The sequence below is a fragment of the Gossypium hirsutum genome, chromosome A02 (genome assembly GCF_007990345.1).
Source record: "Gossypium hirsutum isolate 1008001.06 chromosome A02, Gossypium_hirsutum_v2.1, whole genome shotgun sequence".
In the NCBI taxonomy this organism is placed as follows: domain Eukaryota; kingdom Viridiplantae; phylum Streptophyta; class Magnoliopsida; order Malvales; family Malvaceae; genus Gossypium; species Gossypium hirsutum.
Window position 1 is genome coordinate 5,522,228 of NC_053425.1, and position 144,179 is coordinate 5,666,406.

General features: G+C 31.4%; 11 protein-coding genes, 4 long non-coding RNA genes, 1 other non-coding gene and 3 pseudogenes across 23 annotated transcripts; 8 read left to right on the plus strand and 11 right to left on the minus strand.

The window, feature by feature from the left end:
* The first annotated feature begins 10,343 nt into the window (after positions 1 to 10,343).
* LOC107942208 (uncharacterized) lies at positions 10,344 to 11,191 on the plus strand. The gene is made up of 2 exons (XR_001695795.2): positions 10,344 to 10,509; positions 10,815 to 11,191. It is a non-coding gene; the product is annotated as an uncharacterized lncRNA (long non-coding RNA).
* Positions 11,192 to 16,889: 5,698 nt separating this feature from the next.
* On the plus strand, positions 16,890 to 17,805 carry LOC121215117 (glycine-rich cell wall structural protein). Its single transcript, XM_041089440.1, has one exon. It carries the CDS (start codon positions 16,931 to 16,933, stop codon positions 17,612 to 17,614), a length of 684 nt encoding a protein of 227 aa, XP_040945374.1. The 5' UTR covers positions 16,890 to 16,930; the 3' UTR covers positions 17,615 to 17,805.
* A 7,092-nt stretch (positions 17,806 to 24,897) lies between these two features.
* On the plus strand, positions 24,898 to 29,119 carry LOC121215133 (protein NPGR2). Of its 3 annotated transcripts, XM_041089443.1 has the most exons (7): positions 24,898 to 25,179; positions 25,439 to 25,487; positions 25,685 to 25,965; positions 26,132 to 26,384; positions 26,560 to 27,776; positions 28,208 to 28,361; positions 28,696 to 29,119. In XM_041089443.1, the coding sequence occupies exons 3-7, from the start codon at positions 25,708 to 25,710 to the stop codon at positions 29,010 to 29,012; spliced, it is 2,199 nt and encodes a 732-aa protein (XP_040945377.1). In that variant the 5' UTR covers positions 24,898 to 25,179; positions 25,439 to 25,487; positions 25,685 to 25,707; the 3' UTR covers positions 29,013 to 29,119. The 3 variants fall into 3 exon arrangements, with proteins under 3 accessions (XP_040945377.1, XP_040945375.1, XP_040945376.1); XM_041089441.1 differs by lacking the exon at positions 25,439 to 25,487 and having other exon boundaries at positions 24,905 to 25,179; XM_041089442.1 differs by lacking the exon at positions 25,439 to 25,487 and having other exon boundaries at positions 24,939 to 25,179; positions 25,548 to 25,965.
* Positions 29,120 to 29,244: 125 nt separating this feature from the next.
* Positions 29,245 to 30,750, minus strand: LOC107942210 (50S ribosomal protein L28, chloroplastic). The gene is made up of 2 exons (XM_016875842.2): positions 30,414 to 30,750; positions 29,245 to 29,600 (listed from the first exon to the last, which is right to left on the minus strand). The coding sequence occupies exons 1-2, from the start codon at positions 30,616 to 30,618 to the stop codon at positions 29,368 to 29,370; spliced, it is 438 nt and encodes a 145-aa protein (XP_016731331.1). The 5' UTR covers positions 30,619 to 30,750; the 3' UTR covers positions 29,245 to 29,367.
* A 561-nt stretch (positions 30,751 to 31,311) lies between these two features.
* On the minus strand, positions 31,312 to 32,196 carry LOC107942204 (uncharacterized). The gene is made up of 2 exons (XR_001695793.2): positions 32,036 to 32,196; positions 31,312 to 31,721 (listed from the first exon to the last, which is right to left on the minus strand). It is a non-coding gene; the product is annotated as an uncharacterized lncRNA (long non-coding RNA).
* A 2,055-nt stretch (positions 32,197 to 34,251) lies between these two features.
* LOC107942212 (multiple organellar RNA editing factor 2, chloroplastic) lies at positions 34,252 to 36,744 on the minus strand. The gene is made up of 4 exons (XM_016875844.2): positions 36,242 to 36,744; positions 35,835 to 35,932; positions 35,681 to 35,746; positions 34,252 to 34,614 (listed from the first exon to the last, which is right to left on the minus strand). Exons 1-4 carry the CDS (start codon positions 36,661 to 36,663, stop codon positions 34,472 to 34,474), a joined length of 729 nt encoding a protein of 242 aa, XP_016731333.1. The 5' UTR covers positions 36,664 to 36,744; the 3' UTR covers positions 34,252 to 34,471.
* Positions 36,745 to 38,030: 1,286 nt separating this feature from the next.
* LOC107942207 (cyanate hydratase-like) lies at positions 38,031 to 40,021 on the minus strand (annotated as a pseudogene).
* A 14,652-nt stretch (positions 40,022 to 54,673) lies between these two features.
* On the plus strand, positions 54,674 to 60,268 carry LOC107942211 (protein NRT1/ PTR FAMILY 5.2). Its single transcript, XM_016875843.2, has 4 exons — positions 54,674 to 54,940; positions 56,802 to 57,019; positions 58,475 to 59,040; positions 59,145 to 60,268. Exons 1-4 carry the CDS (start codon positions 54,826 to 54,828, stop codon positions 60,028 to 60,030), a joined length of 1,785 nt encoding a protein of 594 aa, XP_016731332.1. The 5' UTR covers positions 54,674 to 54,825; the 3' UTR covers positions 60,031 to 60,268.
* LOC107942205 (protein unc-13 homolog) lies at positions 59,902 to 64,221 on the minus strand. The gene is made up of 6 exons (XM_016875839.2): positions 63,387 to 64,221; positions 62,323 to 63,207; positions 61,763 to 62,218; positions 61,471 to 61,657; positions 60,346 to 61,327; positions 59,902 to 59,973 (listed from the first exon to the last, which is right to left on the minus strand). Exons 1-5 carry the CDS (start codon positions 64,005 to 64,007, stop codon positions 60,360 to 60,362), a joined length of 3,117 nt encoding a protein of 1,038 aa, XP_016731328.2. The 5' UTR covers positions 64,008 to 64,221; the 3' UTR covers positions 59,902 to 59,973; positions 60,346 to 60,359.
* Positions 64,222 to 66,559: 2,338 nt separating this feature from the next.
* Positions 66,560 to 68,843, plus strand: LOC121215240 (heterogeneous nuclear ribonucleoprotein 1). The gene is made up of 2 exons (XM_041089444.1): positions 66,560 to 66,957; positions 67,360 to 68,843. The coding sequence occupies exons 1-2, from the start codon at positions 66,736 to 66,738 to the stop codon at positions 68,509 to 68,511; spliced, it is 1,374 nt and encodes a 457-aa protein (XP_040945378.1). The 5' UTR covers positions 66,560 to 66,735; the 3' UTR covers positions 68,512 to 68,843.
* A 2,657-nt stretch (positions 68,844 to 71,500) lies between these two features.
* LOC121215247 (uncharacterized) lies at positions 71,501 to 80,987 on the minus strand (annotated as a pseudogene).
* A 2,900-nt stretch (positions 80,988 to 83,887) lies between these two features.
* Positions 83,888 to 85,998, minus strand: LOC121211004 (tuberculostearic acid methyltransferase UfaA1-like; annotated as a pseudogene).
* Positions 85,999 to 98,703: 12,705 nt separating this feature from the next.
* LOC107944247 (tuberculostearic acid methyltransferase UfaA1) lies at positions 98,704 to 113,629 on the plus strand. 6 transcript variants are annotated; one of them, XM_041089455.1, is made up of 25 exons: positions 98,704 to 98,854; positions 99,112 to 99,296; positions 101,400 to 101,617; positions 101,710 to 101,806; positions 101,936 to 102,037; positions 102,234 to 102,293; positions 102,426 to 102,504; positions 107,911 to 108,058; positions 108,350 to 108,473; positions 108,834 to 109,014; positions 109,335 to 109,363; positions 109,551 to 109,699; positions 110,246 to 110,348; positions 110,646 to 110,741; positions 110,825 to 110,880; positions 110,969 to 111,092; positions 111,243 to 111,305; positions 111,394 to 111,453; positions 111,528 to 111,689; positions 111,914 to 111,987; positions 112,066 to 112,159; positions 112,414 to 112,550; positions 112,669 to 112,749; positions 112,962 to 113,067; positions 113,368 to 113,629. In XM_041089455.1, the coding sequence occupies exons 2-25, from the start codon at positions 99,123 to 99,125 to the stop codon at positions 113,437 to 113,439; spliced, it is 2,589 nt and encodes an 862-aa protein (XP_040945389.1). In that variant the 5' UTR covers positions 98,704 to 98,854; positions 99,112 to 99,122; the 3' UTR covers positions 113,440 to 113,629. The 6 variants fall into 6 exon arrangements, with proteins under 6 accessions (XP_040945389.1, XP_040945380.1, XP_040945379.1 ...); XM_041089446.1 differs by lacking the exons at positions 98,704 to 98,854; positions 99,112 to 99,296; positions 101,400 to 101,617 and having other exon boundaries at positions 101,710 to 101,814; XM_041089445.1 differs by lacking the exons at positions 98,704 to 98,854; positions 99,112 to 99,296; positions 101,400 to 101,617 and having other exon boundaries at positions 101,731 to 101,814; positions 101,928 to 102,037.
* Positions 113,630 to 113,800: 171 nt separating this feature from the next.
* LOC107932145 (uncharacterized) lies at positions 113,801 to 114,773 on the minus strand. The gene is made up of 2 exons (XR_005910968.1): positions 114,662 to 114,773; positions 113,801 to 114,471 (listed from the first exon to the last, which is right to left on the minus strand). It is a non-coding gene; the product is annotated as an uncharacterized protein (transcript).
* A 342-nt stretch (positions 114,774 to 115,115) lies between these two features.
* LOC107944246 (heterogeneous nuclear ribonucleoprotein 1) lies at positions 115,116 to 117,626 on the minus strand. Its single transcript, XM_016878065.2, has 2 exons — positions 117,110 to 117,626; positions 115,116 to 116,679 (listed from the first exon to the last, which is right to left on the minus strand). Exons 1-2 carry the CDS (start codon positions 117,329 to 117,331, stop codon positions 115,519 to 115,521), a joined length of 1,383 nt encoding a protein of 460 aa, XP_016733554.1. The 5' UTR covers positions 117,332 to 117,626; the 3' UTR covers positions 115,116 to 115,518.
* Positions 117,627 to 119,888: 2,262 nt separating this feature from the next.
* Positions 119,889 to 120,812, plus strand: LOC107944245 (uncharacterized). Its single transcript, XR_001696177.2, has 2 exons — positions 119,889 to 120,166; positions 120,249 to 120,812. It is a non-coding gene; the product is annotated as an uncharacterized lncRNA (long non-coding RNA).
* A 7,703-nt stretch (positions 120,813 to 128,515) lies between these two features.
* Positions 128,516 to 130,425, minus strand: LOC107932124 (eukaryotic translation initiation factor). Its single transcript, XM_041089470.1, has 5 exons — positions 130,072 to 130,425; positions 129,287 to 129,455; positions 129,073 to 129,198; positions 128,771 to 128,836; positions 128,516 to 128,693 (listed from the first exon to the last, which is right to left on the minus strand). The coding sequence occupies exons 1-5, from the start codon at positions 130,278 to 130,280 to the stop codon at positions 128,646 to 128,648; spliced, it is 618 nt and encodes a 205-aa protein (XP_040945404.1). The 5' UTR covers positions 130,281 to 130,425; the 3' UTR covers positions 128,516 to 128,645.
* A 9,336-nt stretch (positions 130,426 to 139,761) lies between these two features.
* Positions 139,762 to 140,479, plus strand: LOC121215256 (uncharacterized). Its single transcript, XR_005910969.1, has 2 exons — positions 139,762 to 139,909; positions 140,223 to 140,479. It is a non-coding gene; the product is annotated as an uncharacterized lncRNA (long non-coding RNA).
* An 848-nt stretch (positions 140,480 to 141,327) lies between these two features.
* LOC121215257 (60S ribosomal protein L23) lies at positions 141,328 to 143,617 on the minus strand. Its single transcript, XM_041089473.1, has 4 exons — positions 143,471 to 143,617; positions 142,891 to 143,175; positions 141,722 to 141,763; positions 141,328 to 141,549 (listed from the first exon to the last, which is right to left on the minus strand). The coding sequence occupies exons 1-4, from the start codon at positions 143,481 to 143,483 to the stop codon at positions 141,467 to 141,469; spliced, it is 423 nt and encodes a 140-aa protein (XP_040945407.1). The 5' UTR covers positions 143,484 to 143,617; the 3' UTR covers positions 141,328 to 141,466.
* Between the last annotated feature and the right edge of the window lie 562 nt (positions 143,618 to 144,179).

Genomic DNA, 144,179 nt, shown 5'->3' on the forward strand with positions numbered 1-144,179 from the left:
TTTGGATATAGGTGGGAATGTCATCGGTTCTCACTCCACTTCTCCTCCATTCAAACGTGCCTTTCTTCTCGCTTGGCACTTTTCAATTTCTTGCCTTTTATGCTTGTGGTCTGGCTTGAAGCCCAAGCCAAAGCGATCCTTCTTCTCAACCAGTTTTGGGATCTGAATCCCACCTTGCAACTGTCTTCCTAGTTCTTTTCCTGGCAATGCTCCCTTCGCTATCATCATTTGCAGGGCTATCCTAGTGGCTCTAGACATTTTGGGTACCGGTATCTTATTTCCTTCCAAAATGAAGGTACCATTAATGATTTCTAAAGAGCGAAAAGAACATTCGATAGCCTCTTCACTTGTCTCGACATAAGGGACCTTGCTGGTGACTGCCGCTATGATGTCCTCCTCTGCATTGATGGTTATTAAGTGTCCCTCTGTCACTAACTTCAATTTTTGGTGTAATGAGGAAGGCACCGCTCCTGCCGAGTGTATCCATGGTCTCCCCAACAAATAATTATAGGAGGGCTTGATATCCATCACTAAGAAATCGACTTCATATGTATTTGGTCCAATCTCCAGAGGGATGTCAATTCGTCTCATCACTTTCCTTTCAGTTCCATTAAAGGCTCTCACCACATTGTGACATGTCTTCATATGCGAACTATCGATGGGTAATCTATTTAATGTGGATAATGGAAGGGCGTTCAAAGCAAACCCATTATCAACGAGTACACTTGGGAGTGTGTATCCTTTGCACCGAGTAGTGATGTGCAGGGCTTTGGTTGACCCTACGCCCCCCGGTGGAATTTCATCATCATTGAAGTAAATGAAATTGTCAGCACTAATATTGTTTACCAACCAGTCCAGCTTGTTGACGGATATGTCATGGGTGACATAAGTTTCGTTAAGCACCTTTAACAATGCATTCCGATGCACCTCAGAACTCAAGAGTAGGGCAAACACTGATATACGCGTCGGCTGCTTACGCAACTGCTCGACCACGCTATACTCGCTATGCTTAAGGAATTTTAGAAACTCTTTAGCCTCTTCCTCCTTTATTGGCTCATTGATGGGTACTTCAATTTCTTTCTCCCTCTCAACCTCAACGCCTTTTGTCTTTGTGGGCTCTACTCTGCCGCCCCCCGTATTATAAAGTTTCCCACTTCACGTATAGGAACCTTCATTTTGTACATCTCTAGATGCGCTGGCTATACTCTCCCCCTCAGGTATTGTCACACTGCAATCATAACTCCATGGTACCCTCTTGTCATCCTTGTAAGGGAAATGATTGGGTTTATGGATGACAACCCTGGGCCCAATTTGCACCCCCACTTCATTATTCCCCCGTAAGGAAATAATAATCCTTGGCCAATGGGTTTCTTGTCGTTCATTTCCAAGTACACATATTTGTCTTTCGCCAGAACTACCCTAAAAAATCTGTAGCTTTTTGTTAACCATAAGGCCTTGCACTATGGCCCTGAATTTCTCACAATTTTGGATCACATGATCCATCTCTCTATGGAATTCGTAATAATTCTCTATTTCTCTTCTACCTTTTCCGGAGGTCAACATACCTCTCTTCACCATCTCCTCCTATATTACTTTCATGGGTGTCTTTACCTCCACAACATCTTCTTTGACTTTTCCTTCCCTTGTTTCGTCGATGGCATTCACTCATTGATTGCCATGATCTGGCAATGGATTTTCAGTACTAGGGGTATTGTCGAATTTCACAATCCCTATCTTGATAAGCCTCTCCACAACCTTCTTGAATCCTGTGCAGTTTTCAATCGAATGCCCCGGTATTCCTGCGTGATACTCGCATTTAGCATTGGCGTCATACCATTTGGGGAACGGTGGCTGTAATGGTTTCAAGTGGAATGGAGCGATGGCATGTGCATCTATAAACTTTGATAAAGCTCACGATACGTCACAGGGATAGGCGTGAATTGTATCCTCTCTGAATTCTGTCTTGTACCTGATTCCTGTCTTTGAGTACTTTGTTGCTCTGCTTTGGGTTGACCAATTGTGATTGCTCTCGAGTTCAGGCTATTCACCTCGTTGTCCTTTCTCCTTGGGGCCGATCTTTTAGCCACTTCCCCCTTGATTTTACCGCCCCTCACGGTATTCTCAATCATCTCACCTGTCATAACTATATCCGCGAAACTTTTCGTGGTACTTCCAATCATATGAGTGATGAATGGCGCCTTCAAAGTGTTGATAAATAACATGGTGGTCTCTTTTTCCAACAATGGTGGTTGTACTTGCATTGCCACCTCGCTCCATCGTTGTGCATATTGCCTAAAACTTTCATTAGGCTTTTTCTCCATGTTTTGGAGTGTGATCCTATCTGGCGTCATATCAGTCACATGGTTGTACTGTTGCATGAAGGCCTGTGCCAGATCTCTCTATGAACTGATTCTTGCACGGCTCAATTGATTGTACTATCTAACCGCTGCTCCTACTAAGCTGTCTTGAAAACAATGGATCAATAATTGATCATTGTTCACATATCCAGTCATTCTCCTGCAAAATATTATTATGTGTACCTCTGGACAAGTAGTTCCGTTGTACTTTTCAAACTCTGGAATCTTAAATTTATGAGGAAGCACCAAATCTTGGATTAAACTTAAGCCTTTGGCATCAATCCCGTGATGATTGCCAACGCCTTCTAAAACCCTACACTTCTCCTCTAACCACCTGCAACGATCTTTCAATTGTTTTGCGAATTCAGTTGCCATTCTTTCCTTCTCCATCAAATCCAGATCAGGAGTGATAGGGTTGATCGAGCTATCATCCAAATTATTTCCCAAACCAGATGGGAAATTTACGGGGATTCCAGCATCAACTGGCCCATGTTGAGGCCTCATGGTGACTGATGGCCTTTTAAGAGGTGCCTCGGTTTGCAGTGGCATATGAGGCGGAGTAAAACCCGGAGGAGGACTGTCATTCTCCTCTTCAGTGATTGCCATAGGCGTTTTTCCTTTATCAGTGGTTCTCAGCAGCTGAGCCATTTCAGCCATCATGTTCCTCTGAGCCTCTAACATTTGCTCCCTCATTTCATTCTGCATTTTGGCCAACTGTTCTTGCATTTGGTCTTGCATATCTTTTTGTAATTGCTCGAACCTTTGATCCATACTCTTAGTTTTAGTGCAAGTGCCGTAAGTATGTGTGATTTTTAGGTTTTCCTTTCTACCTTTGGAAGTAAACTTTAACTCATTAGGGTCCTTCTATAACTTTGAATGCAAACGATGTGATGAAATGCTATAAGATGCAAATGCATGAATGCAAAAAGGATATCAATTCTGGTTCAACTTCATTTAGAAAATTTTATTTAGAAAACAAATATCTTTACATACAAGAGGATTACAAATACGCTTTCGCCCTAAAGCCCAAAGTTTTAACTCTATCTAATAAAAGGGCTAACTCTCGTCCTATATCCGACAATGATGAATACATCAGACTCAATACATCAGATCGAATTGCCAAGTCTTGTACATATTCGGCAACCTCTCGAATCTGGGTTATAGCCTCACCAATGACATGATCCCTTTCCCTAACTTGTCCTCTAGCCTGATGAAGCTCTCCCTTCAGATAATCTTCTTGCGTCTTGAGCTGCTCAACCCGGAGTTCTCCGTCATGCAATGCCACTTCCAAATCCTCAACCTTGCTTTTTAGCTCCTTTAACTCGACCGTAGAATTATGGTTTTGGTGCCAACATAGGGATCTTCCAAGCTCAGCTACCTTAGTTTTTAACCCTTTTATTCTATTCCTCTAATGCCAAATTATGCACCTACATCTCTTGGAACTTTCTCTCCCAATACTCGGATCTAGCCTTTTCCTCTTGGACCTCTTTCTGCAACTGATCTAAAGATCCTCCTACTCTCGCTCTCCTCAAGGATACTTGTGCCCTTTTGTAATGCTCCTTTAGATCATCTCGATCTTCCTCTTTTCTTTCCTCTCTTTCTCGACCTTCATCTTTTGAATGTCTATGTCCAAGCTCAAGTACATCTTTTCTTCTTCGAGCTTTGCTACCCTTTTCTCGAACTCCAAGCTCTTTCTCTCGAACTCATGCTTTATTATTTCTAACTCTAAGGGCATTACTTACAAATATTCCTCTATCGGTCGAGCCCCTTCCATGCTTGGCTTAGGAATGTTATCATTAACCCTTCTACCTCTCCATTCAACGTATTTCGGTGTGGTTACAGGGCTAATAGCTACCCCTTTTAACCGACAAGTCTTTTTCCAAGCACTAGAAACTTCACTAACCTTCCTCTTGTAATCGGCTCCTCTGTATAAGAACTCACTTTGCGCTAACCCTTGAGTCGCTGGTACGAATTGTCTCAATCCATGCTACCTCAGCACGAGCAACGGGGCATAACCAATGGCACCCCAAATTCCAAACAGGGGAACCCAATCAAAACTGCCGCGTCGGTAAAGAACCTCACCAGGAGTCATCCACGGAGCCCGCCACTCGACATCTTTCGACTGAAGGTTCTGAAGTAGCGCCATCCAATTCTCTTCTGGAACATCAACTCTCCTAGTTGAAGCTACTATGTCCCTCAACGGCGAATAATCCTCGAAGAAGACCCGAAAAACCACCCTATCTATCAACCAGAAATGACTGTAAAACCAAGCCAAAAGTAACTGAGCACATCCTATAAACCTGCCAGCACCAGCCTTCCTACATGCACCTAAAGACCTGAATGTCTCCTCCAAAATTGCAGGGATGGAAGTGACCTTTTTACTGAGTCGATGAAAAAGATCCGTGGTTGCCTCATCCACATATCCCAAAGCCCTAGGGAAAACCATCAATCCATACAAACTTAAGGCAAAAACATCTACCTTCTTCGTCTCATCAGAGTGTGTCAGAATCAGATCCTTCAAAGCGTCCCACGAAATGCACTTGCACTCACCTTTCTCTTTAATTCTGGCTGTGATCTACTGCTCGCTCATCCCCGTAATAATCATCAATTTTTTCCAAAAGGTAGGGACACAAGCAGCTCGAGAATAGATCCTATCATTCTGAAATCTGGGACAACGAAGCAAGGCAGTGTACTTCTCCACAGTAGGTACCAAGTCTACTTCCCCAAAAGTAAAACAACTGTACGCCGGGTTCCAAAACTGAGCAAGGGCTCGGAATAAGTGCTCTTCTACCTAAACATCAAGCAAGTAAGGTAAGTCTCCGTAATTATTATAGAATAACTGCTTGGTCTTTTTGCCCCACCGATCCCAAATTTCCTTAAGCTCTTGGAGATTATTCTACGTGACACTAATACGAGTGTACACTGACAATTCTGACACGTATCCTACAGCTATACTATTTTCCTTTTCTAGTTGAGTTTGCTCAAACCATCTATGGACGTTGTCGTTGCCTTCCACTCTATCAAGAAGTCCGTTCTCCATAATAAAACTTCCTAACTTAGAAACTGATCGTGAATCGATACCCTTGTAAATGCAAAATGACATGCAAATAAAAGAAAAGAAATAGTCAGTATCACATGATATCAATAAATCTCAACGATAACTTATAAGGGTAATATCTAAAGTTTGAAACTAACTAAGTTGGGCTTTTACGGTTTTTCGATATGAGGTTGGTTCTAAAGTTTGAGGTACCCGAACCAGCAGATTCCTTGATCCTCACCCATTATAGGCTCATTTGAATCGAGTTTAGTTCAGGGGAATACATTTCCCTATGGCTACACGGAGATGAAAATCTCACGAAACCATAGGTACGGATGTATCCCGAAAGTGATCCACTATCCTGCACGGAGGCGAAAACCTCACGAAGGCGTAGCTTTTCACTCCCACTTAAGGGTGTGACCACAACGGTCATGCAAATGCAATGTGTATCAAAATATAGCATGCAATAATACAAACACATGTAATGCAAAGAGGATTAAATTTTAAAATTTTTAATTTCCGACATTAAAGACACTTGATAATCAATTACACGGCTTGACTCTCTTATTTAGTCCCCAGTGGAGTCGCCAAGCTGTCGAGACCAATCTTTTTAAATCGAGTTTTGTAAAATGGGAATCAACTTTAAAAATAAAAACGGGAGTCGCCGCCAATCTTTTTAGGTGTGATTGGATCACCTTTAAAACATTTTTTATTTTAAAATCATTAGTTTTGGTCTACGAAATAAAAAGAACGGGTTCGGGAGTCGGCTATGTACGAGGAAGGGTTAGCACCCTCGTAACGCCCAAAAATTGGTACCTAATTAATTATCAAATATCTTTAAGATCGGAAATTTAAAAAATTTTAAGATGCAATCCTCTTTAAAATATTTTGGTTTTTGAAAATTGGGGTTCACTTGTATCCAAAGAATTGACACTAAGTTAGCTTTTTAGAAATCCCTATCTTGAAACAACAAGACGCTACATCCAGTACGTTAAGACATATTGCTTTGCAATTCCAAGACAGTTGCTTACATTTGGAAAACCGTTAAACACTTAGAGGGGTACTTGATTATTCAAACTCAACAAGAAAAGTCACAACCTTGCGTTTTTACCGAGCGTTAACACATTAACACATTAACAGAAACACTTACCGAGCGTTTTTACCGAATTGGGCCCGTTGGCCCACTAACCCGTTTTGGCTCATTAAGCCCAAATATACCGAAGTGCACGAAATCATGCACTTTGCAGTGTAAAACATAGCAGCTTACCAAAAACATTAATCGATTTACCTCACGAGCATTCGCACACTCGCAAATCTACAAAATTCCAGTTTTCGGCATTTCGGCTCTTGGGCTTTTGTCGATCTAGACTATGAAAGGGTGTTAGTTACACACCTATTTTTCAACGAAACACTAACGAGATCTCCCCCACGATTAACCTTGTTGATCTTTAACTGCTAGATCTAGATCTCGACCGCTTTGAACCTGTTGATCTTACTAGTCTCCAAATAGATCTTGATCGCTAGCCTTCGATGCGCACATAAAAAAAACCGAATGAAAAATACTTAATTTTAGTCTTGGCAAAAATCGATAGTCTCCCTAAAGTATTTAGGGGTTTTCAGCTTATCCTCGAATTACTAAATAAAGAAAAATAAGATCTGAATGCTTACCACCAAAGACGTTCTTGTTAGAAGCGTTTCCAACACTTTTCAAATCTTAGATCCACTGTGAATCTATCTTAATCGCAAGTAGGAAATAGATCTAAAAATTAATTCTCGAATCATTAAAGTATGGATGTTTCAGATTTTAGTACAATGAAAAAGAGAAAATAGAAAAATAGAAAAGAGGAGATGACAGTACAGATTCGACTTTGAAGGAAATTAAAGAAGGAAGAGATGAGATAAAAGAAAAGAAAGAAAAGAAGAGTAGAAGAAGATAGGTTCGGTTATTATCGATGAAGGAAAGATGAACAAAAAGGGAATAATTCATAAAAGCCAAAATTAAAAGAACAAATACGGTACTTAATGCTTATTAAAAATTCTTTCTAATTTCAAATTCCCTTGCTTTGCTCCATGAATTAAGCATTTGAAATTCATCCAACCACCTAGCAGCCTTATCCACCGTTTGACCGCTTCAGCCTGCTGCCTGGGAAGAGTTTTGGTCCAACTCTACTACTCTCCCACACGCATGCAGCAAAAAGGGGCATCCGCACGCTCAACAGCACGAACCTAAGCCTTCCACACGCATAGGCACGCTGCTGGCCACTGCGTCATAGCTTGCTCTTGGATATATGACAGTCGCAATTGCGGTTCGTTCGATAAATTCCTACCTCTCTATCTATCTCTGAGATGTTTGGATTTTTCAAAACTCCATGGACATAACTTTAAACATTAACAGCACGAACCTAAGCCTTCCACACGCATAGGCACGCTGCTGGCCACTGCGTCATAGCTTGCTCTTGGATATATGACAGTCGCAATTGCGGTTCGTTCGATAAATTCCTACCTCTCTATCTATCTCTGAGATGTTTGGATTTTTCAAAACTCCATGGACATAACTTTAAACATTACCTGCTGAAGTCTTGGTCCGCCTAAAAACAAACCAAAATAACGCCGGCACTTGGATTCGAGCTCGTGCCCTCTCAGTCCCTGTAACGCGCTGCTGCCACTGCACTGAAGCTCTTCTCATGATATAATCTGCTCATAACTAATCTTAAGACTTATCTGCTGCAGTCCCGATTTTGTTTAAAAATAAAACAAAATATGCTACTTACCAGATTAGAACTCCTAACCACATGCACACTCTTAACGCCTCCTTGCCACTTGACCACGTGCCCCTTTTGTGTCACATTTCCTCTCGAAATATTTATAAAGTCTTCTTGTGAAAATTCTTGGTTGTAAAAAATACAACCCTTTGCGCACGCCGTGCCTTGAACCCAAGCACCTCCCATGCCTTTCCTAGCGTGCTTAGCCACTGGGCCAAGCGTTCCTTCATGCTAAAACTCAGTCTAATTTATTAATAAGGCATACTACCCAGATTTCCTTAAGAGGCCAAATTTAAGAATTTTGTGGGTCGAACCCTGGACTTTTCCCCACACTATAAGCCCTTCGTTACTTATTTAATTACCAATAATAATAATTTTATAAGTATATCTAATAATAAAAATTTCAAATAATACGGTAAATAAAAATTTTCATAAAAATTTTTCAAACATACATACAGTAATATTTTTTCTAATAGTAATAATTTTATCCCATAATACTAATAAAATTTAAAATATCCGTAATAATAAATACAGTAAAAATTTTCTAGTAGTAATTTAATTCAATTTTTTTTCTTAAACGATAATATTTAAAACTTCTTAATTATTCAGGTTTTCTTCTATCTGAATCCCAGACTTAAGGCCCAATTCTTCCTAGGCCCAATTTTTGGGGCGTTACAATATTATTGTAGTAGGTAAATAGTACATGCACTTAAACAAAATGATGGCAATAATATCAAGATCGTGCTTTAAATACACACATATAAAAATAATATATATTGCAAATATTAACAATATGCATACAAAGATATATATATATACAGCATGTATTGAGAATGAATAAACAAAACGTACCAACATACAAAGTATAATTAAATAATGCATAATATACAAAAAAGTGATAATTAAATAATGCATGACATACAAAAAAAAAAGTAATACAATATCAATGTACATGTTCATGAAATGTAATATCAAATAATAAATATAAAATAACATTTAATACATAAATGATATATACAATATCAAAATATATAAAAGAATTAGTATATACAAAAATAAAATGAGTAATTGATAACAAAATATATTTATAATACAAATAAAAATATGATATTCAATAATAATTTTAAAATAGTATTTAATATACAATATAAAATATATAAAAATTTATAAGAGAACAATAATTATATAAAATAAAAATATATTGGTTTAGAAAAATAATGTATAAAATATTAAATATGTGAAATAATTTATATTTATAATAAAATAATTATATAATATATATAAATATAAGTTTAGAATAATATGAAATAAGTAATTAATAATGAAATATACGTATTGCACAAATTATTATATTATAATATCCTCAAAATGTGTAATAATAGAATATAAGTAAAATAATTATTAACGTATAAATAAAAATAAGTATATAATACAAGTTAAAAACTTCAATAATAATAATATATAAATAAAAGCATATAATAGTATAAAAGTGACATAGTATAATATATAATATAAAGTATATATGTAAAATAATATATAATATATAAATAATTAATAAATACATAATACAAGTAAAACATAATAACGATGAAAAATAATAATAATTTATGAAAAATAAAATATAATAAATAATAATATAAATAATATATAAATAGATAATTATATAATATAATATAAAAGTAAGGTTTTAAAAAAAAAGAAAACAAATAACAATAAAAAATTTGTATACATATAATGATAGAAATAAATACATAAGGTCAAATTTGAAATTCTATAAAATTACAGGGGTAAATTTTAGAAAAATAAAGCTGAATTGAGGTCCTAATTAAAACACGCGCGAAACGAAAGGGACTTATTGGGTAATTAAACCCTCATCCCAAAACAACGTCATTCGCTGGAACTGCTTTTTAAAAGGGGTCTGGGATTAAATTGAAATAAATATAAAAGACTGGGGCTAAATTAAAATAAAAATAACATGAAATTTAAAAATTTGAAAACACGGAAGGGTCAATTAAACAATTCGCCCATTTTACCAGAACACGCGGATCCTACCCGGGTTTTCGGATCAACGCGCAGATCTTGTGCAGAGAAACGATGTCGTTTTATGCTTAGTGGCTTAAACTAAAACGACACCGTTTCATTTATGCTAATATAAGTTAAATTTTAGTTTTGAAATCATTTTGCACCTGGTTCTGAAGAAAAAAAAAAGGCAAAATCCTCTGAATGAGGATCTGGGACTGGCGTCGAAGCTCCGTCGAGCCTCCATTCTCAAGCGTTCACGCGCCGTCGCCAACTCCACCACACACGGCGGTTGGGATTCGAAAAGCTTCGCTTTTCGCAGCGAATCTAAAAGGTATTTCTCCTTCCTCTGTTTGTAATGTACTATATGCATGTTGTTTACAATAAAGTAAAAGAGAATAAAAAAAGTAGAGTAAGAACAATCGATCACCTTTGTTTCTCGCGAAATAGTTCTGATATATTATTGCAAAAAAATATTTTGTATACAATCTTTTTTCCTCCCCTTTTTACAGATTTGAGGAAAGGCTTTATAGCCTTAATCTACTGCTTACTTTGGAAAGAAATCGAAAAATTTCTTTCCAAACCCTGCTCTAATCCTTTTGCTACGATTTTGCTTTGATTTCTTTCCTTTTCTTGCAGGCGAATCGCTAGGATTTCGTTCGAGCATCCATGACTACGCGCTGATGGGGGTTGATGGGAACTGAAGAGGCGTGACTCTTGGGCTGATTGCGACGCTGCGGCGCGAGGGTTTCCCAGGAAACCGTAAGTCTCCTGATGTTTCCAGTTTGGGCTTTGTTGGGATACTGCTTGTTGGGTTTGGGTGTAGGCGGGTTTTGGGTAGTTCTGCTGGGTTAAGGGTTAATGGGCTATAATATTGGGTTGTAACAGGGTATAAGGTTTAAACAGGCTAATTTTGGCCCTATAGGTTGTTGTAAATGGACTGTTTTAAAAACATTCATTTATTATTACTAGGGGTGTTCATTCGGTTAACCGACCGGTTAACCGACCCGAAATTACTATAACCGAATTAACCGACCTTTCAAAAATTTTAACCGTTAACCGAACCGATTTTTTTTAAAAAAAATTTAACCGAACCGAAATTTTTTCGGTTAATAAGGTCGGTTAACCGAATTAACCGAAAATTATGTATTTTTTATTTTTGGTTAAAAATTACCCGAATTGCCCGAATTACCCGGATTACCCGAATTAACCGAATTAACCGAATTACCGAAAAATACCCGAATTTTTTTTTATTTTTTATTTTTAAAATTTAAAAAATTTATAAATTATTAAAGTAAATTGGGTTTTAGACTTTAGTAAATTGGGTTGTCTTTTAGTTTTAGTTTTATTGGATTGGGTAATTGGGTAAACTTTAGTTTTAGTTTTATTGGGTTGGGTAATTGAGTTTGGGTTGGGTTGGGTTGGATAATTTTATTTATTAATTTTTTCGGTTAACCGAAAATTTTCGGTTAACCGACCGGTTTCGAACCGAATTAGCCGTTAACCGAAAAATCATAAAAAAATTAACCGACTCCCGACCGAAAAAATTCGGTTTACCGACCGATTAACCGAATTCGGTCGGTTAACCGAATTTTTTCGGTTTTACCCGAATTATGCACACCCCTAATTATTACTACTTTTTAAGGCCCGGACAAATTTGGGCTATTACACAATCGGTAGTAATTATTTAAAATAAGGATCTAATTTTTTAATAGGCTTACAAAATGCAAAGGATTAGTTACTAAACTCATTCTGATAGATACCTTGAAAAAAAAAAGAATATTTATCAAACATCTAAAATCTTGTAGGTTAAAATATAATACCTCAAACTTGGCCAAGATGTTAGAACCAGATTAGAAGGTTACACTAGAATCTTAAACTTTTTCTCCTTCAAATCCAAACCAAAAACCTTCTTTAAAACCTTTCAATTTGATAAAAGTATTTGATTTCGTTTCTTTTGAGTGTTTTGGTGCTTAAGTTTATACATAACAACATCATGTCTTTGATTCCTTTTTTTTTTTTTGTAAAATTCCATGCTTCAATTAGACATTTTCCGCGGAAAGACCTTTTAGAGTTATTATCTTTAGAAAAATCATTTAACTTAATAAATCATTCAATTAGTTTAATTTATCAAAAATAACGAATGAATATTAGCCAAAAATCCAAAAAAAAAATAATCGTCCAAAAAACAAACAGTTTAAAAAGTCCATAATATCCAAAAACAAGTTTCCTAACGAAACCAAATTCAATACCAAATCGAGATCCAAGATCGCTGCCCAAACTTGTTTGAGAATTACCTAAAAATGGTAAAATAACAAAGTTAGCTAAAAGCCAATATGTGTGCCACGGGCTACAAACAGAAATCACATGCATAATCAGAACATACATATTAGAATTTCACATGTGCAAAAGTATCTATCAGAACAAATTAATCCTACCCCCATCCGCTATCCATCATCTCCATTCAACCAATCAAACTATAAGGATTGCAAAAGCCCATCCAACTATCACACTGTAACGTGGTTGTATGTCATTCAGAAAATTTACAACTAAACTGTCAAATAGAAATTTATGAAAATATGGTCAAAAATGTAGTAATACTGTCAAAATAATACTTCCTCCAATCCATATCATATCTCACCCCAATGCACATTTATTATTATGCTAATATCTCATACAACATATATTCTTATCGAATAAAAAATATGGCATGTTTCATCAATATCATTAATTCAGATTTTATCACAAGCTTATATAGAGTTATTACTTGATTTCATGCTTACTAACATACAAACACATAAACTTTAAGAATTTCAAGTCCTACATGCTTATAGAGTATCTAAAAATCCAATTTCAAAACTTTATTCTCGATCCAAACAAACCCCACGAAAAGATCAAAATGGGTCTACACACTCATGTGACCCACAACAAATCAGACTGTGTTGCCAACACGGCCATGTGACGAATTGTAATTTCGTGTTTTTGAATTAGAAACATACATGTAATTGCTGTAAAAAAGTCGGCACCACAACAGAAACAATTACTGAACACAACATTTACAACCCAACCTAATTAGCAACTAAAAACGAATTCGGTGCGTAGCACTTAAACCAATCCCCAAACCGGCATTAGAAACTTAACCCCGGGAAATCAGCAGTAGAGCAGCGACTAAACTGTCGGCGGATGATTGTGCGCCTCACGAACTTCTCCTATCAAAACAACAAAACATCCATCTAAGCGCTACAACAAAATAACGACCACCTACTCTAAGATCATATCAACAAAAGAAGTACCACATTACAACCGGTAACAAAAAAAAAAAAGACGTTCTTACCAGCAAATTCATTCTTGTCAACAACCTAATGAAATTGAAAGATATGCCCTACAACTCTGGTGTGACATAATTTCCAAATTAATATGAAAATCCAAAACAAGAGAATCAAATTCAAGATCTGTTAATATGTGTCTGTATGTGATATAAGTAAAGTATGTGAAAAATATATGTACGATTTGTGTTTTGAAAAATTCGAAATCTTGATTACGTATGGAAAGTATGCATGACATTTGTTTATGAAATATATGTGTTAGTTTATTTATGCATGTGCATCGGGATGGTTTGATATGTGATTGAGAAAGTGTATTCTGATAGTATTATTGTAATTTTGACAGTCAAACTGTAATATCTATTTGGCAGCTCAACTGCAGCTTTATGAGTACATAAATTAACAATTCAAACTTAATAAAAATTTTGAGCGTTACATAAAATATTTTTAGTCTCTCTATTTTTATTTTTAAACTTTAAATTGTTTTTTATTTTTTATTTTTTAAAATTTAATTTTAATTGTTAATATTATTAAATTTTATTTTATTTTATTAATGTAATCTTTTGAATTTTATAAGAAAACTTTAAATAATAATATTCAAATCAACTTAAATTCAATAATAAAATTTTAACATGACGACGAAACCAATTGAGTATGTTTAAATTAGGGATTAGTAACATCATCGACATCAATTTCCACAGCCAATCTCAATTATTGCAATTATTGACCACAATTCATTTTCAGTTTTGCAGATTCACGAAGGCATATACGATCATTTAAATTATGATATATTAATATTAATATTTAAATCCAGGTGAAATTTTTGTATTTTTTTTAAAGTTGATTTGATCAGTTGGTATAAATAATTTTGTGTTAATTTTTTTAATATTTAATTTATTATCTCAAATGTTATATACAATTGAATTTAAGTGTAATATTATTGAATTTACAAAAGAAGAATTTCGCCTTCCATCGTTGGAGATCCGAATAATTATAACTAGAATCAAATTAATATAAAACAGACTAAAAACTAGAATACAATTACAAATAATACAATTATATTATTTTCACTCGTGCTTTGTGTTTGGTTAATTATTTATTTCTTTATTAAATTATATAGTGTAAAAATTTAAAGGTTTTAATTTGCTCAAAATTTCTGTATTTTTCATATATTTAGAATTTAATCTCCATACTTTTTTAAATTTAAAATTTAAAATTCATTTATTAACGCTATTAAAATTATTTTGTGATGTTGTGTCATTTTGAGAAAAATAAAATAAACTTTATATCCACATACATAAATTTATAAAAAGTTTTAACGATACTAACAATTTTTAAAAGTTCGTACCATCAAAAGTTAAGATATTAAATTAAATCAAAATTAAAATATATACATTAAATCTCTATTTTTAAATGGACTATAATAACAAATTGAAATTTAATCATTCTTATTCAAACTCAAATTTACTCATAATATTCTAATGTAAAAAGGAAAAAATTGACAGAAATTCAATGTGGAAAGCATTAAGACAATCCTCAAATAAGTCAATCTTTAAGGCACATATTGACAAAAAAATCTTACATTATTAATTTTGAAAAACCTTGCAGTAATTAACGTCGGTGATGATACTCTTTGACGACAGCGACTTGAAAAGATACCAAATACCGACATTTAGCTACACTAGTTTCTTAGTGTATTTACGTGTTTATTTATTTAAAATTGTATTTAATTAATATAAATATTATTAAAATACAACAACAATTGCTTTTATTTAATTAATAATATTTTTTTAGAAATTGTAAAATAATTAAATTATTTTATAATAAGATATTACTTATCAAGTCTTAATTTAATCTCTTTTTTATATTTATTACATATGATTTTTAACTTTTATTAATATTAAAATAATAATTAAAATCCAATACTCTATAATAAATAAAAAAATATAATTATTATCATTCAACTCATTTGTATAGCTAAATGAATAAAAACTTTGTTATATTTATCATATTATTTTATATGAGTTTAGCTATTATTAATTATTAATTAGTATTGAAAAATAAAATCATTTTAAATTTTATCTATTATTATTCAACATAGTTTAAATGTATAAAACCTTTATTATCATATTTATAAAACATTTTAACGATAAGTAACCTAATATTTTCATATTTATCACATCAATTAATATTATTTTAATTATTATTAATTAATATTATAATATTACGTTAAATGCAAAATTATGTTATATCTTTTTTCTATTCAAAATTTTCTTCTAATTACGACTAAAAGACAAATGGTATTACCAAGAAATCAAGCTAAGAATTAAACATTTTCCCCCTTCCTTTTTTATGCAATAAATTCTGTATCTACCAAGCACATGGATATGGCTTTATCTTTTTGAAACTAAAGAATAGTCCAAATTATATCATTGTCACTTCAACAATTTTTCAAAGGGTTTGTTGAGTTTGGAGCCCAAGGTCATGCTTCACCTACGTTGTTCACACTTGAACATTGAAGTACGTGTTGGACATGTAAATACATTCAAATTTTAAGGTTATTTAGATTGACAAACCCATATATACACTACATATTTCACAAAGGAAACAGATTATTGAACTTATATGGACATATTTAGCTAACATATATGGTGTCCATGAATAAGCTTTCACCACACTTACTGCTAGATTGGGTGAATTTGTAGATAATATTTCTAGCTTTTAATACATTATTAATGAAGTCTTTTGTTTTGTTTTTATTTTTCAAGTTATACTAAGTGGGGTTAAATTACTATTGTGAGTTTCATTTATTTTTAACTTTTAACTTGCCAATTAAACTAATTAGTGGAGTAGTAAAAAAATTGTACTAAAATTTTCAATTGACATCAATTTCAAGTTTAATCAAGATAACTCGTAATCCTACCTCTTATTACAAAAAAATTCATTAATTATGAATATATAGAGAGTATAGGATACTTCAAAAGTGAATATGAATATTACCTAAAAAGAACTTATAATATAAATATGAAGTTAAATTGTATAAGGAAATTAACGCAAGTATAGAATTTTAGCTTGATTGACATTGATATTGTTGCTAGTGCAAGAGGGCTTGAGTTCAAGTGTGTTGAAGTGTATTTATCTTCCTATTTTAAGGGTGGGGAAGGAATTATAGGTAATGCTAAATATTGTATTGTATTGAAAAAGAATTTAAATAAAATTGTATAGTATTTTGGGGTTTTTTAAGTCAAAGTTAGTATACTCGCTATTGAGTCAAAAGGCATATTTGGTTACTTAATAATAGTAGATATGACTATTTGGGTATTAAATGTGGTGAACGGTTATTAGTTGAAATGAATTAATGGGGTCCAAATTGGCTTATAAAAGCACTTGGGATGTTGGAACTGTCATGAACCAAGCTAAAACTCAAACAAAATGGTGAGTGTTACTAAAAGAGTTGTCTTGTTATCTTTGCTTTGTTTTAATGTGTTTGTAGTAAATGTGATTGCTAAAGAAGTGGTGAGTACGAAAGAGGAGGAAGAGAAGTACTTAACACAGGGAGGTGGCTTTGGAGTTGGAGGCGGGGGTGGTTTTGGAGGAGCTGGAGGTGGTGGTGGATTCGGAGGTGGGCATGGTGGTGGTGCTGGTGGAGGCTTTGGTAAAGGTGGTGGATATGGTGGTGGGATTGGCAAAGGAGGAGGTGTTGGTGGTGGATACGGAGGTGGCATAGGAAAAGGTGGTGGGATTGGCAAAGGAGGAGGTGTTGGTGGTGGATACGGAGGTGGCATAGGAAAGGGTGGTGGGATTGGCAAAGGAGGAGGTGTTGGTGGTGGAATCGGAAAGGGTGGAGGATACGGAGGTGGCGTAGGAAAAGGTGGTGGGATTGGCAAAGGAGGAGGATATGGAGGTGGAATTGGTAAGGGAGGAGGCCATGGAATTGGTGGTGGGCATGGTGGTGGAGTCGGCGGAGGAATTGGAAAAGGTGGTGGATTTGGCGGCGGTGCCGGAGGTGGATATGGCAAGGGTGGTGGTTTTGGAGGTGGAGTAGGTGGTGGAGCTGGAGGTGGAAAGGGCGGTGGTTTTGGAGGTGGTGGGGGTGGTGGAAATGGACACCATTGATATTACAAGCTTCACGATGCATGCATGCATGGATCAACATTCAATATATATTTATTAATCCAAAATGAGGCATCTAAATAAATATTGTTTTAACTCTTCCTATGTGCTCTACCTACTTTAATGTACGACAACAAAATAAATATATGTGAGTTTTAAAATATCAAAGATGAATATGTTTTATTTTATCATAATTCGAATTTTTATTTATTTACTTATCATCTGAATTTATATTTAATTAAAATTTTAAACTTAAACAAAAAATAACTTATGATAAACTTATATGGGTGAAAATTTTTAATGTATATATTTATTTATTATGAATATTTTATTATTAAGTTGATGTCCATTAAAATTAAAATAAGTTTAATATACATTAAGACTCTAATGTTTATTAGAAGTAAAGTTTCATATTATGTATACTTATTATATCTATAAATATAGAATTTGAAAAAACACGTTTAAACATCCTAGCAATAAAAATACATTCTCTTTTATTCTCTTTATTATTTACTTTTTAACACGTTATTTGCATGATACTCGTTTTTCATACTTCCCTTCTAAAATTTATCTAGTTTCTTTCTTTTCTCGAATCCCTTTTAAAAATACCTTCTTAATTATATTTATTACTCTTTAAAAAGAATGGATGCTTAATTCATTTTTAAACTAAATTAGTATCAACTGTCGAATATTTAATTTATAATATTAACTCAATCAAAAACTTAAATATAATATAAATTAATTATAAGTTACGTCATATTCGAATATAGTAACTAATCAAAGCCCATCTCGATTAGCAAATATTTAAAATACTTATCAAACGTCTAATTTTTTTTAAGTTAAAAAGTTTAATAATTTTTTTATTTATTCATTTAGAATTTAGTTTTTTTCTATTTATATTTTCAATAATTTAGTTTTTTTATTTTTTTAATTTTAAATTTTAGGTTCGATTATTAATACTGTTAAAATTCTTCTTTTAATTTGTTAGTGTGATCTTTTGAAACTAAAAATAATACTCACTAAATTTCAAATGTATGAATAGTATCATAATTTTCCTACCCCTGGAAAAGGTCTTTCCCTTTTAGGCCGGTTGTGAGCGAGGAGGGAATTGAACTCCCGACAACATGATTTGTAGTCACGTGCTCTAATCCTGTGAGCCATAGGCCCCCACCTCATCTCCATTGGATCTTTTTCTCAAGAATACCTTAAAAAAAATATTCCTACTTAGTCATTTTGGGTTAAAAAGATGTGAAAGTGTATTTATCTTTATAAGAATAACACGTTTCAAGGTGTGAAGTGAAAGAAAGGGGATTTCATAATTGTGATTTTAAATAAGACAACCTTTTCATTTTTCATTCTTATTACTTTTTCAATAACGAAGACTTGGAGCATATTTTAACCAAATTTTTAATATCTATTATGGTATTACACATTCATCCTATATGATAAATATATTAATCTCGATGTGATTATATGCTATAAAAATAATAATTAAAACAAATTACAATAATAAATCAACACAACATAGATATATAAATATTTCAGATTTTATATATAATACTTATTATCAATATATTAAAATGCACAAATTCTTTAAATTCAATTATTATATAATAAAATAAAGTGTAAAAAAAGAAGAAGAAGAAGCTTAATACCATTTTTAGCTTTCGTATTGTAAGAAAATTCTCACTTTTAACCTTTTTACTATTTTTTATAATTTTATTTCCCTACTTTCATTCTATCATTCAAATTAATCCTTTTATTTTTTTTAATCACACAGTCATCTTTCTCCCTTTTCTTTTTCTTTCTTGGCTTAACTCAAAACTCAAGGAAAAATTTAGACACCTCACTTTGTTTTAAAGGCGAAGTTAGAAAATTATTTGAAAAGTCGAAATTAAATTATATATTTTTACGATAGTAAAAAATTATAATTTTATTATTTTAATAGTATATATCTTTATAATTTTTAAAAGATTAAATTAAATTTTTATTATTTTTGAAGGATTAAAATACAATTTTATTATTACTAATTTAAAATTTTATAAATTATAAAAATACTTAAATAAATTCTTTTTCATTTTAGGGCCGGGCACTGCTACCCCTGGCTCCGCCACTGCTTTGTTCTTACTCCCATTGCCTTATTCCAGCATTGGAGCTCTGATGAAAGAACACCCTTGGGCTCCCCTTTCCCCCCTCCTTTAACTGGTCGACCTCAAGGAAAGCATCGAAGGAGGTTCATTGAAGGTTTGAAACTCAAGTCTTCAATCCGTCGCTTTTCGTCAATTCGACATCGCTCTGACCCCCATGGCCATCATTCGTCAACATCTTCATCACCACCACGTTCCATATACTTCACTTCAAGAAATTGGGACCAATCCTAGCTGTTGACTGACAATAAAGCTAGAGCAGCCATTTTGGGGTCTTATGAACTTCCTTCTTTCTTGAGAAATTCTCAAAATTTTGTGTCGATTCCAAGTCAGCAATCAACAACACACTGCCAGATTCTTAAAGCATTTTCAAATATAGAAACATTTCATTTTGGAAAATATATATATATATATTTCATGAAAGAAGAAGAGAAATGAAAAAGAAAAATATTTTATTATTAAGAAAAAAGAATAAAAAAACATGTTGGCATTTTAATCATTACAATGATGCGAAATAGTGTACACGTGTTAACTTTTGATTCTTTTAACAAAAAATATGGGTAAATTGAAAAAAGTCACTTTTATTTGGCTCAGATTACGTTTTAGTCACTTATGTTTGAAATATTATGTTTTAGTCACTTATGTTATCGTCTTGTTACAAAGTAGTCACTCTGCTATTAAGCTCCGTTACCTACATAACGGCAATCCTATATGGCAATTCAAATAGGTTTTAAATGTCAACTTGGATGTCCAATTAGGACGAGAATAAATTTTTAATTAAATAAATTTAATTAATTGAAAATTTTAAATTATTTACATCTTGGACTGGAAAAGAAAAATCATCTGTCTCCTTTTTCTTTTAATTTTCTTTTCCATTTGACCGAAAAAACTATTCCCATCCTAGTTGGACATCCAAGTTGGCATTTAAAACTCATTTGGGCTGTCATGTAGGATTGATGTTAGGGAGGTAACAGAGTTTAATGGCAGAGTGACTACTTTGTAACAAAATACAAACGTAACTGACTAAAACATAACATTTTAAACATAAAAGACTAAAATATAATTTAAGGTAAATAAAAATAACTATCTTTATAATTTACTCAAAAATAATTAAGAGCTTAACTTTAGTGACGGAATAAAAATAAAAAAGTAAAATAATAAAAGTGAGGATTTTCAATGATGAAAATGATATTAAGCCTGAGAAAAAGGTTAGCAATAAATTAGGGTGGCATTTGTGCTGACAATTTGTGGGCATTGAATGGTAATTAGTACACATTTAATCAAGACAGAAACAGAATCATAACCTTCACTTTTATTAACTGCATATTTTCCCAATTCCAACGTCAATGTTGGAATTAAGTACAGTACAAGGCACAAGAATTATTTTGTGCCTAAACAATAATTTAGATATTACCAATACAATAATAATTAGAATTATTATTACAATTAATGTATATTTTTTAAAGTTAAAAATGTAAAAAATGAATAATTATATTTATGATCTAATTTGGAGGTGTTTTTTTTTCTAGGAATGTGAAATAGGTTTGGATATTTGTAGATGCCTGTAAAATAAAGGTAAGTTTAGAAACGTAAAGTTTATGTTTGGATATAATATTTAGGGTTTCAAAAAATTCAATTGATTCTCCAATAAATAATATTTTGAATTTTCTTTTTCAAAGAAGCAACAATCCCAACAAAATTAAAGTCTAAATGTACACAATGCTATATTTATATTATAGTTTTATTATTCGAAAATTTATTTTATTAACTGTTGGCGAAATTCATATTAAATTGAAGATGCGACATATATCTTATAAAATATATTTAAAAATTAAATATTGTTACGATATTTGTTATTAATGGTTCAAAATTTAAATGGGACTTGAATAGGTTCAGGTTAGATGCCATCGAGCTCACAAGCTAAGTTTGCAGACCAAACTTGCATGATAATGGTTGTTCGCAAAAGGATACTTATATTCTTCGATAAAATCACACATGAGATCGCGCAAAAAATCACTTAAGCACGTGTTAAGTCTAGAATAAAATATATATATTGATAGACATAGAATATATCTAATATATCATATCAGTGAATAGTATTTATATCGTATAAATAGAGAAACATTGCCATTTAAGAGAGAAAGAAAAAAATACTCAACCAACATATAAATTAACAGAATATTTCTCACATCCTTAATTATTTTAATTTTAAATTTATAATAAATTTTTATATAATTAAAAAATGAATTTAACTGAGTGGGAAACACGTTTTGTTAGATGGAGTAAAGTAGAACAGAAAAGTAGAGACATATTTGAGTTTTGTCTTACACGGTACATCTTCCCCCAAATTTATAATAAATACATTGGATTTGGATTGAAACCAAAGCAACACAACAAACACCTACTTTCCGACACATTAAACACTCCTCACACCTTTTTGGTGAAGCTTTTAATATACGTGTAGTTTCAAATATATATATATATTTAAAAGAAAAACCTTTTGGACTTGTTTGTACCTCCTTTGGACCATTATTCTTTATCATATCATTTAATTTATACATTCTATTTAATTTATTACATGCACATAAAATTATAATGTTTTGACGTAATATTTAGTATTTGATATTTGAATTTGAATTTTTTATTTGATATTATTTATGTTCGTTTTATGATCTATGTTTAAGGTTTTTTTCTAATTTGATATTATTTGGCATCTGAACTTGATAGTTTTTTTCTAATTTGGTATCAAAGCTTTTTATTTGTCCAATTTGATACTTAAACGTATCAAATGTTATAGAAATTACCCTAAAACACTAATGGTGTTAGTTTTTATGAGGGGGCAGGAATAGTTAATGTATACTCATCATGTAACAGATGACATGGACGTTAATGGTAGGAATGCCTAAATTTATTTAGAGTTTCCTCTAGTTCGTTAAACAATATGTTCAAATTTTATTTTTCATAGAGTCTATGATTATTTTTACTGTTAATGACAAAGATAATTCAAGCCTGATCTTTAGAAGGCCTTCAATTCCATAAAAATATTGCGAGTATCAGCAAAAATTTGTGTTAAAAAATTATGATTTGAGCTATGCTTAACGAATGACTATTAAGAAAATAAAAGGTTTAAAAAAATTTTCATTAAGTTATATTAAAATAAAAATAATTCAACATTTAAAATACAAAAAAGAAAATTTACGTCATATGTTTTATGTAAATTATACATTCATTATTTTTGTTACCTAATAAAAAATAAGATTGCTAGAGGATTAGGTAACATTTAGTATAATGGAAAGTGATAACTTTCTTAAGAATTTAATCAGTTGGAAAGCTATTCCAACGTTTGCTATGTCAAAACAAAATTATTATTTTTAGAATCTAACATTCCCTTGAGAATTACTTTCCTATAAACATGGTAATATGATTCCCGTGAAAAAAGGTGAGAAAATAACTTTCTCATGTGCCCATGTAAGTTGGAAAGTTAAAAAGATATTAAAGTCAAAATTGACCCTTTCTTATTTTGGTTTAGGGTATTTATCTATTAAACATAAAGAAAAAGCTATTACCTCGTTCCTACTATCAACTCTCTTGTTATTTTAATTAATTTTTTAAAATTAATTTTTTTAAATATTATTTTCTATATGCATATTTAATCATCTATATAGTATATTATTTATATATTATATTTATTCTTTATTCTTCTTCATATCTTTCCTTTCGATAGGTTGATTGATATTTCAATTTCATTATAATATTCATTTAGAAAACAAGTTTATATATGCATTATTATTTAAAAAAATATATGCAAGATAAACATGAAATAATTTTTATATATGGCCAAAAAAAATTAAATACTAAATTAAAAAAAAGTCAAATTTATAGATACTAAATTAGAAGAATGTAAATTTATATATGAGAAAAAATTTAAATACTAAATTAAAAAAAAATGTTAAATTTATTAAAAAAATCCCAAAATCATAACATAGTTACCATAAGAAAAAGTTGAGACATACCATAAATTAATTGTTTATTTATGTTTAAAATGAAAAAGAAAAGGGGGGTTGGGGGAAGAGAGGGGGGGGGGAAGAAAAGATTGGCAGGCAGCTAGAGGATTTGCATGGACCATGAAACCAGCATCTGACACTAAACTATAGAGAAGATTTCAAACTGGGGCCATGGACGTTGCCTTCGAGAAACTGTCTTTAATTTTTTTTTAAAAATAAGGGTAAATTGCACCTAAGATCAGTAAATTATTAGTAAATTTACATTTTGGTTATTTAATTTCAGAAAGTTACAAAATGTCATTGAACTATTCAAAAGTTTTAATTTAAGTCCGTGAACTATTTAAAAGTCTTGATTTAAGCCACTAGGCTGTTAAGCAAAGGTGAAGCTTTGTTCGCCTCTTAAAAATGAAAAACTGTAATTTAGTCCCTTTAGAAATAGTAAAATTATAAAACTGCAACTTGGCCCCTCTAAATATGAAAAAAGTTAGTCCCTTAAAAATAATGGAGTTATAACTTAGTCCAAGGTAAAATTTTATTTTGATCTCTTAAAATTTTATAATTCAATTTCAGTCCTGTAAAAAAAATTGCCTTTGCCGTTGTTATTAAGTTGTTGCTTTTTTAAGTTTGAGTCGTTTGGCTAGTGAGCTCTAAGTGATGATTTGACAATTAGTATGGTGAATCAGTACCTATTAATGAATAGAAGAATATACTTTAGATTCAAGTTGATCTGACAACTAATTATGAAAATTGAAGAAAGCTATTTGAATTTTAGTTAACATATTCATGACGTTCAAAGTTGTTTAATGAAAAAAAGTGAAATGTAGAAGAGAAAAAGGAGGAGAGCTTTCGGTTGATACAAGCAGTGCGAACAGAGAAAGTCATACAATAGCAGCCAGGTGAATTAAATAAAAAATTTAAAATAGCTCAGCGACCATTTTGTAACTCTTTGAAAGTTTATAACTAAAACGTAAACTTTCTAATAATTGAGTAACTAGAGTATAGTTTACCCAAAAATATATTATTTTGAACGGTTCAATAATTTATTACTCTCGAATAATGAAAAAAAATTGAAAACTTTTCCTTTGGTTCACATGTTTTTCAAGACAAAAGAACCCAACTGGTACAGTGTTAGATTTCATAATTTAATGCACTCATTCTTCACCATATAAAGCTTAAAACCTCAAAAAAGAAAAAGAAAATACAAACTTTTTTCCAAATTGAGAAGCTAAAGCAGTAGAAGAAGAAAAACAAACAAAAAATAAAGTTGATAGCTTTGCTTTGGATTCTTGCTTTGCAAGTGAAAAAACTAATTTAAGGACCCATTTTTTTTTTCTCTTTAGGATTGAGTGAATTGTGGAAAATGCACAGTGATGAGAGTGTTTGGTGGGCTCAGTCAATGTTTTTTAGCAATGAAAAGGTACTTTCTTTTAGCTGTTTTTTAACCCCATTTTTTGAATGATGATTGTCAATGGTTTGATTAGTTTCACTAGTGTGTTTTCTTTTACCTCTAACTGTACCTTTCAAATTATGATATTTTTAGATTATTTTATTTTATTTTTTATGTGGTGTAGGTTGCTCTGAATTCATCATGCTTGTGTTAAATTTTTCTGGGTTTTTTTTTTGTTATTTACTTGTGTTATTTATCTTTGATGAGAAAATTGGCTGCTTAAACCCAGATTTTGGATGTTTATGGTGATTTACTCAACCTGTACTGTATGAAAATAGGTATTTATTTACTTTTTTTGGTTTCAAATTTTGATTTTTACTTTAAATTTTGGGTTTTAGGTTCAGAAATGTATGGTTTATCAAGTGCTGAGAATTCAGGATATAGCTAGGGTTTTAATTCTCTTATTTCATGACGTTTTATGTTGGAATGCTCCTAATCTCGATTGGCTTTTGTGATGTCGATGCCGTTTTCGAAGGATTTCGAGTGTAACGGAACGGTATGGCGGTTAAGGATTGGATAAACAAGCGAGGATTCCATATTCGAGGGGGGTTTCAGAAAATGATGAGGTGTATATGGTCAGGACAGCAATTAAGAGTTGATGATACTAATGCTTCTTCCGAGTCGCTAGCGACTCGGGACTATTCGGTGAGTGGTTACTCGTCTCGAGCAGGCGAGATGGTGGAGACTAAGGCTGATAGTAGTAATATCGAAGAAGCTGAGTCATCGCTTCGCGAGAGTGGTTATCTGAACTATGAGGTCAGTACCATCCAATTTCTTAGTTGCGTTTTTGCACTTTCTTGATCTTCGATGTTTGAGGAAATTTCTCGGTGATTTTACGGAAGGAATGGATCATGGTGTCAATTAATGTCTATGTTAGATTTATTTACGGTATAGGCTTATCTAACAGATAGTTTAATTATAGGAAGCAAGGGCATTATTAGGGAGGCTCGAGTATCAAAAGGGAAATATAGAAGGTGCACTTCATGTATTTGAAGGAATAGACGTTTCTGCAGTGACTTCAAAGATGAAAGCTACCCTTTCTAGAAGATGTGAACAAAACCGACGCCGCTCGGAAAGTGAAGCTGCTCCTGCCATGTCTATGCACGCCATTAGCTTACTTCTCGAAGCTATTTTCTTGAAAGCAAAATCATTGCAGCACCTCGGAAGGTTTGGAGGTATGCCCTTTCATTTTCCTTATATTTTACTAGAGATGACAAAGCCTAAGCTGCTCCACAGGTTACCCACCTATACGCTCCGAAAGACTGAAATTTAGGCTTCCTTGATCATTCAGTGTGACAATCATTGTTACCTATTCATGCTTTTTAAATTTTTTGCCTGATAATTTTACAGAGGCCGCTCAATCGTGCAAGATTATTTTGGAGACTGTCGAATCTGCGTTGCCTGATGGCCTGCCGGACAACTTCTCTACGGATTGTAAATTGCAGGAAATTTTGAACAAAGCTGTGGAATTGCTTCCGGAGCTATGGAAACTTGCCGGAGATCCCCAAGAAGCCATATTGTCGTACCGGCGGGCTCTCCTCTATTACTGGAATCTTGATACCGGAACCAAAGCGAAACTCGAAAAAGAATTTGCAGTGATGCTTTTATATAGCGGTGCCGAAGCAAGCCCTCTAACCCTCCGTGCGCAGATGGAAGGCTCATTTGTGCCAAGGAACAATGTTGAAGAGGCCATTCTTTTATTATTAATTCTACTTAGAAAGTTTCTTCTCAAAAGGATCGGATGGGATCCGTCGATATTGGATCATCTTGCTTTTGCGTTATCTGTTTCGGGGGAACTAAGAGCCTTAGCTCGTCAGGTTGAAGAATTGCAGCCCGAGATCATGGAAAGAAAAGAACAATATCGTACGTTGGCTCTCTGCTATTATGGGGAAGGTGAGGAGATAATTGCTTTGAATCTTTTGCGGAATCTTTTGAATAGCCGAGACAATCCGGACTGTGTCCTGGAATTGTTGCTAGCCTCGAAAATTTGTGGGGAGAATATGAATTATATCGAGGAAGGGACAAATTGGGCACGGAAAGCTCTTGTCGGATTGAATGGTGAGTGTTGGCAGATGGTGAGCAAAGCAAACTGCTTACTGGGAGTTCTATTATCAGCTCAGTCAAGGATGGTTTCTTCCGATTCTCAGAGAAATTTGCAGCAGTCCGAAACAATTGAGGTACTCGAAACCGCAGAAAAGCTGATGAAAGAAAGTGACCCATACATCGTATTCCATATTTGCCTAGAAAATGCCGAGCAGAGGAAGTTGGATGTTGCACTTCACTATGCAAAGCAGCTCTTGAAACTCGAAGCAGGGTCTAATGTTAAGGGATATGTCCTTTTGGCTCGGATATTGTCAGCTCAAAAACGGTTTGTTGATGCGGAGACGGTAATTAACGCTGCTCTTAACCAAACCGGGAAGTGGGACCAAGGAGAATTGTTGAGAACCAAGGCTAAACTTCAGATTGCACAAGGGCAGTTAAAAAATGCAGTTGAGACATATACTCATCTTCTTGCCATTCTCCAAGTTCAGCATAAAAGCTCGGGATCCGGGAAGAAACTTCTAAAGGTAGATTCTGAATACCCTTTTATCGAGTTTATCCTTTTGAAGTTGAATTGCCAAAAAAAGTGAAAGTTGTATCTGGTTTACAATATTAGGAAAGGAAGTGAAAAAAACAATAATTTGAGTTTCCTCTCTGATAGAACTCGATACCGTAAGTGTCTATTTGATAATGGTGAAGATATTATCGAGCATCTATTACTTTTTCATACTTGCATGTGGGTGCCGAAACAAAGAAGTGGCTCAATGTTCATGGATTCTCCTGAAGTTTAGTCTCATGCAAAACATTTTGGGTAAATAGAGTAAAAGGATACTTTATGTTTGTTTTCAGTTCACAAGTAAGATAGCTGCACGTTATTCCGAGCCACTAGCATGTAACTCGTAGAATCCAACGTCTGTCAAATGATTCTCTTATAAATTGTTCTTTCCATTCCTTGCAGACTAAGGGGAAGTGGGATCGAGGCTTGGAAATGGAAACATGGCACGATCTAGCTAACGTGTACATAAGCTTGTCGCAGTGGCGGGATGCCGAGGTCTGTCTCTCCAAATCCAAGGCTATCAGTCCTTTCTCCGCTACTAGATGGTACTCTACAGGTAAACACGTACTTTGTTCATCTACTTGTCGATAAATTATTCTAGATGTTTCGATTAGTACTGCATATCATGTTAAAGTTGCTGACAGTTTGCACTCGTACAAGCTTGTTGAGAGTTCTGTTTTCCGGAAAATTGGAAAACTAGTTTTAAGCCGAATCTTCTGATTTTCTAATATACATCTTTAATCATTCGCACTCTCTTTTGAACTCATTTTCTGTTCCATGCCCGTTATTGCTTTGTTCATATTTGTAAGTATCTAATATTTGCGCGATAGCCAATCTTTTTAGTTGGAGAACCAAACTAGTTTGCTAAACCCCGAGGGTGATTTTGTTAGGTTTATTGAACGAAGCGAGAGGGCTTCATCAGGAAGCACTGAGATCATACAAGAAAGCATTAGATATAAATCCCACACATGTTCCAAGTTTGATATCCACTGCTTGCATTCTCAGACAACTTGGTGGTCAATCAATGCCTATTGTTAGAAGTTTTCTAATGGATGCCCTTCGACTCGATCGAACCAACCCGGCAGCCTGGTACAATCTCGGGTTGCTTTATAAAGCCGATGTTAGTGCGTCAGCCCTAGAGGCTGCTGAATGTTTCGAGGCTGCTGCATTTCTTGAAGAATCTGCACCAATTGAACCCTTTAGATAAAAGAAACAACTTTGCCCGCATTTTGTTTTTATGTAATTTTGGACATGCCATTTTTGTAAATCTTATAGGTTAGGCTATCTAACATCTAAAAATGTTGAAAATTTTTACGTGAGTTGCTTCAAAAGTTTAAATTAAATTGGTTTATTTAGTTCATTTCAAAACCATCCCGAACTCTTAATATCCTTATCCGTTTCAGACACATACGATACCCCTTTTGAATTCAGATAACATATCAAGCTAAAAAGAGTTACATAAATTAACCCAATGTTTTACCAAATAGTGTTGTTTTCTGGGGAAAATGGTTTCTGCAAAACTAAAACTGGAAATCTAAAATTTTAGTACTTTTTTTCTTTGATCATTCCTTGCGAAGATCTATCCCAGCCTTCTTAGCAACGGCATCCAATCCGTTCTTCTCGATGGTCTTCAACGCCTTGGTCGATAAACGCAATTTTACATAGCGTTTACCGGCTTCCCACCAAACCTTCTTGTATTGGAGGTTGACAAACTGTAATTTCTTCGTCTTGTGATTTGAGAACGAAACTTTGTTGGCTTTGTTCGCTTTCTTGCCGGTGAAAGGGCATATCCTACCTGAAAAAAAGATCAATAGAGATCATTGAACCGCCATTCATTTTCAGACTAGCAAATCGAATTTCACCTTCATGCTATCTCTAGTTCTATATCCAACCTAGAAAGCCATGACCGTCGTTCCACGACTCCAATAGCCATAAGTTTTCTGTTCGGTCTTGAACACTTAACCTGCTTTACCCGGCTCTTCGTTTGCTCTAAAGTATATATATTTGACACTCGTATTCAACACATGCTCGAGTAATGTTGAGTATATTTGTATTGAACATGTACTTCTATCCGAGACGCCCTCTCTAATTCCGACAAAAAACACATTGATTTTAACTTTCATAAACTCTAATTTATAACCAATTCCGGCTTAGAATTAGCGTGCTAGGTAAGGAAAGGAAGTTGCCAATACGAGTTCTTAAAAACAATGTCACACTCAAACAATACAAAGATTATAACTCGGTCATATCCACCAATCCATGTCTAAGTACGAGCTGGACATAGATATCAAACACAAATAATTGGAGAAAATTGAAAAATTCAATCAATATAGCTCCATATGCTTGTTCAAAAGGCAACTCTAAGCCTCAAACCAATCAAGCTCACATTGTAAATTTTAAAATTAAAATCAACAAACCCAGAAAACAATTTTCACTACCAAACTCCCCAAAGCACCCCACTTAGCATTACAAAATCCTTAACTTCAACGCCAGCATGAAATTTCACATAATTGAACAAAAATGAAAATGCAAAATTGAAAGGAACCCAGAAAGTTTTAATCACAAAGAACATATGACTAAGAAAACAGAAAGAGATGAAGGTATTTACGAGCAACAGGCTGGAGAGCAGGAGTGAAAGGGGAAGATATGGGTTTTAAAGGCGCCACCACGACAGGGAGGTTGCAAGAGATTTTGATGCCGCTGAGTTGGGAAGTAACGAAACCAAGAAATGGTGAAGATGGGTTCGTCTTCAGAGGCTCTGTTTTGTTGAACCGAAGAACTGAACTACTTCCCACAGTAGCCAACGTCGCCATGGTTGCCTTCTCTGGTTTTTTTCACTTCCTTTTGTTTATCTGTTTTGTTTTTGTGAAGGAAAAAAAGAAGAAAAGATTATTTGGATAATGATTTTGTTCAATTTTCTTTTCATTTGGGCCTGGGCCTTGTTTCTATAAGGATTTAAATTTAATAATAGTATAGATATCGAATATTTGAATTTTTTAAGATTTAAATTTAATAAATCAAGTTTATTTTACAAAATTTTCAAATCCATTATTCGAAAAATAAAGCAATCTAGCTAATTAGTTATGTTGTCGGTATAATTAATATGTTTGTACGGGAAAGTAAACATCCGACTAATATGTCATAATTTAGAGTTTTAATTCTAGTTTGATCTTGTAAAAATAATTAATTAATATGAATTTAAGTAATACAAATTCGAAGGATGTGGATATAAAATTACCTCTAATAATGAAATTATCCAAATATAAATAAGATTATCTCTAATTGTAGAGACTAAGATTACCTACTATATCATCATGTACCTTTTTTTATTCTTTTAAGCTTATAGTATTTTATTTTTATTAAAAAATTTCTCTAGTAAAATAATTCCACATCTCATTTTTTATTTAAATAAATAAAGCTAAGATTCTCGCCAATCAAAGTTACCATGCATTTTTTATTTTGTTATGGCTTAAAGATAAATTTAATTAAAATTATAAAATGTAATATAACAAAATATTAATTGTTATAGGCCAATTTTGGGCCAGTTCACATCACACAAAGCCCAAATACAAAATAACCTACCTAAATACCAACTAGCCCATAACTTAATTTGACCCACAAACCCCAATTGTATTACAATTAAACCTAACTACCCATTTATAGCCCAATATAGCAAGCCCAATATTATTTAACCCTTTTACAACCCAAACCCCTTAAACCATTTAATCCACCCTCGGCCCAATACCAACTTAATACCCAAACCCCACATACAAGCCCAAATTAGAAAAAGAAAAAAAGAAACCCTAAAGCTAACCCTAACCTACTTCCTAGCCGCAACCACTCCCCACTTGCCTCTGCCATCTGACCAGCGCCGCTCCACCGGTCAAGTCCCCACCACCTCTCCAACAACTTGCACCTGCAACCAGTGAAACGAAAAGACAGATAATAATAGAAAATAACTTGTAAATAAGGCTATAAAAGCCGAATGAAAAAAGGTTTTGGGGGTTCGAATCTGGAATGAATGAAAAGAAACAATTTCAATACACACATGCAAGCAGTGAATCAAGGAAAATATAAGAAAAGAATACGAGTATAACACAAACCAGAAAATCAAAAGTCAAAAATCCGAAAACTTGAGGTGATCTTATTTTCTTTTATTCATTTACTTTTATTTTTTTTGAATCTATCGATCTACATAAATATATATAGTAAATACAAAAAAAAAATTACCTTTGGTGATTTACGGTGGCCGGCACGGCGGACGGTGATAGGCCCGACGACCAGAGGTCTTGGACCAAGAGAGAAAAGAGAGAGAGCCCCTTTCTTTTCTTTTTTTCTGAAACAAGAAGAAAAATGAAATTTTTAGAATTTTTTTTACTTTTATAATACAAGAAAACGGCGTCGTTTTGAAAGACCCCCAAACGCGCCCAAAACGGTGTCGTTTTGGGGGCAACCTGATTACCCGACCCATTGGGACTAGGATCAGCGTGTTTTTGCGGAAGGGTCTAATTGCGCGAATGACCCTTTCGCTTTTTAAGTGTTCTACAATGTAGTTTATATTTATTTATAAATTGGCCTTGAAATTTAATCTGTTTTATAAATTGTGGCCCATTTTACTGAGCAGCGTCTTAATAATTGGGAATATTGTGCTCTTGGTCCCTCTAAGTCATGCGCGCGTTGCAATTTGGCCCTGTGTCGTTTTTGCTCTCAAATAAAATTTGTAATATTAATTTCGCTATTATCATTATATTATTGATACTTAATATTGTTATTTTTATATATTAGTATATATTTTCCTTACATATGCATACGATATACTTATATATAGTGCTTTTTTAGTTACTTTGATTTCATGTTATCATTATTAGTATTATAATATTATATTTATTATTAATGTTAGTATGTATTTTAGTATATGTGTATGTATATATACTTTTCATATGGTATTATCATTTCTATTATTATTATATCTATAATTTTCACTATTATTATTATTTTTTTTCGTCATTATACATGCATGTATATGTATATATATAGATATTTTTAGTATTTATTATAATATTTTCTTATTCTTATGTATATTATTTTTACTCGTTTCTTCACTATTTTTATTTATATTTTTAATACTCTTATACTCTTACATTATGTATATTATTATTTTTATTTTACATATCACGTATACATTTTTTTTAATATCGTATTATTTATGTATTTCATTATATATGTATATATCTCTAATATATATAGGTATATCTTTATGTAATATTAGTATTGTTGTTAATATTAGTATTTTTTTTAATTATGTGTGTATACATATTATGTAAATGTTTTAATATTATATTATATACGTTTTTTTTATATATTACCCTTTTAAACCTTGTATTTATGTGTATATCATGTATATATTATTATTACTCTTATTATCATTATTAGTACATGTCCATTATATATATAGATTTTTTAATGCATATAGGTACATGTTTATGTAGCATCGTTAGCATATGTATATAATATATTTTTCTATTATTAATATTTCTAATATATGTTGTATATGTTCATTTTATATGTTTTATATATATTGTTATTTTTTATTGTCATTATGAATATAGTATTTTTTTCTTATTATAATTGGTAGCACATCATTTCAATTTTTTTGTAAATATTAATATTGTTGTTTTAATATTCTCAGTTTTAATATTTCATTATTAATTGCATCGTCGTTTTGTATTATGTACGAATTCTTATTTTAAATAATATTTTACTCATAATTTTTATTTTCAATAAATAAGGCAACATGCCGATTTAACATTAAGTCATTGATTTCATCGCTATGTTGGGTGAATATCAATCGACTCGTGTTAAAACGGTATGTCTTTCTCAAAAGAAAACGAAACTTGAAACCAATTTTGGGCGTCGCGAGAGTGCTAATAACTTCCTCATGCATAACCGACTCCCGAACCCTAATTTTTCTCTGAATTTTCACGTAGACCTAAATTTAGCCTTCATTTTGTTTGAAAATAAATTTTCTTTCCCTAAGGATGATTCATTAGGTGTCCGATCACACCTATAAAAAGAATCGGTGGCGACTCCCTTCTTATTTCAAAATCAAACTTCAGTTTTCAAGTTTTCAATAAATCACCACAATTAGCGACTAAGCTAAAATTTTCATGTCGCTACATTAATTTTTAATGTTGATTGAAGATGATATCAAAGAAATAAAAATTTTAATTTATTATTTCATTTTGAAGTGATTAAAATTGAGATAATTATTAAAAAAAATCACATTAAAAATGAAACTCTAACTATTGCAATTGTAAGATTACGGGCTGCAAATCCATATGAGATTTCGAAAGGAATTGCAGATGAAACATAATTACATGAATCAACTACGCTGTCAACAATCAGTAAAAAGGAAATAAAAATTTAGATTCTAAGGAGAAGGAAAATAAATAAAAAGTAATATCATAAATAATCCTACATCAGTTTTTATGCAGAAACTCACGCAGACCACAAAACATTCAAGTTCAGAATCAGAACTACATTAAAAAACATCAACATAAGCTTTTCTTTTCCATGTCTTCTCTTCATAATAATAATGCTCCCATATCTCAAGAAACACTTAAAAAGAGTTCTATACATCATTTTCTTTCTTTCTAATTATACTTTTCACCTCATGTTCTCTCTGCGACGAACATAACGGGTCCGATCGTTGTACCTTGGTCTGTCTTGGGCCCTTTGCGGTGGTGGTTCCACCCTCCTTTGTCTTTCTGGTGATCGTTGAACAATCTCCCCATTAACAAACAATTCAGCTGCAAAATAATAATTGCAATTGTCAAATATCAAATATTATCCGTCTATCATGAGATTAAAGGCAATTTTTTTATGTATCTTCTCCGATAACTCTAATTCCATAAGTAAAAGCACAAAACATGAGTACCGTGAGGACTTTGATGTAAGTCCATTAGTAGACCAACTCATGACTAGTAACTTAGCGAAGATGGACTGAGGTAATAGGTTTACAAGTATTAGAATATAGACAATTTCTGTTTTTAAATTCCCAATGAACAATATTGGCTTCCATTGCCATAACATGCAGTTATCGACATAAATAAAGGATAAGATAATTGAGATAAATGCTCAGTTATTGTTTCAAAAGAAGATGCCATAAGCTATGTGCAAAAACAAAATAGTGTATCATCTCTATGAATCCGAACTCCATGTAGGATGAGATCAGAAAGTCATGAAAGATGCATTCACTGTAAGTCCATTAGCATTCAAAACTAAACATTGTCTATAAGACGTTTTAGCTTTGCCAAGATGGACTAAATGCATAGCTAAAATACTCAAACAAGAACTTGATCCCTTTTGATGGTGCAAACCATATGGTATAATGTCTTCTCCAGTTCTTCCTACTGGTTTGAACTCCATGTTGTAAAAATGGAAGCACAAAGTAGTGAGAGAGACATTTGATTTAAGTCCATTAGCATTCAAAACTAAACATTGCCTACAAGGCTTTTTAGCTTTGCCAAGATGGACTGGTACGTAGGCATTCCCTATTATGCTCATGTAAGTCATGCTAAACATCAGCATGCAAATTACCTTGTTGAGGTCAGTTAAAACAAATATAACATTTCAATGAGTCTCATATGAACTGATAGGCGATTAAAAACTTGAAAGAAAAAATATAAACAATAAAAAGAAAGTATACAAACGCAATCACATAACTGAAACAAGAAGAAAAACGAGCATTTTAATGACAGTTAACTACGCATACATCGTAATGGAAGCACATCTCCAATGTTAAATTAGCATTTTATGTAAATACTAGCAAAAGTTTTTGCAGAACTATATTAGACAAAAAGGCTAACAGCTTACCACCATAGTCCTTGTACTCGGGATCGACATAAGAATCTGGGAGCACGAAGAGAACGCCAGGCAATCCTGTTAACAAGAAAACAACAAAATTTATAAGTTAGAGTAAATGCGGAATGAGACAATCCATCCACTTAAAGGGAGCTAAAAGCAAGACCTTCTAGCTTATTTGAGGTCTCCTCGTCGATCTCGCATCCGAATCCAAAGTACCTCTCACACGAAACGTTGTAGATCTTCTTCTTAGCTTCTTCCTCGCTAACATAGAGACATTACCAAATAAAAAATTAATATCAAACAGGATGGTCTTAAAATCCAAACTAAGTCTGAATAATGTAAGCAACAGAAGAACTCTCTAAATCCTGAAATGAAATGTACCATAAGCAATCTTAATAAAGAATCAATTCTTGTGAAAAACAAAGGTAAACCCAGAAAAATAGGTAATAAAAAAACCCAAGATATTATCTTCCTTTTCAAAATTAAACCAATTTTTTCCTTCCCATTTTCCCAGACTTTCTCAGCATCCAAACACCCAAAAGAATCCACGAAAAGAATTAAAAAAAAGACCTGCCGACGACTTTAGCAAGGGTTTTGATATAGCAATCGATCATTTCCTGCTTAGTAGCTCCTTCTCCACCGGGCTTATCCATAACGATAAGCCAATGCTCATAATCACAACCCGGAAACAGCGGGGCCATTTCAGTCGGCGGCCGGTCGCTGAAGTTCGACCCGGAGTTGAGCGGAGAGTAAGCGGAGTTCCCGGAGCGGTTGACGCGGCAACGGATGGAAGTGAAGCGCGTGGGAGCGAGAGGGAGACATCGGACGGCGTGGGAAAGAGGGGTAAGAGGGCGGCGGGAGAAGCGGAGGGAAGGGATGGGAGGAGGATGGGTGATGGATTTGGAGGAAAGGAGGCGCTTGGGGAGGATTAAGGAGAGAGAAAGGTGGCGCGTGAGGGTGGATGTGGCCGCACGGGTAAGGGTTTGTGCCATGGTGAGAGAAAGATTGATTTTGATAAGAGTCGAGAGTGTAAGAGAGGATAAGCTGAGAGAGGGTTTTTGGGAGTGAAGTGGGTTTTTTCAACTGCTACTATTTATGTATCTCCTCTCTCCCTTTGGGCTTTCAATTGGGCCCAATTGCTTGAAAGTTTTTGTTCGTTCGATTTGTGAGCTGAGGATAATATTTAGTAAATACATAATTATTTATTAGTTAAAATTTACAATTTATTCAAAAAAATTATATTTGTTTACATTTTGAATTTAATTTAATTTTTAATTTTTGAATTTAAAAATTGAAATAATAATTAATGTCAGTAAAGTTTTTAGACTCCACAAGCACTATCAAAGTATTGACAAGTATCTTATAGAAATATAGTAAAATATTTTTTTTTTAAATAAAGATATGTACCAAATACTAACCTTAACATTTAGATCAATTTGTTAATACTATTAAAATTCTTTTGTTAAATTTATTGTATGACATTTTAAAATAATAATAATAATAAACTCACTTGATATCCCTGTAACAAAAAATAACGAGCCACCCGGCTCACCTAAAAAATGGGAGGGTTTGAGCAAAAATATAAGATCGAAAAATGGGCTTGGGCAAAAAATAAAGCTCATTTTCTAAACAGGCCAAGCCTCAAGTAAGGTTTTTTTAACCGAGCCTGGCCCAAGCCCAAATTTGCAAAAAAGAAGAAAAGAACTATTGTTGTGTTTTGCTACTCTTTCTACTATTTTATTATTATGTTTTGTTGTTGTTTTACTATTATTTCGCTTTTATATTGTTACTATTTTGTTGCTGTTTGGATACTATATAATTATTGTTTTGTTGTTAATTTTGCTATTATTTTAGAGACATTTATTTTTTAAGTTACACATATTCTAGTGTTATTTAAGTATAAATACTTTTTTTAATTTATTTTCAATTTGTTGAGAATTATTTATTTTAATATTTTTAGTATATTTGATGTATTATATTTTTTAAAATTTACTTTTATATAAAAATAATATTATAAAAAATTAATATGAGCGGGCCAAACCGGACTTGAGTTTTAGCATTTTTATTTAAATCGAGCTTGAGCAAAATTTTAAGCCCATTTTTCGTGCTCTAGCCTAAAAAACATGCCTAAAATTCTATTGAGGCCCGACCCATGATTACCTCTAATTGGAACAGACTTGAATTTAATAAATAATTTTAACAGTGCTAACAATTCTTCAAATTAACATAATCATTTTAATTAGAATAAAATATTTAGATTAACTAATCTCACTATAAAAATTGAGATACCAAGTTATGTCAAAATTAAAGTATATAGATTAAATCTTATTAAATCTTAAATTTGAGAAAAGTATAAGGATCAAATTGAAATTTAAACATTCCTATAAACTAAAAAAGTAGAAGGATTGGAATTAAAATTTACCCATTATGCTCTCATGTAAAAAAGCAAAAAGGATGAACAGATATTTATTGTGCAAGACCTTAGGATCTTCCTTCTATATATATGAGTATAGATAAGCAGCTGTTTATTGTTTTAACTGTTCGTTAGCTTCGATGTAGTCGTAGACTTTGAAGCCATATGCTCCGATTTCTGCCATTAGAATCGAGATTTAAATGAGTATTTCTCTCATTTATGTGTATTGCATACCAAAAAGAGATCAGCTGTGCTTCATTAGTGAACTAAAGCAATCAAAGGCAACAAACCTGTTCAGTATAAGGCAAATACTTCCCGTCAAACGTCACAACAAAGCGGTCTTCCCCATCGCCGCCTTTAACTTTGTCGGCCGAGCGGTAAAAAACAGTAGGCGAAATTCTAAGCAAATACAAACATGGATTAGTGAATGACTACATGAAAATCAAACTCAATTTGACACAATTTGTCAAACTTTCCATGCTTGAAAGATGAAATGAAACCCAAACCATCGCTTCCAAGTGTACCTAATGTGAATCAGTTTAAACCAAAACCAATCCTACATCTTTTCTCTTGAATCATTCATCGTTAATAGTCCCTTGGGGCAACCTTAATTCATGTTATAAAAGTAAAGTGTATCCTATTGTAGTCTGTAACCAAGCATCCTAATGCAAACACCAAAAGACCCAAAAATTTGAACTTAATGTTCAATAAGGAAATTAAGCAAACATGTAGAGTTCATTTTATTTCTCGGTTCAAATTCATTTACATGAACCAAATGCTAACTATTTCTCCTACTTCCTAATTAGCTCAAACACGAACAACCAAAATATAATGAAGGGTTAATTGCATTAAACGTCAACTATAGACTAGATTGTAAATTAGTCCCTAAACTTCAAAAATTTCTAATTGTGTCCTTAAAAAAATCAATATTGTATTAATTAAGTTCTTACTTTAGTCTAATTGTTAACTCATATAGCATCATTAACATTTAGTACTTTTAAAGTTTGAGATCAATTAAGAATCCAATCTGGGAATGTGTGGTGCAGTTAACTACTCCTATAATGAATTACAAATAAAATGGGCAAAAGGAAACCCCTAAAAAGCTTACATGCAATTACCAAATTCTTCATTGGTAATCTCGTTTATGCTCTCACCATAATGCATAACTGCCTCATCCAACCTGAAACAAAAAATGGGTATTAAAAACGGATCCTCATACATACATGAAATAAGTAAAAAGGAGGAGGACCTGTAAAGAGTTGGTTAATGAATAAGGTTAAGATGATAGGATGGGAATGGGGATTTCATCATCTCACGGAGAAGCTCGCGTAGAAAGGGTTTGAGGGTTGAGCTGAGCCTGGCATTTAAGGAGCTGAGCTACATACCCATTGGTTAACCCAGTTTCTTCCGCCATTTGGAACATGCAAGCAAGGCGGAGTTGGGTGCTCATACTCTGCTGCAGTATGATGTTAGTCTCCTTTCGAAGTAAATCGCATCCCAATTCAACGGCTTCAAATTTTTCGCCTACTTGTCATGATCTCCCTTTGTTACCTACTTGTTTCTTCCATATCTTATCGTAGCCTTTTCATATGCTTCCGAAGGTTTTCGAAGAAATGAGTAGAGTTTATTAACATGGAATTTCGGCAGAGACGAAAGTCCAAAAACCTTCGGAAACGCATGAAAAGGCTACGATCAGATATGGAAGAAATAAGTAAGGAACAAAGGAAGATCAAAGAAGGGCAAAGACAAGTAGGAGAAAATTTGAAGCTGTTAAAATGGAATGCGACTTACTTCGAAAGGAGACTAACATCATAATGCGTCAGAGTATGAGCAGAGCACCCAACTCCGCCTTGCTTTCATCTTCCAAATCTTGAAAGCAAGAGAAAACCATGACCTCGACCAGGCTGCCAAACTCCCTGCCGTTCTCCCCGGTTGGTTTGCACGCATAGCTGTTAAATTTTATTATTATTTCTTTTGGATTTAATGTCATATTTTGCAATTAAAATTTTATAAATTGGTACATAAAATTCTAAAAAGTCAGATTTTAATACCTGAACTTTAATGCTGTTTATCAATATAGTATCTCTGACTAAGGGTGTTAATATTTTATCTGTCAGGACACGTGGGCCGTGGCCCACTTGTAGATGCCATGTGACACCATTTGTCAAAAAATAAATAAATGATCAAGTTAAGGGACTTTAAAATAATTATACCAATATATTTTAAAAGCGATAAAAAAATCAGACTTTTGACATTTCTACTAATTTCTTGCAAAAAAAATTATTTTATTAATTTTCAGAATTAATTTGCTATTTCTTTCTTTTTCCCTTTTATTCGTCTTCTTCTTCCTTTCTCAACCATCGTCGCCGCCATGACCAGCCTCCTTTCCGGCCCTAAAGTGATACCGGAGTGTTGTTCTCAGTCTCCTCTTTTGATATCTCTGATTATATTTCTCAGAAAACTTCCCAAAAGCTACAAAAATGCCTCTAAATTTTCGCACTTCTCTGACCCCGATCTAAAGATCCAACCGTCGAACCATTGTGTAAGTTTGACAATTGCTTATTCTAGGTATGGCGAAATTCTTCACCGCTCGGATTTCTCAAATGGTTCCTAGAAATCTATGATTTCTCAAATGGGTTTTTATTTGAACTTTTGATAGTCTCTTTTTCTTTTTCTGATTTTCTCCTTTGCTTTATTCAGCTCCGTATAATTTCGATGCTCATCTTCTCTTTTCTCAACCTTATATTTGGTTGAAAATAAAAACAGTAACCGATAGAAATTGGTCTATTTTTCTGAGTTTTCATTGGGTAACTTCCCTATTACAACACACTGCAACAATATTTCTCACCACTACCATCCTTTACTTTCGATAATAGACCAACCACCATTTTTCAGTCCATGCTATGGGATTGGCAGGAGGAACACTAGCAATCCTCATGATTATCGATTCATCCAGCAAACTCCATACCTAATTTCTTGTCAACAGCAATTGCTGTCATTTTTAATAAGATTTAATGTTTTTTTGTCATTTTCAGTTCTTTACACCATTAGAGAATTGAATTATGATAAGAAAAATGCCTTTTAATTAAAAAGAAGATATTTTTTGCCGTAAAATATAAATATGAATAAGCCTTAAGTTTGAGAATTTTACTTGTCTCTTCTTTCTTCTTTTTTTGCTTTTAAAATAATTGGTATAATTGTCTCCATGTCCCTTGACTTGATAGTTTTTTTCCTGACAACTTATGATTAGACTATGTGTTCTGATAGGTCAAAAGTTAAGGTACCACATTGATAAACAGTGTTAAAGTTCAGGTATCAAAATCAATTTTTTAAAAGTTCAAGCACCACATTAAAAGATTTGTTAAATTTAAGTATCAAATATTACATTAAGGATAGGTTTAAATAGGCGGTGCGTTTATTAGTGTAAAAATAACGGTAACGGTGATATTAAATACTGTAACATGAGACAAAAAGTAAACTAAACGCATTACATTGCACCGCACCGCACCGCTCATCCAAACCCACCCTAAACATTTCTTTTACTTCTTAATTAGCTCAAACGCGAACAACCAAAATATAATGAAAGGTTTAATCTCATTAAACATCAACTATAACTTAGATCCCTAAACTTTAAAAAGTTTTAATTGTATAGTATCAATGTATATTAATTAAGTTATTTTGTTAATCTAATTGTTATTTTGAGCATATTTAAAACACGTGAATCAAATTTTAAATATATCTATATTTATCGACAACTTGTAATTTAGTAATTTTAATGTTTGAGATAAATTAAGAATCCAAACTGGGAATCTCATGCCATTGCCAAATTCTTCATTGATATTCTCCTTTATATATATATAGAAGAGGGAGGGAGTTGTTCGAAAATTTGTGTGCATGGCAAGTTGGATCATATTGATAAATTTAAAATACTTGACTATTTATTTTAGGTTAAATCTTGTTATTAATTTCAATACTTTGTAATGCATTTAGTTTTTGTACTTTAAGTTGATCAAATTTAGTCCCTATACTTTTCAAATTGGTTAATTTTAGTTCATGTTTTTTTTTAATTTTGAGATTTTGGTCTTGACCTAAATAATAACAGTTAAATATGTTTGTTTAAATACAATTACTAGTCTTGCACTATGCACACAATTATAAATTTAATTTGTATTCTCCAATTAGATCATTTTAGGTCCCTATACCTACCGAATTTTGAAATTTCAATTTTGAGGCAAAAGACTGTCATTAATCCATTAGCTGAATTTTTAGTCAGTAATATGTGAAAATAACAACCTAACATGGCTTTACACATATGATAATATATTTCTCGCATCAGAATTGGAAAATAATAGAACTTAATTAAATGAATTTAATAGCTATCGTTTAGTGGGATTGAAATTTTAAATTTTCAAAAGTACAGAGACGATGTAGCACCCCGAACCCGGCCCAGACGTTATGGCCGGATCCGATATGCCACATAGAAGCGTTCAAAACATTTTATATTGTTGATCCAGAAAAACCTACTTAGTGTTTTAAAAGATAATTTCATTATAGGTTAAAGTGAATGGAAGCTGTGCACTAGGTAGGAAATCGGAAAAGAGGAGGTGAGTCTATCGGACTACTTAAGTACCAAGCTCCCTTCGGATCCAATCCTAGACATGCACACCGCCATTGCCACACCTTAACGTCATGTATATTTCTAGGAAACCGATTTGGTTAAGTCATTTTTAGGAAAAGTGATTAATTTTGAAAAATACTTTCATTGCGGAAACTTTGCTTGTTGTCGTGTTATTTTGAAATCAATTGTTGTTTTTTTTTTTGAAAACGCGCCCTAAAGCCATCCAATTTCAACAGTTAAAATAAGTAATACCTATCTTAGTAATACATATTAAAACCATCAAAAATAATTAAGCGGCCTTATTACATTTAAAAACCCAAAACTTCAAACGTAAATAAAAGAATGTCTAGTTCACCAGAAGAAAATCAAACTTTCAGAACGGGTGGCCACTCCGAATTCTCTCACAGCTCCAAGCCCACTATGGTTAGGGATTGCTTGCGTGGATGAAAATAAAAAGGGTGAGTTTAGGGAAACTCAGTGTGTAAGGAAAACCCATTCAAAGCCCAAGTCAGCTCAAGCCTATTGGGCCTAAGCCCATTCAGGTAACAGTGGTACTGGACCAGAGCCCTTTTCAGATTACAATAAACTGGGCCTTAGCCCCTTATTCAGATAACAGTATGGCCCATAGGCCCATTTCAAATACATGCAACATCAATAACATATGCAAGCCCATTTGGGGAGACTACTCAACCCACCAACCACTACACTCCACCCGTACCAGCCCTACACTCTATGTGGGGAATAGCTCAACCCACCCAGCCCAACACTCCACAGTTGCAACCTTGCTGCTCAGTTAACAGTAAATTGAGGCAAAGCCTCCAGTACGTGGACAAGCCACTTTCAGTACTTCCTCCGTCAATATCCCAATCCCATGCATCAGATAATAACAACATGGCATGCAGTAAATAACAACAGTCAAACATGCATTTAGGTCAATTTAACCTTAGGGGTATTTCGGTAATTTATCTACTAGGGGTAAAACTGTAAATTTTCTACTTTTAAAGGTATTTCAGTAATTTATCTATTTTAGGGTTTTTCATGCATATTCCTACTTTTCACGTACTAACAGAATCACGTACCGAGGGTTCTTACCAAATTGGGCTCGTTGGCACATCATTCCAATTTTGGCCCATTAAGCCCAAAAATATCGAGGGCACAGAAATCATGCACTTTGCAGTCCAAATTTTGCAGCTTACCAAAAACATTAATCAATTTACCTCACGAGCATTCGCACACTCGCAAATATACAAAATACCGGTTTTCGATATTTCGGCTTTTCGACTTTTACCGATCCAGACTAAGAAAGAGGGTGTTAGTTACACACCTGTTTGCGACGATATGCTGACGAGATCCACACACGAACTGCCTACAATTGGATTACTAACACATTAATCTAACTATTCAAATACGAACAACGTATTAACCCCTTACAATATTCGGCCAACCACACCTACAGATCATAGTAAGCTTATAAGAAATCAATAAGCAACTCATTAACAAATTTTTGTCAATGTTTACCACATAATCATAAGCTCACTGCAAGTTGTCTTCCTGAACAACAGTCACTAAATCATTTATAATTGGAGCTACGAAACTCCAAATCAAGTGCCGTTAATTTTACCTGAAAATAGACTCATATATATTTTATCCATAAAATTTTCAGAATTTTTGGTTTAGCCAATCAATACCAGATTTTTCTTAAAGTTTCCCATGTTTCACTGTTTGACTAATCTGACCACTCTTCATTACGAATCAAATTTCTCATTGTACAGAATTCAAAATATGTTCTCGTTTATTTCATTTGAAAATAGACTCATTAAGCTTTAATTACATAATTTATGCAGCTTCTAACTCATCTCCCACAATTTATGGTGATTTTCCAAAGTCACGTTACTGCTGCTGTCCCAAGCAGATTTATTACCAAATCACTCTTTCACACCTAACATTGCATGCTTGTTATTTAAACATGTATATCACCAATCAATCATCACATATCTATGATTTTACTTAAGTATAATCTCCATTTCATCATTTTAAAGCACAACATGTTAGCCGATTTTTCCCCTTAGCATCTAAGGCACATGCATGCTCATTTGTTTGGCTCAACTTCACCTATCTTCCATTTTTCATCAAAAGAACAACAACCATTTCCTTCATTTTAATTCATGACTAAATGCTCACAACACAACTAAAAACCAAAATATGCTTCAAGAGTTAAGGTAGAATCAAGAAGAACTCATGAACATCAAGATAGAAGCAAACTACCATGAACTTACCTTCAATTTTCTTCCCCAAGTGACCGAACATTCAAGAGCTTTCTCCTCTCCTTTCTCTTCTCTAACTTTAGGCTATGATGAACAAAGATGGACAAAACTTTGTTCTTTTCACCCCTTTTTTTTAATAAAATTTCATATTTCATCCATTTAATTCTTTAATACAAAAGACATGAAATTCCCATCATGGAACATTTACCTAAACCATTATCATGAAACATTTACCTAACCCATTATCATGGAATATTTACCTAATCCATTATCATGGAACATTTACCTAACCCATTATCAATTTGTACCATGAATTATGGATATCAAGTGCTCATATTGTCTACAACAACATGATGGCTGGCCACTTCATGTAAAATGGGAGGTTTGACATGCAAATCCTCTTATTTTGCACTACTATTTATTTGGCCACTACAAATTAGCCTATAGCATTTTCAAACATTTTCACATAAGTCCTATTTCATAATTTCACTCACAAATGACAAAATCAAAGCATGAAATTTTACCAACATTCACAGAATTCCCGAAAATTAGAGCGTTACAGACGAAAAATGACCAAATTAAAGTACTGAAATTAAATCTACAACTTTTATAAACTAGAAGAGCAACCTTTGTTTTATGTTTAAAAACTTCTAACAATTAAATATATGTTATTAAGGGAGACACAATATTAAGGATTGATGTGATAAAATTATTAGAGTACTTTGAAATTTTATATGCAAATATAACTGTATTGTTGATTTCAAAAGCTTAATTATTCAAATATTAGTTATATAAAAAATTACATTTAAGTGTGTAAAATTACTTTAATTATATGTGAATCCCTCTTTATGTATATTATCGTGTCATTATTTTATTTTTAATTTTTTTTTCATTAATTGAGTTAATATTTCGTGACACCTTCCGATGCATAAATAAAAATATTATTTAAGAAAAATAAAATGAAATAATTTTTTTTACCTGCATCACAAATATAATTATATCGAATTTAAATAAATTTTAATCTAAATAGATGGAGTATAACAAATTCTAATACAAATTCATATAAATTATTGATTCTTAATTTTACCGGTTTGATAATTTATCCAAATCAATTTTTTACTCATCATATTCAAAGGTGAAATCAAAAATTTTAATAAAAAAGATCAAAATTTAATTATAAAATTTTTGGGTCCAAAAACAAAATATTTTCCTTTCACAAGATCAATATATTTTTCTTCCCACAAAAAATTATTTGTCACATGTGAGTTTCAATAATAAATTAGGTTTATTTGGGCTTGTAAGTCCACTTTTGTACCTAAAAACAAAAGGGCTCCTTGAGTTAACATGTCTTCCTTACCCATTTCAAAAGGCTTTCCTAAGTGCCTTTGGGCCATTTCATCCCACACTTGTGAGTTAAAAACGATAATAAAAGTTTTAAAATACATTTTAAAATATTTTAGTATTAAAATTCAAAAAAAAGTGTTTTGGACTAATTATAGAGAGGACCGTAAGCTTTAGTCAAAAGTCAACAAAAAAGTGCCACACACTCAATTGACTAATGTGCCACATGTCGTTAGTAATCTATTAGTAGTAAACTGAAGATTTTAACAGGAGTGACTAGTTTAAACAAATATTTTATCTCGAATGATTAAATTGAGAACACAATTTTAGAGTGACCAAAATAAGAAGAATCACATTTTAAAGTGACATTGGGTGAGTTTACCCATTTTTAAAATTTTAAAAGAGTAGAAGGCCTTCCTCATATTTAAACCTAATTCAAACTATCAAAATTCTAAAATTAAAAAAATATTATATTATATTATTTTTACTTTTTTTTCAATCATAATATTTTTTTAAAGATAACTTTATTAATTCGTACAATTGAAAGAGAAAATAATAGCAAATATTTGTCATAAATGGTAAAGAACAAGCTTCATCAACACAACAAAAGCTTTAGCCTTAGCATCAAAAAAAAATTACTCAATTAAAAACCAACCAGATAATTGTTGAGAGTATTATCCTTAAATGCTTAACCTTCTACTCAATTGACCACCTGTTTCTTGTAAATGCATCAATTAATTTTTAATTTATTTGTTGGCTGTGTTTCAGACTTTTGGTACCAAAACAATTCCAAAAAAAAAAACCTTCTAGATTTTTTTACTTGTCTTTATTTTTATTTTTTTAAATTAAAATGTTGATATTTTACAATTAAGATCATATTTAATAATTATAAACATGATATAATTACATTATATTTTATAATTAAAATCTACATGATAGGAATTATTTTATCTTATCAAAATTTTTAAAAAAATTATGAACAATATTCTAATCATATTTAATCTTTTTGACATAACATTCAAAACTATTCATAACCTTCCCCAATCTATAAATAAGAAGATAATGCGCTTCAACTCACTTACACCTATATTATTTTACATTGACAACAATACCTATGTCAATCGAGTTATGACTCAATCAGCAAAAGCATATAACAACTTAAATATATATATATATATATAATTATGACATAAAAATAGACAAATAAAACATGAATTATTGGATCTAAAATTAAAATTTGTCCAGATTAAAAGCTTTGAAATTTCAAACAAGAAAACCATCAGAGTAAGTTTCGTATTCAAGTTTGAATAAATATTTGGTATGGATTTGATGCAATGATTAAAGGAAAATATATTTCAATAATGTTAATCATCTAGAAGTGAGCTGTAGATGTGGATTATTATTATTATTATTATTATACATTTAATTTCATTGATTATATCTTGTTAGTGATGGTGTTCAACTAATTTTACATGCTATTTGTTTAAGGCTTATTTTTAAGCATAATAAATTTTTTGGACTCTATGATATTATGGAAAAAATTATTTTAGTTTTTTATTTAATTTTTTATTTTTAAAAATTTTTAAATTTATATTTTTTTGTCAATTGATTTTAAAATAATTAAAAATTTTAATATTTCTTAATTTTACTGACGTAATATATACATAAATCACACGTGAAAAAACAATCTACGTGTTAAATCTATGATTCTCCTAGAAAAGGTCAAATGATAAATCCAAGATTCCTAGATAGGCATCTTTTTAAAATGGTCCACACTAGAAAAAGCTAGTATTTCCTTACATTATAGAGTTGATAATTGGTCCCAAAGTGTTAGCTTCTCATCCCTTTTTCCTTATAGTCTACTACCCACCTAATAAATATTAATAAAAGGCCTTCTTTTTGGGTGTATATTTCTAGATCTTCATTTTCTTTTTTTGTTATAAAACGATCTTTAAATACAAAAAAGTTGTCATTCATTTATACATCTTTAAATTATTTCTCGGATTTTAAATTAGCCGTTGAACTTTAGAATATTTTAATTGAATCCTTAAAGTATCGGTATTACATAGGAATAGAACTTTACGACTTTCCTAACTTGATCTTTAAACGTTTTTTTTTCAAATTAGTCCTAAACTTGAATTCTATCAAATAATTTAATCATTTTTGAACATTGTTAAGAGATAATGACATGGCGCTTTAATCCCTATTTTTTTATTTTTTAAATGGAAATTAAATTTAGGGACTAATTTGGACCTTAAAAAGTTAATGGACCAAGCTGAGAAAAGTTACTAAGTTCGGGAACTAAATGCTGCTTTATCCTTATTATAAAAATTAATCATTTTATCAACATAGTCATCAATTAAGGTTTTAATTTCCGGCTTGAATATGATGTGGAGTATATTTAGAACACGTCAGATTATCATATGAACAACTTAGATCTAACATTTAAAAAAAAAACATACACTATCATTAGCCTGTTTTTTTTAACACATCAAATCCAATATTTCAATACAGTAGGTACAAACATGTTTACAATTTGATTATTATGTTTTAAATAAACTCTAACTCTAATTTTAGCTAGTATTTAATGCTTAAGCTAATGTTAGGTTGACAGAACAACCTAATAGTTAAAATATTGATGACATGATGTCTTAATTAGAATAATTTAAACTTTTGAGATTAATTTAAAATTTAAGTCATAGTTTAAGGTCAATTTGTTTAGATTCATTCAAGATTGTAATTTTTTAAATTATAAAAAAAAACATTTTAAAATTTATTTACAAACCTAAAAAAATATAAAAAAGTATTAAAATAAGAAAAAAATTGTGGCATTGGTGTTTGATATACTTTCAAGGTTATTTTCTCTTCCCGTTGTTAATTCAATGTAGGTTGTAAAATTGTAATATCAAGAAACACACTCACTGTCATGGTGAAACACATGCATAAATTTTTTTAATATATAAAAAATTGTTCAACACAGATACCAATATACTTGGTGTTAACACCCGTTAATAAATTCCTAAATCAACCAATGAAAATTTAATACATAAATTTTTTTCACCAAATCATTAAGTCCACATGAATATAATAACATTATGTGAAAACTAAATAAAATAAATAACTAAATATATGGTTAATAAAAAAGAAGTAAAATTTAAACTTATATAAGCAAACACGTCATCTTCTCCATTTAAGATCATCTTCTACAAAGAGTTTTTCATTTTAAATAATATTTTTTTAAAAAATATTATCCTTGAAAGTACGAGTATTTTCATTTAAGTTTAGTATTTACTTCTTTTTTATTAATCGTATGTTTAATTATTTGTTTCTAACTTAATTTAATTTAATTTATTGTTTTATTTAATTTTTCACATAATGTTACATTATTCACGTGAACTTGATAATTTGAAAAAAAAATTTCTTTGTGTCAAAATTTCATTGGTTGATTTAGCAATTTACTAACGTTGTTAACTCTAGGTACTATAATAAAAAACACATTGATAGTTTAAATACCACATTGGACATTTTATGAAAGTGCATATACCATAATAAAAAATATATATTGATAGTTCAGGTACTACAATGGACATTTTCAATAGATAAATACCTTATCAAATAATTTATAAAAATACATGTACCAAATATGAAATTACCCCTTGTTTAAATCCACATAAAGCAAGCAATTAAAACACAAATGCCACACGGGATTTATTCATTTAAAAAATTGTCTTTATTATAATGTTTTCTTCATTTTTTTAAATTAATTTTATTTATATTATAATTTTTTATCATATGTTCACTAAAATAATTATTTCTTTTCTAATTAAAAATTTTAATTAAAAAATACTTTTAAATTTTTGTTAAATGGTTGTGTTAGACATATATTATTTTATGTCAAATTATGGTTATGATTCCTCTATTATGTTTAAATTTAAGATTCAGTATCTATACTATATTTTGGTGTAATTTGTTCCTTTGCTTTTATAATATCATTAGTTAGTTTAAATAGTCAACACCCTTAATTATTTTGGATAAAATGTTCAGGTGGAATTTTTTCTTCATAATGCTCATTCCAACTGATATATGCCAAAATACTCATTCTGTGTTAGGCAATCCATGTGTGTGTCACATTATTTGAGGTGATTTGACAAACATCGCAAGTTTAAGGGCTAAAAGAGAGAAAAATTAAAGGGAAGACTAAAATAACTTTTTTTTATAAAATTAGAGGATTAAATAAGTCATTATATTTAAAAAATTAAAATATTAATTAAGTTCTTATCGAAAACTTTCACCCAAGTGAGTTCTTAAAGTTGAAATATTAATTAACCCAGCTTCTCGTTAGCATTAACCATAACCATAACTTTTTACTGACATGACTATTTGAGTGTAAGCAATCGACAACACATGAAATACCATGTGTCATTGATGTTAACGTATTATTTTATTATGTCACTAAATATTTAGAAAATAAAAAAAATTATTAAAAAATTACTAAAAATGCAACTCCAAACTAAACCTAGACATCCTTTTGTCCAGGTTATAATTTTTTTAAAATAATTATTAAAAATTATAAAGAAATTATAGAAAACCAATTAAAAATTATTAAGAATTATAAAAAAATTATAAGAGATTGTTAAAAATATTAAAAATATTTAAAACTTTTAAATATTACAGAAAATTCTATAATCCTTGTTATAGAAAATTCTAATCCTTTTATTAATTCTCAACTATATAATATTATTCACATTTAGATCCTAATTTGGAGCACATAATTAGTCAGACAAGAAAGTCGTTACAATTTCCATTTTGTTTTCTATTTGATAGTATCTTTTTCTTACAATACGTGTTTTAATTTCCAAGATAATTTTTTATCTTCCTCTTGGTTAGATTAAGTGTATGTCTTTTTCTTTTACGATGCAAAATGCCATGTCAACATTAAGTTTACGTGGCATATCACATTTCGTCATTTACTTAATCGTTTAATTATATTAGAAAAAGATATGATTAAATTCTATCAATGTTTTAATAAATTAATATTATTATGTTAAAAATTGAATTAGTAAAAATTTTCTATGAAAATTTAATTAATTTTTTAATTTTTTTAAAAGAGATTTATTTAACCCTAAACCCATAATATTTTCATCATTCAAAGTATTGATGGTATAATTGAACTAATAGTATTGATGGTCAGATCGTAATAAACTTAAAATTTTTTTGTAGAAAAGAATTTAGGACAAACAACTAATAGTAATAAAGGACTTGAAGCAGCAAGATTACACCCTTTTATTAGCTTCCAAATATCCTCCTCCAATAAATCACGAACATTATTTAGAAGTTCTTCAATGACCACCAATTGATTTAAATCACCTCCAACTGTTTTAGTAAGACAATCAACAACTTTATTACTATCTCTCTGAGTGTCTTTAAATTTGACTTGTCAAGCTTTAGAGCAATAACTACGAATCATTTTAACTTCATCGACATTATTTGCTACTGTGAGACTGTTTTGAATAGTTTCGAATAGCTGTGCATTATCATTTTCTAATTCTACTTGCTTGAATTTATGATCCCAAACTAAATTCAAACATTCCAACGCAAGCCGAGCTTCAACATAAAGAAACTTTAAAAAAATTGCATTAATTGAACACTAGACTAAATTTTGAGTTAATCATATAATAATGGGATTTATTATCTTTTAAGCTATCGATTGTCTTAATTTGACTCCCTAGATTTTGATTATTTTTGTCTTCTTCTCCAATTTGCGATAATTAATTGTAATGTTCATCGAGAAGGAAGCAAAAGGTAAGATCCAGACTGAGACCCTTTTTCTAAAATAAAATAGTAGATTTATTAAAAAATAATCATAATTTCATGACAATCACACCTTACTTTAAAAAGGAGGTACGTTTTCATGTTAATTAAATCTAATTAATAATGTGCTTGAGGTATAATAGATTTGTCCATCAAACAGTTTTAAACTATGGATGAAATAAGGCATATGTGTGAACTGTCACGTGAATGATATATCGGTATTTAATTAAATTATATTTTTTAAATGTTTTAAAAAATTAATTAAAAATTCACGTAACAATCTACATGCATGCCATGTCAATAAAGTTAAAAAAATGTTAACTTTTACATCTATTTTAGGGTGATTAATAAATTTCAAGTGTAAGGGTTAAAAAAATTAAAATTAAATGAAAAGTTAAAATAATTTTTTTGTAAAGTTGGAGGGCTAAAATTCAAATTCGAGTGAAGTTTATCTAATTAAAAAATTGTTTTAAGTGTTGCCATGAACAAATTTAATATAATTCTCATTTTTTTATATTTAATTTCTCTTTCAAAATACACTTTTTCACACACGTTGACAGAATACATATAATAATCCATCATCAAAATCAATTTTGTAAAAGAATAATTTTAGTGTCATATCAATTGGACTAATTGACAAATAAATAAGTTTAGCAGTGGTAAATTAAAAACATATAATTATATCTAAACTATTTAACTTCTATATAATATTATATATATTCTTATATTAAAAGAAAATTTCTTATTAGGAGGCACAATAAAAAGCTCAAATATTTTAAAATAACTCGATCATTTTTTAAAAATGGATGATTAAATTCGATTTTTTTATTAAAATATTAATGACTAAATTTAACATTATCTCGATTTTTTTTTTCTAATTTATATATGTAGAATAATTGAAGGAGAGAGTTGACTTAATTGCTTGCAAACAGACGCTCAATTACGCCATTTGCTTGCAAACAAATATTGGACTTAAATGGCTTCTAATGATAACTTGCTTAGACTATTCTTATGTTATTATTATAAGTTTTTATTTGAAATCGGAATCCTCAACCCTCACTATGACAATCATATTTTATTATAATAATCGAGTTTATTGTAAAATTAATTTTTATGTTTTATTTTTATCTTTTATAATAATTTTTTATCTGTAACAACAATAATCATAAAATATGAAATACATTTTTTATTAAATTAGTTCTCTATAACAATTTTTTTTAGATTGAAATATAAAAAATAAATTTTAGTTAAAATATTGCTTTAATAAAATATTTAAATTTATATAAAACATATATTGATAATATTTTATTAGATGAAAGTAATATTTAATAAATAAAATTTCATTTATAAATTGAAAAAAATATTTAGTACACTCTACTAGTGAAATTTTAAATTCTAAAGTATGAAAAGGTTGACAAGTGTTTTATAAAAATATAGTAAAATATTAAAAAATAAATATTTAAAAAAAAAGAGACATGGGCTCTCTTTTTTTTTTTTAATTCTCATTAATCTCACAAAATTTTTAAAAAGTTTATTTAGACCTCATTTTTTTGAAAAAAAATCTCATTAAACTTCTAAAATTTTTGAAAATTTTAGTTAAGTCCCTCTAAAACTTAATCCTAAGATTCACTACTAGAGGGTTGGTTGTTTGTTTTATTGTCCGTGAAAAATGATTCTTTCGGGATTTGTGGCTACCTTAAATTCTCTTCCTATTAACATAATGTACCTTGTTATTACATCTAATATTCATAGTTGCTGTTTGGCCTAAATGTTAAACATTGTAGCCATTTGGAATATTTAAAATCATGTGAATAAAATAGTGTAGATGTATTTTTAGTACCATTTTAAATCACATGTCAGTTTTAGAAATGTTCTCGCTTTCGACGGAATCGTATGTAAATGTTGTAAGTACATTGCTATCAATTGAATCACACGAGCCTTCAATTAGTTTCCATTAAAATTCGTCTATCTCTTAATTAGGGATAAAGTTAGGTATTTCGTATCCACCGTCGAGGACTAAATAATTTGAGGGGTTCGAAACTAAAAATTTAATGTTAAAAGGACTTAAATTGAATTACTAATTTTAAGAAAGGTTAAAAATGTGATTTGACCAATACAGGGGTGGTGAAGTCCCTTACTCCACTATGCCTTTGCTCTTCGGTTTAAACTAGAGTTCGAATGGCACTAATTTAAATGTATAATTGCTTTTCTAGCTCATCTTAAAATTAATAATTCAATTTAATCTCTTTTCAATCCCTTAGTTAAATGAAAGAATTACATTTTCTTCTTTTTTTTATAAATTAATAATTTAATTTAAATTATTTCACCCAAAATCTTTTCTAACCCATAAATTTTTTTAATTTTAAAAAATAATCGAACCAAATTCGATTTTCTTTAGGCAAGCTCGTGCAATAAACCCTTTTTTTTCTTTAAATGTAAAATAAATCCAAAAAAGGAAAAATTAGGCAAGGCCTTTCGTAATCCAAGTCAAACCAAAGGGGTGGAAAGTGCAAATATATATATATATTGAAGATATTGGTAGTATCTTTTAGAGAATCAAATCATGTCTATAAAAGGGGTGGATATGCACGAACTCCCCCCATTGCAAAATGCATGAGTATCTATATAAAGGACTAAAAAGAAACCCAAACTAGTTCTTATAAATATATATCTATATACATATAGAAGCTTAGTTTATTGTTCATCAATGGCGGTTGAAGAAGGAATAGATGATTATACACAAGATGGAACTGTGGATCTTAAAGGAAACCCAGTTCGTAGATCCAAGAGAGGTGGATGGACTGCTTGCTCCTTTGTTGTTGGTAAAAACCTTCATCTCTTTTGTTTTTGCAATTCCCCCCCTTCTTTTTTTCCCCTTTTGGCACAAAGGTGAAATTAATCTCGGGATAAGATGCCGAGAAAGTTATGGGTTTCTCTCCTTTTCTTCGTTTTCTCCCTGTTGGTGGAATTCTATACGTTTGGGATTTGAGTCACAACATTTGGAATCTCTTGCTTTATTCCTAAATAACTCAACTACAAAATTAGTCCTCAAATTATGTTACTTTTCTCATTTAGGTACAATTCATATTGTACTTAAGAATGTGTCAATTATTACGTTTTGATAAGTGGGTACCGTGTTTTGGGTAAAATGAGACGAAATTAATAGTTTATGTATCATTATTGACCGAAAAAACTTAATATACCTATTAATGTATTAAATCAACAGTTCTGAAAAGAGATAGAAAGGCCCCCTCAAATCGAGTTGGATTATTACATATTTTATTATCACTATATGACAAAATTTGAGGTAAAACTAAAAGTTTTACATAAAAAGGATTTAATTAGATCATTAAATTTTTAAAAAGGATTAAAATACAAAATTTTAAATAACCAAAGCCACTGTCGGCCTTGTTCAAGTGTAATATATTTTCAATCTTCATTTTTTTTTTCTTTAAAGACAATAATCTTTTAATAGATTCATTGCAAGAGAAAAGTCATTTTGGATTTTACTTTTTTTAAAGACAAAACATGATGATTTTAGTACTTTTTTTTTATCAATTAAAAAGTTTGATAAAAAGGCATTAATTTGGTTCAACACTTCAACTACCACATAATAAATTGAAGAAGCTTCCTTTTTTCCACAAATTTAAGACCTAATTTAATGTCACCTCCATTTCTCTGTCTTATATCCTTTCTCCAAAGCTTGAATTCATAATATTTAATAAATAAATATTTTAAATTCGAATTTCGACATTTGCAACGCGTTTTTCTTTCGTGGAATTATGATGTCTTTTTTATATATGAAAAAATATCTCTTCGTCAATTAATAATGAAAAATAAAAGTTGATTTTCTTTTCATACACCCATGGACGTGTCCATCATGGACCTACATTAAAAAAAAAACCCTTATCAACATATGATGACAATGAAGTATCGAAAATTAATGTTGAGTAAGAAAAATTGAGAAAATAAGAAATTAATTCGAATTGAAATGTTCGTTTTGTAAGGTTGAAGTCATTAATTTCAGGGGAGACAAAGACAATGATGGTTGTGTCTTAAATTAAATTATAAAATTTGAGAAGAGTAAGAAATTAAGACTAAAACCTTGTCTACCCCTCTTGAAGTTGGTTTTATCGGTTTGAGAATAATTTAAATCATCCGATAAGTTTAGAGTTTAAATTTACTTGAGGTTTAGGGTTTTAATTTTTATGGATTTTATATAAAATATTAAGTTAAAATTTAAAATAATATTAATAATAAAATATGTAATTTATAAGTGAAAAAAGTATTCTCTTAAAAAAAAATTAAAACATACTTCAAGTCTATGTATTCTTTTTATATTTGAGATTGTTAAAATTATTCTATTAAATTCATTAGTGTGACATTTTAAAATAATAATAAAAATTTACTCGAAAACTATTTAATCAATAAACATGAATTTATTAAAAAATTCAACAGTATTAATAATCAAAGTTAGATTTCTAAGAAATTAAATTTCATGAAAATAGTAATTCACCATAACATGTGCATGAAGAGGACATAGTGTTAAATCCCAAGGAACTTACAGACAGTCACCATAGAAAAGCCTTATTATCTCGTTTTTGTCGTTTTTGAAAGTGTGAGCGCAGCTTTGTTAGAAAAAGAACATCCTTAATTAATACGAATCCAACATGTTTTGTGCAGTGTATGAAGTGTTTGAACGAATGGCGTATTATGGAATATCGTCGAATCTGGTGCTATATTTGACTCGGAAACTGCATCAAGGCACAGTGAAATCAGCGAATAATGTGACCAATTGGGTGGGCACCATTTGGATCACCCCAATCTTGGGTGCCTATGTTGCCGATGCTCATCTTGGACGCTATTGGACCTTTGTCTTCGCCTCTCTCATCTACGTCACTGTAAGTTTTCATTATTTTATTATTTAGGGTTTATTATTTTTCTCCTACTTTTCCAACTTTTAAAATTTAGGGTTTTTAGTTTTGTTAAATTTGAATATCCGATATTTTTAATATTCAGAAGCCAATTAACAATATTTTCAATTAAATTTTAATTTTTAATTGAAAATAACATATAAAAATTAAAATTTTAGAATTAAAAATAAAAAATTAAATTTCAAAAATTTAAAAAGTATAAAAAACAAAGGACATAATTAAGCCTATTCGCCAGCTTTGCTTAAAACACACCAACCCCACTGATAAAAATAGTTAAATTGCTTTTATATTAACTAATCTTACATAAGACATTTTTATTATATATACGTGACGTATTCGTAACGAAGATATTTTTTATACGTATGTATGCATATTACGAGCACATCACATATATAATAAAAATAATTAATTTTAATATCTTAAAAGAAGGTATACGAAAAATTCTAATTTCATCTCTATCTCAATCCCTCAGACATATGATAATTAAAATTTTAAACCTAAACTCATTATTTTAGATTTTTTAATCACTCATTCAATCAAGAAAAGAAACATTGTTGATTTTAATGGTTTGAGATATCAAATAAGAGCACATGGTTGCAAAAGAGAACAAAGAAAAGACTGATTTAAGTAAAATCACTAAGAAAATAATTGAATTTTCAAACATGGACAAAATGTGAGACTTTAAATATATATATTCTTTACTTTGCTTCTATTATTACAAGACAATAAATAGATGATGATTAATGACTAAGGTACTGTATATTATTGGTTGGAAATTATTGTCAAACATGTGGACCACATGTCATAATTTCAACTTTGTATGTCTACAAAGTCTATATTTTTTGTACATATCTTAGTCAATTTGGTATATCAATTCACATTGAATTAGACCCACATGCTATCGGTCCAAAGTGAAATTGAAATTGAAAAAATAAATTTATTTAAAATATGGGTAAAATAAATTTTTTATATTTTGTAGAATTTATATTAAAGTAAATTAAAAATACTATACCATAACTTAAATGTTTAAAAAAAAATATTAAATTATTTATGGTTAAAAGTTTTCTAAAAGGAAAAAAAAAACATAATGGTAATAAAAAAATATTGTTGCGTATGCATAAATAATGATAGTAGAGTGGGCCCTGAAAATTTGTATGCCCAAGGCTATAGATAAGCTTAGTTGATGCTGATGATGATGATAATAATAACACACTTTGACTGTTTTTTATCAAACTGATAAAAGAAAATTCGATTGAACTGATGAAGCACATTTATTAATATTTTATACTTATTGTTGTCAAAATTTTATTTCTAATTAACGTTTTTTAATAATTAAAGTGATTTTAAGCCTTTAATCTTTTAGTGAAAACCATTCCATGGTTTAATTATTAATCTTTATTAACCCAATTATTCGATCAACAGGGAATGTCGTTGCTAACATTATCAGTATCAATCCCAGGACTAAAACCACCACCTTGTCACCAAGCCAACATAGACGATTGCAAGAAGGCATCAACATTACAGTTAGCCACATTTTTCGGTGCATTATATACGTTAGCCATCGGAACTGGTGGCACGAAGCCGAACATTTCGACGATTGGCGCCGACCAGTTTGATGATTTCCATCCGAAAGAGAAGGCTAGCAAGCTATCATTCTTCAATTGGTGGATGTTCAGCATCTTCTTTGGGACACTCTTCGCCAACACGGTCCTCGTATACATTCAAGACAATGTCGGTTGGACGTTAGGGTACGGTTTACCCACGCTCGGGCTCGTGATTTCTGTTATGATTTTCTTAGCTGGCACCCCGTTTTATCGGCACCGGGTGCCTGCCGGGAGTCCGTTCACGAAGATGGCTATGGTCATAGTGGCTGCCGCTAGGAAATGGAGGGTGCCACTTCCTAGTGACCCTAAAGAACTACATGAACTTGACTTGGAAGAGTATGCTAGGAATGGGAAGTTCATGATCGGTTCGACACCAACTTTGAGGTTAGTATTAATTATTGTTCGCATTAGTCACTAGGGTCGAGCGAAACTCGGTTTTAAACCCAAAACACAATTCAATTTACTCGTTTTGGGTGTGTAAATTGCAGGTTTTTGAATAAAGCTGCTGTGAAAACTGGGTCAACAGATCCATGGATGCTAAGCGCAGTAACCCAGGTAGAGGAAACTAAACAAATGTTAAGAATGATCCCAATCTTGATTGCCACATTTGTGCCAAGTACCATGATTGCACAAATCAAAACATTATTTATAAAACAAGGCACCACCCTTGATAGACATATAGGGAACTTTAAGATTCCCCCAGCGAGTTTAGCCGGATTCGTGACGACTTCGATGCTTGTTTGTGTCGTCCTCTATGATCGCTTTTTCGTTCCGGTCATCCGGAAATGGACTAATAATCCGAGGGGCATCACTCTACTTCAAAGAATGGGGATTGGCCTTGTTCTTCACTTCGTAATCATGGCGGTTGCTTCTTTAACCGAGAGGTATAGGCTCAATGTGGCTAAGCAACATGGTTTAGTTGAAAATGGAGGCCAACTTCCATTAACCATATTCATTCTACTTCCCCAATTTGTGCTCATGGGAACAGCTGATGCATTTCTAGAGGTGGCTAAGCTCGAGTTCTTCTACGATCAAGCACCAGAAAGCATGAAGAGCCTCGGTACTTCTTATTCATCAACAAGTCTAGGGATCGGGAATTTTCTCAGCAGTTTCCTTCTGTCAACGGTTTCTGATATCACTCAAAGGGACGGTCACGAAGGATGGATCTTGAACAACCTAAACAAGTCTCATCTTGATTACTACTATGCATTTTTCGCAGTACTCAACTTTTTGAACTTCATTTTCTTCATGGCAATGATCAGGTTCTATGTCTACAAGGCCGAAGTTTCGGATTCAATGCACGTGCTTACGGAAGAACTGAAGGTGATGAGATTAAAAGCATCAAATCAAGAAGCAGCAAAAGGAATAGCTTGATGGAACAACGTTGAACAATATCACTTATACTCTCCATTGAAATGCTATGTGTTAAAGAACAATTAAAAGGTTGCCTAATGTTACAAAAGAATTGAAAATGAAGCAAAAGAAAAATGCACAGTAGCTATCTCTACCCCCCAAAAAGATCTTGTTATATAACATTTAAGGTAACCGAATTTGATACATTGTGCTTGCGCTCTAGTTTCGTTTCAATATAAAAAGAATATAATTTAGATCATTGAGAACCAATGCTCTGAACACACCCCCCCAAAACAAAAAGAATCTGTTCCGGATATGCAAAAATGTATACATTACCTGTATCACATATGTCATTTCCTTTTTGCCAACTGAAATGACTTCTTTAGGAATTGATTCGCGACTCGATCATTCCGATGGCACAAAACTCTTAGTATTGTGTTTGGATCGGATCTATCCCACCTTCCTGTTGTTGGTGGCATAGGTAGCTTTTGCCCCGTGCCTACAAGACCTATTCCACTAGTTTCACAAGTGATAATGCTGAGATCTTCCGTTAGTTGTTCGGTGGATAGAGACATCAATGATATAACCCCTTCAATGGTATCGGCCTCCTTTTCGACTACATCATCAGATATCAATCCTTCTCCGCAATTACAAAATACCCTTTTCAAACTGTCGAAATCGTCATTGATCATCTCATGATCTGACCGATTAAAGGTCCTAGATGGTCCACCAGCGAGCAAAACCATGAGGAAAGCTTCAAATGATGCTTTCATGACTTCTTTCATTGCTACTGCTTGGACCCGATCTATGACTATTGCATTAAGAAGTGTAAGGTTCTGCTTTAGAATTTTGACTGCAGGTCGAATTCTTGAATTGGCTACGTCACCAACGTAAAGGTTCTCGTAGAAAACAGAATTCGAGTCAAGGAAGATAAGGCGGTAAGCAGCAACTTCTGATACATGATCACATGCAGATTGAATAGATGCATTAACATTTTCAAAGAAGGAATATGAAGCACCGCGTCCACTTCTTCCATTGGAATTGTTTTGTGTTGAAACTTTAGGAGAGGTGGCTAGAGCTTTATCAAGAGAAGGGAGGTTAGTGATTAGATAGTGCAAGGTATTGAGTCGAATGTAAAGGCGTTGTGTGCCACGGCTTGTCGATGGGCGAGAATGGTGACCATCCATATTCACAATTCGATGCATATGTTCTACTCCAACACTGCAAGGACTGGCCTTTTTCCAGATTTTGAAGAATTTTGAGTCTCGGTTGCATCTGGTTAGAGGAGGAAGTGTAGGGAGATAACTCTTTTTTGACCCTGAAACAAAAAAAAAAAAAATCAAAAACGAGAAATACATCATCCCTATATGTTATCGACTTATTGCTAAGAATAATTAAAATTGTTCCACGAAATCGAGTAAGCTTAAAACAGTGTATGAAACACAACGAGGTGACTCTCACCACATGATGCTACAAAGGTAGTGTATTCTTGGAAGAGCTGCTCTAAACCTTCAGCTAGATCAAGAATCAAATCGTTGGTAATTCCGATTGGAATTTCGAAGAAATCTTTCACCATTTCCTTGGCCAAATTCAGTAGCTCCTCAGCGGACTGCGCATATGGTTCGGATTTGGACTTGGGATTCCAATTCTACAACATAAAACTAGAACCAATTAGTAAGCTCAACCATAAGATTATTAATTTCTTTTTCTCAGTTATGAACTCGATAAAGAAATTACAAAGAAATTGACTGACTTCGGTTTCTTTTGCTCTAGAAAGAAGATCTTTCCCTTTTTTTAGCCTTTCATCTATCCATTGTCTCAAAAGCTTCAATATGATTGAATCAACCTCGTATGGCGACATTTCTCTAATAATTCCTTTTCCTCCATCTTCACATTCTACGGAATCTTCGACCACCATCTGAACCAAAACCTTTTCTAGTTTTGAAGCTCCTTGTAGTACCCCAACTATTTCGCTGTTCAACATACGTGTCCCAGACAAATGTTGCTTCAACAGTACCCCATAACATTGGTGTAGTGTGACAACCGCAACTCCGGTTGCAACCGGATGCCATCTCTTCAATATAGGACTAAAAAGCTCTTTCTCTTTCTCGGCCAACAGCTCAGTTTTTTTAGCGAATTTTAATATAGTTACACTAGGTTCTTCCTTTTCTTCTGTATTTGCAAGTTCGGCATTTTCATTTTCTACCATCTATAGCAACAACAACAAAAAAAGAACACTAAGGAGTAAATGAAAATTATGCCGAAAAAACGAGTAATTGGTCAAGATGGTTGCCTACAATGTACATTACTCACCTTTGCAAATGCATTTTTCACAGAAGATCGAATGTAAAGATCTACACGATCACTCGTTGAATCCACAAGCATTATATCCCCATTTTCACCGCCGTCCCCTTCCATGATCTTAACATCTTCACCTAAAATTTTTGCTGAAGATAATGCCAAAGGCAAAAGACTTTCAATTCCACTAGTAGTTCCTTTGTTGAAATAATCATGGTAGCTAAGTAACCTCTTCTCTGCCCAATTTTGAATTGAATCCAACATTAAAGACAATAGTTTCACATACGATGCCTCTCTATCCGGCTTTTTAGCATCGTTTGCCACCTCTGTCAACATAGTATATGCGGCATAAAGAAGATCAGGCTCCGTTTGATTAGTTGAAACATATTGTTGAAAAAGCACCCAAGTGAAACAAGCATTGTGAATCGGCCTATTGATCCCCAACGTAGTCCATGTCTTTTTCATCAATTCTAGCAATTCATCGACCTCGTCAAGGACCTGGGTCTCGTCCCTGATATCGAATATGGCCTGAAGGAGACAAGTGTAGAGGTGAATGTTGAAAGGGAATCCATCAGCCCAATGGGGCACATTGTTAGGAGAACCGTTGGTACTTCGACAAGCTAAAGAAATGGCGGTATTGCTCAATGTTCTCATCGTGTCAGAGTTCTTGCTAATGTCTATAGGCTTGAAATCACTGGAACGGATTATCTCGCGCAGACACGTCACTAAAGAATTTGATTTCTCGATAGGGACCGATGGGTAGAGGAGAAGGCCTGCTTCTAGGATTTTGAGTTGACGCTTTTGCCAAATGTGGTACTCGTGCGGATCGTTGAATTCAGATGGTTTAATAAATCGAATAAGCTCGAGTGGAAGAATGATATTCTCTGATTTCTTACCTGTCTGTTCAAAACCGACGTGGAGAGATTAAACAGCAGCATTTAGCACCTAATTAAGCTTGCAAATCAATCCCAAATTCAATCCTAAGGATCGAAACATTATAATGCTACTTTTCACATCAATTAAAAGGAACAAATGAATTGGGAAATTAATTGAAGAACATAAACACAAACAATACTTACTTGGCCAACAAGGGTTCTCATGAGAGTCTTCCTAAGCCTATTATCACTTTGTTCTGTCACCCTCATTTGTTGTCTCATAAGCTCCGCCGATGTCAAAGGTCGTCGAGGCCTCCCCGACAACGTCGAAAACGCTGAACCGACACCAGGGCTAGAACCAGGCGACGATGGCGAAGACGACCCACCACCGCCATCGCTGCTGAAATTCAAAGAAGACATTGACATCCTTCTAGTATGTTGTGGTCTTTTCACCATCTTCAACCCCAAAGCCCTTTTAACCCTACTGGAAGGGGCATTCACCGTCCCATGATTAGCCCGCCGACTAGGTGAACCCGGTCCTTGTGATGATAGCCCACCCGAACTCCCTTCATCCCCGTAATGATTATGCTGATTCTCATGTGATGAATAAAACATCAAAGCATTCCGACCTCCGAAACCCGGCGATGAACGACAAGACGTAAAGAAGATTTCGTAAGCCGTTTCACGAATATCATCATGGTCGATAGTTTCAAGCTTGCCAAAAGGCCATGCAAGGTCGATATTGGCGGAGCTAGAGGAGGTGGTGGGGGAGGTGGTCAAACCATAGAGAGGACCAGAGAAGAACTCCCGACGGGATTGGACCATGACGGAGGGGCGAAAGGGAGAACTCAGTGACCGGCGGAGAATGGGAAAATATCCGACAAGACAAATAAGGGACAGAAAAAGGATAACATTTCTTCTTATAAAGAAAGAGAATAATACAAAAAATACAGAGAATAATTTTTGTTGGTTATGGATGACACCATGTTTGTGTCAAAGAAGGAAAAGAGAGAACGAAAAAAAAGAGCATGGATTTGTCTGATGGGTTTGGCAACAACGTTGTAGTACCATTCAAATCAGCAAAGATAGGTTGGTCATTCACACTTAACATAGCCTCCCCATTTTTATTTTTTTAAATACTATTTTAAGAATATATATATATATATATATATATCAAATATTGGTTCTATTCATGATTAAGTCTTGGTTTTAAATTGTCGATTAAGTTATAGCTCAATTGACATGAATATTATTGTCAATATAGGAGGACGTGAGTTCGAGTGCAATAAAACACATTATTCTTCTATTTATGGATTGGTTAAGTGACAATGTCATTATATTCGCGAACTATTTGTGAGCTAGTTTGGCCAAAGGTACTTGAGGAGCTTGTGAGGGGTTAGCTACCATGTGTCCCATTCTATGAGGGGTATAACAATCATAAACTACAAAGTTGAGTTCATAGGATGGACATAAGAAGGTCCCTAATCAAGACATTTTTTATACGTTAAATGTTACTCAGAATTAACATTTATTATTTAAAAAATATAATTTATTGTTTAAGAAAGTTAATATTTTTAAAATTTATTGTAAATGATTTTTTTTTAGAATTGACTTGTATTTAAAAAAATTCAAAATATTTTTTATACATTGAATATTAACTTTATTATAATTTAAACTTATTTCATTCTTTTTAATAATATAAAGATTAAATAAATATTAACATAATGTGGTGATGGATGAAATGCTTTTGTGTATCATGGTTTTACGTGACAAAGCTTCATTAAGAATTTTCCAGAGAAATATAATTACCTTGCATGGTAATTTGAGTTTCCATAGAAACTGTCATATTTTCTTTGAGGTTGTTGAGTTGAGCATGATTATGTTATTTATCTATAAATTGGTGAGTCTTGAAATAATATTTCACTAAAATTTCTCCATTGTGAGTATACAAAATGGTGTTTATTTCCCACCATCTTTATATATCTATATCAGACATTTCATTTTTAATTATTCTTTGATTAGGTGTCTCTATTCGATATAATTCTTTTCATTTGTTAGCATCATGTTAGGTGATGTTATTTGATAATATTTTGACTTTTAATATGCTTTTTCACACTCTAGAGTTTTTAGGTTTTTCCTATTTTTCAAGGAAGTTTTCATTTGAACAATATTTTTTAAGAGTCAACTTTGATTATTCGTAATTCTCCATACTATTTTGACCAAAAAAGCTTTGTTCGAGAGTTGCATGCCAAAACCCCTAGAATTTTTGCTCGAGCAAAGGTGGTCTCAATTTAAGTAATAAAGTTTCATTGTGTTCTCTTCTTCTCCCTAACAGAATTTTCATATTACTTGATCCATTTTATTTTAAATATTGTTTAGGGCTTGAAAGAAATAGAATTGGTAAAATATGCGAGCTTTCTATTTTCAATTTTATCAGGGTAAGTTTACCTCATTGGTCGAGTAGCTTGTTTTCCATGAAAGAGAGTTTGGACTCCATTCAGTTTAAGATGGGTTGGAAAAATCTAATTTTGATTTAGCACGTCAAGTTCCATTCCCAAGTATTTGACGCCTTCTGTTGCCATCTTCACCTGTAAAATTCCTCTGAACATTCTCTTAAATTTTGGATCCTGATCTCTGATTTATTGTAATTAATCCTAAACTCTGAGAAAGAGTAATATTGATTCAATATGCTTTTAACTACATGGCATGATTTTCTGTTACTTCTGATGAATTGAAAATTATCTTTTGCGAAGAGTAAGCGAGAGATTGAAATATTCCTTCCTACTTTGAGTCACTACATCTTCCTTCATCGTTCTAATTTATTGATTATTTAAGAAAGAATATGTTGACATGAAACGAAAAGGTAAGGTAAAAAAAGGATCACCTTATTTCAAACCTCTTTCAGGCCTAAAATTACCCCTGGGAACTCCATTAATTATGATTTAATTCCTTCAACATTGAAACGTAAGTAAATATTTGTGTTTAAAATTTACGTGTTAACAAGTATACCTAAGTGTACTTCTATCCTTATTTCATTTCTTGTTTCGCTTTTTCCGCAAATATAATTACAATTACAAATTATACATAACTGAATAACTATAATAATAAAAATATTTAAATTTAAATAAAATATGAATTCCAACATGAAAATTTGGAAATAAACCAACTATTCATAAAATTATGTTCTTAATATTTAATTGCAAAAGAAGATGAGAACCTTTTTTAAAACCCAGCCCAAATGAAACTAGACCTATCAGATCCAATAGTTCGATCTACACGAAATCGCAACCGTTCATTCCCAAAAATATTCCAAAATCTCAGCCGTCCAAACGGCACACAACACGATCCCTCACACTTTTCTTCCCTTTCTTTATTCTAGGCTTTAGAGCAGCTCTAACTTCCTCTCTCAAAATCGGCCCCCAAAATATTTTCTCTTCCTTATTCTCCAAATCCCTAAAAAAAACCCCCAAAACCCTAAAACCTAAAACAAGGCTAAAATCGGAAGCTTGTTTCATTAGATTTGGAGGAATAAAAGAAAAGAGTAGAAGGGGGAATGGATTCAGATCAGGGGAAGCTGTTTATTGGAGGGATATCATGGGAAACAAGTGAGGATAGGCTAAAGGAGTACTTTGGCCAGTACGGCGACATCTTGCAGACTGTTGTTATGAGAGATAAGGTCACGGGGAGACCTCGTGGCTTTGGATTTGTTGTCTTCTCAGATCCGTCCGTCATCGATACTGTTCTTCAAGAAAAGCATACCATTGATGGTAGAACGGTAATTTTTTTTTAAATTTTCTTAAGATGATTTTCTAGGGCTATTTTTATCTGCAGTGTGTTTTCCTTTTTAATACTTACTCTAGGTAAGGAATTAAATTTGGGGGTTTTATGTTATTTTCTCTTGATTTACTGTTTTATGATTGCATGGTTCCGTGTTTTCCTTCACTTTTTTATTTTTTTTTACATATTTTAAGTTTTCTTTCTAAGCACGAGAAGGTACTTGGATTTCTTAGTGGATGCTATATTCTTTTGGTGCCAAATTTGCAGTTTAAGATGTTTTTAATTTTTATACTATATGTATATTTTTAAAGATTATCCGAGTTTCTGTATTTTATCTCTATTCTTGTTGGCCTTGCCTGGTGCAAAGATAGTTCCCAATTATAAGATAATTGTTTCCCAGGTTGAGGCAAAGAGGGCATTATCTAGAGAGGAGCAGCAAACTTCCGCTAGATCTGGTAATTTTAATCAGGGTAGAAATTCTGGAGGTGGTGGAAATATCAGAACCAAGAAGATTTTTGTTGGAGGGTTGCCTCCGACTTTAACTGAAGATGGATTTCGCCAATACTTTGAGGCTTATGGTCATGTAACTGATGTAGTAATCATGTATGACCAGAATACCCAGAGGCCTCGTGGGTTTGGTTTTATCTCCTTCGACAGTGAAGAGGCGGTTGATAGGGTTTTGCACAAGAGTTTTCATGATTTGAATGGCAAACAAGTTGAAGTGAAACCGGCCCTTCCTAAAGATGCCAATCCTGGTGGGGCTAGCCGGTCTATGGGTGGTGGTGCCGGTGGTTTTGGAGGTTACCAGGGATATGGTTCTTCTGGTGGGAATTCAAGTTCTTATGATGGTCGTATGGACTCCAATTACATGCGTGCCCAGGGCACTGGAGCTGGCTTTCCACCTTATGGTTCATCAGGATATGCACCTGGTTATGGCTATGGTCCTGCTAGTAATGGTGTTGGTTATGGTAGTTATGGCAATTATGGTGGTGCAGGTGCTGGTTATGGTGCCCCTGCCGGTGCAGCTTATGGGAATCCCAATGCTGGCTATGCAAGTGGGCCTCCTGGTGCCCCTAGAAGTTCATGGGGCACTCAAACTCCATCTGGTTATGGTGCTATGGGTTATGGGAATGCTGCTCCTTGGGGTGCTGGTCCTGGTAGCGGTGGTCCAGGTTCTGCAGCTACTGGCCAATCACCCACTGGAGCTACTGGGTACGGCGGTCAAGGTTATGGATATGGGGGATATGGAGGTAATGATGGATCTTATGGGAACGCTGGTTATGGGGCTGCTGGAGGTCGTTCTGGTGGTACTCCAAATAGTAATGCTAGTGCAGGTGGGGGAGATATGCAAGGGAGCGGTGGTGGTTACATGGGAGGTGGATATGGTGATGTAAATGGAAGTTCAGGGTATGGAAATGCATCATGGAGGTCTGATTCATCCCAAGGTTCAGGAAATTATGGGGGTAGTCAGGCCAATGGTCCTCATGGTGGGCAAGGTGGTTATGGTGGTGGGTATGGTGGTGCACAGGGCCGACAAGCTCAACAGCAGTGATCCTATCGCTTGAATGACAACTTGATCTCTACCTCTTCTGTGCATAGCCTTCTCTTTGCTCTTGTAACTGTGATGGTTCTTACTCCCAGCAGCAACAGGAGAGGCTCAAGTTGGATGTCAAATCCCCTTGGGATCGGTTGGATTGCTTGAAACCCTGTAGTTTGCAGTATCTATTTTGTTAGCCATAATAAGTAGTTTTGAGGCATAATAGATGCCTTTATTCGGTTGTGCTACTGAGTGTAGTTTTATTTGGCGTGCTTTCTTTCTTTTTGTCTTGCTGCTCCAGTACCTTATGTTTGGTAGTGTTTAAGTAAGCTTTAATAGTTTATATATCTTAAATTTGTGTTGTCTTGCTATTTTGAATATTTTGTTGTTTATATCAATCTAGGAAAATTTGACAATAGATGATTATGCTTGATTTGATATGATCAGTAGGGTATGGAGATTTACCAAGGATTTTTATTCATAGCAGTGGAGCTATGGGCCACTTGGGTTGATCACTCGTAGTGATAGCGATAAACGTAGTGGTAGTTGAGACTTGAGGATGGCATAATCATTTTTCCCCTGTATTTGCCCTTGTGTTGTACAGGCGGAGAGATGCTCAAGAGTTCAAAGGTGGAGTCAAGTGTCCACTCATGGCTGAACCCAAGCTTTGTGGTGGGGGTTGTTCAGTGAGGGGTATGTTCAGCAGAGGACTTGCTCAGTTCATATTTTGAATTAACTTGAGATGGGAGAGGCTCTTCCCCACCCAGGTCTCGCCACTACGCTGCGAATTTTTGGCTTTTGAAGTCGAATGGTTTCCCGATCTTCATCCAGGTTCTGTGGGGTTTTATTCAAGATGGAATTGAATTAGTGAAGCACACTGCTCGGGGGTATGTTGACTCGAAGCTTAGCTGACAGATCAAGATTACAGTACTCCCTAATTATTGAGTGCGCCTTTTGATTCTTTGGAGTAGTGATTACTGATTATAGAGCACTAGAAAAGTACATGTCCTTAAAGTTCCCTTTAGTTTTGGAATGAATTAATTGAGTTTTGCCAAACATTTAATGCAAGGGCTTTTTCTCCTTTTTACTGGCAGTAGGTTAAACTCTCATGAATGCTTTTGGTAACCTCATAATTATTCATTATTCTGGGCAGTTGAATTGAGTTTCGGTTGGTGTAAGGAGTTAAGGACTTAGGGTTTATGTTTTCAGGATTAGAATGCTCAAAGCATTTAGGATCAAGCTTTTATACGTTCGGCTTCTTGACAACCACTAGAAATGACTCGGTGAATGTATGGCAGCATGTATGGATAGAAAAACTCAGCTTATCTATTATCAATAGAGTTAGGCAATGAAAACCGCAGATATCGTCGGTACTGACTTTTTTTTCCCAAAAAGTTAAGTTAAAAATTTTAATTTAAAATTTGAGGTTTCCTTTTTTAAAGACATTTAAGGAGATATTTATCGAGAATAGTATTGGACTTGTTGAGGAATTCCTCAACAAGAAGCTCCAATATGTAACTTCTTTATGTAAAAAGATTGGTGATTGTGAAGATTTGAGAGATTTGAGTTCAACCTATCCCTATTATTAGGAGATTGACTTACTTGACTGGTGGAATGTGTATAAAATTTTTATAAGATTCATCATTTTTCTATTTGATTCACTAGCAAAGTAATATCTAGTTTAGTTTAGGATCTGTTTGTTTACATATAAAAGATTTTATGGAAAATGTTTTTATATTTTTCTATGTTCGTTTCATGGAAAATAACTCACAAATTAAGGTAAAATAAGTCATTTTTTTTGGTAAAATAATTTATCCTTATCTTTTTAAAAAATGGAAGTCATTTTTGCGAAAAGAACTCATCTATAGATAATTTTATTTTATTTATAAAAATTAACTTAAATCAAGCTTAAATATAAATAATAAAATTTATTTTTATTTTTAAAAATATTATATTTTTTAATATTATTAAACATACATATTTAATTATTTATATTTAATCTTATAATAAATTATTAATATAATAAATATAATTTATTATTTTAATAAATTATTTAATATTTTAATTTTATTTTAATAATAAATTTTAAAAATAATAATTTTAAATAATATTATTCACATATTATTGAAAATATTTAATATTAATATTTTAATAATAAATATTTATTACAATTATAAATATATTAATAATAAATATTTTGTAATATAAAGGTTAAAATATGTCATAAGTCTATGTACACTTTAAAATTTTTTAATTTAAATACTCAATAGTCATGTAATTAGAAAATGACGTAATGAGTCTGAATTTAACATATTATTTTTAATATATGCAAAAACAATGTAAAATATAAAATTATAGATAAAAGTAAATTCAATTAAACAATGAAAAAAATAAGAAAATCTCAAATGTATGTTTGTTTAATTGAAAACAACTTTTATAAAATATTTTTAAGAAATCTATCAATCAACAGAAATATTTTACACAAATTCATCTAAACACCAGAAAATATTAGCTTTTCCAGAAAAGTAAATTATTTTTCAGAAATTATTTTTTGGAAATCATTTTCAGTGAAACAAACGGAGCCTTAATTGTATATTATAATTCATTAATATTACATTTGGTAGGAATATTATTTTTTATACATGTTTTAGTATATAAATGAGCAATAAACTAATTCATTTAGTAATATATAGTTCCTATGACTTGCTTTTAGCAAAAAGATCGAACACCATTTATTTTGAATAAATTTTAATTTCAAGTTTAAAATTGTATGAACTATTCTTTATTTTATGTCTCAATTATTATAATATATATGTATATATGTAATAAATAAATATTTTTATCATGGTATTATACTTGTAACCAAACGAAAAATAAGAGTTGTGTTTTCAACCTTTATTAGAAAAAGTAAGTTAAAGGTTATTGAGTGAATTAATATAGAGTGCGCGAAAATAAGATTGCAATAAACTTTGGGCTGATAGAATATATATTAAAGTTTATACAATGATTGAATAGTGAATTTATTTCTGAATCAGTTCCTGCATATGTAGGTTTAAAATCGAACTAAGCAAGCAATTGTAATGTTCTTTTCTATTTTTATATTTGAATATAGGTTTAATTTTCCATAAACTAACTCGTAGTATCAATTTTCTGCAAACTCATATCAGAAATGAGGAGAAGAAATAATTAAGCAGCAGAAGGGAAGACTTTGAAGGGGTTGCCAAGTGCAGCTACATTTCCAGGGCGAGAAAGTACAACCTACATTTGCAAAACATTAATGATAATTAAATGGCATAAACAAGGTACAAAATACATGTATTCATGTTATTTGGACTTCAAATATATTTTTTTTGTAGGATTCTATGTCATATTTTCATTAAATAGATGTGTAGTTACTTGAAACTCACCTGGTAATTACCAAGAGTATTGGACTTGAAACCAGCAGCACAATAATCAAAATGGTATTCCCATGCTCGAATGAACTTGTCACTGAATCCCAATGCATTGATTTTTCTATGTAACCACAACACAATCAAATTTCCAAATTTCATTAAACAGGTTAATACTACGTAATGTCTTATGTATGTCCAACACGTATTTTAACATGAATTTGTTGAATTTCCTTTTTCCTTTTTTTAAGATTTTCTTGTATTTGGAAAATTCTTAAAAAGATATCATGGTACCGACATTTAGATGTGTGTGGGACACAAAATTTCAAATAAAAAACACGAAGAGTCGGAATAGCACACAAATGTACCTCTGCTTCTCCAAGAAATTCTTTCTCCAGTGTCTAAGCGTTTGGTAGTAATGAAGTCCTATGTTTTCCACATGCTCGACACTACATTACACAACTTCCTTCACTTTTCTCCATAACCAAATATGTGTATAATAGAAACCGAAACAAAATGCATGGATATGTACATAAACGTGTACTAGGGAGGAAATTGCATTATACCAGAGTCTGGATGCAGCATTCATGGCTGTTGCTACCCTAGTCAAAGAAGGTATGCATGCACCAGGGAAGATGTATTCCTTGATAAAATCTGAACTTTGCCTGTATTCATCGTACCGTTCTTCTGGTAGTGATGTGAACTGCAGTAACATGAACCACCCCAAGCATTAGACAAAAACAAATGTACTAGTAATAATGATGGCCATAGCTAAATGGCTATAATAATATTCTTCAAACTGTAGTTACTTGTAAAACAAGAAGTCCATCTTCTGCTAACACGGATTCGCAACCACCGAAGAAGTCCTCCATGCATTCATGGCCAACAGCTTCTATCATCTCACTGGAGATGGCCATATAGTGTTATGATCTTTTTTTTTGGGTATGTAATGGGGGTAACATTGGTGGCTTAAAGAACTTACCAAGATATAATTCTGTCATACTTGTAGGTGCTAGGTAGATGTCGATAGTCTCGGAGTTGAAATCTTATATTTTCCTGACAATAAGTTAAAAGGAAATTCTGAGTCCCTGAAAGTCAATCAGATGCAATGGCCAGAGCCATTGACAAACTCGAACTGGTGCTAAAGCTGATACAAAATTACTACTAAAGTTGCTAAATTAAAAACATGTCGTGACTTCAATTTGACCTTCTCTATAATGGTAGATAATTAGAAGCTTATCATGACTTCAAAATAAGCTGCAAGGAAAAATTGAAGTCGCAGATTATCATATAGGTACCTGAAGTCCAGCTTCCTTCACTCTTTTTTCTGCAAGTTTGAGTTGCTCTTCGGATAAAGTAATGCCGGTATATTTGCATCCGGTTCGTTTGACAACCTCGATAGCTAAGCTTCCCCAACCACATCCAATCTCAAGAATTTCATGCTTGTTATCAATTCTTGCCTGGAAAATCGAGATGGAAAATTCGATAAAAGATCATGGAATGACCAGAAAGTAATTATTATTGTAAGGACTTACTTTTTCAATCAAAAGAGAGATCTTTCTGTGTTGTGCATCTTTCAAATCCTCATCTTCTGTCTGTAAAACAAACAAAAATCAAATTTACCAACAATCTTATTTAATAATATCATCACATAAAGTGCCAAGTAGTGACAGCGAGTCAAACCTTAAATACTGCGCAGGAGTATGTCATTGTCTCATCCAAGAAGAGTGCAAAAAGGTCCTTACTCTAAGAATACAAAGAATGATTATAAGCATTATGTATGTCCTAAAATCTTAATAAGCTGCAAATAATCAAATATATACACACACACATCGAGCATATGATACTTCAGCATACTTGGATAAACAACAAAGAATTTACAGGTCAAGGCCTCATACCAGGTCGTAATGGCGAGAAACGTTCCTACGAGCATGTGTAAGAGTATTTTGTCTTAAGGCATGCTTGAAGAAATACTTTGCTGATGTTAAAGCAGCTGTAAACAACAATGGTGTCCACCAACCCCTTAACATAAAGGGTTAGATATACTATCTCAATTGGGATTTTAGGTGAAGAATATGCTTATCATCTTTGGGTTTCCAAGTAAGAGTACCTTTTCTTATTCAGTTTTGAGTTGGAAGAAATCAAATCTCTGTTGGCGATAAGAATCTGCAGGTAACAAGGCAAATCTTATGAACAGATACCGGTAGTTATTATAACACATTGTTATGATTGTGTCATTTTCTTACCATTACAAGGTTGAGCAGACCATCATTTTATCAACAAAAGAAAAATCCCCATTGATATATGAATCTGCAAGGCCTAAATCTGCCTCTGTCATAACCTGAAAAAGCAATTCTTCGTGCTCATCAATAGCTGAAATATCATGCATAAGGAAAACCGTATCCATAAGTTCAATACATTAAACATAGTTTGACATATACATTATTGAGAGTGTGGATACGGTATATTTTCTCCTATATTTGGAGAATCATGCTCTTGTACAAATATGGAAATTTGTGATGGAAATATGTGTCTGACATGAGTGTAGGACAAAGTAATTCAGTTAAAGTAAAAAGTCAGAGAACATAAGATAACCATATGGTATCTTCATTGAACGATTGATTTCAAAAGTATTTACCTTCCAGTAAAAATGTGGACTGTGAACTTTAATTACAGTTTTTAGAGAACACTTATTGCTAGTTCCTTCAAAGGTAAACATAGTACCACCTTCTTCCAATAAACTGTTAATGGAAAAAAGTAAAAGTTATTAATTATTAAAATTAAAAAAAAAAAAGATGTTCATGGTTGAATCAAGGGCATAAATAGCATTTCAGAAGTCCAAGAATCCTTTTTTCAAAACAGAAGTCTAAAACATAGATAGCTGGTTCATATCGAATGAAGAGGTTTGAACGAGTTGGCCTGTTCAAACCATGCACATTGTCATGAAAATGACATGATAAATGCCTCACAAGTAGGGTTTTCTACTTGGTCTTTAGGTGAGTGTTGGATACTTAGCCTTGTCTATGGTTCTTAAATGAAGAACAAAAATGATTTGGACAATAGATGAAGCATACTGATCTTAAACCTAAAGCTGAAACCCTGCAATCTTAAACCTAAAGCTGAAACCCTGCAATGGCAATCAAAGCACATAATGATTTTATAATTTGACAAGTGTGCACACATTAGAACAGACAACAACCAGCAGCAAAGTAGGACATTGGAGGAACTCACATCACACAGCCGGTTGATATAAAATGACTGAGGAATCTAGTAACAAAAAGACGTGCCCCTGTTTCCATCAGAGAGGGCACCATATGCTTTGGATTGCTCAGAATATTACAACTTTTTCCCAGCAGACCGTTTGCAGCAATCATCCCAGCCTGGAAAGAAGTGAACCTCACTTGTGAACTGCAATATAATAAGTGAACTGCAATATAATAAATACGTACTTTCGAAAAAAAAAAGTAAAAACCTTGGTGAAGTATATATATTAGGGAGACATCCTTTAGTCAAATGGGAGATCAATATGCATTAGTTTGAGAACATGGTAAGGTAAGAAATAATTTATGATTAAAAGTAATCACTACCTTTAATCCATCTTCATGGAAGCCATAGCCTGAAAAGAAAGTTAGTTGAGTTACTATGATGAATTATTTGAAAGTGAAGTTTCCTAGTTTTGAGCCAAATTATAGTAAGTACTTTTAGTTTTCAGATGTCAGGCAATCAGCAAATTAAAACACTACTAACTGGCTAACAAGGAAAATTTAGGCACAATGTGAGCCTTAGAGAAACATATTTATTCATGTTCATATTTACTGTAGGTCAGATGTATACTCTGTACTTAAATAACTTAAGGAAAGGAATTTTGAAAAGTAAAATGTGATTAACAAAACAAAGACAGTCTGCAGAGGGTCTTTTATAACAGAATCTGCTCACCCAGGTATGCTCCACAAAACCAAATTCCTCTCTTTCCTTGAATCCGATCAAGCTGAAGAGAAGCTTTTGTTGCAGCAACAGATGGTACTGGATGGCCTGTTCTCCACTTAAGCAAGGTGTGTTGTGGTGTATAATCTGGATTGAGAGTTACCAAAAAGGGTAGGCTTGTTTCTCCTAGATTCTGCAAATTCATACATTGCAGTCTAATACCATTAGTGATGAGATAATTTTTCTCATATTAATTCTGGGTTGCCTTCCCTTTTTAGAAAAATATAATTTCTGATTGTCATATTCTAAGTTAATAAGGTTATAACTTTAGAAACCAATTTCAAGAAGCATTCCCACTCTCATATCTTAACATCACCAGTAGTTGGCGGAAGCTCTAAAACAGTCCTCATGATTATATACTGTCCTAGTATAATATAAGCAATCACATTTTGAACTATGAGTACTTAAAATTCAGTGCCAAAAGTACTAATCAACATAACATATTCCTTTTTCAAGTAGGTTTTGGATTCAAGAGTGTGTATTTAAGCAAAGAGAACATAATAGCTACCTGAAGCACATTAAGCCAGTATGTCAAAGATACATTCTTGTCTGTACTTCCAAGAAAATTCCACGCACTCCATGCAGCTGGGTTTTTGGGCATTAAATTTTTGTCACGATGAAGATAAATATCACTGCCAGATAAAGAGAATCACAAATAAATGTGCAAAACTGAAAGATCAAAATCCTTTTTTTATGGTTCTCTCTTTCATGGTGAACTTCTACATTGACATATTCACATCGAAAATCCTGAAATTTAAAAGGTCAATGTAGGCCCTTTTTTTTTTTTTTTGTGTGTGTGTGTGTATTGGGGGGAGGGGGGGGTGGAAGCCTTCAATGGAAGTAAAGATCTCTTCATGGTATTTGAGGTAAATGGAAATTTCTCAGGGATTGCATAAAATATCAGTTTCAGTTATATAATGTATTCAATAATGGTACCTATAGACATATTGGAAAGCACCAAGCACTGTTGATTCATCATATGTTGCTTGATTCCCTAACAATCTCAAAGCATCTGGTGCATGAACAGCCATTATGCAACCTTGATATAACTCTTGAGAGTCATCTCCAGATAATACAGTGCAACCTGTAATAAACCTTTAGAATTACCAGTGGACCACAAAATGTTTCTGACATGAGAAAAAGTCTAAATATAAATGCCATATCTGTCATATTTCTTCAGTTTTAAGAAATAGTTTTATTCAGATAATGCAAAACAGAAGCCAAGTTACTCTTAGTCATCTTAAAAGGCCTCGTTTAAACATGTTATGTATCATCTTAGAGAATGAGAATGTAGGAATGAAGCAAGTAGAAGCTTCTGAGAAAACAAGTTGAAAGTGGAAACCATGCTGCTATGATCATTTCACAAGCACATTATTTATAAAATGTTGAGAACTTTTGAATCCAGCTTTGTTGTATAAAAATCTTAATCATTTCGGAGCAAAATACTCGAACGGAACTTTGAATTTAGATACTAACCTTCAGCATCACTCAAAACAGAATGCACCTCGCAACCAGTTCTTATTTGACAACCTCTACTCTCCAGCTCTTCTCTAACCTGATTACATTTTGTCAATAACCCGACAGCAAAAATAAAATGTCTGGAGCTTACATCTATTTGCATGTACCAATGAATTTGGATACAAAACGGTGCAACCTAAGAAGAGGAAATTATAATGAGAACCGGTACCTTATTGACGTAACAATGTGAACGCCATCGAACGGTCATCCACTGTGGTCGTCCAAAGAGCTATAAAGACAAGCAAAGTAATATTATCAAATCCAAACTAACATAGAAAGCTCATACTGACCATAACCTATGTTAGCCAGACTTTCATTTTCCATACAAATTCATGTCTAAAACTCACCCGAGTCCGAGTAACATACTCCACGAGTGATTCTTACCAAATACTTTATATAATACTTTCATTTGTAAGAGAATGTACCTGAAGTAGATGATGATTGCGGCAAAATGAAAGAATAGAGAAAGCTGAAAAATCCATAACTCTTTCTGTAGGGCATGACCATATTGAACCACATACAGGCACCTAAAAAACTACAACATTGTCATTGCTATTGGCTACTAATGAGACATTTCGTCAAACAAATCAACTTTGATACGAACAAAAGCATATCAGAAAAGGTAGAGAGGTCTCTGATATATCTCACCAGATAAGCCTTCTGAAATAATTCAGAGTAACCCTTTGATTTTATGAACTGTCCCAATGTTTCATTACGGTCAATATCCAGGTTGTTTTCGAGCAATTCAAGATAACTGCAAAATCAGAAATGAAAGACGACATATATTCATATCCAACACTTACAATTCATCTTGGAGTAACATAAAGACTTTTTATCATTGCTCACCTAATAACATCATTCTTGAACTTGAGAATTTCTCTAAGCATTCGCCAAAAGTGAGGATTGAAGAGGTTGGATTTTTGGGCAAACAAGCCTGAGAGGCCATTACGGCTGCCCCATTCACAGCCTTTGCCTTCATTAAGGCTCACTGAGAGTGACATATCAGATGGTTCCATATCAATCCCAAGGCTCTCAAACAACTCCATCATATTTGGATATGTAACCTGCCATAAAGTAATGTCATCACATTAAAGCGCACACACACATTTCAGAGACATCCCCACTAATAAATTTATCAAACATTATGTTTATCAATGAAGAAACTTTCAATTACAATTCCTGCATGAAAGTTTCAACATCTATTCCTTGAAATAGTAGCACTAATGTTCAACTTGTATTTTCTTTTTGGGTAAATTATACCCATTGTCACTAAATTATTAGAATATTTTGGTTACTCAATTTCAAAAAGTTACAAAATATTCCTCATGAAAAAAAAAGATTCGTTATTTACTTTTCTTTTCATGAATATTTGAAATAAAATTTACTGAAAATAATTATGTATTGAAAAGTTAAATTTTTAATACAGAATTTTATAAGTATTAAATTTATATTATAAAATCTTTTGGTATATTAATAAAAATTAAGCATGTAATATAATTATATTATTTTATAAAAATAATCATAAATATAAAAAATATTATTAAAATCTTCTTGATAATTATATATTTTTATTAAATTGATATCACCAATCAACTTAACACCAATTGGATAGAACCTAAAAAGACAATAATAAAATTTAAGCTTTAAACCTTAAAGTAGAAAAACCTCAACCATTACTTTAAGAAGATATTATTGTTTTTTCTATTATTTTAAATATTAAATTATAATTTTTTTTTAAATATTTCACCCACAAAAGTGAGTGTGTCCTAATCCATCTTCTATATATATTTATATTTAAATATTTATTTTGGTTAGAGTCAAGTCAACTCGATTTTTAATTTTAAAAAAAAAAAAATTCATTCCAAGGTAGACTACAATAAGAGGTCACTCAAATGTGTTTTTTTTATTCAATTACGAAAAATTATAAAATAATCATTCAACTATTTAATATTGTATTTTTTAGTCACTAACACAAAAGTAAAAACACCACAAATTGAAGATAGTTGAGTGAAATAAAAAAATATAGTTGAGTGACTATTAATATAATTAACCATTTATTTTGTATTATTTGCATTACAACAAGTGGTGGAGACACATGTTGTATTGTGGGGTTAATTGACCCAACAAAAAAAATTGATTACTTATATATATATATAATTGATGTATTCATCCTACAAAATACTTGAAAACGGTTTCATAAAAAATTGATTTCGCAAAAAAAATTGGAAAGGTTGTATTAAAATCTTTCAAAAATAATTATTTTATAACATAAATGGTTTTATATAAAAATAAATGATTTTTTGTTTATTTTCTTTCAACACCTGCCATTTTGTTCTATAAATTTTCTTATTTTTTCACACTCGTAATCTAAGTGTTTGATCTTTCAATACTTTTAAATGGTTCTCCCTTAATTTGATAATAGTTCTTATTTATTATTATTTTAAATTTTATCGATTAATCTTTTAGATTAGGATTGTAATCCCTAAACCCTAAAAGTACTAAATTTAATTATTATTTTTTTGTCTACTACTCAAAAAAATTGTTAGTTGGATAATCTTAAACCGAAACATTTCCACCTAACCATAATATTACATCACACATTAAAAGTTAATTTGAGACAATAATTAATCTATAAATTTATTAACAAACTACCAAATAAAAAGACAAAGAAAAAAGGCACCAACCACCCCTTCTCCATGGCCTTGGATCAGTTTACATTTTTTTAATTATTTTTATATTAATATATTTAAATTTTAATTATTTTTAATATATTTGCAAAGCAAAAAAAAAAAGCAATTTGTTATTAATTAATGTATTAGAAAAGGAAATAAACTATCGTAATGCAATGTGGAAAATTGTTTAGGTTCAAGGAAAGAAAATATAGGGGGTTTTGAAAACACGTGTAAACAAGGGTTTTACGTGTCTGATTTTCAAGCACACAAGAACTACCATTATTTTCCACCTCATTACAAATAATTATAATATAAAAATGGTATAAATATATAAAAGACAGAGAGAAAATTATTTTTAAAATTTTCATTTTCTTCAAATTTTTTTTTTAATTTTGATTTTTGTAGATTTTTAGTCTTCCAAATTCCTATCATTTCAGTTTTATCTCCTCTCTAGCAATACCAAGTAAAGGCTTTAGCGACGAAACGACTAAAAGCGTCGAAAAAGAAAATGAAAAAGAGATGGTAAAAAACATACGCGATTAAAGACCATGAAACCAAGGTCTAAATCAACACCATCGAAGTGAACGGTCTTGGAATGGCCTCCCAAATATTCTTCTTTCTCATAAAGCACTACATCTGCACCGGCTTTGGCTAAAGTATAGGCTGATACCACCCCACTTATCCCTCCACCTATCACTGCTATTTTCATCCTTTATTTCACCACACCCAAAAATAAAACAAAACCCTGAATTTATGAACTCTGTTGAAGATGAGAGATTCAGATAATGCAAGAAAACGAAAAACTGACCTGAAAAATGGTTCAAAAGAAGAAGAAGAGAGAAGAAAATAGTAAAGGGAGATAGGGAGGCCACTGTTCAATTCTCTGATTCTAAAAGGCTCTTAATTGATAGCAGAGTAGATAAGTCATATTTGTATATACATTTTAAAAAAAAGGCTATTTAGAGGTGCGGTGTGCTTTGGCACTTAGCTCCCTTATTGTTTCTCTATTATTCAATTTGGTAGCCCACAGTGCCTATCATTTCATGAGTTTGATGATGGGTTTAGATGGGAAGTGGGATATGGTATAATACGCTACAGTTATTTTTACAGTAACTACATGTAAACGCATTATTTATCTAAATTTACATTGAATCCCATCCGTATACATTTTTTTTAAGAAATAACGCATGAAGAAGCATTTATTAAAATTTACATCGAATTTTACTACTCCTCTTCACATTATGTGTAAGTTATAAATTTAATTTTTTTACTTGTGGATTGAGTTGGGTTGGATTAGGTTTCAACTAGATTTATGCATTATATTAATATTATACATAGTTGGTCAAGCTTAGCTCGACTCGAAATACTTAGCCTTTGCCCAAATATAGCCATAATCGTAAATAATTAACTCAAGTTTATTTGTCTCATGCATATTGTTTTTTTAAATATAATTACTTTTATTATTATTAATTATAATTTCTTTACAATCATTATATATTTATACTTTGGATAAACTACACCTCATGTAACTAAATTTCTAGTAAGTTTATGTTTTGGTCATTCAACTTAAAAAAGTTACAAAATAGTTATTGAATTATTCGAAAGTTTTCATTTTAATCATTGAATTACTCAAAAAAATTTATTTAAGCAATTAGGTTATTAAGTTTTTTTTATTTTTTTAAGTTCAGCTCGCGAGTTTCAAGTAACGATTTAATAATTGATATAATGGATTAGTACACATTGATGAGTAAAAAAAATATACTTTAAATCTAAGTTGATCCAAGAAATAAACTATTTGGATTTTAATAAAAAAATTAAACTATAAAAAAGAAAAAAATGTAAACTTTCGTTTAGTATAGATGATACAAACGGAAAAAGACTATACAATAATTAAAAAATGCCTTGATTGAATTAGAAATGCGGAAGTGAAAACCTTGGAATGGACAACCAGTTTGTATGCTTAATGCCTTTAAACAAGAATGAGTTGTTTTTTGCTTTTTTTAGGCACTTAAAAACAGATATTTTCGCTTTTTGAAGTTTTGATAGAGTTAGGAGATAAATATTTAATCGAGGACAATATTAGATTTGTTGAGAAATTTATTGGCTTCGAACGAATAATATCAACTTTTTTTAAAAATAGTAAGAATGAAATCCTTCAATAATATCTTAAGAGTCTGTTTAGTAGTGCTTAAAAAAATACTTCTAGTTCTAAATAAATTGTGCTAAATAAGCTGGTTTTAGTTGAAATTTTTAGCTTTTCGAGAGTGCTTCAAAAGTACTCCTACAAAGAGAAGCTAAAATTTTTAGATGCTTAATTACTTTTTAACCCCTCCAATAACATAATACTTTCTTTTTTTTTGTATTTAATTACAAATATGTTAAAATAATTAATAAAAAATTTAAAATACTAATTACAAATATTTAATGGTTATATTTAAATATTCAAAATATAGTTTATATATTCTAATTAAATTTTATAAATAATTAATATTTATTATTTTAAAATATTTAAAATTTATATTTCATATATTAAAATATTAACAAAAAGTTATAATATTTTTTTATATTCTTACTAAAATATAATAATATTAATTAATTTAAATATTATTTAAAGGCATATTTGTTAGTTGATAATAACATGTTTAAAATGAACATTTTATTTCTTAAAAGCACTTTTTAACGGTAATCTTAAACACTCACATTTTAAATCAAACTTTTTAAAAGTAGTCCTCAAAACTATTTTTTTTTACAATACTTTTCAAAAACAATTTTCAAAAATATTGCTAAATTAGTGTTAAGTGTTTGATAGTTATGAAGCCTCATCTTTTCCATATGCTTCCATCTATAATTTCTTTATGTAAAAAAATTGGTGACTGTGAAGATGGAGAGATTTGAGTTCAACCTATCCCTATTTTTCGGAGATTGACTAATTGGCTGGTGGAATGTGCAGAAAGTCTTTATAAGGATCCATCATTTTTCTATTTGATTCACTAAGAAAGTAATATTAGTTTATATTCAATTTAGTTTGAAAAATTTTTTGAGCTCATAATTTTTCGTATATTCAATGATGTTCTGTTTGGTAAGAGTATTATTTTTTACATATATTTTACCATACGAGTGAGCAATAAGCTAATTCAATTAGTAACATTCTAGTTATTCTTAGGATTTATTTTTAACAAAAAGAAGGAACAATTTTCATTTATTTTGAATAGGTTTTTTTTTTTAAGAGTTTATATTTATCTTTTTAATTTTAAGTTTAAAATTATATTAACTATTCTTTATTTTATATCTAACTATTGTAATATATATATGTGTAATAAATAAATATTTTTCTCATTTTATTACACTTGTAACCAAATGAGAAATAAGAGTTGTGTTTACAACATTTGTAAGGAAAAGTTGAAGGTTATTGAGTGAATTAATATAAGGTGTGCGAGAATAAGGTTGCAATAAACTTTGGGCTGGTTGGATTTATATTAGAGTTTATACAATATTTGAATAGTAGATTTATTTCTGAATTAGTTCTTGCATATGTAGGTTTAAAATTGAACTATGTAAATAATTGTAATATTCTTTTTTGCTTTACTCATTGTGTATTAGCAAAATCCTAAATCTTATTTTTGTATATTTGAATAAAGGTTAAAATATGACTTAAGTTTATATACATTTCGACAATAGAAATACAGTGATTAAATTTTAAATTTTCGAAGAGTATAGAAATTTATGACATATTTTAACCTTGAATGAAACTAAACTTGTAGTATCAATTTTCTGCAAACTCAGTCCATGGATGAGATAGAATATCAGAAATGAGGAGAAAAGAAATAATTAAGAAGCTGAAGGGAAGCCTTTGAATGGGTTGCCAAGTGCAGCTACATTTCCAGGGCGAGAAAATACAACCTACATTTGCAAAACATTAATGATAATTAGATGGCATAAACAAGGTACAAAATACATGTATTTATGTTATTTGGACTTCAAATATATATATTTTTGTAGGATTATATCTCATACTCACCTGGTAATTACCAAGAGTATTGGACTTGAAACCAGCAGCACAATAATCATTTTAGCATTCCCATGTTCGAATGAACTTGTCATTGAATCCCAATGCATTGATTTTGCCATGTAACCACAACACAATCAACTTTCCAAATTTCATTAAAAAGGTTAATACTTATTATTTATGTCCGACACGTATTTTAATATTCTTAAAAGACATATCTTGGTACCTACATTTAGATATGTGTTGGAGACAAAATTTCAAATAAAAAATGGAAGAGTTGGAATAGCACACACAAATGTACCCCTGCTTCTCCAAGAAATTCTTTCTCCAGTGTCTAAAGAGTTTGGTAGTAATGACGTCCTATGTTTTCCACATGCTCCACACTACAATTACACAACTTCCTTCACTTTTCTCCATAACCAAATATGTGTATAATAGAAACCAAAACAAAATGCATGGATATGTACATAAAAGTTTACTAGGGAGGAAATTGCATTATACCAGAGTCTGGATGCAGCATTCATGGCTGTTGTTACCCTAGTCAAAGAAGGTAAGCATCCCCCAGGGAAGATGTATTCCTTGATAAAATCTGAACTTTGCCTGTATTCATCGTAACGTTTTTCTGGTATTGATGTGAACTGCGGTAACATGAACCACCCCAAGCATTAGACAAAACAAATGTACTAGTAATAATGATGGCCATAGCTAAATGGCTATAATAATATTCTTCAAACTGTAGTTACTTGTAAAACAAGAAGTCCATCTTCTGCTAACACTGATTCGCAACAATCGAAGAAGTCCTCCATGTATTCATGGCCAACAGCTGCTATCATCTCACTGGAGATGGCCATATAGTATTATGATCTTTTTTTTGGTATGTAATGGGGGTAACATTGGTGGCTTAAAGAACTTACCAAGATATAATTCTGTCATACTTGTAGGTGCTAGGTAGTTGTCGATAGTCACAGAGTTGAAATCTTATATCTTCCTGACAATAAAGTTCAAAGAAATTCTGAATCCTAATCCACGGAAATCGACTTTCAAAGTTAAAATACAGAGATAGCAATGGCTATGAACCCCTGAAAGTCAATCAGATGCAATCTCCAGAGCCATTGACAAAATTAAAAGCATATCATGACTTCAATTTGGCCTTCTCTATAATGGTAGATAATTAGCAGCTTATATTTTTTGTCATTAAGTTGCAGATTATCATATAGGTACCCGAAGTCCGGCTCCTTCACTCTTTTTTCTGCAAGTTTGAGTTGCTCTTCGGATAAAGTAATGCCGGTATATTTGCATCCGGTTCGTTTGACAACCTCGATAGCTAAGCCTACCCAACCACATCCAATCTCAAGAATTTCATGCTTGTTATCAAATTTAGCCTGGAATAGTGCAAAAGGAAAATTTGATAGCTTAAGGTATAGCTAGAAAGTATTATTACTATAAGGAATTACTTTTTCAATCAGAAGAGAGAATTTTCTCTGTTGTGCATCTGTCAAATCTTCATCTTCTGTCTTAAAACAAACCAAAAATGAAGTTACCAACAACCTTATTTTAATAAATTATTAAATGAAATGGCAAGCATTGACAGTGAGTCTAACCTTAAACACTGCACAGGAGTATGCCATTGTTTCATCCATGAATAATGCAAAGAGTTCATTACTCTATGAACACAAACCAGAGAACATTTTTATATGCATTTGGTATGTCTTAAAATCTAAAAAAGCTGCATATCATCACTATACATATTAGTTGTTTCATGTTTGAACTTGCATAAAGACTATTGTAGCAATAAAATTTATGTCATGGCCTCGTACCGGGTCGTAATGGCGTGAAATTTCTTACGAGCTTGTGTAAGAGTATTTCTCCTTAAGAAATGCTTGAAGCAATACTTTGCAGATGTTAAACCAGCTGTAAAAAAAAAGGTGTCCATCGACGCCTAAACATAAGGAGTTATATACAATCTCAATTGAGATTTAGGAGAAGAATATAAAAGCTATGTTACTCTTCGATTCTTCATTTTTCTTGAATATGTCAAACTTTTTTCAAAATGTCCTTGTATTTAGAGGATCATAGCAACATAGGTAATGTATTATTGTGGTTTAGAATTAGTAGTATACCTTTTCTTACTTGAGCTGGAAGAAATCAAATCTCTGTTGGCCAAGGCAAATCTAATAAAAATAAATACCAGTGATTATAAACTCATTGCTATTATCATGTCAAATTTTTTTTACCATTAAAAGGTTTAAAAAACCATATCTTTTATCAACAAAAGAAATATCTCCATTGATATATGCATCTACAAGGCTTATATCTGCAGCAGTCATAACCTGAAAAGCAATTTTTGTACTCATTAGTGGCTGATATAAAAGGAAATTGCATCCTTAAGAGAAGTTACCTTCCAACAAAAATGGGGGTTGTGAACATTAATAACAGTTTTTAGAGAACACTTTTTAGTAGTTCCTTCAAAGGTAAACATAGTACCACCGTTCTCCAATAAACTGTTCATGGAAAAAGTAAAAGATATTGATTATTAAAACTATAAACAAAAAATGATGTTCATGGTTGAATGAATCAGTTGCATAGACTGAAAATAGATTGTAACAACTCACATAACAGACCCGGTTGATATAAAATGACTGAGGAATTTAGTAACAAAAAGACGTGCCCCGGTTTCCACTAGAAGTGAACATCACTTGTGAACTGCATTATAATGAATACACTGTTAAGTATGACTCTTATTTCAGTCAAATAATCTTTTAGTTATTATTTGTTTTAATCAAATTCTGATTAGTTTAGATTATTTTATTATTATTTGACCTATGAATTTAGTCTATAAATAAGCTCTTTTACAACATTAGAAAACACACCCATTATAGATTAGAACTCATAACATATTTAGAGAATTTTGTGTTTACGTCTTGAGAGTTCTTTGTTTTCGGCACTTAGTTTTCATCTTCATCTTTTATACTCTTTATTCTTTTTCTATTATAGTAAAATTATCTTTGTTTATGGTTTTTTATCCTCTTTAAAGGGGTTTTCCATGTTAAATTTGTGTATTCAATTTTTCAATTTTTTCTGCTATTTTTACTTGTTCGTTGCTTAATCGGATCGATTCTCAACAAGTGGTATCAGAGTTAGTTCAATTTTCATAAATCATGCAGTTTAGAGATGGCAACAATAAGGTTTGAAATTAAGAAGTTCGATGGTGAGACAAATATCAATCTGTGACAAGTTCGGATGATGGCAATTCTAGTTCAATCCGACTTGAAAAAGGTTGTTATCGGGAAAAAGTATAAGAATCTAAATAAAACAGAATGAGAAAAGTTTGATAAAAAGGTTTGGCTGCAATCCAATTGTGCCTCGCGAATACAATATTGCAGGAGGTATTGGTGGAAAAGACCTCATCCACCTTGTAGAAAAGGTTAGAAACTTTTTATGTGACTAAGTCTCTAGCTTACCGTTTAGTATTGAAACAATGTTTATTCATTACTCTTTTAAATGATTTAAAGAATGTTGAGGTCCAGATTGACGATGAATATTAGGCTATGCTATTATTGTGCTATTTACCCTCTTCATACAAGTCTTTTAGGGAGACCCTAATTTATGACAAAGACAAAATCTCATTCGAAGATGTGAAGGGTCATTTATTGAGTAGAGACAAACTCGATAATGAGTTTCGTTTAGATAGTAAGGCAGATAGGCAAGCTTCCGTTTTGGTAATGTCAAAGAAGCGAGACAAAATGTGTCGCTATTGTAAGAAGTTAGATCACGTCAAAGTAGATTGTTATAAATTGCGAAATAAAAGGATTGTTGAGAGTAACAAGGAAGATGTAGCTAGTGCTAATTTGGCCGACGAAAGCGGTGATAATTTCTTATTAGTGTCAACAAGCAAAAACTCTGAGCTTATGTAATACCTCCTACCCGTATTCATTGACGGAATAGGGTACGAGGCATTACTGGAGTTTACTGAACATTTTTAAATAATTCTGGATCATTTATTATTCAAATATTTGAAAATAAATTGGGTCCTCGAAGCCCAAAACATACATTTAACATTCAATCACATTCATGTCACATAAATATACAATTCAAACATTCAATAATTCAATTCAAGCTGCACGAACTTACTTCGTTGCTTGTTCGTGTTTATAATTTCACTAATCCGAAAACTTTTCTTTTCCACGTTCAAGTCTCATATTTGAGCCGTCCGGATCTTTATAAATAAATTGGACCATCATTTTTATTATTTCATATTCTGATACGCTCAATTAATGCTCTAGGCAAGATTACCACTTTACCTCTGAACTTTTGATTAATGACGATTTCATCCTTAGGCTCAGAAAAATAAAGTTCTTGTAATTTAATCTTTGTTTTGAGCCTAATTATTCTTATATTTTGATAACAGCCCATGAATTCTATAAAATAATAAAATTTTTCATAATTTCAGCACTTTTCAATTTAATCCCTAAAACATGTTTTCACCCGATCTTGATCTAAATTAATAATTTCATTAACTTTTATAATTTAAATAATAATATAATCCATTTCATGCAATTTGGTCACTTTTTACATTTTTACAAAATTACCCATAAAGTTTTACTTTTATTCAATTTAGTCCCTGAGCCTAAAACATGCAAATTAGCCATGCTAGCTGAATATTCATATATATATATTCCTCCTCCTCCTCTCCATTCCACATCCTTGATGTATATATCATGCTCATAAGTAACATTGTCTATAATTTCACTATTGACTTATATGTATATTCAAAGCTATCCATCCGTATCATAGTCAGTAAATTATTTTTATCTTAAGATACAGAACTCCAAATTAAGATCTTCTAATTTTTCCTAAAACTAAACTCACATATCTTCTTACCATAAAATTTTTAGAATTTTTGATTTAACCAATAAGTATAGTTTATTCTTTAAAGTTATCCATGTTCTGCTGTCTGACAATTACAACCCTTCTTCACTTAGAATTAATTATCTCATTGTACAAGATTCGGATGATGTTCCCGCTTATTTCTCTAAAAATAGACTCATTAAATATTTTAAACATATAAATTTAAGCCCTTAATTATTTTTCTCCAATTTTTTATGATTTTCCAAAATCAGAACAAGGGAACCCAAAATCATTCTGACCTTGTCTCACTAAATTTATTATATCTCACAATTCACAATTATATTGCTTACACCGTTTCTTCTATAAGTAACAAGACTCATTAAGATTTAATTCCATATTTTTTTCATCCTCTAATTTGATTTCCACAATTTATGGTGATTTTTTAAATTTAGTCTACTGCTACTGTCCAAAACTGTTTTAATGCAAGATGTTTATTTGTCATATTTATAACACCCTTATTTTCTTTCTCTACTCTATTTCTCATTACTTTCTCTAAATTTCTCTTCACTAACATATCAAGAACATAAGACCATATATATAAGAAAACTCTACTTTAACATCAATTCCATGCTTTTTCAATAATATTAATCTTCAAAATATATTGAAATCTTGATGTTCTTACCTTGTCTCATTGATTTCATTCTTTAACTTGATTTTCTTTCTCCTCCAGCTACTATTTCTTGAATCTAACTTAATATTCTAGCTCCCTATAGTCTCCTTGTGATCTTTCTCTCTTGATGGCTATAGAAATTCTTTTAATTTCTAAGTGAAAATGGTAGATTTTTGGTGAAAGGATCAAATTGTAAAGAAAGTAAAACTTTCTTTCTCTCTCTTCTTCTCACGTTGGTTTGCATGGGAAAGATGATGAAAATTCATCACCTTTCCTTCCTTTTATACTTAATAAATAATAATAAAATAATAAAATATCTTATTAAAATATCTTATTAAAATATTAATAAAATAATATTTATCTAATTAATAATTATAAAATATCATCAACATCATTATTACTTTCTAGATTTCTCTCTCTTCCAAATGACCATTTTTCCCTTAGTGATCTTTTAAAATTCCATCATTGAATAATCACATAATTTGGTAAAATTACAATTTAGTCCCTCATAATTCTTTTCCTATTCAATTTAGTCCTAATTCATAAATTTTCCTTAGTTTCTAGATCATTCCACCCTTAAAATATTTTCACTATTAATCCTTCAATTTTTTTCATATTTACACTTTAACCCTTCAAATTTTGAGTATTTACCCTTGTGCAACAAAACTTTTCTCACTTTTATAATTTAGTCCTTTCTTGAATTAATATATCATAATATACTTCTCAATGTTGACATAACTCAGAATTTTCCCTTTTTGTCACTTTATTTCCTTATTTTACTATATCAAGGATAATATCTTACTATAAAAATTTTCAGGATATTAAGGTAAAACGTAAATTTCAATCTGTGGCAAGTTCGGATGATAGCAATTCTAGTTCAATCTGACTTGAAAAAGGTTATTATCAGGAAAAAGTATGAGAATTTAAATAAAATAGAATGGGAAGAGCTTGATGAAAAGGTTTGGCTGCAATCCAGTTGTGCTTCGCGAATACAGTATTGCAGGAGGTATTGGTGGAAAAGACATCATCCACTTTGTAGAAAAGGTTAGAAACTCTTTATGAGACTAAGTCTCTAGCTAACTGTTTAGTGTTGAAACAACGTCTATTTATTACTCTTTTAAATGATTTAAAGAACGTTGAGGTCCAGATTGACGATGAAGATCAAGCTATGCTATTACTGTGCTCTTTACCCCCTTCATACAAGTCTTTTAGGGAGACCCTGATTTATGACAAAGACAAAATCTCATTCGAAGATGTGAATGGTTATTTGTTGAGTAGAGATAAACTCGATAATGAGTTTGGTTTGGATAGCAAGATAGATAGGCAAGTTTCCGTTTTGGTAACGTCAAAGAAGCGAGACAAAAGGTGTTACTATTGTAAGAAGTTAGATCAGTACATTAAAGTAGATTGTTATAAATTACGAAATAAAAGGATTGTTGAGAGTAACAAGGAAGATATAGCTCGTGCTAATTTGGATGAAGAAAGAGATGATTTCTTATTAGTTTCAATGAGCAAAAACTCTGAGCTTACATCCGAGTGAATCTTAGATTAGGGATGTTCTTTCCACGTGTGTCCCGAAAGAGAATGGTTCTCCACATACAGTTCGATTGAGGATGGAATTGTGCACATAGGAAACGATTCATCCAATAAGGTAATTGATATTGGTACTGTTAAAATTAGGATGCACGATGGAACTATTAGGACACTCTCAGATGTCAGGTATGTACTTGATTTACAAAAGAATCTCATCTCTTTGAATATTTTAGACTCAAAAGGATGTAGAATCAACATCAAGTCGAGCAATATTAAGGTATCTCGTGGAGCTCTCATTTTGTTAAAAGGTAAAAGGCCGACAGTTTTTACATTTTGGAAGATTCTACAGTGACCGGTGAAATCGAACGTCCATTGTCTGTTACGGAGTCGAAGTCAACTTGTTTGGAGCAAAGGCAACTTGGTCATAGGAGGGAAAAAAGTATGACCGTTTCGTTAAAGAGAGGTTCTCTTTTGGACGCAAGTTTTGAAAAGTCAGGGCACTGTATTCGTGAAAATCAAACTCGAGTTAATTTTGATTTGGCGCAAGTTGAAGGCTAGAAGTCTTTTAGTTTCTAAACACAGATTCGACTCAATTAATTCCCTGCATAGTTCAAGATAGGCTTGTGGCGGGCTTTGTCAAAGATGGCGTTGTGAAAATATTAAGTCAAGGTGGAGATTTGTTAAGTATGACTCATATTTCAGTCAAATTTGAAAAATAATCTTCTAGTTAAACTCTATTTATTTGTTTCAATCAAACACTGATTGTTTAGATTATTTTATTATTATTTGACCTATGAATTTAGCTTATAAATAGGCTCTTTTTCAACCTTAGAAAACACACTTATTAGATATTAGAACTCATAACACATTTAGATAATTTTATGTTTACGTTTTAAGGGTTCTTTGTTTTTGAAATTTAGTTTTTATCTCCATCTTTTGTACTCTTCATTCTTTTGTCATTATAGTAAAATCATATTTGCCCATGATTTTTTATCCTCTTTAGAGGAGTTTTTACACGTAAAATTTGTGTGTTCAATTTTTCATTTTCTTCTGCTATTTTTACTTGTTCGTTGCTTAATCGGATTAATCCCCAACATACACTCTTTAAAAAAAAGTAAAAAATTTGGTGAAATATTATACTAGAAAAACATCCTATTCATATAAGATATCAACGTGAACTAATTTGATAACATGATAAGATAAGAAACAATCACAATTCCTACAACTAACCAAGTTACAGAGTAATATATGATTAACAGTTCACTACCTTTAATCCATCTTCATGGAAGCCATAACCTGAAAAAGGGAAGTTACTATGATGAATTACTTGTGCCAAAAGATACTATAAATAAAAAACCAATGCTTAGAAATATAGATATGACATTCACCTTTTTGATATTTCTTAGTATTAGCCAACTAGCTGGTATAACAAATCATTTCCGCTGTGAGTGCTAAATTCATGCTAGCTTTCACTGAACCTTAGAGAAACTTATTTATCCATGTTCATATTTACTGTAGGTTAGATGAATACTCTGCATAAATAACTGGTGAAAAGGAATTTGAAATTAAAATGTGATCAACAAAACAAAGTCTTAGAGGTTCTTTTATAACAGGATCTGCTCACCTTGGCATGCTCCGCTAAACCAAATTCCTATATCTTCCCTTGAATCCAATCAAGCTCAAAGCTCACAAACTATTAATATAATTATTGATATAATATCATTTTATGTTTATATATTGCATACACAAGTAGTTATATTCATTCAATATAAAAATAATTTGATGTATTTATTTCTTTAAACGTGTATAATCGAATCAAAATTAAAGTTTTAGATATATATTTGAATCGTAATCAAAGTTTTATGTGTATAATTGTACCAAATCAAAGTTCATATATCAAACTGCACATTGAATCAAAGTTCATGTATAATATTGTGATTTTTTTTAATAACTAATATGTTGGGGATCGACTTGATTAAGCAACGAACAACTAAAAATAGTGAATGAAATTGAAAAATTGAACATACAAATTTAACGTGGAAAAACTCATTCAAAGATGATAAAAAATCACGAGTAAAGATAATTTTACTATAATGGTAAAAGAACGAAGAGTACAAAAGATGAAATAAAAACTAAATCCAAAAATAAAGAACCATCAAAATGTAAATACAAAATTCTATAAAAGTGTTTAATGGATGTATTTTCTAATATTGTAAAAGAGATGGGATAAATTTGCAAGTCAAATAATAAAATAATTTAGACTAATCATAATTCGACTGAAACAAATAAATAAAGTTTAACTAGAAGATTATCTCTCAAATTTAACTAAAATATAAGGCATACTCAACATCGTAAGGTAATATTTTAATATGATTATATTTAGGAGGGTATTATTGTATTTTCCCTTTTTTAAAGATTTTTTTTTAAATATATATCATTTAGTTTGGTTCCTCTAGTTGTTTTTCTGTTAGTACACTTTTTTTTTATACATTTCAATCAAGTTGAGATAAACTACTGTAAGCTTTGGAAGCGCACAAAACCCAATATGGTCTACAAAGGTGACTCGCCATAGCTCTTAAACACGTGCAAGAGGCTCAGCATGACTAGTTTACATTTTCATAAAGACACTTGTAGGCTGGTGAAAACTTAAAAGGAGCCTATATACCTCCCATCGACTAAGGAGAATAGGAAGGAAACTAGCGTTATTCTGTCAAATCCTCGACAAACTCTACCAACCTCCCATAGAATCACTAGAAATCACCCTTTATAGCTCTCAGCACAATTGTGTACAAAAATAAAGGCTTATTACACCCATTTAACCAAATGCTCCAATTTTTTATGTGGGATTAAGCAACATTTAATCTCTGAATAATTGGTAAAAAATTTTAATTTGGTCACTAAATTTTTTTTAGTCCATATCAGTCTTGAAATTTAAAATTTTCTTTTAATTTGATCCCTCAATTTAGATTTCTTTCAGGAGTGACAACATAATATTTTTATATTATTCAACTCCATCACTTGAAAATTTAAAATATATATAATAAAAAAAACTTTAGATGATGATATGGCACAATTTTAAAGTGCCACATCATCAAACCTTAACAAAAATTCAAATTCAAGGATCAAATTGAAGAAAAATGCTAAAATTGGAAACTAAAAAAAGTTCAAGGACTAAGATGTGAAAAATTAATAAGTTCATGACTTTATCCCTTCTATATTTCCTCCTACTGTCGGTGTCAAGAAAAAAACATTTCATTTAAAATAAAATAAAAAAGTAAAAGGGAGGTACTTATTTAAGTGAAATAGATCAAAGGCGTTTCTAGTATTTTGCACACGTCTTTTCTTCCATATAACCTACAAAGGTATAATAATAATAATAATAATAATAATAATATAAAATTAAAGATATTAGCTATTTTATTTTTTAAATATCTAATTTATATGTGATGCAATGGTAGCATATAAAAAAATTGATATTTTTTATATCTGTTTTACGATTTATGTTCGGGATTATTCCACTCAACAAGACCGTCTCTAAGGTTCAAACCTCATTTTCCTCTCGAGAGTACAATGTACTTTAGCACTGCATCAGACTCTTATTTGTTATGGCAGCATATAAATTAATACAGTATTAATGAATCATTAGTCGTCATATGTTAAAAATTGTGATAACTATATTTACCTTTTAATCATTTTTAAAATTATTCATTAATTTATTAATAAGGTAAACTATACTAGCAGTCACTCAATTATCAATAAATTTTTATTTTAGTCACCTGACTATTTAATTTTATCTTTTTTTATCACCAGTAGAATAATGGTGGCAGTTTTTAAAATTGATATAACAACATTTTTAACCCTTAATATTTATAAATTATGACAATTTAGTTTTGATTTTAAAAAATTTAACACTTAATATTTATATATTATATAACTTAAAGGATTAATTTTAAAAGAATGAAAAAAATAAAAATGAAAAGAAATTTGAAAACATATTTTCAGTCAAAGATAAAAAAGAGCGATGAGGAAGTGAACCACGTAGAGACCAAAACAGCTGCATATAGGCACGAAGAAGACGTGGACTCCAGCACTTTGCCCCATGCCCATCATTTTCCATGTTTCAAACCAGATATAAGTCGGGTCTGGTTGATTTGATTTGATTTTTTTTTCGAAAAATTAAATTTGGATATTTAAAATTTGGATAATATTATAAATTAAAATTACTTTTATACTAATATTTTTAATAATTTTATTATTAAATTTAAATTAAAAAAATAGTTAATTAATAAAAATTATGGTTGACCCAATCTAGGAGCTCAATTCGGATGGGTATTTTAAATAATTTTATAATTAAATTTAAATGTGTCTAATATCTATAATTAATCTTTTTCATTAAGATCAATTTAAAAATAAAAAATAATTGTTTAAAGTAAAAAAAAAATGCAAACAAGCCCCATTTACTGGTTTTTTTCATGTTCTGCAAATGCATCGTTTGGACCATTCTTTTAAGTTGTCCATGTTTTCCACAGGCATGCTATGACTATTCTCTTATATGATTCTCTTTCCGAATGTTTGAAAAAATTTTGAATTGTGTTTAAATTATATTATCATCCCTCTTTTTGGTCAGTAAAAAAAAAGTGTCCTTTTACTGAATTTAGGAGGATATACATAAATAAAATGAATGAATTTAAATCAGATTATTTCATATATATTTTAAAAATAAAAATTGAATGAGTTTTGAATTTAAATATGATCTTTCTATAATAAAAAACAAATTCATGAGTTTGAATATTCAGATCACAATTAGATGGACCCATTTTGTCTTTTACCAATACATATGGTGAAATATCTTAAAAGAAAATGGAAAGCAATTATTTATCCTACTGCTAAATTACTACTGAATTGCTTAAAAATGTGGATTTTAAAGGAAATAATTATTAAATTAAGTTATTTTTTTCGAAAAATTACAATATTAGGTAAAAATAACGAAAACGTTTTTAGTTGATTTGCAGGAAAACACTTCCAACTGGTAGTGTTTTCCTTCCGGTCCTTTTTTAGGGTTAGAGTTTTATTTTTTAAAGTAAGTTTTGTGGAATTTAGGGTTTAGGATTTTATAGGATTTTTTATATTTTTAAATTTTTATATATTTTTTAATAGTTTTTTGATATGTAAAGTTAATAATTATTTAATTCAATATTTAGAAGCATCGTATTTACATGCATTTTAAGCCTCATTCACGCACTGTCTGAAACCAGTTGATAAGCACCTTAGAAATGAGCTTATACAGAACTACACATAAGCTGATAGGATGAAACTGATGCATACGAGTGGGATTAATAACTTTTGGAAGGAGCACTAAGTTCGTATGATTGATATCAGCAATGTATAAACCAGCATTCAAGCAGGCCAAACAAAACTGAGTAACACCAAATCCAACGATGTGTTAGTATCGTTGACAGAACAAAACAGAAACTCGTCAGGCCCCGAAGCTTTTGTGGGACCTATTGAATTTAATATCTATCATTTGAGTCAATGTTGAAATTCTAAAATTCGAAAAGTATAAGGATTAAAATTAACTAAATTATAGTATAGTAAACCTATTAATGGGTTGGGTTATCTGGTCAAACTCGAAAACCCGCTCAAAATTTGGAAGGTTTTAACAAAAATATTATACCTAAAAAATGATGTTAGACAAAAAAGGCTAGTTTAAAATATATGTCGAGCTTGACTTCAATATTCAACGCCCAATCCTAATTTAACCTAACCTGTTTTTAGATTTATAGTATGCCATTATTTATTTAGTTTATATATTATATAATTTATATCATATGAAAAATTAAGCATACAATATTAAATGTAAATATTAAAAATATAATAAGTTATTTAGGTTTAGTGGTGAAAAAATATTTAATGTTTAGAAATTTAATAAAAGAATAAGGTAAACTATATCCAACGTCACTAAACTAAAAATAATTTTATATTTTGGTCACTCAACTTCAAATTATTATAAAATGGTCATTGAACTATTAGAAGGTTTTCGTTTAAGTCATTGAGTTGTTAAAACTATTATTGTATAGCCTTCTCTGTTTGAATTATATACACTAATAGAGTGCTCACCTTCCCCTTCTCTTCTACAGTTCAGTGTTTTTTTTTTTTTTGCATGAAATAGTTTTAGACGTCATGATTCTGCAAATCAAAATCCAAATAGCTTTCTTCTCTGATCTCTAATACTTGTCATCAGATCAACTTGGATCTAAAGTATATTCTTCTATTCATCAATGTGTACTGATCCATCATATCGATCGTTAAATCGTCACTTGAAGCTCGCTAGCTGAACTAAAAAAAAACTTAATAACCCAATAATTTAGATGAAAACTTTTGAATAATTCAATAACTATTTTGTAACTTTTTTAAGTTGAGTGACCAAAACATAAACTTACTAACACTGAAGTAACTTTAGGTGTAGTTTACCCAAAGAATAAATATATAATGTTTGTAAAAAAATTATAATCAATAATAAAAATAAATACGTCTTAAAAAATATGTTGGAGCCTAAATGAGCTTGAGTTAATCATTTACAACTATGGGGATATTTGGACAAAAGTAGAGTATTTCAAGCCAAATTAAGCTTGACTAACTATGTATAATATTAAAATCATGCATGATACTAATTCAAACCCAACTTGAGCCACGAGTACAATGAGTAAATCTATAACTTACGCATAGCATCTTTAAGAGATTTTAAGAGTACTTTTGACTAAACTAGAATTTGTTGGCTTCAGATGTGTTGAGAGAAGAATGGGTTCAATTAGAAGTGTTCATGGGCCAGGTTCGAGTCAGGCCTAAGTATGATATTAATATACTTTATGTTTACTCAAGCTTGGCCCAGCTCAAAATATAGGCTTAAAGTTTTGCTCAAACCCATCTATGTTTGTAAAAAACTAATTCAAGTCCATTTTAAGTCTGTCCATATTATTTTTAAATTTTTTAAAAATATTTATATTAAATTATTTTAATATTTAAAAATTTTATACATTTTTTATTTATTGAAAATTTTTATTTAATCATTTTATCTTTTTTTAATGTTTATATTAAAGTATTATTATATATTTAGTATATGTTTATTTTTTTAAAGTATTCTAAATAACATAATATAAAGTATTATAAACTTAAAAATGAGTCAGACCGGGTTAGGCTCGAGTCTTGAATGTTTAAGCCTAAGTCTAACCCATATTTTAAACGAGTTTAATATTTTTATCCAAACTCTTTTAAATTTTAAACAAACCTTTGGATCGGAAAGGATAACCCCCATTAATTAGTTAATTGGGGCGGGATTTTTGTAATGTTTTTTCCATTTCATTTTGTTTATCAATGCCGCCGTTTGGTTTGCTTTGAGGCTGTTTGGTAATAAATAAAGTCCAGGCGTTTTTCTTTAAAATATTAAATCTAACTCTAATACACGTTAGAATATTAAATACTAATGGACTGATAGACACTGGAGGAGGGGTACCAAATTGAATGATAAAGAAGCAATAAAGGAGCTACGTACCAAGGCACACCGCATTTCTAAATAGCCTTGTCTTTTTTTTTGTTTTTTTATTTTAATGTATGTATATAAATATGACTTATCTTCTCTGCTATAATTGAGAGCCTTTTAGAATCAGAGGATAAAACAGTGGCCTCCCTATCTCCATTTACTATTTTCTTCTCCCTTCTTCTTCTTTTGAAACATTTTCAGGTCAGTGTTTCTTTTTTGCATTATCTCCATTTCTTATTCAGTTTCAGTTCAGAATTCACTCCCAACATTTTCTGAAAAATAGCTGCTTCATGTCGTAACATTCAACACGTTGGTTATCTCATATGGCTTTTTCTTTTTTTTTTAGAAAAGGACTAGTTTCTTTTAAGACCAAAAGGTCTGAAAATGACAGCATTATCTGAAACTCTCACCTTCAAAAGAGTTCATAAATTCAGGTTGTTTTTTTTTTTTGGGTGTAGTGAAATAAAGGATGAAAATAGCAGTGATAGGAGGAGGGATAAGTGGGGTGATATCAGCCTATACTTTAGCCAAAGCCGGTGCAAATGTAGTGCTTTACGAGAAAGAAGAGTATTTGGGAGGCCATTCCAAGACCGTTCACTTCGATGGTGTTGATTTAGACCTTGGTTTCATGGTTTTTAGTCCCGTAAGTTTTTAACCATCACTTTTTCATTTTCTTTACCGACGCTTTTAGTCGTTTTCGTCGCTAAAGCTTTTACTTGGTATTGCTAGAGAGGAGATAAAACTGAAATTATAGGAATTTGGAAGACTATAAATCTACAAAAATCAAAATAAAAAAAAAAATAATTTTTGAAGAAAATGAAATTTTTTAAAAATAATTTTCTCTCTGTCTTTTATATATTTATACCATTTTTATATTATAATTATTTTTAATGAGCTGGAAAATAATAGTAGTTCTTGTGTGCTTGAAAATCAGACACGTAAAACCCTAGTTTTCACGTGTTTTCAAAACCCTCTATATTTTCTTTCCTTGAACCTAAACAATTTTCCACAGCATTAGAATAGTTTATTTCCTTTTCTAATACATTAATTAATAATAAATTGCTTTTTTTTTACTTTGCAAATGCATTAAAAATAATTAAATTTAAATATATTAATATAAAAATAATTAGAAAATGTAAACTGATCCAAGGCCATGGAGAAGGGGTGGTTCCTGCCTTTTTTCTTTGTCTTTTTATTTGGTAGTTTGTTAATATTTAGTACTTTTAATGTGTGATGGAATATTATGGTTAGGTGGAAATGTTTTGGTTTTACGATTTTCCAACTAACAATTTTTTTTGAGAAGTAGACAAAATAATAATAATTAAATTTAGTACTTTTAAAGTTTAGGATTACAATCTTAATTTTCTAATTGATAAAATTTAAAATAAATAAAAAACTATTACCAAATTAAGAACACTCATTTAAAAGTATTGAAAGATCAAACAGTGTGGAAAAATAAAAAAAATTCGAGAACAAAATGACAGGCGTTTGAAAGAAAATAAACAAAAATTCATTTATTTTTACATAAAACAATTTATGTTATAAAATAATTATTTTTCAAAGATTTTAATATAACTTTTTCAATATTTTTGCAAAATGATTTTTTTTATGAAACCGTTTTCGATGTATTTTGTAGGATGAATACACCAATTATATATATTTTAAAAAATATAAATAATATTTTTTGGGGGTCAATTAAACCCCAGTACTGCATGAGTCTAACTATACTAATAGTTATTCAATTATATTTTTTAATTATCTAATTATTTTTAATATTTTGGTGTTTTTATTTTTGTGTTAATTAATTAGTAATTAAAAAATTAATATTAAATAATTAAATAATTATTTTATAATTTTTCGTAATTAAATAAAAAAACACATTTGAAGGATCTCTTATTGTAGTCTACATTAAAATAAATGTTTTTTTAATAAATTAAAAATTGAGTTGACATGACTCTAGCCTAAATAAATATTTAAATAAATATATATATATATATATATATAGACGATGGATTAGGACACACTCACTTTTGTGGGTGAAATATTTTTTTAAAAAAAAGATATATTTATAATTTAATATTTAAAATAATAGAAAAAACAATAATATCTTCTTAAAGTAATGGTTGAGGTTTTCTACTTTAAGGTTTAAAGCTTAAATCTTATTATTGTCATTTTAGGTTCTATCTAATTGATGTTAATTTGATTCTTGATATCAATTTAATAAAAATATATATAATTATCAAGAAAATTTTAATAATAATTTTTTTATATTTATGATTATTTTTATAAAATAATATAATTATATTCCATACTTAATTTTTTTTCATATACCAAACGATTTTATAATATAAATTTAATACTTATAAAATTATGTATTAAAAATCTAACATTTAACTTCTCAATACATAATTATTTTCAGTAAATTTTATTTCAAATATTCATGAAAAAATAAATAAATAAATAATGAATCCAGTTTTTTTTTCACCAATAATATTTTTTAAATTTTTTGAAATTGAGTAATCAAAATGTACTAATAATTTAGTGACAATGAGTATAGATTACCCAAAAAAAAATACAAGTTGAACATTAGTGCTACTATTTCAAGGAATAGATGTTGAAACTTTCATGCAGGAATTGGAATTGAAAGTTTCTTCATTGATAAATATAATGTTTGATAAATTTATTAGTGGGGATGTCTCTGAAATGTGTGTGTGCGCTTTAATGTGATGACATTACTTTATGGCAGGTTACATATCCAAATATGATGGAGTTGTTTGAGAGCCTTGGGATTGATATGGAACCATCTGATATGTCACTCTCAGTGAGCCTTAATGAAGGCAAAGGCTGTGAATGGGGCAGCCGTAATGGCCTCTCAGGCTTGTTTGCCCAAAAATCCAACCTCTTCAATCCTTACTTTTGGCAAATGCTTAGAGAAATTCTCAAGTTCAAGAATGATGTTATTAGGTGAGCAATGATAAAAAGTCTTCATGTTACTCCAAAATGAGTTGTAAGTGTTGGATATGAATATATGTCGTCTTTCATTCCTGATTTTGCAGTTATCTTGAATTGCTCGAAAACAACCCGGATATTGACCGTAATGAAACATTGGGACAGTTCATAAAATCAAAGGGTTACTCTGAATTATTTCAGAAGGTTATCTGGTGAGATATATCAGAAACCTCTCTACATTTTCTGATATGCTTTTGTTCGTATCAAAGTCGACTTGTTCGACGAAATGTCTCATTAGTTGCCAATAGCAATGACAATGTTGTAGTTTTTTAGGTGCCTGTATGTGGTTCGATATGGTCATGCCCTACAGAAAGAGTTATGGATTTTTCAGCTTTCTCTGTTCTTTCATTTTGCCGCAATCATCATATACTTCAGGTACATTCTCTTACAAATGAAAGTATTATATAAAGTATTTGGTAAGAATCACTCGTGGACTATGTTACTCGGACTCGTGTGAGTTTTAGATATGAATTTGTATGGAAAATGTAAGTCTGGCTAACATAGGTCATGGTCAGTATGAGCTTTCTATGTTAGTTTGGATTTGATAATATTACATTGCTTGTCTTTATAGCTCTTTGGACGACCACAGTGGATGACCGTTCGATGGCGTTCACATCGTTACTTCAATAAGGTACCGGTTCTCATTATAATTTCCTCTTCTTAGGTTGCACCGTTTTGTATCCAAATTCATTGTTACATGCAAATAGATGTAAGCTCCAGACATTTTATTTTTGCTGTGGGGTTATTGACAAAATGTAATCAGGTTAGAGAAGAGCTGGAGAGTAGAGGTTGTCAAATAAGAACCGGTTGCGAGGTGCATTCTATTTTGAGTGATGCTGAAGGTTAGTATCTAAATTCAAAGTTTCGTTCGAGTATTTTGAAAGATTTCAAGAGAGCTTTGAATAAAATTATACTTCACTTATTAACTAAAGAATTGAACTTAAATAAAGAAAAAAAAGTCCTAATCCTAATTGGGAAAATAGTTCCCTTATTCTAATAAACTACTAAAACATAAAAAGAAAACAGTTCCCTTATTTTAGTAAATTACTAAAAGATAAAATAAAAATATTTCTAGAATATGAATAAAACTTATCTATCCAAATAAGATTTATCTACCTAAATAAATTTAAAATATATACATATTTCAACACCCTCCCTCAAGTTGGTGCATATATATCAATCATGCCCAACTTGCTTACAAGAAAATCAAAGCTTGTTTTAGAGAGTCCTTTGGTGAGTATGTCAGCAATCTGTTGTTTTGAAGGAACAAACAGCATGCACACTTGGCCTTCTTCAATCTTTTCCTTGATAAAGTGTCTATCAATCTCAACATGTTTAGTTCTATCATGTTGGACTGGATTGTGAGCAATGCTAATGGCAGCTTTGCTATCACAGTACAACTTTATTGGTGAAGTTATTGGTTTCCTCAGCTCTTCCATAATTCTTTTTAACCAAACCATTTCACAAATTCCTTGAGCCATTGATCTAAACTCAGCCTCTGTACTACTTCTTGCTACAACAGTTTGTTTTTTGCTTCGCCAAGTCACAAGGTTTCCCCAAACAAATGTACAGTATCCTGATGTAGATCTTCTGTCTGTTATTGAGCCTGCCCAATCTGCATCTGTATAAGCTTCAATTCCTCTTTGTTCGGATTTCTTGAAGAATAAGCCCTTTCCCAGTGAACTCTTCAAGTATCTTAGAATTCGAAACACTGCTTCTTCATGTTCCTCCATTGGGGAGTGCATAAATTGACTCACTAAGCTTACTGCAAAAGCTATGTCTGGCCTTGTATGTGATAAGTAAATTAACTTACCAACTAAACTTTGGTACTGCCCTTTATCAACTAATCGACCTTCTTTATTTTCAAATTTTACATTTGGATCAATTGGTGTGTCCATTGGGTGGCAACCACTCATCCCAGCCTCTTTTAAAAGATCAATCACATATTTTTTCTGAGAGACTACAAGACCCTTCTTTGATCGAGCAACTTCCATTCCAAGAAAGTATTTCAAAGGACCCAAGTCTTTGATCTCAAACTCCAATGCTAGATGCTCCTTGAGACGTCTTATTTCATCCACATCATCTCCTGTAAGAATGATATCATCGATATAAACTATAATAACAGCTATTCTACTTTTTTGTGAATGTCGATAGAATATTGTGTGATCAGCTTGCCCTTGTGAGTAACCTTGTTTTTTAACAACTTGAGTGAATCGTTCAAACCAAGCTCGAGGAGACTGCTTCAGACCGTATAAAGATTTCTTGAGTTTACATACTCGAGTTCCAAATTTTTCTTCAAAACCTGGAGGAGGATCCATGTAAACTTCTTCTTCAAGTTTTCCATTTAGGAAAGCATTCTTCACATCTAGTTGCTGTAAAGACCAATCAAGATTAACAGCAATTGATAAAAGAACTCTGACGGAATTTAATTTGGCCACTGGAGCAAATGTTTCAAGATAATCTATCCCGTATGTTTGAGTGTACCCTTTTGCTACCAACCGGGCTTTGTATCTATCTAAAGATCCATCTGGTTTGAATTTGGTTGTGAACACCCATTTACAGCCCACTGTTTTTTTTCCCTACAGGTAATTCCATTGTTTCCCATGTACCTGTTTTTTCAAGAGCACGCATCTCCTCTAAAATAGCCTCCTTCCACTCGGGAACCTGTAAAGCATCTTTCACATTTTTTGGTATTTGGACAATATCGAGACACGAAACAAAGGTTGAGAATGTCGAAGATAAGGCTTTATAGGATACAAAGTTAAACATGGGATATTTGACAATATTTCTAACACATTTTCTTTTGGCAATTGGAATATCTAAATCAGAAAATTCATTGGCTGGATTATGAGCTTTACCTGGGCTTTTGACAGGATCTTGCGGGTCGGATTCTTGGTGATGAATCTGGTGGATTTCACTTTCTTGATTTCGATTTCTTCTTGAGTAAACAATTAACTCCTTTGTTTGTTCTTTATTTTCATGATCAGACTCTACACCTTCATCCTCCTTTTCATTAACATTAACATCATTAATTTTTGTGTTAATTATAAATTCGCCTTCCCCATTATTAGAATCCCTATGTTGTATATTCCTAGTCTCTTCTTGATCAATTATAGAATCTTCTTTAGTATAATTCCCTCCCTGAAGATTAGAATGAAAATAAGATTTTGTTTCAACAAATGTGACATCCATGGTAACTATAATCTTCCTATCAATTGGATCATAACATTTGTAACCCTTTTTATTAGAAGCATAACCAACAAAGACACATTTTTTTGCTCTAGGATCTAGTTTACCTTGGTTGTGAAGATGAACAAAAACACTACACCCAAAAACTCGGAGGGATAAATCTGTAATCAATTTAGAGTTAGGAAAGTTATCTTTAAAGAGACTAAAAGGAGTTCTATAATTTAGAATTTTACTGGGCATTCTATTAATAAGATATGTAGCTGTTAACAAGGTTTCGCCCCAAAGATAACGTGGTACTTGACTAGTGAACATCAAGGCTCTAGTTACTTCCAAAAGATGTCGGTTTTTTCTTTCTGCAATCCCATTTTGTTGTGGTGTATTTGTACAAGAACTTTGGTGGACTATTCCATGTTTGGTTAAGAAAATACCTAATTGGTCGCTAAAAAATTCCCCACCATTGTCAGTTCGAAATACTTCTATTTTCACACCAAATTGTGTTTTCACCATAGCATAAAAAGACTGAAACACATTTTTAACTTTCGACTTATCTTTTAATAAAAACACCCAACAAAGTCGAGTATGATCATCAATAAATGTGACAAACCAACGTTTTTCTGAAAAAGTCGAGACTCTTGAAGGTCCCCAAACATCACTATGAATTAACGAAAAAGGTTTGGAGGCTTTATATTTTTGAGGTGGAAAGAATGACCAATGATGTTTAGCCAATTCACAAAATTCACAATGATATGAAGAAGGACTTTTATTTTTAAATAGATTAGGTAACAAATATCTTAAATAATAAAAATTAGGATGTCCAAGCCTATAATACCAAATCATAGCCTTATCAAAATCAGAAACAGAATTTAAACATAAAGTAGTTGTTGGTTGACTTAGATGGTCGTCTTCAAGAAAGTAAATTTCACCAAATTCTTTAGCATTGCCAATCATCCTCCCCGAGACCATGTCCTGAAACTTACACATAGAGGAGTCAAATATAACATGACAATTTGAGGACTGGGATAATTTACTAACCGATATGAGATTACAAGCTAGATTTGGCACATGTAAAACATCATGTAAAACCAAGGAAGATGAAATTTTAACAGTGCCTTTCCCGGCTATTGCCGAGAAGGACCCATCTGCTACTTTGATCTTTTTGTTTCCTGCGCAAGGTGTGTAAGTTGAAAAAAGAAAATGACTGCTAGTCATGTGATCACTAGCTCCAGAGTCAACAATCCATGTGTTTGTTTTACAAGGCTTGACACTGAAAAAAACAGAAAAATCAGTACCTGATTGGGCAAAAGAGGAAGAAGGATTATTGGATGAGTTAGGAATAGAAGAATTCATCCGAAATTGTGGTGATTGAAAAAACTTGTGTAGATGCTCTAATTGTTCCTTAGTGAATGGAGACCCTTCCAGAGAACTTTGGCCCTCATAATTTCTATTAGTTGTTTGGAAAGCTCTGCTATCCCCTGATTGGAACCACGACTATTGCCATTCTTTTTCCTTCTATTTGTCGGTTTCCCATGGAGCTTCCAACACGTTTCACGAGTGTGCCAATATTTTTTACAGTGATCGCACCAAGGTTTTTTCTTTTTTTCACTATCATCATTATTTTTAATAGTTACAAGAGCAGAATTATCATCATTAGCTTCAAACCCTGGCTTTAACATTACTTTTCTCCTTGTCTCCTCTCTTCTAACCTCAGAAAAAATCTCACGAAGTTTTGGAAGCGGTTTTTTCCCTAGGATCCGAGATCTCACTTCATCAAATTCTTTATTTAAACCAGCCAGAAACAAATAAGCTCTTTCATTCTCTTCTTTTTTCATAGCTTTTACACCATCTCCGGGACACTCTCATTCATCATTATAACACTGATCCAGTTCTTGCCAAAGAGACATCATCTCATTATAATAAAGAGTAACTTCTTTTTCCCCTTGCCTAGCTTTCCACAGTTTTATTTTTAACTCAAAAATCTGTGAAGCGTTTTCTAAATCTGAATAGGTGTCTTTCACAGCGTCCCAAATATCTTTAGCATGTGGGAGAAAAAAAAAAGGTTTACCTATGGAAGCTTCCATGGAATTAATAAGCCACGCAATTACCATAGAATTTTCTGACCTCCACTTGCTCATCTTTGGATCACCCACCTGTGGTTGCTCAACTTCTCCATTTAAATGACCTAGCTTGCCGCACCCATCAATTGCTAATTTTACGGACTGCGACCATTCCAGATAATTCTTGCCATTCAACTTGTGAGATGTCAGTTGAAAAGAAAGGTGAGACGTCTCTGTCCCTTGAGTCATTGTACTCTCGGTAGTTGTTTCAACTGTAGAACTTTTTTCCTCTGTTTGATTGCTGGATTTCTTATCTCCAGTGAAGGCTATTTTAACCATGATGTTACTAGAGATTTTAACCTAGCTCAGATGCCATGAAAGATTTCAAGAGAGCTTTGAATAAAATTGTACTTCACTTATTAACTAAAGAATTGAACTTAAATAGAGAAAAAAAAAGTCCTAATCCTAATTGGGAAAATAGTTCCCTTATTCTAATAAACTACTAAAACATAAAAAGAAAATAATTCCCTTATTTTAGTAAACTACTAAAAGATAAAATAAAAATATTTCTAGAATATGAATAAAACTTATCTATTCAAATGATTTATCTACCTAAATAAATTTAAAATATATACATATTTCAACATATTTTGCTCCGATATTATTAAGATTTTTATACAACAAAGCTGGATTCAGAAGTTCTCAACATTTTATAAATAATGTACATGTGAAATGATCATAGCAGCATGGTTTCCACTTTCAACTTGTTTTCTCAGAAGCTTCTACTTGCTTCATTCCTACATTCTCATTCTCTAAGATGATCCATAACATGTTTAAACGCCTTTTAAGATGATTAAGAGTAACTTGGCTTCTGTTTTGCATTATCTGAATAAAACTATTTCTTAAAACTGAAGAAATATGACAGATATGGCATTTATATTTAGACCTTTTCTCATGTCAGAAATATTTTGTGGTTCAACTGGTAATTCTAAAGGTTTATTACAGGTTGCACTGTATTATGTGGAGATGACTCTCAAGAGTTATATCAAGGTTGCATAATGGCTGTTCATGCACCAGATGCTTTGAGATTGTTAGGGAATCAAGCGACATATGATGAATCAACAGTGCTTGGTGCTTTCCAATATGTCTATAGGTACCATTATTGAATACATTATATAACTGAAACTGATATTTTATGCAATCCCTGAGATATTTCCATTTACCTCAAATACCATGAAGAGATCTTTACTTCCATTGAAGGCTTCCACCCTTCCCCCCACCCCCCCCCCAAAAAAAAAAAGGGGCCTACATTGACCTTTTAAATTTCAGGATTTTAGATGTGGATATGTCAATGTATAAGTTAACCATGAAAGAGAGAACCATAAAAAAAGGGTTTTGATCTTTCAGTCTTGCACATTCATTTGTGATTCTCTTTATCTGGCAGTGATATTTATCTTCATCGTGACAAAAATTTAATGCCCAAAAACCCAGCAGCATGGAGTGCTTGGAATTTTCTTGGAAGTACAGACAAGAATGTATCTTTGACATACTGGCTTAATGTGCTTCAGGTAGCTATTATGTTCTCTTTGCTTAAATACACTCTTGAGTCCAAAACCTACTTGTAAAACGGAATATGTTATATTGATTAGTACTTTTGGTACTCATAGTTCAAAATGTGATTGCTTATATTATACTAGGACAGTATATGATCGTGACGACTGTTTTAGAGCTTCCTCCAACTACTGGTGATGTTAAGATATGGGAGTGGGAATGCCTCTTGAAATTGGTTTCTAAAGTTATAACCCTTTTAACTTAGAAGATGACAATCAGAAATTATATTTTTCTAAAAAGGGAAGGTAACCCAAAATTTATATGAGAAAATTGATCTTATCACTAATGTTATTAGACTGCAATGTATGAATTTGCAGAATCTAGGAGAAACAAGCCTACCCTTTTTGGTCACTCTCAATCCAGATTATACACCACAACACACCTTGCTTAAGTGGAGAACAGGCCATCCAGTACCATCTGTTGCTGCAACCAAAGCTTCTCTTGAGCTTGATCGGATTCAAGGGAAGAGAGGAATTTGGTTTTGTGGAGCATACCTGGGTGAGCAGATTCTGTTATAAAAGACCCTCTGCTGACTGTCTTTGTTTTGTTAATCACATTTTATTTTTCAAAATCCCTTTCCATAAGATATTTATGCAGAGTATACATCTGACCTACAGTAAATATGAACATGGATATATGTATCTTCCTCTAAGGCTCACATTGTGCCTAAGTTTTCCTTGTTAGCCAGTTAGTAGTGTTTTAATTTGCTGATTGCCTGACATCTGAAAACTAAAAGTACTTACGATAATTTGGCTCAAAACTAGGAAACTTCACTTTCAAATAATTCATCAGAGTAACTCAACTAACTTTCTTTTCAGGCCATGGCTCCCATGAAGATGGACTAAAGGTAGTGATTACTTTTAATCATAAATTATTTCTTACCTTACCATGTTCTCAAATGAGTGCATATTGATCTCCCATTTGACTAAAGGATGTCTCCCTAATATATATACTTCACCAAGGTTTTTACTCTTTTTTTCAAAAGGATGTGTTTATTATATCGCAGTTCACAAGTGAGGTTCACTTCTTTCCAGGCTGGGATGATTGCTGCAAACGGTCTGCTGGGAAAAAGTTGTAATATTCTGAGCAATCCAAAGCATATGGTGCCCTCTCTGATGGAAACAGGGGCACGTCTTTTTGTTACTAGATTCCTCAGTCATTTTATATCAACCGGATGTGTGATGTGAGTTCCTCCAATGTCCTACTCTGCTGCTGGTTGTTGTCTGTTCTAATGTGTCCACACTTGTGAAATTATAAGATCATAATGTGCTTTGATTGCCAATGCAGGGTTTCAGCTTTAGGTTTAAGATCATTATGATTCATCTATTGTCCAAATCATTTTTGTTCTTCATTTAAGAACCATAGACAACTATTAGCTACTAATACTGTCAATTGTTTCACTTAAAGCCGGACCATCCTGATTTAGACTAAACTTAAAGCCGGACCATCCTGATTTAGACTAAGTATCCAACACTCACCTCAAGACCAAGTAGCAAACCCTATTTGTGAGGCATTTATCATGTCAATTTCATGACAATGTGCATGGTTTGAACAGGCCAACTCATTAAAGCCTCTTCATTCGATATGAACCAGCTATCTATGTTTAGACTTCTGTTTTAGATAAAGGATTCTTGGACTTCTGAAATGCTATTTATGCCCTTGATTCAACCATGATCATCGTATTTTTTTAATTTTAATAATTAATAACTTTTACTTTTTCCATTAACAGTTTATTGGAAGAAGGTGGCTCTATGTTTACCTTTGAAGGAACTAGCAATAAGTGTTCTCTAAAAACTGTAATTAAAGTTCACAGTCCACATTTTTATTGGAAGGTAAATGCATTTGAAATCAATCGATCAATAAAGATACCATATGATTATCTTATGTTCTCTTGACTTTTTACTTGAACTGAATTACTTTGTCCTACACTCATGTCAGACACATATTTCCATCACAAATTTCCATATTGTACAAGAGCATGATTCTCCTAATATAGGAGAAAATATACCGTATCCACAATCTCAATAATGTATATGTCAAACTACGTATAATGTATTGAACTTATGGATACGGTTTTCCTTATGCGTGATATTTCAGCAATTAATGAGCACTAATAATTGCTTTTTCAGGTTATGACAGAGGCAGATTTAGGCCTTGCAGATTCATATATCAATGGGGATTTTTCTTTTGTTGATAAAAAAGATGGTCTGCTGAACCTTGTAATGGTAAGTAAGAAAATGACACAATCATAACAATGTGTTATAACTACCGGTACCTGCGTTCATCAGATTTGCCTTGTTACCTGCAGATTCTTATTGCCAACAGAGATTTGATTTCTTCCAACTCAAAACTTAATAAGAAAAGGTATACTCTTAATTGTAAACCCAAGATGATAAGCATATTCTTCACCTAAATCCCAGTTGAGATAGTATATCTAACCCTTTATTTTTAGGGGTTGGTGGACACCATTGTTGCTTACAGCTGGTTTAACATCAGCAAAGTATTTCTTCAAGCATGTCCTAAGACAAAATACTCTTACACAAGCTCGTAGGAACATTTCTCGCCATTACGACCTGGTATGAGGCCTTGACCTGTAAATCCTTTGTTGTTTATCCAAGTATGCTGAAGAATCTAATGCTCGATGTGTGAGTGTATATATGATTTTTTGCAGCTTATTAAGATTTTAAGACGTACATAATGCTTATAATCATTCTTTGTATTCTTAGAGTAATGACCTTTTTGCACTCTTCTTGGATGAGACAATGACATACTCTTGTGCAGTATTTAAGGTTAGACTCACTGTCAATACTTGGCACTTTATGTGATGATATTATTAAATAAGATTGTTAGTAAATTTGATTTTTGTTTGTTTTACAGACAGAAGATGAGGATTTGAAAGATGCACAACACAGAAAGATCTCTCTTTTGATTGAAAAAGTAAGTCCTTACAGTAATAATATTTTCTGTTCATACTATAATCTTTTATCGAATTTTCCATCTCGATTTTCCAGGCAAGAATTGATAGCAAGCATGAAATTCTTGAGATTGGATGTGGTTGGGGAAGCTTAGCAATCGAGGTTGTCAAACGAACCGGATGCAAATATACCGGCATTACTTTATCCGAAGAGCAACTCAAACTTGCAGAAAAAAGAGTGAAGGAAGCTGGACTTCAGGTACCAATATGATAATCTGCAACATATTGACAAAAAATATAAGCTGCTAATTATCGGCCAAATTGAGGTCATGATATGTTTTTAATTTAGCAAATAAAGTAGTAATTTTGTAAGTATCAGCTTTAGCACCAGTTCGAGTTTGTCAATGGCTCTGGCCATTGCATCTGATTGACTTTCAGGGGTTCATAGCCATTGCTATCTCTGTATTTTAACTTTATTGTCAGGAAAATATAAGATTTCAACTCTGTGACTATCGACAACTACCTAGCACCGACAAGTATGACAGAATTATATCGTGGTAAGTTCTTTAAGCCACCAATTTTACCCCCATTACATACCAAAACAAAGATCATAATACTATTATGGCCATCTCCAGTGAGATGATAGAAGCTGTTGGCCATGAATACATGGAGGACTTCTTCAGTTGCTGTGAATCAGTGTTAGCAGATGATGGCCTTCTTGTTTTACAGGTAACTGCAGTTTGAGAACATTTCCAGTATTTAGCCAAGATCATGAAAATTACTAGCGATGTTGCTCGGACTCGTCATTTTTTTGGTAGTGTCTGTATTCAACATTCATGATACGGAAATATGATGCGCCAAGGACGTTAAAAAAACTTGGAAAAAATCTGACACATAATTGCACACTATACCCGACATCAAGTAACATAGATTACCAGTAGATTTGTTTTGACTACTATTTGGGATGGTTCATGTTACTGCAGTTCATATTAATACCAGAGGAACGGTACGATGAATACAGGCGAAGCTCGGATTTCATCAAGGAATACATCTTCCCTGGTGGATGCTTACCTTCTCTGGCTAGGATAACAACAGCCATGAATGCTGCATCCAGACTCTGGTATAATGCAATTTCCCCTCTTGTAAACTTTTATGTACATAACCATGCATTTCGTTTTGGTTTCTGTTATACAAATATTTGGTCATGGAGAAAAGTGAAAGAAGTTGTGTAATTGTAGTGTGGAGCATGTGGAAAACATAGGACTTCATTACTACCAAACGCTTAGATATTGGAGAAAGAATTTCTTGGAGAAACAGAGGTATGCCATTCCCAGTACATTTGTGTGCCATTCCAACTTGCATGAAAATCTTGAAAAAGAAAATTGAACACACTTGTGTTAAAGTACGTGTCAAACACTCGCACACAAGTTCAATCCAAATAATGTAGATAAATAAGACTTTATCTAATATTTTGATAACCTTTTCAATGAAATTTGGAAATTTGATTGTTGTGCTCCTGGAAATTTGATAGCAAAATCCATGCCTTGGGATTCAATGACAAGTTCATCCGAACATGGGAATACTATTTTGATTATTGTGCTGCTGGTTTCAAGTCCAATACTCTTGGTAATTACCAGGTGAGTCTTTCCCCATTTTCATTTTTTTTCTTTCTAAAATAATATTAACCAACACTTTCTTAATGAAACTATGAGGTATTATCCGACAAAAATATTAGAAAATTTTTTATAAAAAGATTGTTTGAAAATACTTAAATCGAACACTCGCCCTAGGTCCAGATAGCATAAATACATGTTTTTTCCTCCTAGACCTATTTGAATATCTTATGAACTATTTGAGACCATGCATTTCTTGGAAATATAGACCTTGCTTATGCCATCTATTTATCCATTAATTGAGCTAATGTTTTACATATGTAGGTAGTATTTTCTCGGCCTGGAAATGCAGTTGCACTTGGCAACCCATACAAAGGCTTCCCCTCAGCTTCTTAATTATTTATTTTCTCCTTATTTCAATCGTACCATAGCCATGATTTGAGCTTGTTGATAACTGATACTACACGTTTGGTTTCATTCAAATATGGTATTTGAGTGCATATATATACATTGATGAATGTAATTCTGGCATGCCTCGTAGGAACTTGCCAGCAGGATTATATTTTTACATGGACATTTATTTTAATTCTCTGTTCAAATTTTAATAAAAGAATAATTTTGACTTATTAAATGCCATAAATTAAAATAATTATAAAACCTGGATCATTTTATATCATTAAAATGGATCTTCATTCCCATGCGGATATGCGCCACCAAAATCCAGAATTCCTTTAAAACTGAGTGATCAAACAATCAATTAAAAAAATTAAATATATAAATAAAGCAGAACAAGAACTCATTTTAGCAAGGAAAACATTAAAAAGTAAAAGAAGAAAAAAAAAACCCAGAACAAGAGTACCATACAAGACTTACTGTCTACGGACATTAGCACATGCACTAAACATGTAGACAGACAACTATTTGATGCAGAAGTGTATTACTCAAAAACAGAGTTCGAGTAAATAGCATATAAGATACATCTGAAGTTTTCATTGCCTAACTAGCCTAACTCTATTGATAATGGAAAGACCGAGCTTCTATTTTCTATCTATACATTCTACCATTCTGTCACCAAGTCATTTCTAGTGGCTAGCAACGTTTGAGCCCTTAGTCCCGTTGTCTAGAAGCAGAACACCTAAAATCCTTGATACTAAATGCTTTCAGCACTACAATCCTGAAAAATGAATGCGTTTCATTATCAACCGTAGTATCCAAATCCTTCCACCGACTAAAACTCAATTCAATTGCCTAGGTTGACACTCAAAAGTCAAAACTACTAAAAGCCTCCTCTCCCCTTTCCACTGTATTATTAGTTTATTACCTAAAATGTACATTAGTGGGGAACAATGAACAATCATGAATAATACAAGGTTACCAACAGAATTCAGAACAATTTAACCTACTGTTTGAAGAAGGAAAGAAAGGCCCCTGCATTAAATGTTTGGCAAAACTCAATTAATTCATTCCAAAACTAATGGGAACTTTAAAGACATACTTTTCTAGAGCTCTAATAATCAATTATCATACTATGAAATTTACTCCAAAGAATCAAAAGGCACAATCAATAATTATGTAATCTTGATCTGCCAGAAAGCTAACAGCTTTTGAATCAACATACCCCAAGCAGTTTGCATCACTAATCCAACTCCATCTTGAATAAAAACCCCACAGAAACCAGGATGAAGATCAGGAAACCTTTTGACTTCAAAAGCCAAGAATTTGTAGTGTTGGGACAGCACCTGGGTGGGGAAGGGCCCCTCTCATCTCATGTTAATTCAAATTTTCAACTGAGCAAGTCCTCTGCCGAACAAACCCCACCAAAAAGCTCGGGTTCAGCCATGAGTGGACACTTGACTCCACCTTTGAACTCTCGAGCATCTCTCCGCCTGTACAACACAAGGGCAAATACAGGGGGAAAATCATTATGCCATCCTCAAGTGTCAACTACCACTACGTTTATCGCTATCACTACGAGTGATCAACCCAAGTGGCCCATATCTCCACTGCTATCAAAAAAAATCCTTGGTAAATCTCCGTACCCTACTGATCATATCAAATCAAGCATAATTATCTATCATCAAATTTTTCTAGATGATATATATAACAATAAAATGCTCAAAACAGCAACATAATACAATTTTAAGTTATATAAACTAATATAGCTTAAACACTACCATAAATATGAAGGTATTGGAGCAGCAAGAAAAAAATATAAAGCAAGCCAAATTAAAACTACACTCAGTAGCACAACTGAAGAAAGGCACCTATTACGCCTCAAAACTACTTATTATGACTAGCAAAACAGATACTGCAAACTACAGGGTTTCAAGCAATCCAACCGGTCCCGAGGTGATTTATCATCCAACTTGAAACTCTCCTGTTGCTGCTCGAGTAAGAAACCATCACAATTACAATAGCAAAGAGAAGGCCATGCGCAGAAGAGTTTGAGATCAAGTTGTCTTTCTTGTGATAGTATCACTGTTGCTGAGCTTGTCGGCCCTGGGCACCGCCGTACCCACCACCATAACCACCTTGTCCACCATGAGGACCATTTGCCTGAGCACCCCCATAATTTCCAGAACCTTGGGATGAATCAGACCTCCATGTTGCATTTCCATACCCTGAACTTCCATTTACATCACCATACCCACTTCCCATGTAACCACCACCACTCCCTTGTAGATCTCCCCCACCTGCACCAGCATTACTATTTGGAGTACCACCAGAACGACCTCCAGCAGCCCCATAGCCAGCATTCCCATAAGATCCATCATTACCACCATATCCACCATATCCATAACCTTGACCCCCATACCCAGTAGCTCCAGTGGGAGATTGGCCAGTAGCTGCAGAACCTGGACCACCACTACCAGCACCAGCACCAGCACCCCAAGGAGCAGCATTCCCATAACCCATAGCACCATAACCAGAAGGAGCTTGAGTGCCCCATGAACTTCTAGGGGCACCAGGAGGCCCACTTGCATAACCAGCATTAGGGTTCCCATAAGCTGCACCTGCAGGAGCACCATAACCAGCACCTGCACCACCATAATTTCCATAACTACCATAACCTACACCATTATTAGCAGGACCATAACCGTAACCAGGTGCATATCCTGATGAGCCATAAGGTGGAAAGCCAGCTCCAGTACCCTGGGCACGCATGTAACTATTGGAGTCCATTCGACCATCATAAGAACTTGAATTCCCACCAGAAGAACCATAACCCTGGTAACCTCCAAAACCACTGGCACCACCACTCATAGTACGGCTAACCCCACCGGGGTTTGCATCTTTGGGAAGGGCCCGCTTCACTTCAACTTGCTTGCCATTCAAATCATGAAAACTCTTGTGCAAAACCCTGTCAACTGCATCTTCAGTGTCGAAGGAGATAAAACCAAACCCTCGAGGCCGCTGAGTATTCTGGTCATACATGATTACCACATCAGTTACATGACCATATGCCTCAAAGTATTGGCGAAACCCGTCTTCAGTCAAGGTCGGAGGCAGTCCTCCAACAAAAATCTTCTTGGTCCTGATATTTCCACCACCTCCGGAATTTCTACCCTGATTAAAATTACCAGATCTAACAGACGTTTGCTGCTCCTCTCTAGATAACGCCCTCTTTGCCTCAACCTGGGAAACAGTTATCTTATAATTGGGAACTATCTTTGCACCAGGCAACGCCAATAACAATACAGATAAAAGACACAAACTCGGATGAAATTAAGCACACACACACATATAAGCACAAAAACACCTTAAATTGTAAAATTGGCACCAAAATAATATAGCAGACACTAAGAAACTCCAAGTATCTTCTCATGCGTAGGCAAAAGACAATAAGATAAAACATACAAAATTAACAATAAATAGAGCATAATCGGAGGGGAGGGGGGAAGAAAACTTGGAACCATACAATCATCAACCAGTAAATCAATAAAAAATAACATATAAACCCCCAAATTCATTTCACTCGCTAGAATTAGTATTAAAAAGGAAAACCCACTGGGATGACAATAACCCTAGAAAATCATTATAATAAATGTAAAAATAAAAACCTCACCGTTCTACCATCAATGGTGTGCTTTTCTTGAAGAACAGTATCGAGAACGGACGGATCTGAGAAGACAACGAATCCAAAGCCACGAGGTCTCCCCGTAACCTTATCTCTCATAACAACAGTCTGCAAGATGTCGCCGTACTGACCAAAATATTCCTTTAGCCTATCCTCACTTGTTTCCCATGATATCCCTCCAATAAACAGCTTCCCCTGATCTGAATCCATTCCCCCCTTCTACTCTTCTCTTCTATTCCTCCAAATCTAACGAAAAAAGCTTCCGATTTTAACCTTCCTTTTAGGTTTTAGGGTTTTGGGGTTTTTTTTAGGGACTTGGAGAATGAGGAAGAAAAAATTATTTGGGGGACGATTTTGAGAGACAAAGTTACAGCTGCTCTAAAGCCAAAGAATAAAGAAAGGGGAAGGGAAGAGTGAGGGATCGCGTTGTATGCCGTTTGGACGGTGGAGATTTTGGAATATTTCGGAAAGGAACGACCGGGATTTTGTTTAGATCGGACTATTGGATCCGATTGGTCCAGTTTCATTTGGGCTGGGTTTTAATAAGGTTTTCATTTAACATAAAATTATTTTATGGAGAATAATATAATTTTTGGCCCCTAAACATCTAAACTTGGCAATTAGTACTATTTGGTACTTGTATTTGTACTTTTTTTATTCATTATGGTCCTTGAACACAGTAATTAGATTCATTTTGATCTCTAGACTTGGATTCTATCAAGATTCGATGATATAAACAGTGTTATTGGAACATGACCAAATTAGACGAATTGAGAACCTATCAATATAACAGTCTAAGTAAAGCGGTTGAATTGATTGATTTGAAAACTACTTGAAATTGGTAAAATTTGAAAATCAGGACAAAAATCGACTATTCAACAGATTGAACCATTTTAATTTTTTTTTACTTTTTTATACTTTTACGAATTTTTAATTATTGTTAGTGTGGCTGACGAACCAATCGAATTGGTTGAATAGGAATTGGTGATCTAACTTGTTCAACCAACTGTTTGATTATTAAAATATTGAATGTGACACTATGAGATTGTATCTAGAGCTGATCATGGGTCGGGAGGCCCGGCCCGGCTCGAAGGCCCGCCCGAAAAATGAGAGGGTTTGGGTAAAAATATAGGCCCGAAAAATGGGCTTGGGCAAAAAAACGAGGCCCGTTTAGAAAACGGGCCGAGCCTAGGGTAAGATTTTTTTGCCCGGGCCCGGCCCGGCCCGGCCCGAATTATATATGAATATATATTTTTTATTTTTTTAAATTATTTTAAATTTTTAATATAACTATTTTTATTATATTGTTAATTTGTGTATTGTTTTAAGAATTGTTTTAGTATTATTTTTATTTATTTTTATATTTTTAAATATATTTGATTTATTATATTTTTAAATTTTTTTATTTAATAAAATAATGAAAAAAATTAATATGGGTCGGGCCTGGCCGGGTTCGGGCTTAGTAATTTTATTTTGGGCCTGGCTTGGACAAAATTTTAGGCCCATATTTCGGGCCGAGCCGGGCTCGAGCCTAGTAGACGGGCCTAAAATTTTATCTTGCCCCGGCCTAGCCCGACCCATGATCACCTCTAATTGTATCACACCATCACTTTTTTTTTAATCAAAAGGAAAGAGCACAATATAATATAAGACTATCAACCAACTTGTCACACCATCACTTCAATATTTATAAATTTCCAGGTGATTTTTATATTTTTTGAGTTTAGGGATTAAAATGGATCTAATTGTAAAGTTCAAATGCTAAAGTGGAAAAAAATATATAGGTACTGAAGTGAACCTAGTTGCTAGCTCAAGGGCCAACAAACATATTATCCCAAATACTTTATATAAATTTTCATGAATTAATTGCACCGAACATCCTTAAACTACCCACATTTTAAATTGATCCCTATACTTCAAATCATTCTAATTACATCCCTAAACTATTGATGTTATATCAATTAGTTCCTTTTATTGCTAAATCATTAATTTAACTATTAAATAATACGTCAAATCTTATGTAATAAGATTTAAAATGATTTTTTTTTAAAACTAAATATTGTAAAAATAGATGTTTTAAAAATCTTAGTTTCGAAGTTTCAAAACTTTTAAGAGAACTTTACCATTCACTATTTTTTTTCAGTTTTTTTTTTTTTTACTTTCAAAAGTTATATGACAAACTTCTATTTATTTAAATGTAGCTACATAAAATTTAATGTGTCATTTAAAGATTTTAATAACGAAAAGACTTGACTGATTTAATATTTATAGTTTGAGAATATAATTAATTTTTTTTTAAATTTAAAAACTAATTTAAAATGAACGTCATGATTTGGAAATATATATGGTATAATTAACGCAATTATCATCATAAATTTTATTTAAAATATAAAAAGTTATTTATGTTAAAAAAATTAAAAATAATTGTAATGGAATTAAACAATTTAATGTGTTTAATATTATGTATTTATTTTTTATATAATATTAGAGGTATTGATGAGATAATATGGTTCGAATTTGTGTAGGAATTCGACTTCGATTAATATTTTTATACTTTTTTTTATCTCAATAAAAATGTGAAATTTGTTATGAATATCTTATTAAATGGATGTCCATTATGATTAAGATAGAGTTTTGATGTAATTTAAATTCTAATAGTTATTAGAATTAGATTTCTACTTCTTTTATACTTCTTATATCTATAAATAGAGACTCTGATAAAGCATTATAAATTATCCTTTGATTAATAAAGTACATTCTCTAATATTACTCTCCATCTTTCTTTATTTTATAACAAAATTATTATTATTTTAAGTAACTTCTAATTATTTTAGATAGATTAGATATATTGTATAAGTAGAAGTATCTTTTTATTTTCTATAATTATCTAATTAAGTAGGGATTATAATCCACCTTCGTATATGATTGTATTGCTTCTTCTTTTTAATCATGAGAGAGATTATTGTATTGGTAATGGCTTGTTTTGAAAATCATACGCAAAATATACCCAGAAAATCATTCAAACATCCCCTTCCCGCACATTCAGTAAGCTGCTTCTTTTTTTAACCATGACTTCACTGCTTCGTTTAATTTTTGCCGATTAATGGTTTTTTTTTCTTTTTTGCAGAAACTTGGTATTCCTTCAAATCATGACATCCCAGAAAATCCCTTTTTTGGTATCTTTCGTTTGAGGTCAGTTACTTAATAGTTCGAAATACTGAATGTTTTTGACGCATTAAAGAACTGGATTTCCTTTTTCTTATTGAGTGAGGTTTAACTTGAATGTTGAAATCATTGAGCCTATTCCATATGAACATATCAACAGTGTTGAAGAAGAAGAAGAAAGGAGAATTAAATATTTGAAATCATTCTATTTAAAGAAGTTGAAGCAAAAATATCACGAATGCCAGGCCAAGCTATGGCTTAGTTTATTATAGTAATAATGTTAATCAAACATGGAATCACGAATGCAGACCAAGGGCTTAGTTTATTGTAGTAATAATGTTAATGTCAGTTTATGATTCTTTCATTCATGTTTAGATTGTTTGATGAGGTTTGGTGATTGAATAATGTGGTGAGATTGAACCATACAGACTATAATACTTGGATTATAATGATTTTGATAACGAGTAGAGAGGCCCAAATGTAATCTGACTCTTCATTGAATGACCTCCTTAATACTTTCTTTGCCTATATATGTTACTTGGACTAGGGCTTGCATATATGCAGAACAGTTATCAATTGAATATTTTAAAGCTCTTCATCAGTTATTGATATCAGAATCGGATCGTAATGGAATTCCGGGGTATGCATCGATCTATCATGCAGCACATTGTGACAAAAATTCTATGCTTTAAACAAAGACAACCAGAATATGCATAGTTCACACACTGCAACAAGAACTTGATGGTATCAGTTCAGAAGTTTCTGGTACTCAGATTCATTTGCAGTTCAGAAGTTTCCGGTACTCGACTAAACAGTAACCATAATAACAAAGCTCAACAGCTTGATCTTTAACTCATAATTTATCAGCAGATAGGAAAATAGCAACATAGAATGTTATTTATGGAGATCTAACATTCAGAAGAACATAAGCTGCAAAGTATTCGACTGTTTTGTTTCAGTATCAAGGAATGCTATCTCTTCTAACATTGTTCGACTCGTATATATCAACATACAAGAAAAAGCATACAAAAACAGAGACAATTGTAATGATTAATGAATACACATCGTGCAAAGATAAACGGTCATCTTCATCTGCTTCCGTTTGTGAGATAAGGTCCGTGAAATTCTCATCTGTTAATGGTGGAACATGTGATAAACCCCCATGGGGGGCCTCCAATTCGATGCAAAATTACGAGAAGACTGCCTCAGTCAGCTTCTCGATGTTCTGTTCTATCCTTCCAAAAAAGAGTTGAGACCAGTGCTATCTGGTAACAAGATATCAAACTCGAGGTTGAAAATGAAGCCCCATCGATTTTTTTTCCAGCAGAAAAAAAAAATGCCCTATATCTACATTATTATACATATGCAGGAATCTTTATCCTCGTCGTCTTCAGAATCGCTCACATCACTGCAAGCACGGATAGGACTTTAGGAAATGAGAGTACAACAGTGAATCAACCGAAAAAAAACACATTATCATCATATTACAAGGCCAAATTGTAATTCTCACTAATCCTTTTCTTTTGTAGTTTGACATATATCATGAACGCACGAAACCTAGAGTTACCGATCAATATATGTCAAAAATTGTGTAGGATCGTTCATGCTCAATCAGCAATTCTTCCAGCATAAAACAATACTAATACAAAAGATCCCAAAATAGGCCACCATATCGATCACAAAAACCAAAAAATATACCATGCAATAGAATTCAAGTAACTCGTAATTAAGACAACAAGAACTATTCAAATCGTGTTATTAGAGAAGATAGTCCATTGGATGCCAAAGCATTAAAAGGCGTAGATCACAAACTACATAAATAGAACATAAAAACACGAAATCCCCCGAGCAGATATTCACTGTGTTATTGATTCAGATAACGTCTATAGCTAATACGAACGGAAATTTTGAAGAAAGGTGCAAAAGCATGCTGTAATAGAAGGCATTTGGCACAATTAAAATAGTTGAAAACCTTGTCCTAAAACTTTATAATGAGTGACAGCCAAGTCCTCGATTCAGATTCATTCGTAGGAATATGAAACAAGAAACTTAAATTTGATATAAACCAATTATTAAATCAGCAAATTATCCCCAAATCAAACCCTTAAAAGGAACACAATCATGCATCTACAGAACATTAAAAAGGGATAAACATTGCATTGCCTTAAGAGTGAAGTTTATATGCAACATGAAGTTACAAACTTTGTACTCATTTGTTCTATTCTAAGAATTATCATTTAGTTAGACACTGATATGTACACATCAAAAATGGAGTACAGCATAATATGTTTTAAGGACAAAATGGTAAGCAAGTAAAAGCACAGGGAATTTGCAGATACTATCAAGTAATTATGTTCTTTACACTTGATCAAATTCAAACAGAACATGCAAACAAAGAAGCCAAACGAAAAGAACCAAAGTTCTCAAAACATCAAACAGAAGTACTGTCATGTTAGAAGATAAACTCCAAAAAATAAAAATAAAAACCCAATTTTACCTTGGTTCAAATTCCATGATCTCCACAAGTTTATCACCATTTCTATCATTCCATTGGACTTTTCTCCTTGTCTTTTCAGATTTTCTTGACATCCCACCTTTTTTAGGTAGCAACAAAGAATTTGACTCACTGTATTCTTCTCCATCAGTGTGATCTTCAGTTTCTGCAGAATCTATAGAACTTAAAGAGTTCCTTTTATGTCCATTAACCTCCTTCACATCATTAGGGGCAGCATCCATTGACAATTCTACTCAAAAGCTCTGAATCTATTGAATAACTTGGATTTCAAGAGAAAAAATGGGGTCTTTTATAATAAATTATAAAGCCCCTTAAAGATTGAGATTTTTCAAAATAAGAAAAAACCAATCACCCAGAAAGCAAAAGGAGATGAATGATCAAACCCTAACCCCCAAAATTCAAAATTTTTATTTTATTCTGGTTGGAAAGTGGAATCCTTCAATTTGATAAAATCCGAAGAAAAAAGTCAACCCTTTGTTTTTGACACCATAAAGAAAACCATAAATTGCAAATTCAATTTTCAAGGGGGAAAATACAAAAACCATGAAACTTGAGAATCTCAAATCAAGCTAAAAAATTCCAATCGGCTTAAGATTTATTTTTCCTGGAAAAGTGATGGGAAAAAATATTTGAGTTAAAAATAAATAAATAAAAAACCAGCTTTTGACCTTTAATGAAATACAGAAATGAAGTAACCAAAACTCTATGAATTGACAAATTTTTTATCTATGAATATAGAAAAAGAAAAAAAATTAAAAAAAAAGAGAGAAAATCTTGGAATTTGTCTCTAAAATAAAATCAATTAGGTAAAAAATTTTTATTGGGTGAGGTGTCAACGTTGGAGGAGAAATCGATGGAACTTTGATCAAAACGGTGAGATTTTAGCGTGTTTATATCGTGTCTTTTATATATATTAATCCTCAAAAACATGAGATAAATTTATCCATAATTTTAACAATTTTGATCCTTTTTTAATTTCAAATTACGATTTTTTATATATAATGATTTTTTGAAAATATATAAAATTAATATAATGATAATTATTTGGTGTAGTTGAAAATTATCAATTATCTTAATTATTTATATTTATTTTTTAAATATAATTTAAAAATATATGATAAAATCTCAAATTAATTTGTAAAATTATAAATTTTATACCAAATAATTATGATTAATATAATGCATATGTTTTATTAATATAAAAGTCAAAGCATTGATTAATGAATTTTTTTTAAAAAATTAAACGGAATCTTTGATTAATAAATTATTCAGTGTTTAATGTAAACTATGGCACGTGAAAAAAAAATTAAAATTTAGTAGATATTTTATATAAGCTTTAATTAAGATGATATATTTAAATGTTTAAAATTATAATATTTTAGGTTTAAATTTTATTAGTTGTAGGATTTTATTAATTTTATATATAATTATTTTGAAATGATTAAAATATTTTATAATAAAGTATTTTAATAATGGTAACAATTAAATTTACAATATGAAAAATAAAAAAATTAAATTCTTAAAAATAGATTAAAGGGACTAAATTTTAAATATGAAAAAGTTTTTAGAGACTTAGAAAAAAAAAATCATTAAATCAAGTTTAAATAATAAAATATAAAGTTACGGAAAAATTTATTAAAAGAAATTCTTTTATCAAATTAAGGGACTTGGATTGATTTTTTTAAGGAAATTTAAGAATTTTGTTAGCTTTGGAGTATTTTGATTTTTGTGAAAATTTATACTTGATATTTATAATCATTAAATATTTAAATAAGATATAAAAGTCTGATTTAAATATATAAAAAAATTCAAAAAAATCGATAATGTGAATTTAGATATTTACAAATTTTTTATTTGTTTTATTTAAAAATAATCATTATATATAAATCTTCAAATTTACCATACGTAATTAGTGGGTTTTGTCAAGTTATATTTTGGTTCTTCGTACATTTGTATTTTATGTTGGTTTGATCTTAAACATGTGTTTACAATTATAATATGCTTAAATTTATATTGTATTATATTATATTTGTATTTATAAACTTTAAAAAATTTATTTCAAAAAAATAACTAACAAGCCAATTCACTAGTCCAACCAATTCCAATAAATTCGTACCAAACCCTCAATCAATTGGTCTAGTTTTTTTTCCGAATTGACACCCTAATCAATTTACGATCCAAACCGATTCAATTCAAACAACTATACTTAGAATAGTGATTAAAGCTTTCGTTTAACACCTAAATGACGTGAATTCAAACTCCACCATCTCCTTCCCTTGTTATGATCAAAATAAAAATAAATAAATAAATTATAGAAGTAAATGTTAAATATATATATATGAGTAAAAAAAAATTATTCCATCCCAAAATTGGTCCATAAATTTGGATAACATTCTTTTGGTTTTTTTGCAAAAATTCATAGAGTCCACACATATAAGTAATAAGAGACAAAAGAGTCCTTGGATATATACTTGATGAGAAATGGACTGTGTATCTACTTCAGCTGCAAATTGGAAACACAACAAAAAGAGTCCATGTTCAATGAATGAATGCTAATACTCTATTTCCTTTGTACTTTTCTGGTTTCAAAAGCACTATCATTCCCAATTATCTACATTAAATAGAATTCAATTAATACAAAATTTAAAAAAAAAATGGACAAAACCAATACATAGCATAAAAATATAATAAAACTGAAGACGTAAATATTATAATTGCTCGTTGTGAGATTTGAATCTGAGTATCTAAAGACTCAATGCCTCTGCTTTAATCAACAATACCAAAGCCCCACTAGAATAATCAAATTACAATATTCGATTTATATTTAATCGATTTTAAATCAAGATAAATTGGATCGAGTCAATTCAAGTTTTAAATTTGTTGAATTATTTTGATTTGTGTCAATTTTTAGTGACTCATTTTAGGTTGAGTTATTTGGTTCGAGGCTTTTTTTTTCTTTTTTTGTTAAATCATTTGAGTTCATATAATATACGGTTCTAATCACTTCAAATTTGAGTCATATCTAGTTATTTGTTCAAGTAATTTTAAGTCTTGGGTCAGTTTTGGATAAATTTGAGTTTGAATTATTGGCATTTTATAATCAAATTAGGTTAGAAAATATCTAAATTTAAATTGATTAGATCGTATTTTTTATTTCGACTCAAAATAGATTGGTTTTACATTATTATCCACGTAAATACTTGTCATGATATTTGAATTATACAAAATTTAATATTTTAAAGAATAATTCTACTAATGCATATCATCAAAATAAAATAAATAGCTAACTTTTTTTTTATCATCAAAATAAAACAAATCATAGTTTCTCGTTGCTTTTGGAAAGTGTTGTGAAAAGTGCTTACAAAAAGATTGGTTTAAGATTTAAGTATTTAGTGCTACCGTCAAAATGTGTTTTTGAGAAATAAAATATCTATTTTAGATATGATGTTGTATACTGAAAGATATGCATTTAACTAATGTTCAAATTCGTTAATATTATGATATTTTAGTAAAAATATAAAAATTAATTTATTGTAATTCATAATTAATATTTTAGTATATGAAATGTAAATTTTAAATATTTGTAAATAATAAATATTAATTATTTGTAAAATTTAATTTGAATATATAATCTATCTTTTAATTATTATTAAAATATAAAAATTATTAATTTAAATATATAACTTTATATATTTGATATAAATATCAACATAGAAATAATTATATATTTAATATAAACATTACGTAAAATATATCAGAGTATAAATAAAGGTTAAAAATATCATTTTGGCTCCAAAAGTGTTTTTGGAAAAAGCTAAAGCTAAAAAAGAATTGTTTTTGCTTTTGAATTCAAAAGCACTTTCCAATTTAAAATTTGTCGGTTTAGCATTGATTAAAGCTCTAAAAGCACTTTTGAAAATTAACGAAAAATAAGCTTTAAATTTCATTTTTTTAATTCGTGGCTAACAATGGGCCTACAGAATATAGAAAATTAGTTACTGAGCTCGCTCCGATAAATATTTTGAGAAATAAAAAAAATTTAATTTTTTTCTTCTTCAATTACATTTATAAATTTGATTCAATTCAATTAAAAAATTACAAAAATAGCTAATTTCTATAGTCTAGAAAGGTTCACTTTCATCCAATAGTTGAAAGTATTTTAATTCTCATTATAAAAGTTGTAATTATGGTTCTTGCACCTTCAGTTGTAACCAATTTGTTTTCAAACTCAATTCTATACGATTATGTAAAGTTAACTTTAATTCTTCTACTAAAATGTTGCTCTAGACTAGTTATTGTACATTAAAAATTTATTCAAACCATTACACAGTTACAATTTACTGTTAAGTTATTAATAATTTGGACAAAATATATAATGCCCAACTAATTTACCCATAACCCGACCTGAATTATAAAAAAATCCAACCATCTCCAAAAGTCCATGTATTTTTAAACTATTGTGTGACTGAAAATTTTATTAAGTACATATTTTTTTAGCAATGTGATAGTTAAAAAATACATGAATATTTTGGGATGGTTGGATTTTCTTTTATGGGTCGAGTCGGGTTATAAGTAAATTAGTTGGATATAATATATTTCCCCAACCGAGTTAGTGTTAGTTGACTCATCTCACAAACTCAATTAATTATTTTATTAATAGTATAGATAGATAACTTATAATAGAAGTAATAAAGTGTGCTTATGTAATTGACATGAGTTTAACCCGCACAATATGCATATTTTATTGTTTTTTTTAAATTAAAAGAATAAACACTCTCAAATAGTACAACTTATTTTAAATACAAAAGATTATTTTTTTATAATTTCCCTTAATACTTGGTTGACTTGTAATGTCCTCAAACAAGAATTTTATTAATATTATAGACATATCATGTTCACATTTTATTTAAAGATGTTAATACATTTCAAGCCTTTTGACAAAATTTGGCATTTTTAATCATAATTTTTTGTTAAATACAAAACATGAGTTTAAATGCATTTAATCACATTGTTCTTTTAATTTAAAAATTAAAAAGTTTGAGTATTTACCAAAAATTTATGTAAAATTTTTAGCATTGTTACAAATGTAATAACAAAGAAGTCAGTGAATTCGAGCACAATTTGAACATACTTAAATACATAAGAATTTTTAATTTAATTAATTGAGATAAATGAGTTTATCGGTAGATTATGAATATATTTTTTAAAAGATAAAATAACATAATAAATATAAACATGATCAACCGGAACTAAAATTAACTCAACACAAAGTACAACCGAGTAAAAAATGAAATATAACCATAACTAGACCAAAATAAATCTAAACAAATCCACAAGGTGAGCTCGAATTTGGGTACGGAACAAGTTCTCAACTAAAATTTTCAACTTGAATGTAATCATCATCCGACACGAATATGTTCAACTTTTACTATAACGACGTACTACCTAAATATGTGTGACATAAAGGCTGGTTACAAGGTCGGAAAAAAAAAACCCGGACCGACATACATTAGAATCAACTGTCCGATGTTTCGGACGGTCAAAAGCAAGGTGAGAAAGAAGATACATGAAAGATGTTAAGGCTTGAACCTGAGACCCGACTCCTTAAACATGACAAACTTCCCTAATTTATTTTAGAAAATAACATGAATACAAAGTAAATATACGAATATGTCAAAATCTACATAACACAAAAATTATAAATGAAGGGGCTGTAGTAAAAATTTCAATATGTAGAATATAAAAAATATCTCGACATAAAAACTTTATAATCGATGGTATTACATTAAAAAAAACAACTCACATGAAAAATATTTCAAGCCCCAAAGACAACGGCAAAGATGTTCAAACATTGTATCGGCCTTTTGCCGATCTATCCCTTTTCGAGTCATCCTGCAACATACAAAGCAACCGGTCATGATAAAAGAATATGCAATCAAAATCACAAGTATAGATCGAATAATGCTTACATGGAAGCTATAAGTAATTTTATCGTTGACGTCAATGATCTCCTTCCACTTCCTCCCGATGCCCATCTACAAAACAGGGTTCAAATTAACATCATCAGCGCATATACCATTCAGAAAAGTCCCAAATTGAGAAGAAGAGACAATGACTTCATTGTACTTCTGCAAATTATACATTGCAACCTATGTTGCTCGGACTTATTTGGAAACATGGAAACATCGATATAAGAATAAAAACTCAAACAATGTAACAAGTTTGGTAAACATGATGATTAAGATGGTTTTACATCACGGGAGTCCTATACCTGAGCAGCTTCGTTCGTTGCTGTCTTGGTCCATAATGCAAGTTTGTCCTGCCTTGAGCGTACGCTGGCAACTACACCACAAATCTCATCCGCCTCATCGAATTGCTCCCCGATCAATGCCATCAACTGCAAAAAATGAGATATAGTCAACCAAAATCCCAAAACATCTTATATAGGTCACAGCAGACATAACAATATGGCTCGAAGCACCCACGGTTTCAAGCCACATATTCTCGAGATTAGCCTTTCTGTTGCTAGTGACAGACCACTTTCCTCCACTAGCACACTCGGGATCTTCCCATTTGGGCTCAATTCCGGCCTTAAACAAGTGGAAGTCAGTATTCCCGGGCAACTTGCTGGGCTTGAATATTTGATCATACAAACTGAAACATGACAAAAGTATTTTCAGTCTCGACTTCCAAAGCGAACAATCGAAAACATAACAAGGCAAACAACAGAAACCATCTTAAGTTCCCTCGAATCTAAGAGGGAGAGGTATCAATAAACCGAATCATACGGAAATGGTTGAATTTCATAGCTAGACCTGACAATATTAAACGCAACAATGAAAAAAATAACTAAAACAAGACATAAAACATGATACAAATACACGAATGTTTCCAAATCTATATAATACAAATAATCTAACACATCAAAATTCATGTAGATATAAAAATGTCTTAAATACAATATGCACAATTTTCCAGGTCTAACGCTAAGATCCTAGACAACAATAACCTCCAATGACAATCAATTTCTCACTAACCAAACACAGAAATACAAAATACCCTTTTTCTCTTTAAACAAAGCAAATCTCCAATAAATCAATGAACAAACAAAAATACATCAATAACCCAAATGGAAAAGAACTTTTTTTTTCAAAGGATACGAATAAATCCAATCCATAAATCGAATAAGGCACGATCTAGACCAACTAAAAAAAATCAACAGATCTTCAGATATAGATAAAAAAGGAGAATTAGGTATTTGAATAAGTACCACCAAAATTCTTCTACGGTGTCAAATGTGTAAACCTTGCGTAGAGAGGTACCCCAAGCGGCGCCTTGTTTATGCCCTGTTTGGTTATCAAACCAAAAGGTCCACTTTCTCTCGAGCTTATGTGGTTGCTTCTCTGCCCCTGTTGTTGTTGCCGCCTCTGGCGCCGCCGCCGATATGGCGTTAACTTCCACAGCCGCCTCGCTTGCCATAGATGTTCTTTCTCTGTATTTTTCTTTCTTTTCTTTTCCGCTTCGTCTTTAGCCAAGCTTAAAGGCCAAAAAAAAAAAGGGAAAGAAAAGAGGGGAAAGTTTTCAGTTTTGGATTTTCCTTTGTAGTTTTGGGTTTAGGGTTGTTAATGGACTTGGGGCTTTATTAGTATTAAAAGGCCCGAAATAGTGAAATTATTTTTTCAATTTTAACTTTTTTTATTTTTCAAAAATGTATTTTAATTATTAAATTCAAATTTTCAATTACATCAAATAATTTGACGTGATTTTTTTAAACATGTGATCACGCCATATCCATACACATTGACCTTTTTTTTTTCTCTGTCTTTTTTTTACAATTTTGACAATTTTATTCCATTTAAGAAAAATAATAATAATATTGATTGAGTCTTTGTAACAGCCTAATATTCAGTGATAAAGGGAATAGAGATTTAAGATCACTAAATCCGACGGGTGAGTTGAAAATTTAATAAATTAATACCTATGAGTCAAATATGAATATAAAAGTATTTTTTAATTAGTGAATTTGGTGATTTAAAAGAATTAATTAGCTAAATTGGGTCGAGAATGAGGTATCGAGACCTCGACTTCATAAACCGAGCCATAAACATTTTTAGAAATATTTATGGAGTGTTGGTGAGGTAATAATAAAATTTAGTCAAAAAATTTTGACGTTTGGGTGGTTAATTAAATAAAAAGGACTAAATTGAAAAGGTGTAAAAGTTGCTAGATGGATTAAATAGTTTAATTGTCAAATGAGGAAGGACCTAAAGTGAAAATAATCCCAAAGGAGATATTTTCGGCAATAGCTGAGAATAAATCAGGAAATGGGTGAAATAAGGGCAAAATTGGAAAATTGCCAAAATTGGCTAAATAAAAATGGGACTAAATTGGAATATCTAGAATTCTCTTCATTTCTCTTCATATTCATCAGCTGAAAAACAGCCATGGAGGAGGGTTCAAGCTGGTTTTCATACTCTGGCTTCATGTAAGTTTAATTCTTGCTTTCTCCTTGAAATTTTTATGTTTTTGGACTTTTACAATTGGGTCCAACTTATTATTTCATTAGTTTTTGATTCCATGGATAATTTTTGAAGTTGTTATGGATGAGCGCTGGAAGTATATGATGACTTGGCATGGAATTAGAGCTTTAAATTGTTTATATTTTGATTTTATTGAAATAATTGAATAAAAGGTGAATGTTAGGGACCTAATTGTAAAAGAGTTTGAAGTTAGAGTTTTATGTGAAAATTATGAATTTCAATAGTTATGAAATAACTCATAATGTCTAGAAAAAGTATTAATTGAGAAAGTTATCTTAATTGAGGGGTTAATTGAGCAAGGACTGAATTGTATGAATTGTGAAATTTGGGGCAAAATGGAAATCAACATTTTACACTAAAACTGTTTTGGACAGCAGCAGTAGTCTAACTTTGAAAAATTACCAAAAATTATAGAAATGGAATTAGAGGATGAATAAAATATGAAATTAAAGCTTATTGAGTCTAGTTTCTTATAGAAGAAATGATGTAAGCAATGAAATTGTAAATTACGAGATATGATAAATTTTGTGAGATAAGGTCAGAATGATTTTGTGTTCCCCTGTTCTAACTTTGTAAAATCATCAAAAATTGGATAAAAATAATTAGGGCTTAAATTTATATTTTTAGAATCCTGGATGAGTCTATTTTCAAGAGAAACAAATGAGGACATCATTCGAATCCTGTACGAGAAGATAATTAATTTTTAGTGAAGAAGGGTCGGAACTGTCAGACAGCAGAACAGGGGAGACTTCAATGAATAAACTGTAACCAAAAATTATGAAATTTTTATGGTAAGAATATATATGAGTCTAGTTTCTGGGAAAATTTATGGATCTTAATTTGGAGTTCTGTAGCTCAGGATAAAAATAATTTAGTGACTATGACACAGATGAACAGCTTGAATATTCACATAAGTAGATAGTGAAAATTATGGATAATGTTACCTACAAGTGTGTTGTTTATACTAAGGATGTGGATGGAGAGGAGGAAGAGGAAAAATATATATATATGAATGACTTGTGTATAAATTGATCACATGCCCGATTATAATCGATAAATGTTGAATTAGAAATGATATAATGTTTTATTTGGAATATTTATTATGAAATTATGATTATCGCTGTAATACAAAAAAATCGAACTTGTGAGTTTATATAACTAAATTTTAGTGACCATTTGTTAATATTATTAAATTTCAATATTATTTTATGTATGGTGATTAATATTTATATTTGTTAATTGTTGAAAATAAGTAAATTATGTACAAAAGTTATGAAATTGAACTGAGTATTTCAAAGGAACGAAACACAAAAAATGAGTACGATCTTTCAGTGAAAAAGATGAATTGACGGTAAATTACCCAAGTAAACCGAGATTCAGCATTTGTTGCGAATTCTCGTGTTTGCTTTCTGTTTAGCTCTTACGAGCTTCCGTTAACTCATATGAGTTTCAGTTAACCGTTTTGGGGTTTCAATTCAACTCTGATGAGCTTCAGTTAGCCTTCGGGCTTCCGTTTAGCACTTCTGTCCTTCAGTCAGCCTTTGGGCTTCCGTTTAGCACTTCTGTGCTTCAGTCAGTCTTTGGGCTTCTGTTTAGCACTTTTGTGCTTCAGTCAGCCTTTGGGCTTCTATTTAGCACTTGTGTGCTTCAGTTAGCCTCCGGGCTTCCGTTTAGCACTTATGTGCTTCAGCTAAACTTCGGGCTACAGATCACGAAGTACTCAATTCCGTAAGACGTTCTCTAATTTAACAAAGATTGGTAAGTGAGATATGAAATTAGTATTGGTAGACTTATGGTTATTATTGATACTGATTTGAAATAAGTGTACCCATTGATATTTAAATTATTCAAGGGGTAAAGTTCTGATATGAGATAATATGAGTTTGAAATGAATTATTACCGGTATATACCTGAAATATATGGAAATAATGGTACGTGAAATATTGATAAAATGAAATGAATGATAAATGTTTATAAAGAAACAGCAAAAGAATGATATGTATCATGATATGCAAAAATGTGATTATCTTTAATATGTTGTTGCAAGGGAAATTATGTATGTTGAGACGAGCAATAAACTCAAGTGTGATATGATGAGAAAATAAGTTTATCTATGTTGAATTTATATGAATATGTTCAAATATGCTAACAAGTGTTGCTGTTGATGCTTAAACAAGTGCCAAGCTATTTGTTAAATGGTAAAATGTTTATTTTTGTATGATGTGTTGAAAGGGTAAGCGCTCAAATGAAAATGTACTTGTACTCGTGAAAGAGTGGCAAGTTTTAAGTTATGCAATATCTTATGAAATAACTTATCATGTGATTAATTGAAAAGAGTTATGTCCAAACGCACTAGCTTGTGGGTATGATGGCATGGTATGCTTATAACCGGTGTGTTATACATAAAGAATGAGTGTGGAAAGTAAAGAAATACATATGAAAATAAAGGAACTCGGAAAAGTTAAAATTATTTAAAATCTTATTAAGCTAGAGATGATATGTATAAATAATGCTGTGGATTTATTTACTTTGTGAATTGATGAATATAACTTCGTGAATATCACACAGCCTGTGACCCCTTGCAGTATTGAAAAAAAAAATTTAAATATTTTCGAAAAATTTTCTGAGTTCTCGGTTAAGTCCCGATATATATATTCTGGGCCTCGATGGCTCACATAAGAGACACTATGATTAAATTTGATTGATTTCAGGTATGAATGTTATGTGAAGCGAAATTTCTGTTAAATGATCTGTAAATTTTGGTAATACTCCAAATCCCTATTCCGGCGACGGATACGGGTTAAGGGTGTTACAGTCTTAACTCAATCGATATGGATATTGCTGTCAATATAATGGGCTGAAGCGAACTATCCTACTATTTATGGGTTGATGATGGGTTATATGTAATTCTGTTGGAAAATCCAAAATAAGAACTTGGTTATAATATCGAAAATAAAAAAATTTAATCAAAATTGTACCTTTTCGATTCGTCAGTATGTCACAATTTCTCTAAACTTTTGGGCCAAATTGTAAATAAAAAATATCTTTATAAATTTTTTGAAATAATTTCTCTAAATATTTTTCTCTCTATAATTTTCTCTTGAATTCAAGTGTCTATGCAAGGCTCTAGGTAATAAATTTAATCAAATATGATTAAGATAAGTATTTAATTTAATTTAATATTAAATCTATTAAAGTAATATTACTTTTGAGATATTTAATTTGAAATCAATTTTTCTGATAGAATCCCAGTAGAAGTGTAATTTCTCCACTACTCCATTGGTGACCATTTGTTGGCTACTGGAATGTCGTTGCCACAGCTGCTAGCACCCCAAGCCAATTTAGTCCAAGCCAATGACGGCCTCACCGGCTCAATTTCACATATTTGGTTCAATTCGACTACTTTTTGGATCTTAGTCTCAATTTTGGGCTCCCGAGCCCTATTTACGATCTCAGGTCCAATTTTCAAGTTCAATTACCCATTGGGCTAATTGTTTGACTTGAAAATTAATTTCCAAAAATATCATATTAATTTTAATTAATTTAATTTTACTTAAAACTAATTTTTCCAAAAATCACTTAGATTTTTTAAATTAATGTTTAAAGAAAATTCTTTAATCAAATTCTCTAATTGAACAATTCTTACGACCATCGAATTTAATTCCATGTCGAATTAATAGACTAAAGTATTTTCAAAGTCGTAGAATTTCCTTCTAATTTAAAAGCAGTCCAATCAAGCTTTTATTAAACTAGCGGAGAGACCAATCGAACATATACAATTAGGTTCTAGTAATTACAATTATATCCAAAAGCATCGTTCTGATAATTCACAATTACTTAATCATCGAGCTAGTCCACCAGAAGTATTATGATTGAAATCTCCTTATTGTATACTCTTTATGGAAGCAATTCATCCAATTGCTTTGTCCAATGACTTCGTAATGTGTGTGTTACCCTTATTGATATCCTTGATTCCTTTGAGCTAAATCCATTCACTCAATATAATCATATTTTATCTCATTGTCACCATTGTGTCTTATTAATGATTAATATGGTCATTGTCAACAAATGACCACGATAAATTGCTCGTTCCCTGTGACCACGTTATATATTTATCAATTTACATAATGCCAATGAGAGAATAATTTTAACTTTTTAATTAAGCTATGAACTCCACTGTTGCTAGTAAAGTCATGCCATACACAAGTCATGTACCCAACATACCGACTATTGGCTCAATCATCTTTAGAGCATAAGCCTCTACTTATATCAAACCACATGAGTTACATAAACATGGTTAATAACTAACTCAGGAATTAGGTAAATCACCCATAATGTCACAAGTGAATTAATTCACAAATTAATTCAAAATTAATTCATTTTGGAACCAGTCTAATGTATTATTTTTCCAATTAATACATTTATGTCTTTACCCATTGAGTCAATTGCTCCGATAGCTAAGACTAGTCATTTCCTCAATTGGATTTATAGATGACATAATAATCTTTTTTAAGTATTTGAATCAAATACTCACTTTAATTCTTTTACGTGATTACAAACTCGTTTAAATTATCTACTGAAGTAAGTTGTCTTTTTCGCAATGTAAACGTTTTACAATGCCAGTTATAATCAGTTTGAACTTAGACAATCAATGAGCTAATATTTGCTTGTTGCAGTTTTGCTATGCATACAAAACATAAAAGACAGAAATACAAACGACATAATAATAAAATATAAAATTAACTTTATTTATTTATCCATCATTCAAATAAATAGAAAACAATTATATGTTTATTATAATATGGACACATTTCCCAGTAAGTTCTAGATATTGTGTTATAGAGAGCAAACATGATCAGAACCAATAATGAAATTATTTAACGATTAAATGTTCGATTCAATTTCAATAGTGGTCGAGAAATGTTGTGTTGATTAGGGGCGAATCCAAAAAAAAAATATAGGGTTGAAATTGAATTATAAATTTTTGAGAAGTTAAAAATATAAATTTATCATGTATTATTTATGATTTTACTATTTTTTTGAAGGGATTTTTTTTTCATTTTGAGGAGGGTAAAGTATGATTTAATCATATATTAATTCACCCGAGATGCTCATAAAATTAGATTGTTCAAGCATTCAATACTAGATCCAGATCTATGATTTGCCGATGAAATGGTTATTGAAGAAAAATGTGAAAAAAAACATTATATAGACAATTTAATTATGAAAATTTAGATCAAGATACTATAAAATCATTTAAAAAAATACCGAATTAGACTATTTTTTTGAAAATTATGAAACTAGGCCGATTCTACAAAAATTTACAAAAACAAGTATTTATAGACCCAAAGTCTTAGTTCCATTGTTTTCTTAAGTTTGTGAGATATTGGATATGAGTATATATAGACTCATAATCCATTTGTAGCTTATTCCTAGATAATGTGGGATTGTTTATTCTTTTAACTCTAATAAAATAAAACATTATAAACTCTTATACAAATATTATCATAATAAAAAAAGAGACAAACTTACACATATAATAATACATAATATTTTATATATAGATATTAGTGCTGCCACTTTTAATGTTGATGTGGCAGGAAGTGCTTCCAACTGGAGTAGTTTCTTATAAATAATTGGAAGCGTTTTTCTACAGATCACCTGAAACGCTCCTAATTTTATAATTTTTTTAAAATTTTTTTCATTTTTTAGTAATTTAGTAAAAAAATTAGCCTTTTAGTACATGTTAAAAAAATTATTATTGGACTCCATAAATGATCACGTCACTCTATTAGAACATGTTAAGTTTTTAATATATTACATATTATATTTATTAAATTTGTAGAAAAACATATATAATACATTGTCGAAACAATTTTTTGAAAAACGGGAATCGACTTAAGTTTTGGAAACGAAAATAAAAATTGGGTGTGGGAGTCGCCACCAATCCTTTTTAATGAGGTGTGATCGGGTCACCTCGTAAAAGTGGTTATTTTTAATAAATAGTTTGATTTATTTAAACAACGATTTTGGTCCACGCAATCAAGAAAACAGGTTCGGGAGTCGGTTACGCACGAGGAAGGATTAGCACCCTCGATACGCCCAAAATTGGTACCTAGTTGATTAATTAGTGTCTTAGTGTCGAAGATTTGAAAACTTAAAAGAATTTAAAATACAATCCATCTTTGTATTAATGCTGATTTAAATATGATCGAATAAATTAAAACGGATGTTAAGGACCGTCTCATCTCGAAGTAATAAAATGTCACGCCCAGTAAGTTAGGACACGTCATCTCGAACTTTGAGAATAAGCTTGCCTTTATTTAAAATTCATGTATTTTAACTTTTTTTTTAAAAAGGATGTTCGGTTATTTAGGGTAAACGAGAAAAGTCGAACCCAGTAAGTTAGGGCACGTTTTCTCAAATTTCTTAATACCGAATATTGCCTTTATTTGCAAAAGCTCGTATCTCGAGATAACAAGATCTCATATTCAGTAAGTTAGGACACAATACCTCGTATCTTCGAGAGTAAGCATTTATTTCAAAACTCGTATTGTGATTTAAAAGAATATGCCGCTATTTAGGTTAAACGAGAAAAATCGAAACCCAATAAGTTAGGGCATGTTTTCTCGAATTTCCAAGCACGGAATATTACTTTATTTTAGAAAGCACAATTGTTTTATCGAGTGAAAGACTAATGAATTATGATTTTATGGCCAAATGAGAGAACAAATTATAATGATAATATGTGCAACAAAGAACGTAATGAACGTAATAACGTAAATAACGATGACAAGTGCAAAATAATCAATAAGATAAATAATGGGTTAAATAAAAATAATAAGTGAATAAACAAAATTATTTGATAAGATAAAAAGAACTCAACTAACAAATAATAAAAAGCTAAGCAAATAAATGTGAGAATAATAAAAAAGATTAAATAAAACAAACAAAAAAATGATAATAATAATAATAATAATAATAATAATAATAAAACAAAGAATAATTATAATGATACCGGAATAATGAAGATAATACCTTAATAACAATGATATGTTAATAATAATAGTAATAGAGAACAACAATACATTAATAATAATATATGTTAATAACAATAATAAAAATATGTAAAAAAGGGAATAATAATATAGTAAAAATGATGATAATATGTTAATAAGAATAATAGTAGTAGTAATAATAAAAAGATAATAGCAATACAAATAAAAATAAAAATAATAGTAATAATGATAATAATAACAATAGTAATAAAACAGAGGAAAAAAAACAACATAACAATAAGAGTAATAATAATAACTATTATAATAATAACAATATAAAATTAATGATATAATAAAATAATAATAGGAAAATAAGTATAAAAATAAAATATAATCATGGTAATAATATTTGTAGTAATAATAATAATAGTAAGAATAATAATAATATAACAATAATAGTAATATAACTAAATAATAATAATAATGAAAATAATACTGACGGTAATAATAATAATAATAATAATAATAATAATAATATAGTTAAAAATAATAGTAATAGTGTTAGAGGTAACGATAATAAAAAATAGTGATAGTAAAATAATGATATTGGTACATAAATATAAATAGAGATATAATACTTTAAAATATAATAATAATAATAATATAGGCCAATAAATTAGATAAAATAAATATAGATGAAAATATACTAATAGCAATAATACCATAGTAATAATGATAATAATAATGATAATAAAGATAAATAATAATAATACTAATGTTAATAATAATAAAATAAAAATTGTAATAATAGTAATAATAAGAACGTAATAAAAAGAAAAAGAAATGATAACATGTAAATAGAAATAATAGTATATTAATAATAATAATATATGTTAATAATGATAATAATAGAAAATAATAAAAATAATAAAATAAAAAACTATGTCAATAAGGATAATAGAAATAACAGTAATAAAAATAATAATAAATATAATAATAGAAAACAATAATGAAAATAATTAATTTGAGAATAAAACAGCAAAATAATGAAAAAGGGACTAAATTGAACTTAAAGTAAAAGATCGGGGCCAATTCGGAATAAAAATACAAAGGAAATGACCAATTTGGGCGCGGGGATAACAAGGGAAGACCAAAATGGGCAATATCCCATCCTCCCAAAACGCACAGCACCAAGAGGGACCAAATCGAAAACCCAAAAAAATTACAAGGTAAAATTAAAATTTAAAAGAAACTCGATTCCAAAAAAATAAAATGCAGAGGGACTATTCACGAAAAATCCCTTTTTTCCAAAAAAAGCAGATCCTGCTGGCGGGTCAGGTCAACGCGCGGGTCATGAGGCAAAACGACGTCGTTTTGACATTAAGAGGGTGAATAAAACGGCGTCATTTCGAGTGGCTATTTAAATCAGTTTTTTTAAAAAAAATTCATTCTTTCTCCTCTTTTAAAAAAAAACCCTCTTTCCTTTTTTTTCTCTATAGAGGCCCTTAGTCCGCAGCCGTATGCGGCGGGGAAAATGTCGAAAATTGCCCCTTTTTCAGCAAGATCGAAGGTAAGTCCCCTTTTTTCCTTTTTTACACTTTTTATATATGTGTGTATATATATATATATTTATATAAAAAAGATTCAAAAGAAGGAAAGAAAAAAAATAAAGAAGATGGAAAAGAACCTTTCTCACACTGTTTTTTGATCTTCTTTTGTGGTTTTCTGGTTTGTCTGTTTGGATCTATTTTGGATTGTATTAATCTCTCTTTTTTTGTTCTATTTCATGTTCCAAAAAATTACATTCGGTTTTCTTGGCTTTTATAGCCATTTACAAAAATATTAAAAATACATGCTTGTCACTTTCGTTTTAACTCTTGCAGGTGCAAGTGGAGGAGCAGGTGGCGGTGGATGTGACCATGGCAGACCCGGGCAGGTGGTGGTGGCAGATGGACAGAAGGTTGGGGCGGCACACCTAGGGGCTAGGGTTTCTTGGAGGAGTTTAGGATAGTGGGCTAGGGTTAGGTTAGGTTTGGGTTTAGTTTAGTGGGTGTTGGCCTGGTTTGTATCTGGGCCAAAATTGGGCCTCAACATACATAAAATGTCTTTTTTTTTATAAATTTTAAAATATATAATTATAAACTTTTAAAAGTCAAAATAATAAATAATAAATAATAATTAAAAATATTATAAAATTTAAATACCTTAGAAGAAATTTCCTGCAAGACAAAGACAGAAGAATCAAAAAATTAACAGTAAGATTTCTTGTACAAAGAAAAAGCTCTCTACAGATCAAAAAACGGAGATTAAAATTAAGTATTCTCTGCTAAAAAAAAAGTAAAAACAGTGTATATTTTCTACAGAAATAATAGTCTGAAAAAACTCTCATTTTGTAAAGAAAAGCAGAATTTTCAATACAGAAACCAAAACTTAATCAAAATTAATTTACTTTTAATTTTTTTCATCTTTTGAAGATCCTCTCTTTTTTCTTCTGGCTTTATCTTGCAAGAAATTTCTTCTCCTTTTCACGAAATCCATCTTCTTGACATTTCTCATTTATTTATTTCAAAATTTTATAAAAAAATTGTTTTTAAACTTTTTTTTGTTATAATATTAATAATTTCAACTAATTTTCTTCAATTTTTATATTTTTATAATTTATATGTTTTATGCTAAATTTTATATATACTTTTCTTTTATATATCTATTTCTATTTTGATACTTTTTAATGTATAAATACATTTAATAAAAGAAAATATTAGCTTTTTACATAAAAACATATGGCAAATTATAATTGGCCATAAGAAATTTTTTTAACATCTCTCAAAAAACGTACCAAATTGAGAATTTAAATATACTTTAAATACAAAATTGAAAAAAAAAGTCTAACTACTAAAGTGAGAGAATTAAGCCAAAATTTAATAAAGCAGCATCAAATAAGATTAATCCAAATGGGGATGACACTTGATAAATATAAAATTATCCAAATTTGCCAACAAAAAAAATTCTTCTCTTATATCGGAAAACCTGTCCATAAAGCACATTTCTTCAAATCCAAAAAGAAATACAACAAAATATTGAAGCAGCAAACTATAATATTATAGTCCAAAGCACAGATTTTGACTTCCTAAACAATAGCATTGGCTGCACTTGCAATCCTTGGCCAAAGATCGGCACACTCCTTCCCAATTGGACCAGTTATAGCAGAACCTACAATAATCGTTACCAAAATGTCAATTCTAATATCTCCAAGTTTTTTTTAATGTATTTTAAGTCATTTGGAAGAATATATCCGAAAATGAAATTCGCTCGTGGTCTAAAAAACATCAATGAGAATGAATTGGATAATTTCTCAAATTTTAAATGCTTTTGGACCAAGTACCTTTCATTTCTCCTTTTGGATTCACAATGACACCCGCATTATCTGCAGACAAAACAAGATTTGAATCAAAAAAACTTCATACAGAAAACATCAGAAATTATCATTTTTGGAGCATATATTTACAAGTTTTTGGAACAAATACATTCAATCGAAGACAAGTAAAACATTTGATTACATGTAGGGCCCAAATGGAGCACATGCAAGCATAAAAAACTTATTGCATTTGCAACGATGGACCTACTCGGTTTTCCAGACTCGTAACTGTATCAACTATTGAGCATTGAAGTGGATACCTGACTAATGTCTGGTTATATGGACATTATTTTAACTAATTATCAATATTAGAATATTTTCAGGACTCGGAAGTTTTCCAATGACAAGGTGAAAATTTGAGAACATGTACGGTCCAAATGGAGCACATGCAAGCTTCAAAAACTTAACGCATCTGCAACGATAGACACAACTCGATTTTCCAGACTCGTAACTGTATCAACCATTGAACATTGAAGTAGATACCTGACTAATGTCTGGTACTGTAACTCGTAGCATTAGGGGATGGCAAGACAGAACATAAAAATCATTTTATATAGAATGTCCCAACCTGGACAGGGATGATAACCATAGTTTACCACCCGGTATTGGGGTAAGGTTGGTACATCAATTTAGCTGGTTATGGGACGTGTAGAGAAACACTGAAAAAAATCTCCACACTACATCTCCAGCAAAAAAAACACAAAAATAATTTATAACAATCTACAAAACACAAGGCAGAACAAGAACAAATGTATCGAATCGCGAAAAGGAAGATTCCAAGTTAAGAGAAATCTCCCTCGATAAATTATTCGACCATTTGAATTCGTTTTGCTGGTCTCAGGAGGCATCAAATCACAGTATGCACAAGTGATTGTACATATCATGACACTGCTTAACCAGCAAGCCTCTTTCATATCTGTACCATGAAAATAATGTAATAAACTTCACCACATCAATGATTCCATGTTTTTCACAGCCATAATAAACAAATCTAAATAACCTATGTTCTTGAACAATTCATTTTGCTTGTTATCCACAAGTTCAAGGCATTCAAACATGAGTACAGAGATACATACGCAAATCAAAACGCAAACATAAGTTCGAGCAACATCAATCGATAGGAAGGTGGATTTTACCTTCAAAGTACATGTAAACACCATCCTTTCTGCGCCATGGCTTGCGTTGTCTCACAATGACAGCAGGCAAAACCTTCTTCCTGAGATCAGGCTTCCCTTTCTTGACGGTAGCCATCACCATATCTCCAACACAAGCAGAGGGCAACCGGTTGAGACGGCCCTTGATTCCTTTCACCGAGATGATATAAAGGTTCTTAGCACCAGTGTTATCAGCACAGTTCACTGTGGCTGCCACTGGTAAACCCAGTGACATCCTGAACTTGTTTCCAGCTGACCCTCCACGTCCTAATCACCCAAAAATCAACTTTCAGCTATCAAACAACTTATAATATAAACAATAATCCACATTGAAATAAATCATTCATTCCTTTTACGTTTTTATATTAAATCGGACAAAAGCTATTGAAAAAAAAAAAAACTTAAATTCATTTCTGGTTTCTGTTGATTTGGGTTTTTGTTTATAGGCTTAGATACGAGCAAAAATTATAAGAAAAAAAGAAGCATGAAAATTTTTTCCGTTGTTTTTTTCTCTAAAACAAACAAGGGGTTCATAAAAAAGAAAGAAGAGATGGATACTGACCTCGCTTCGACATTTCTGCGGCTGAAGCGAACCGAATAGCAAAAGGTAGGGTTTTTGAGGTTTATATAGACAGCAAATTAGGGTTTTTTTGTTCCCTCTGAGGATGTTTGTTCCTATTGGTGACGCTGATGATTTCTCCCCTGCTATTGGGCCTGAGCCCAATATTGTACTCAGTAAATTTGATAGATTTTATAGCAAATATTTACTTCACAGCTATAGAATTTTTAAATTGATAATTATTATAGTCAAAATGATTTTAGTCAAAATAAATAACTTTAAGTATCAAGGTGAAAATAAATGGATAATTTTTATTTTAAAATTTAATTTTCTTTTGAGAAAAAAATGGAATATAAAGTAAGATATTAGGGTAATTAAGATTAGTCAATTTGAGTATTAGGGTTTAGGTTTCTTTATTGAAAAAATATCAATCATTTTATTTTAAAAAAAATTGAGATTTTTTCATTAGTTGAGAAAAAAGTGAGTACTTGAAATCAATCAAAAAAAAAATCTCAAATTTTAAAAAATGACACGGTCGATCAATTTTTTCAATCAAGAAAAACAAATACCTAATACTCAAATTGATTAATAAGATAAAATAAACACAAAATCTTTAGTGCAAAAAAATTTTGAGACATTAAAATTTTTATCAAGCCAAGTTTGACATAAAAATTTAGGTTTAAAGCTTAGCAAAGGTAGAAACTTCAAATTT

Coding starts and splice junctions, on each gene's coding strand:
- LOC107932124 (XM_041089470.1), bottom strand. CDS start 130,280: ATGGCAAGCGAGGCGGCTGTGGAAGTTAACGCCATATCGGCGGCGGCG. Junction 129,199..129,286: donor AGAATATGTGGCTTGAAACC/GTGGGTGCTTCG, acceptor CATTTTTTGCAG/TTGATGGCATTGATCGGGGA. Junction 128,837..129,072: donor CAACGAACGAAGCTGCTCAG/GTATAGGACTCC, acceptor CCTGTTTTGTAG/ATGGGCATCGGGAGGAAGTG.
- LOC121215133 (XM_041089443.1), top strand. CDS start 25,708: ATGGCGGTTAAGGATTGGATAAACAAGCGAGGATTCCATATTCGAGGG. Junction 26,385..26,559: donor GCACCTCGGAAGGTTTGGAG/GTATGCCCTTTC, acceptor ATAATTTTACAG/AGGCCGCTCAATCGTGCAAG. Junction 27,777..28,207: donor CCGGGAAGAAACTTCTAAAG/GTAGATTCTGAA, acceptor CATTCCTTGCAG/ACTAAGGGGAAGTGGGATCG.
- LOC121215240 (XM_041089444.1), top strand. CDS start 66,736: ATGGATTCAGATCAGGGGAAGCTGTTTATTGGAGGGATATCATGGGAA. Junction 66,958..67,359: donor ATACCATTGATGGTAGAACG/GTAATTTTTTTT, acceptor ATTGTTTCCCAG/GTTGAGGCAAAGAGGGCATT.
- LOC107942205 (XM_016875839.2), bottom strand. CDS start 64,007: ATGGTCCAATCCCGTCGGGAGTTCTTCTCTGGTCCTCTCTATGGTTTG. Junction 62,219..62,322: donor TGAAAAATGCATTTGCAAAG/GTGAGTAATGTA, acceptor TTGTTGCTATAG/ATGGTAGAAAATGAAAATGC. Junction 61,328..61,470: donor TACCTTTGTAGCATCATGTG/GTGAGAGTCACC, acceptor TTTTTGTTTCAG/GGTCAAAAAAGAGTTATCTC.
- LOC107942212 (XM_016875844.2), bottom strand. CDS start 36,663: ATGGCACAAACCCTTACCCGTGCGGCCACATCCACCCTCACGCGCCAC. Junction 35,933..36,241: donor CTTGCTAAAGTCGTCGGCAG/GTCTTTTTTTTA, acceptor TCTCTATGTTAG/CGAGGAAGAAGCTAAGAAGA. Junction 34,615..35,680: donor CGAGTACAAGGACTATGGTG/GTAAGCTGTTAG, acceptor ATTATTTTGCAG/CTGAATTGTTTGTTAATGGG.
- LOC107942211 (XM_016875843.2), top strand. CDS start 54,826: ATGGCGGTTGAAGAAGGAATAGATGATTATACACAAGATGGAACTGTG. Junction 54,941..56,801: donor TGCTTGCTCCTTTGTTGTTG/GTAAAAACCTTC, acceptor TGTTTTGTGCAG/TGTATGAAGTGTTTGAACGA. Junction 57,020..58,474: donor CCTCTCTCATCTACGTCACT/GTAAGTTTTCAT, acceptor TTCGATCAACAG/GGAATGTCGTTGCTAACATT.
- LOC107944247 (XM_041089455.1), top strand. CDS start 99,123: ATGAAAATAGCAGTGATAGGAGGAGGGATAAGTGGGGTGATATCAGCC. Junction 102,294..102,425: donor CACATCGTTACTTCAATAAG/GTACCGGTTCTC, acceptor AAATGTAATCAG/GTTAGAGAAGAGCTGGAGAG. Junction 102,505..107,910: donor TATTTTGAGTGATGCTGAAG/GTTAGTATCTAA, acceptor GGTTTATTACAG/GTTGCACTGTATTATGTGGA.
- LOC121215117 (XM_041089440.1), top strand. CDS start 16,931: ATGGTGAGTGTTACTAAAAGAGTTGTCTTGTTATCTTTGCTTTGTTTT.
- LOC107944246 (XM_016878065.2), bottom strand. CDS start 117,331: ATGGATTCAGATCAGGGGAAGCTGTTTATTGGAGGGATATCATGGGAA. Junction 116,680..117,109: donor ACACCATTGATGGTAGAACG/GTGAGGTTTTTA, acceptor ACTGTTTCCCAG/GTTGAGGCAAAGAGGGCGTT.
- LOC107942210 (XM_016875842.2), bottom strand. CDS start 30,618: ATGGCGACGTTGGCTACTGTGGGAAGTAGTTCAGTTCTTCGGTTCAAC. Junction 29,601..30,413: donor TGCTCTCCAGCCTGTTGCTC/GTAAATACCTTC, acceptor TCTTTTTTTCAG/GTAGGATATGCCCTTTCACC.
- LOC121215257 (XM_041089473.1), bottom strand. Junction 141,764..142,890: donor TGTTTACATGTACTTTGAAG/GTAAAATCCACC, acceptor TTTTGTCTGCAG/ATAATGCGGGTGTCATTGTG. Junction 141,550..141,721: donor TCCAAAAGGAGAAATGAAAG/GTACTTGGTCCA, acceptor CGATTATTGTAG/GTTCTGCTATAACTGGTCCA.